Genomic DNA, 144,179 nt, shown 5'->3' on the forward strand with positions numbered 1-144,179 from the left:
TTAAGCATAAGACCACACTCACAAACACATGTATAGGCATGTGCATACTGTCACATACAGAGTACCTCTCAGCCTTTGGGTCATAGCTCTGGTCATTCAGGTCGTCCCTGAAGGGTACGTCTTCATCACTGCTTAACCCCTCCTCTCCTCCACTGTAAAAGATCAGCCGTGTACTTCAATTTTACATGTCATGTGCAAGCAACCATGTCTGTCCCATTTTACCCACATTGGGGTACCCTTCTCAGGTAACCCTAAGAACCCTAAGAATCATGGACAAACTAATCCAAAGCATGCTGTTTATGTACTGATACATAACAAAATGTTTGTATCCTTGGATAAGACAAACAAACAAAAAACTATTTTTTATTAAACTACCAAATGTTATTAACATTTCTCATATCCAAGTAGGAAACAATTTAATCAGATGGATGAGGCTTGTATCTCTGGTTTCTCGCTAAGGAGATGGACACATACCTCTGAGACTGAGGGTGGTAGTTCTGGTCTTGTGAGTCAGCTCGGAATGGTGGTTCCTCTTCCTCCTCAGGGAGATGTGCTTTCTCAGAACAGTCCTCATCCTCCTTCTTTTCCCTGCACACATCAGTGAAGACAGTCACCAGGGTAAAAACATGGCCGCTGGTTCTGCTTCAAGTTCAAGGCTTACCAACTCCATGTTATTTGTTTGTATGTGTGTGTGTAAAGCAACTCACTTGCCCACTGCTTTCCTCCCAGCTGTCTTATCTGTCACAACTAAACAAAAAAGGACAAAAAATCATTAGTATTAATATAATGACAAAACCTTTTTCGACCAGAATCATGGATACTGACATAACCTGAACCTAAATGCACTTTTTATCTTAACGTACCACAGAATGTGTCAGCGTCTGGCTCACTTTTACAGACCACCCTGGGTGACCCACCAGCCTGCCGAGTGGAGGGGGTCTTTGATCGGCCCTGAGCCTGGCTTCGTCTAGAGCGAGGGGCTGGAAAGAGGCAGGAATCAGAATAGAGGTGATGAAAATGTCCAGAATTCCACATAGAGATGTTTTATGTTCATGATGGAAGTAACAGAAAATACACTTACCTCGTGTAACTGTGGAATCCCTTTTACTTTCTTCACTATAATATAAATGAAAGGCAGAAAGAGGGGTGAGGAGGGGGGGGGGGGGGGGGGGGGGGGGCGGCTATGTGATTAGTTGATTAGGTTTGCCATAGAAGTGTTGTTGGCATATATAATCGATGAACTTTACAAACAAGACACTTGAAGGAAACTCACAAGGCCAACTGTTCATACCAATGGCTAAGATTAAATGGGTGATTTGATGTTATACCCTGTCAGTAGGCTATATGTAAGTCTACTTGGTACGTTAACCATGACTTTTGTCTTGCACCTGTACCCAACCTGGGACAGATGTTCACACCTTCTCATAAAATTGCTGAAGTTCGTACCCCTCCCATCTTAAAGGAGGTGTGCAATGAGGTATCAACAGACCTTACTCATCGAAGAGGTGGACCATACATATTTATCAGTAGAGGTCAAGTAGACTGTACTACTGAAACGAGCAGCATTATCTAGCAATCCACGACCACCAGCTGTTTAGCTACTTTGTAAGAATTTCGTGAGACACATTCAAACTAACGGGTTTTGAAAACAGCTCAAACCACAACACTTACTTTGCATCTCCTCTGACTATATAGCACTAATAGTATTTCAAAGTATCGTTACCCTGTAGCCGGCCTGGAATAATCCCCAGTCTCACTGCCCACCTCTGTGGTGCTAGCAGCTGCAGTGTTTCTTCGCCGCCGAGGATTTGCAGGTTTTCTCCGTCGGTTAGAATCGGGATCACGGCCAGGCTCCTCCGTATCCTCGCTGGCCTCGTTAAGCCTCCAAGCCGGCACTGCTCGGGTTGATCGGTCACGTAAAACCCGACCAGACGCGGGGGTGCTCGATGCAGCGCCGTTCCTATTTGGCGAGTTGGAAACCTCGGTCTTAAGGCGATATGCTCCGCGTCCTCTTAATGCTCTCCGCGGGCTGGACACGGCACCCTGGGACGGGGATGTTTGCGCGGCCTCCTCCTTAGCTATTGCTAGCTGCCTCTCCTCTTTGTTACCGACTGTTTCAGACATTTGCGGTTCCATAACCGCGGATATATTATAATGTATCCTACCTTTAGTCCCGAAGAGTTAATTATAATTTCTTGGTTTGAGAAGGCAGAAAGGTTGAGTGTAAAATAAGGTAACAGTTTGATTATTAAAGGCCCTAATCCGACTGGCAAACATGTTTCACTGAGGGCTTCAGTCTCTGCTGAAAATCAGATGCATATATTTATTTAACATTTGCTCAAAACTTATTTAATATCTATGATAACTATGCAAAATTCATTTTTAAAGAACCCGACACTATTTTTATGTTCTTAAAGCTATAGCAAACCACACTATTTGCACGCCTCTATACCGTCGTCTTCCAGTGCGCTTTGTCGCGTCTCCTTTAAGCAAAAATAAAGCAAGGGTGACCTCATGAGCAACACCCATGCAGCACCAACAGGGGTGAACAAATGTACGCTATACAAGATCCGTGTAGTGTCATCGACTTCCAACAGCCTATCCGAATTACACGCAGTCAGTTTTGCGGCGCAGGATGTAGCCTACCGATTAAAACTTGATGTTCGTGTTTTATCATGGTCCCTACGATGTAGCCCTATGTGTTCCACGAATTCACTGTAGATTCATTGAAATGTAGGCTAGTTTTTTGTTATTATCATATAAATTATATCAGATGTATTGACAAAGCAATGCAACAGGCAACATACTTATGCACGTTAATTAGTTTAAAATGAATAGTCTAGGCCTGCTCCAGACATAATGAAGATTGGCTGCCGCCATTCTTCGTCAAACGTCTTGTTAATTTCTGTTTGGCAAATTTTAAAATATATGGTTAGGCCTACATAACATAAATACTAGTAGGCAATAGCTCATAATGGTGGTTATGGTAATTTGGTTTGTATAAAAATTACTGGTCTGTGCATTGTTCCCTAGAGAAGAGTAGTGCAGCCTCCTTCATGCTTAACTGTACGAAAAACTGTCGTACCATAGGTGACCACAACGGGGCATTGCTGTCTTACAGTTTCTCTCAACATTTATGTCCGTTGAGATGTTTTAAAAACAATTAAACCATGCAGAATAAATTCTACTAAAATGAAAGACATTATATGAGTAAGAATACATTGTTAGCAGTCATTCTTTCAGTGGACTATTCAGTGTCACACGGTGTGTCTTCTCCAACAGTAGGCTATAATGGAAAAAGTGCTACATGAAGTTGAAGTGCTACATGTATCCACTGGCTAGGATTTTTTTGTTTTTTTATGAGGTCCCTCTTCCTATGTTTTTCACTGAAAAAATGTGTCGACTAAATATTGGATACACCCAGATAAGCTTTGGAGACTAAATATTGGATACTCCCAATATTAGCCTATGTAAACCACAATCACAAAAGCACATCTGTGGTTCCTGTTATTGTAAGTATAGGGCACCAAGTGTATAAGACCTTTTTCGTAGACAGGATGCTTCCTGTACTACGAAAAGCATTAATTCATTATGAAACCATAATGCATTTTGTCGATGAAAAACACAAAGACGTTAGCGTCCACATACTGTAAGTTGGAGAAAGCTCGTCCTTCTGTGCACAGAAAACAAACCTGATTATTCACGTTGTGCACTAAATTGACCATTGAGCTTTTCATTTTGTGGACTTAAGGCTGAATGCACTTCTCACTTTGTGGACAAAATAAACTGATTTTGTAGACAAAAGTAATTCGGTCCACCTAGCCTAATAGTTGACATACCTTTGTGCAGGGACAGACATTTTGGGGAGCAGGTGCTCAAACTAAAAAACAGCACCCCAGCTATATATGAAAACATATATCGTTCTACCTAGGCCTATGAGCTATAGCTCAACGCACTTTTACTAAGAACCCATAGCCTTTTGATAGTGTGAAGGTGTGGATCATACTGAACATGTCCTTGATATGTCACCGCATTGATGTCAACATTGCTACAGCTCTATCAGTTCACAAGAAAGGGTTGACAGATAGGCCAACGTTTCTAAGACTAATAACCATGTCATTCATATTTACTTGTTATACGGTTATATGTGGCTTGACAAAATAACAAGCAGAGTTCACTTGTTTTCCTTGACAAGTCTATTTTTCGCCAGTCTAGCTTGTTTGTTATCTTCGGTTGCTGCTGTGCTGTGTGACAAAGGACGCAGGGGTTTGTGCGGTCTCGTTGAATTAGAACCCAGACAGATGTCAGGCGTAGTTACAGCACGCATTTATGGGGCGCCGTTTGTAAAATGTTGCACGTTCGAAAATCCTGCTCAGTTTTGCTACATTTAGCATTATCATATGGAAAAAAAGCACGACAATATTCGAATGTCACTTTTTCAAGCATTTAGAGAGAAATTCATGTAAATTCATGCGATAACTTTTCCAAGGATATTTTTTGGCAGTAACACAAAGTTGTTAAATAATATAAATATTTCATCTAAATGTTAATGTTAAATGTAAATGTTAAATATAAATGTTAAATGTAAATGTAAATGTTAAATATAAACGTAAATGTTCGATGTTATATATAAATGTTAAATATAAGTGTTAAATGTAAATGTTAAATGTAAATACAAATATCAAATGCTAAATGTAAATGTAAATGTTAAATGTAAATGTTCAGTCTACATGTCAGACTTGACGACAGAACATTAGAATTTTTACGGTAATTCATAGCTTTCAGTAACACTACCAGGGATACCTTGCGGGCAAAATGTGTCGACCAACAGTGGACATCGTCGAGCAGTGCAACCTACTCAATTACGATCGCCATCAAACACAGATCATACCACAATAGCCAGACAGAGATATCTAGAAAAAAATTACATTTTGGGAACCTGTGATCCCTTTACTGCACCCGCTGATATTTGTATTTCTGTAACGTCGTAGAAGTCCCTGCCTGAGCTCCAGTTTGGAGATATTTACATATATCTAATAGAAAATCCGTCCCCCTACACACCTCAAAAACTGAAAGCCTACCAAAAGCACAGATAGTAATTTAATTTTCAGAAGGGGATGGGTTAATAACGATGTCGTCTGGAAGGTGAAAACTAATAAACATTTTCATTATCAGAGCAAAGATGATTGCCATTTAATAGCTAGCTACCAGCTAGCGAGCTACATGCTGTTAGCTAGCAACCTTTAGCCTACCCAACACTGTTCTTTATCATTTTACACAATTTCCTGGTTAACACAAGTACAACCACCTGGTCTGGCGAATGACTGTCGGTAGGAAAACTGTATGATCAGGGAAAGTGTATTAAAACCGGATGTCGTCACTTTAAGCCGGTCTCTGGTTGGATAAAGCTTTTCAGCAGAAATGGACAAGGACCTTTGATTTATTCTGTAGGAACCATGCCGATGCCTGACTTTTAATATTGTGTGACGTTGTTGAAGTTCAAGTTCAACATTAATAGCGATTGAATTACCCTTGTGTCGTGTAATCGCTAGCGGTAAATAAACGTTAATAACTTGAATGACTGATTAAGGATATATGTTACACATCACAAACACATGTAATCGATGGGTTTTGGGGGAAATGAGGTAATTGGTTAGCTTAAATTGCAGTATCTTAGGCGAGCTAATTGACCTGGCTAGCTATAGCGGAATTAACAGTGCTAGCTTTGTGTTTGGTCATATAGCTTCGTAAAAGTTCGGTTAACAAGTCACTTGTGTGTTTAGTTGTATGACTTCGTAAAAGTCCGGTTAACAAGTCAATTGAGCATTAAGCCACCTGACTATAATGGGTCTATTCATATTAGCATGCTAACGTTAGACTTATTAGCAGCGAGGCTAGCTAGCTACTATGTGTTCCAATGGATTGTTGGTCTAAGCGTTAGCTTCAGTTAAGACCTACGTGTACCACATGAACAACTAAACGAGTCAATGTAGACATATACAAAGTTGTGTAGATAGCTTTATTCACATAAGCCGTATAACTTCACAAAAATAATAATAATTTAAAGAAAACCGATCGTTTGCATGCCAGGCGATCAACACAACTTCTCAACTAAAAAGTAAAGGTCCTTGTCCATTTCTGCTGAAAAGCTTTATCCAACCAGAGACCGGCTTAAAGTGACGACATCCGGTTTTAATACACTTTCCCTGATCATACAGTTTTCCTACCGACAATGACAACTGAAATTATCTTCTACTGGCATTGTAGTATTTTCTACTGGCATTGTAGTATTACCAGTTGGATGACAAAATACAGTAGCCTAGCCTAGTTGCTTAGGTACTTGTCGCAATCTCAGAGCAGAAACCGGGTAATCCAATTTTAATCGTGTTGATGCTTTGTTTCTTGACTTTATTTCTTGATCTATTCCCGTTTTAGGTAGTTATTCTGATGAATGAGGCGACCAAAACAGGGTTAATGCTTTTATTGCAAGCTCCAAAAAGAAGGCTAGTTTACTGCCCGCCTGAGAAAAGTTGACCCAGAAGACGTCTACAATCAGCTGGAAACAGCCGGGCCGATTTGAACAGCCAACCGAGCAACAACTGTCTGGCATTTTACTACCTATGTCAGACAATTTTAAAGCGGATATATTAAATAATCTTGAATGAAAGATGGTCAGTTCCAGTATAAATTCCAGTGGTAGACAGCTGTGGAGTGTATTTTCTTGCCCGCAAGCTGGTAATTCTGACGTGACGTGAAAACTATGAAAGCCAATTACCGTAAATATTGTAAGGTTCAGTCTTCAAATCTGACATGTAGACTGAACATTTAACATTTACATTTAACATTTACATTTACATTTAACATTTACATTTAGCATTTACATTTAACATTTACATTTAACATTTATATATAACATTGAACATTTACGTTTATATTTAACATTTACATTTAGATTTAACATTTACATTTATATTTAACATTTACATTTAGATGAAACATTTATATTATTCAACAACTTTGTGTTACTGCCAAAAAATATCCTTGGAAAAGTTATCGCATGAAGTTACATGAATTTCTCTCTAAATGCTTGAAAAAGTGACATTCGAATATTGTCGTGCTTTTTGTTCCATATGAAAATGCTAAATGTAGCAAAACTGAGCAGGATTTTCGAACGTGCAACATTTTACAAACGGCGCCCCATACGCATTTAAGTGAAATCTGATGCCATAGTCGTTCAAAAACTAACATGTATAATTTTAAATAGAAAAAAAATCCTTGCAAAAAGGCACTCTTCAAGACAGAAACCAAAAGGACAGGCACTTGACCTGGGAATGCTGGATGACATTTGAATGAACACGAAGCGAGATTCATTCATGCTTAACTACACGAAAAACTGTTGTACCATAGGTGACCATAACAGGACATTTCAGTTGTCTCAATTCAACTAAAACGAAAGAAAATAGCAAAAGGATCAAGACATTATAAGAGTATGAATACAGGTGGTGGCAAAGGGATTTCACTTTTTGAGGTGAATTAGCTTAATTTTGGTCAATTAGCTTAATCTGAAGTACATTTATTCTGAGAAAAAGGCCCCTCATCAAGAAATAATTATTTTTAACAAAATCCCGTGTGCCACAATGATTGGCACTCCGATGTAACTGAACCATTTTTCCATTTATATTTTACTTTTGAAGTTGATCAAGTAAATTGCATTGAGTGTTTAGGAACTTTCAAGCAGTAATCCATGACTTTCTGTTTCATTGGGAGAGAAATATGAGGTGAGGCAGAGAGCCCAAATTCCCTTCTTCAACATGGGAAAGATAAGAGAACACACAAATCAAATAAGGGAAAAGTGTTTACTTCAAAAGTCAGCGAACGGCTCTACTCACCTGAAAATGGCCATATATACCATTAGAAAAAGGTCAAATCAACTGGAACTGATATAAACTTGATTGGAAGAGGACCCAAGTGTTTTTTGTCCCCATGAGGAGGATGGTAAGAGAGGCAAAAAAAAAAAAACATGAATTACTGTTGATGAGTTACAGAAGAAAGCAGCATCTTGAGGTTGCCAAGTATTCAAAATTACTATCTGATGCCACCTCCATAACAACAGATTATTTGGACAGGATAAAAAACCTTTCCTGTCATGCAACCACAAACGTAAGCGCCTGGAGTTTAGTAAAAGCTACTGGGACTTTAACTGGAACCGTGTTGGTCAGATGAAATGAAAATTGAGCTCAAGGCGGGTGTGAGGTAAAAAGAAGGATGACTATACTGAAAAGAACCTAATGCCCACTGATAAGTATGGGGAGGGTGATGATGTGGGGCTGTTTTTCTTCCAAAGTCCCTGGGAACCTCGTTAGGGTACGTGGCATCATGGACAACATACCATGATAACAAGAACATTTTAAATACAAATTTGTCTGCCTCTATAAGAAAGCAAGACTGGGTCGTCATTGAGTCTTCCAGCAGGACAATTATTCAAAACATATTTTCCAGATCAACACAAAATGGTTTACTGAACACAAAATCAAATCTCCAAACCTAAACCCTATAGAAAACCTGTGGGCTGAGCTGAAGAGGAGAGTGCACAAGAGAGGACATGGGACCTTGGACAATCTGGAGAGATTCTATAAAGAGGAATGGTGTCAAATTCCCTGCTGTGTATTCTCTAACATTATAAGATCTTATAGGAAAAGGCTCAGTGCTGTTGTATTGGCAAAGGAAAGGTGTACAAATTATTAAATGCAGAGGTGCCAATATTTGTGGCACATGTGGTTTTGTTAAAAATAATTATTTCTTGATGAGGTATTTTTTTTCTCAGAATCTTTTCCTAATTATTACAGTGTGAGATTAAGCTAATTCATCCACCATTTTTGAGAAACAATTTGTATTTCAAAACATACATTGTTATGGTAGGTCTACAAACATGCTCATGTGTGACAAATTAAACCCACATGTATCACCTTTAAGATATCTATATTGAACCGTGTGAGTTGAAAAAGCATCTATGTGATTCTGTTAACAGTAATAGCAATAACAATAAGAGGAGAAACACCCCAGGGAGGAACCATGTACTTTAGTACACAATGTCTGTGGGAAGAACAGAGGTCAAAAGGTGTTTCTGACAGGTGTCTGACACAACATGAAAACAGCTATATCCATGTTCCATCACCAGTGTAACACAAATACCTGAACTCTCAACTTAACCCATAGGCTACTACATTTTCATATACATGTTTCCATTTAGGAGTAATTCTTCAATGACACCTCGATGAAACAACAAAGTGCCAGTCTAATCTGATTTTTGAAAAACAGAATTTAAATTCTAGTGATCTGGATTTGTGAGTTCTGAGTTTGTAGCACTGTCTGGATATTTCACTTTCCATTTATTCAAAATAATTTTTGAAAGCACCTCTGCCAGAAATGATGTATTTCAGAAGCTAAAGGTTTCAGTTAAGTTAAGTTAAGTGATACGAGTCTGCTTTAATCTTCCCCATATAAAGAAGAGCATGTAACTGCTAACTTTGCGTATATGGTTACTAAATGAATGCACAGCTACTTCTAAATTAGCATTCCATATCTTTTTTTTTTTTATCTTTGCCATACACCATTGCTTGTTGGGCCTACCCTAACAAGAAGACTTGTACCATAGACTATTTCTGGTTGGGCTTACCCTAACACAGTGGTTCCAAAAATAAAGGAAAAGGGCCTACTATGCAATTGTGTTATCAATGGTAGACCAAGCTCCAATCTCCCTTGTACGTCGCTTTGGATAAAAGCGTCTGCTAAATGACTAAATGTAATGAAATGTAAAATTGTCAAATTTATTGAAATTTTAAATGTTGTTTTAGGTAGATTTTTTTGTGGATCAGCTGTCTTTTTCGGCACTGGTACTGAATCGCCAACCTTTGTATTTCGTGTCACAAATGTATCCATAACGTCATTATAAGCCTATTGATTGCCCACTACACTTTCATGATCCGGGAAAGTTTTTTTAAATTGTCCCGCTGCAATTAATACGCCGACGTCAATCAAACTTTTCGTACTATGGTTCCAGGTCACATTTTCATCCCGGTCCCCCGTCTAATGTTAATACAGTTTTGTAGCTATAATGGTGCGGCTCCTATAATGTATAATGTATAATGGAGCAACACGTATAATGGAGCAACACGACTACAAGAGCGAGAGAGAGAGAACGGTGATGCACACGGATAGATCAAATGTAGCGACCGGAGCAAAGTTATGTAGCCTAGCTGAAACGTTGAACTCTGTGCAACCAGTGTGGAGAATAAATCCTCGGGCCGAATCAAGTTGCCATTCATTTTCTCATCAACCGCAGACCGAAGGGAAAGGGAGATAACCCCGGATTTTAGAATATAGAACACTTCGGCCCTGGAGCAGTAAAAAATCTCCACTGTAATCTTCGACTACGACTAGCAGGACATGTTAACAACAGGCTAATTAATACAATACAATACTTAATAGGCTAATTAATACAAATCTTTGTTTGAGTGTGGTTGTTTAGTACGATGGGGGTGTATGATCGTTATTGTCTTTAAAGGAAGGCATTGCAACGGGAAAATATCCCGTTTATCACGTCCATTCGTGCGCCCCACACTTTGAGAAATGCTGCCCTAACAAGAAGACTTGTGCCATAGACTATTGCTTGTGCCATAATCTAGCCTCCTGCTTGGCCTCTTGGCATCTTAATTTCAGGTGAGGCTGGACAAACGACAAAGTAATTAATATGTTAGTGCGTGGTCAAACAGAATAGGTCATTCTGCCAGTGGTTGGTCAAACAGCAACCACTGGATCATGTGGATCAGTAGCCTCTACTTATACATGGGACCAACTGGCAGGGTTCCACTGAGCTTCTTGACGTGAACACAAAAGAGACCTCTGTTGTGTACCAGAGCTCTTGTAACAATGACTAAACAGGCAATTGTAGACAAGCCTTTTTGTCTTATGCAAACACTACAGGAGAGTCACATACTAAGTTATGAGATAATGAGTGCACAGTGTATCTCGATAAAAGACCGATTTAGTTTGAAGCACTTCTGAATCACTCCTGAAATAGGTGCCTGTAGTTTCACTGTGATAAGACTTCCAGTTCTTCTACAAGAAGTGTTCTATTGTTTTGAAGAATGTGACCTTTCAATGGTTGCTCCACACCTAAAGAACAAGTGACACACGTAAAGCGTACGGCTATTGTACCAAACTCATCTGATCACACTTTGTCTTCTACAAGCTGCATGGTTCAGGAGGGTGGTGCCTGATAAGGGGTTGGTGCAGGTTTTCAAGAATGCAGTGAATTACAAAAATTGCCCCCTAGCACACTCAAAAAACAGGATGTTGAACTCGGTAGTTTCCCAGTAGGCCTCCAAGGCAAGGTGGGTATATGACGTTGGTTCCTCATTCTTCTAGGGTGTTGGTACACTGAAGTAGTTAGTGACAGCTGTCAAATGGACACTTTGTTTATGATTGCTTGAAGTGAAAATTGGGTATTGAAGAAAAAACAGTAAATGCATTTACCTAACCATTATGTGCTTTAAATGTGACTTTCTGAGTGCTGATACTTTCATTTGAACATTTTTAGGTCAAAGTGCAGAACCAGCTTGAGAATTCATATGTCAACCTTCATATAACAAAAAGAACCACACAACTAAAACCACTTCATTCATTTGAAAGAAGAAGCTATGTTTATTGTCAATGACATATGCAGCCATTATGTGCAGTCTAAATAGTTCAGCTACAGTAAATAAATACTGCACAATTATCTATTATTAAATAATGTCCTTCAGAATCAGTCCATTCATATGAGGAGATGTTGTGTTCAAGGTGTGGAGATTTAAATGTATTGGTCCTTGATTATTTTATCTGAATATTGTTGATATATCTATATAGATATCGTATAGATAAATAAAACCTGGTTATTACATGTGAGTGTTTGTTACGATGTGATGTCACTACACATGAGTATGTGCTCTGACTGCCATACCAACGAGCCTGGCTCTTTGGCGTTGCGGTCAGAGTGCATGTTTGGCACCCTGTTGACCCGGAACAGCTTAAATTAAACCACAAGTTACATAATCATTAGTCAGTAACCACTGTGTTTCTTTTTGTGCTAAATTCCAGTGAAATGCCGTGGAATCAGCATGACAAACCGATCCTTCTTAAGATACCTCCATGAAGATCTGTGGTATGTACCCCTATCATGTAGGTTTTCCTGAACAAGAACGCCTCAGGTCTGCTAATGCATTTTTAACATTCTGTTGTTTCTAGCTCAGTTTCTTTAATGCAAACACTGTGAGTGACGTGAAGTGCCTGTGTTTGTTCACACTGGGTGATGATCAAGAGGACGTTTTTCTGAGATACATACAGCTGGAATAGACGCCTAAGATACATGAGTACTTACGAGGTGTGTAGTTCTTAAATAATAAGACTGTTATTACGAGTATACAAGTTATATACGGATATAACAAATTTGCTTTATCATTATTTAATTAGATTCTGCTTGCTAGGTTGAGCATTCCCAAAATGAATAGGGAAAAAAATGAAAATACAATTTAAATATACAATATTTCTGACAGTGTAGTTCACAATGCAATATCAATGAGCAGAACATGTAGGTAGCAAGACACAGGGAGTGTCAGGGTTCGGGGCTGATGTAACATGTGAGGGGCAGGGCTGACAACTCATGGATTGCTGACATTGCCCTGGGCTTCAGCACCCATCTCTAGTCATCCCTTTTCAGAATGTCTGTTCCCCCCTCCCTATACAAAACACTGATTTCCTGGAGCATTCCTACATAAAGACTAGATATATTTTGTCTGTTGTACAGCCATTGGGTTGAATTTGATTAACAGTTATTTATATTTATTTGTCAGGTGTGATTTACAAAGAGCATGGTAGTTGAGAAAGAATGAAAGAAATTCCCTTCAGTACACAAAACAGCAGATGTTGCCTCTAACGCTGTAGGGAGAAGCCTTGAGCAGCACCAAGACATACACTCCTGTCCACCACCTGTTCTCATCCATTTGTCATTGGAAAAGTGTTGCTCTGCTCAAGCATAATGATTTACTGCACAGAGCACTAAATGTCAAGAGATGTCCTTTAGAGCTGTCCATGTTCACTCCAACTGTAGCGACAAGAAATTCAGAGTTTTTTTTGTTTTGTTTGCTCTTTGTCCAACTTTTCTAAACATTAATATTTGTTTAATATCAGGAAGCTATTGAATGTCCTTTTGACAATTCTCTGTGCTGTCCTTCATAAAGAAGTGGCCAGGTCTACAAGACAGGTGGTGCATAATTCAAGCTCTGAATGCTGATGGTTATTAGACAGTTGGGACTCACTTGTGCTTTGATTGGTATAACGCAAACACAGTGTTGCATACTTAGCATACAACTCAAGTATGGAAACCACTTATCTCATTGTGTATTTGAGTTGCGATGTGGTTTGATGACCAAATACAAACTCCTCTAGTCTCCAAATAATGGTCTTCTATTTACTCCACATCAGGCTTGACCGGTTGTATTGGTTTGTATAGTCCTTATAAAAGCATATGCCTGTGTGGTAGACTTCTGTGGATTGTGTACCAGTTATGTTATATACCATTTCTCCGTTCACCGTATTATTTATTTTAAACCATAGTCTAACAGGAAGTAAAGAGACAATTGGCTATAGGCCTTGTCTGGTTATGGTGCTGTAGGCTGTGGTTTCCAATTCAACAAGGGCTGGGCTGTCCATATTGACAAATGAAGTGTTACTAAGGGACACTGCTTGTGACCAGTAGATGTTTTGATAAGATGGACACTAATTTGTACCATGTATAACGCACAGATCAAATAGGTCTAATAATTGTAGGATGATCTATATTTAGTGCCGTCAGAACAACTGAAGGGTGTGACGAGTAAAAAAAAGAAAAAAGAAACAAAAAGGAACAGCGATGGCAAAAACAAAGCTTCTGACTTGGGCATCTTCCAAATACGTCAAACCAACATTTTTCAGGACGGTATAGCCTAAAGCCTCAGCTGTTTTGTTATGTATCGTGAGGACTAGACAAAACAGCTTTCTAAATATCAAAACCCTGCGGCCAAGGTCCCATTTTGTGTACAGTCATGACGTAAGAATTGAACAGAGAGTTCATAATAGATTTTTACCAAGATGACGTGGTTTCTACTTCCATTTGCTGAGGTTTCAGCCTCAGAAAGAGGATTTCATCCTAAAATAGTTGCAGATTAGTTATTGAACAATAACATGGTTGATTTAAAAAGAAGTTAAGGCATTGAATCTAGTGATTTTATTTTATGTCTTAGCAGTACAGTACAGGATGACGTGCTGATTATAATGTTTGAGTAAATTAATGAATGTAAAGCAATTTTGCACAAGATCCTTTACACCTTTTCTAGGTTTCTGACGACTTAATGCGTTAAAGAGAAAATCAATTCAGAATCAGAATCAGAATCAGAATAGTATTTATTGCCAAGTAGGTTTACACCTACCTGGAATTTGTTCTGATGTATAGGTGCATACAGTAAACATAAAAACATACAACACAGTAAGTACTACACATAACATAAAACATAAAAACACAGTAAGTACTACACAAACACAATAAGTACTACAATACAAAAAGCAGGGCAGGAGTGCAAAAGTGGATGTGCAATGTGCAGTGTGCAATGTAGTGTGTGTTAACATAACACAGGCTTGAGGTGTGGGGGCGGGATGAGAGTCCACGTCAGGTGGCCTTGTTACTAAGGCCAACGGCAGCCAGGAAGAAGCTGGTTTTGTGGCGTGAGGTTTTGGTCCTAATGGACCGCAGCCTCCTGCCGGAGGGAAGGACCTCGAAGAGTTTGTGACCCGGGTGTGAGGGATCGGCCACAATCTTACCTGCCCGCCTCAGGGTCCTAGAGGCGAACAGGTCCTGTAGAGATGGCAGATTGCAGCCAATCACCTTCACCAATTGAATCTGTGATTGAAATCTATACTACATCATACCGCAGCATAAGTGTAATTTATTGTGACAAAACATTATCTATGTTATGGCAGATTTGAAAGGCAAGTCTGTCTATTCATCTAGCATATCTTAGATACAGCATTCAGACTTGAGAACAGTCAGGCAGCAGAAATGTTGTAATACTGGCTACCTTTCTGTAGAACTTTCATGGGTTCCATTCCTGTAGAACCGGTTTAACAGTATGTGAAACAAAAGCACTCTCATTACAATTTACCTGCACTGATTTTGTAAGGCACAGTCTGTGATTCTGGCTAAAGATTGTTGTTATTTGAACTTAATGGCCAATCAAATTGCACCCACTCAATGAAGCAACATTGATTGATGTTGACTGGAATTATTCATGGCTCTGTCTGTCTGTGAGTCATGTTTGCTTCCTCTTTACAGAGGCAGGACTGTGTACGAACATCTGAGCATTTTGAGTGCACACACAGAATGGACATCTAGAGGATCCATGAGGAGCAATTCACTGAATTGTGTGATGTATAAATGTTATAATCCAACAATGAACAATGAGGACCATTTTTTTCAGCCTACTCTTCCACAGTTTGGATGAAGGTGGTTGCCAAGTGAAAAATGTAATGTAATTTGAACAAAATGTCTTGGATGAGATTGCAAAGAAAACAAATAGTTTTTTATGATTTTGGGCTGATTCTTTTATAAAAAAAAATGTCAGCACTCCAAAAACTGGTGGCAGTGTTTCTTAGATGGAGTAAGGTGGAGATTGGCACATCACAGAAAGAGTATCATTAGGGCTGTCAATAGATTAAAAAAATGTACTAATTAATCTCACATTTTGAAATTCATTAATCTAGATTAATCGCGATTAAAAGTTTGTTTGTCTGTTTTTTTTTTTTTACTTCCAATGAAAAATATCTCAATTTCCATACATTGTCAATCAAATGAGCTGTGACACCCAGGTAATTGTCATTGCTGACTGATGTCCAGTGGTCACCAGTAAGGGTGACGGTGGCAGCTTGCTCGAGGAGCTGAATTTTTCGTGCTCTCTCGCCGTCATAAAAGGAATGTATGCGAGACACAATGGTGCCCCTCGACGGTAAATCGTAAGAGTTGTCTCCTGAATCACCTCAGTCAGCCCAACGTCCTTAACTATGTTGATGGTCCGACAGTCACAACGGCAACCCAAACTGCTAAAGCGTTGGTAACCTTTTCACGGACTGGTCTAGTTATTTTACTAGAGAAGTCGTAGAGTGTGGGTTGGCGACCATTTAACCTGGGACTGCTTTCTGTCGGGTGCTTTGCATTAAGGTGATAACTTAAAGACGAGCTGCTTCTGTGATAGCTAAATTCAATTTAACAAATGCTACATACAACTTTAGTTTTGTCGATTGTTCCGTAATTTTGCCTATTAAACAGAAACTTTCCGCCCAACAATCCCTCAGCTCTCTCCATCTTCAACTACCGCAGTGGTTCTCAAACTTTTTCTGTCATTCCCCACTATTGGTAGGCCAAGCCCCCTACTTACATTGCCCGAGGGGACACAGGTTCAAGTCTGGCCTGATGTAATTTCCCAATCCTCTCCCCACCTCTTCTCCGCATCGCTTCCTTTCATAACTTCATAACTATCCAAATAAAGGCATTAAAAAAAATAATAATAATAATAATAATTTTTAAGTTGCGATAATTGCGTTAAAATATTTTATCGCATTAATCGCGGCCGCATTAATCGCATAGATTAACGCGTTAACGCTGACAGCCCTAATTATCATACAATATTAGCTATGAAAAGAAGCTGGTCTTCAAACTGTTCTTGAAAACAGCAAGGCTGTCTCTTTATAGGATAGAGCTGGGTAGGTCATTCCACCATCACTACAAATTATGAGTGTGAGTAAAAAAGGGTAGTTGTGGGTCGCTGTCACAGACTTCAGGCGATTTAGAGATGTGAATGGACAGAGTTTATTAGAAACAGCCAGGACAGGGGGAAACAGGGGAATAACGGGGAGAACACAAAAGCAAAACTGGTAAAGAACACTCAGAAGATAAAGTCCACAAAGCTCAGAAGTTCAAATGTCCAACAAAACACAACGCTCAGGAGTTTTTTAGAACTAACGAGGGAAAAAAAGAGTAATGTGGTGGAGGGAGTGACAGGTGCTGGTAATCAGGCAATCAGGGGACTGGGAATGTGACTTACATAGGATGTAGCCAAGGCTGTGGATTAAACTCTTCCAGCCCCAAGCTGTGGGGCAGTTGGTGGTATTTTTATTAATAGAATAAAAAATCTCCACGAGTTTTTGTCCTACAAACATAAAACAAACACCCCGAGAAACCCTGAATCTTCTAATTTTCAAATATATGCAGTGTGGAACAAAGAAATAAATGAGCACTTTGTAAGGAGAATTGAGCTAAAGCCTTGCATATTTCTCTCTCTGAGTGAGGTTTCAGCTCCTACGACCCGCCCATTAGCAAATGACAACTATTCATAAGATAAGGAGATGGTAATTCAGTGATCACTATTGGGTCATTACATTTTGTCATTTAGCAGACGCTTTTAATCAAAGCGACTTACATATGTGCGACTTACAATGTATACACATTTTACATTGATGGCACACTGCACATCAGGAGCAATTAGGGGTTCAGTGCCTTGCTCAAGGACACTTCGACAGGGAATCGAACTAGCAACCTTCTGATTACTAAACGACTTCTTTACCTCCTGTACCACTGCACGCCCCATGCGGGTCATTGGTCATGATGTGTCAAGAAACCCTGTAGGGGTAGAGGGCCACAAAGACATTCCAGGGCCATTATGTAATGGCCATTGTATTTGACTGAGGTGTCCCAGGTTGCTTACACTTATCTCATCAATATGCATAGTGTCTAGGTGAAGAAAAGTGTCAGTAATTATAATTACTATAATTAGTAAAGAAACCACACACATTTTCTGAATGCTAAACTCACCTACGTATGTGGAGCAAACACCTATGTTTACAAGGTTCAGAGTAAAAAAGAAAACTTCCAAAATATTTACAATGTGTTTTTGTACAAAGTCTGAGCACCTCTAAAACTAGATTTAATTTTAGTGTCTTTAGATTTGATTTTAATAAAAAACTTTTTTTACTACATTCCTTTTACTCTCATTTTATTATTGCTGAGGTGTTCTAGAATATAATCATAAATTCCACTTTTGCCTCATAGTTTTAAGTTAGGTGAAATATACAAAAATATCAGGCATGGCAGACTACCTAACAGGGTCAAAAAAAGGCCTTGGTGTTGGTTAAGAACTAAATTGGTGTATTTGAACTGTGCTAGCATTGTTCTCTCTAAACCAATAGAAATGAAATATTTCAAAGCTAGAAGATCAGATACAACTATGCTCTTTTCTCTGAAGAAGATTTGCTTAAGTTCATAATACATCCCAGTAAGCACATGTCTCCACAGATAGCCCCCCCCTCTCCCCCTTACTTCTTTTAAACCATAGTCTGACAGGAGTATAGACAATTGGTTATAGGCCTTGTTTGTTTATGGTACTGTCGGCTGGGGTTTCCAATTGAACAAGGGCTGGGCTGTCCATATTGACAAATTAAGTGAACAAGTATTACTAAGGGACAGTGCTTGTGACCAGTAGATGTTTTGATCAGATGGACACTAATGTGGCTGCCTTATCAACTCTGAGTTAGTCTGTGCATTGTCGTATACACACATCTAGTGCAGATACTGTTGTATATTTACTGGATGACAGGTAATTTCCTGTGGACCTGCACCGTAGTCACATGGTCGTCGGTCCTGTTCAGTGAGTACAATTTCTACCATGTATGACGCACAGATCAAATAGGTCTAATAGTTGTAGGATGATCTATATTTAGTTCTGGCAGAACAACTGAAGGGTGTGACAAGTAAAAAAAAGAAAAAAGAAACAAAGAGGAACAGCGATGGCAAAAACAAAACTTCTGACATCCTCTAAATACGTCAAACCAACATTTGTCAGGGCAGTAAAGCCTAAAGGCATGTCATGACGTAAAATAGATTTTTTACCAAGATTACGTGGTTTCTACCTCCATTTGCTGAGATTTCAGCCTCAGAAAGAGGATTTTATCCTAAAATAGTTGCAGATTAGTTATTGAACAATAACATGGTTGATTTAAAAAGAAGTTAAGGCATTGAATCTAGTGATTGTATTTGATGTCTTAGCAGTACAGTACAGTATGCTGATAATAATGTTTGAGTAAATTAATGAATGTAGAGTTTTTACCCAAGATCCTTTAAACCTTTCCTAGATTTCTAGGTTTCTGATGAGTTAATACGTTAGAGAGAATTTGTTGAGAAAAATCAATTGAATTTGTAAATGAGCTAACTAGCCAGCCAAGTTGGGTGCTAGCCAAGTATCTCAAAGCCTAGGAGATAGTCCACCTGATCACTGGAGGCCTGGGGTGAACTTACCCCCCCGGGACCAACAGCGCCCCATGCGGGAATCAAACCCAGGACCTTCTTGCTGTGAGGCGGCAGTGCAAGCACTGAGCCACCGTGCCACTATCTGTAGCTGACTATATAGATCAATATCACAGTTAGGTAGCATGTTAAATTATGAAGAGAGGCCTTTTTTGCTTGCGGTCTGTGTTGCATTCTCCCATTAAGCTATCAAAGCTAATAAGCAAAGTTTCTAGAGCACAGCACTCTTTAATTAATCAGCTAGTAGACCAATGGTAGCTAACTTTGTGGGGGTGACAGTGGTACAGGAGGTAAATAAGTCGTTTAGTAAACAGAAGGTTGCTAGTTCGATTCCCTGTCGAAGCGTCCTTGAGCAAGGCACTGAACCCCTAATTGCTCCTGATGTGCCGTGTGCCATCAGTGTAAATGTAAAATGTGTATACATTGTAAGTCGCACATATGTAAGTCGCTTTGGATAAAAGCGTCTGCTAAATGACTAAATGTAAATGTAACTTGCTTGTCTGTAAAACATTGTGAGCTACCTAGCCTACTACATTAAATGAGTGTTCTGTAGCGACAGAATCACTTAGCACAAGGCACAGAAGATAAGATGAAGCCACAAAAAGGGTAAAAGAAGCAACAAAATAACTAATAAAATAAAAATGCAATACACCAAAAGAAAATGCATTATAAATATATCACCATAAAAAAATATCACCTAAACTAAAAGTGGAGTTGAAAATCAGTTCTAAACAACACGCTCTGAAAAATACTGGGTTAAATGCTGTGGTGCATGCGGTAGCATCCCAACCACGGGGCCCAGTGCCCACGGGGGGCTGGGTTCTGATTCAGACCCCTAGTCATTTCCCAACTACACTCCCAAGCTCATTTTCTGCCTCTCTTCACTGTCCTATCAAAAAAGGCAAAAAGCCCCGAAAAATATACCTCTAGAAAATGCTTTAGAAGAACAACCCAAGTTGTTGTGCAACTTGACTTAAAAGACAAGTTGAACAACAGCAGCATATAACTGAAATGTATAATGTGCTGCCAAAGGAACTATAATACAGGAGATCCCTGACAAAACACTGCAGTGAAGGGCAGAAGTAGAAGGCATCTGGCAACTGACACAGCAAAATGTCTATTTGATTAATAAGATCTAAACCAGTGTGCTGATCCATTGAAGACTGAGCCATTGTCACACAAGCTATACACTTACACCAAGCAAGACTAAAATGGAGTCATGTTAGCAGTTAAAACACTGTGTGCATGTTCAGCCCCACAGTCAATAAAAAATAAGAGAATGACATACATCAAGACATTTAGTAAAAAACATTTACAGCATCGGCGTTGCTACACAGCTAGCCATTGTAAGTCATCACAGTTATGCCGTCCACTTCTAGTAGCAAGGCAATATAATGAGTCAACTCGGCAATAAAAGTTACATTTAGTACCTTGCCATTAGAGCAAGAATTAGACATAAAACTTTTGAGACCACACCAGCCGGAGGACTTCATTCAGTCTGGAAAGGACAAAAACCCGCTCCCTCAATCTAGAGTGGTTCAAGAGAAAAGATGAAAGATCATCGTGCATCTTTTCTTTTCAAGCAATGAAAGTCACTGGTAAGTCAATTACATTATTACAAGGCGTGTTATTTTGGCTGTAGGTTAAGGCCTGGAAAGCAATGAGCTTTCGTGCTCTGAAATGTTGCAGACCACAGCGATTGTGTACTGCTTGATAACTCCTGCGCTGTTAATGTGTATATTTGTGATTTCATCGAGAAGTTGTGTTTGGTTTCATTGAGCAGGCAGGTTTGTGTGTAGATTAATTGAGAAAGCAGGTTTGTGATTCATTGAGGAAGCAGGTTTTGTACATTCAATTTCAAATAAATATCATAAAAATAAAAAATATTACAATACTCAATGTGAATGTTCTTAAAACAGGCTTAACATCTACTTTACTTCTGCATTTTCTAGATTGCCAAGATCTCTTTCAAATGCACCAGTGCTCCATCCCACCCCCAGCCCCCAGGCCACTATTGTTAGCAGAACAAGTCACTCAAGTTAAAAAAAAAACTTGTCTCCACACAAAAGCACGAGCACCTGTGATTCATGCATCACTTTGTAAAGGGACACTGCAGGTGGATTTGGCAGTCTCAGCCTTTGAATCAACACTCAGCTCTTTAATAAAACGTATCGTCTGGATAAAGTAAATTAAGTCAGGTAAGATGTCATGGAATAGCTTTATTCACACTTTCATTGTTGGGATATAAAATATTTGATTGTGCTTTGCATTTATTATAATTGCTCTTATGATCTGAATGGTGCTAAACTGATGCTGCATCTGAGGCATCATGTTCTGGGCAAAAGATGCCACGAGCTGGATGTGAGCTCATGGCATCCCACTGTTTAGTTTCACAACTTTTGAAAAAAGAGCTGACTGGCAGTGCAATAAAAAACTATTTGTAATTGATAGATTACGATATGTCATATAGAGATTTGTGCATTATGATTATTTTGTGCCTCATGCACAGAATAATCATTATTTCGCCAAATGCGACAAAGCTACATTGAGAAGGAGAATAAAGGTTGCTTTGACTGGTATGGTGGCTGGTATACCCTAGGCATTTTCTAAATCATGCATATGTTTAATATTAAGTAGACTGGTAATCCATTAACATTTAGGAAATTCTGTGTCTACACCAGGAACTCACAATTAACATCGTTTTAGCTCTGCTTTTCAGATGAGTAGAAATGGTTGGGTGGTTAAGGAATTGGCATTAGATGCTACACCTATCTGTAGTAACTAAGGTACCTAATGAACACTTCACTGAGTTCTTTTGGCACCTTACCAGGTTGGCCAGTGAAATGTGTGTTTGAAAACTTGGGGTCATAAATAAATTATTACATGTGCAGAGCAGTGACCTTCTCTGAGAGTACCTGTGGAAAAAGTGGATAATGTATGGAGGTTCATTTTTATAGATAATGATAATATTGTGTTAACACACATAATTATGGGCCCTTTCACATAGAGTAACATGGGAAAATATATGTTTTATATATGACCTCTGGGGTCTCCAGACCATAGGATTTTGTCAGTAATTGTATAGTTATAGTTTTAATTTAGTTTTAGTGAAATTGACCTACCTTCCATGTTGAAAGACATGCCCTTTTAGTATGAAATGTATCTGTAAGCTCCTTACCACAGGTTTATCATGCAAGCATTATACATGACTAGTGTGATTCCTACATGTTTTACAGACCTTTCCCATATGGGTAATGTTAATTACAACCATCAAGTTCATCATATGGTTGAATGATCGTGTTGAGTACATTAGACAAGCATCAAACCTAGGAATTCACCTGAGGCAGTCATACTGAAATGTGGTTCAGTCCAGAAGTTTCCGTCTTGAGTTGGGTTGATGAATGTCATCACACGGCAAGGGACTATACAGGAATGTGTTTTTTGTCAGGTGGCTGCAGGGTAAACTGGGTGTGTAGGAAGCAGAACATGCCATGAGAACAGGTTTCTGACTGCTGTTTTAAGGGATTTGTAGAATGTGTTCAAATGTTCTTGTCTCATGATCTAATAACCTTGGTGGATAGTTGTTGCCCCAGATCCGGTTGGTCTTTAGCTCACTGTAGGAAAGTCTAGGAGAGGGGATATTTTACTGCAATTCTCTAACTTTGGAGACATAAATCCCTATAAAAAAATATCAATATCATCATCTTCATCAGGAACATTTTATGGAATTAGATACACCTTTAACCTTAAAATCAGTGTGAAGCAAGATTTAAAGTTGTAATAGTCTGTGGTTTGAATTACAGTCTCCAGTGTAAGTATGTGGAGAGAAGAAATAGGTACGGACAGAAAACAAGCATCACCTCATTCCACCATAGAAAACTTACTATGAGAGTAAAGGGTGAAAGAAAACTTTATAAAATGAATGTTTATTATCTTTGTGAATAGGTAAAACAGCAACTAATATTATACATCAATTTGTTATTACAGAAAGTGAGTCATTCAAGTCACAGATCATATGATATAGTTTGAATATTAATGACAGCATGCAAGTCTGAGTGTTCTTCTTGAGATTGACTCTCTTGTGGAACTAGGTAACCTAAAACTACTAAGGGCTCGTCCACACGAATCCAAAGTTTCAACCAATCCGGTCTTTTTTGGAAACGGTACTTTTCTTTAAGAACGCAGCGGGGCTCAGGCTGAGGTTGCGAGGCGTGGAGCGTTCACGTGGGGCAATGACATCATCGTGTCAAAAAATGTAAGGATCCAAAAAGTTCTGGATTCGGGGACCCAACACGCCATGTTTATTGTAGGTGTTTGTTGCCTTTTTGGACTCTTTTATCATTTTTGGTGTTGGTTCCCATTATATATGCCATAGTCATACAATTGGATATATTAATTAGGAAAAATGGTATTCATGAACATTGTAGTCAACTTTATGCATTTAAATGTACCTTGACCTCTTGCACACTCATCTCTGCAGTCACTGGCAAGTCACAGTTTTTGACTGTGCTGGTTGACTTCAGTGCTTGCTGTTTGGCCTGATGCCCCTTACTGCCTATGTGCCTTGTCACATCCCGCACACCTGGATGGGCACAGGAGTTCTCTTGGCGGCAGATAGAGCAGCAGTAATATGAGCTGGTGCTTCCTACAGTAATAAATGGCCATTTAGAGGTCCATTCACTATTAAAAGAGGTCTTGTAGGTGGCTGCTCCTGGGACTTTTCTCCCTTTTGTTCTAGCCATCTCCTCCACTGTTTCTTCCACCATCTCTTCCACCGTCTCCTCCTCTTTAACCTGCACCGTCTCCTCCTCCTCTACCTGCACTGTCTCTTCCTCCTCCACCTGCACTGTCTCTTCCTCCTCCACGTGTACTGTCTCTTCCTCCTCCACCTGTACTGTCTCTTCCTCTTCCACCATCTCCTCCTCTAATGTGTTTACGACCTTCTCTGGGCCTAATCTGGCCTTTTCCTCCTCCTCTCTGAATAGAATGTTCATGCAAACACATTTACAAAAAATAATGCCCATTGAATATTAAGGGCTGCCTAATATTCGTTCGAATTATAGGCTATATATATATTTTTAATAGGCCTACTCGAATTTATTATAGCCTATTAACGAAGTTCGGAGTCAAAGCTATAGTGAAAAGGCAGGCTGTAGCCTAAAACTGTGTTGGCTACAAACACTCAATAAAAACTGATGCTAATTATCTGGGAAATATTATCCAACTGTCAAGTCAAGTTGTCATTGCTTGTGTCAAACCATTGTGAATTTGTTGTAACATTTAAACAGGAGACGACTTACTCTTTGTAGAAGACTGATGCTCGGAGCTCCTGTGGTTTCCTCAGGTGAACGAAACTTTCGGAAGATCAGTCGCGCGCAATTCCAGGATGCTTTATTTTCATTGGTTGCTGGATTTCATTTTACCAAGATACAACAGATACAAAAGATACGTTTTTTTTCTGATTGGCTATTGTGTAGCCCTTTTTTTTTTATTGGCTGATAAGTGGCACCTCACGGCAGAACTGCATGGGATTCGGGGAGACGTGCTTGATTCCTCCATGGTGAGGGCAGCGCGGCCAGGTCATGTTTGCTCGCTGCGGCACATTAAATAGCCTAGAGTTTTTTTTCAGCGTGAGAAATACGATGTGTGGCGGGAGTGCGTGACTAAAGGCCGAAATGAGTGACTGTCACGCTCAATGCGTGACACTTGAGAGCCCTGCAACTGGGGTGTGGTGTGGTGATAGTTGGAATTTTGACGAAGTGACTAGAGAGATAAAACCTTAACCTTTGGAAACACTTGGATTAAATTATTTTCATGTCTGCCTCCAGTAAATATGCAGAATTAATAAGGATGACTGGGGAGCTATAATACACAGTACTCTTCACTGTCTCAGTGAAAAAAAAGGACACTCTAAATGTAGAAATGAAGGGGAGAAATATATTTAAATTGAGTGGCAACTCATTTTATTGTTCTTTACACCGCATTTCCAGATGCACCCTAATTGTAACTGACATTTATTTCAGGGAAAAGAGGGGACAAGATGAAGGTGGTCCCTGTCCTGGTCCTCCTCTCTCTGATAGGTAAGTCAGAGAAGACCATTCAATCTCCACAGCAGTAATACGTTATTATTCAGTGACCAAATAGAAGAATCATCCAACGCAAATATTTAGTTCATACTTTTTACTACAAAGTAAACATATAGTTACAACAGAGGAGTGGGAAACCAATGTTTTTCAGTGTCTGTTTTTCACAGGAGACACTAGAGGGTGCACTTTTAACATGCATTTGCCTAATACGTTAATTTCATGGTCAACCTAATTTTCATTCATTAAAATGTTAACTCTCTATAAAAAATGTTGTATATATATATATATATATTTGATCAAATACATTGTTGTTATTATCTTTTAGGGATTTTCAAGGACGTTCAAACACAAACAACAGTAACTTCCTCAGGTGAGTGCTTTTGCTCTTTGGGGAAGACTAAGCTAAGACAAAACCCCTCATGCCTCAAACATGCAGTGATGATGATATGTGTCTGTGAATGGAACTTTAGTTGCATTTGAGTTTAAGTATGTTATGAAAGAGCATTTCCTTTTTATCTTCCTAATCCCAAATCCAATGTTGACTATCTTTCAAGCAATCATTGAAGGGTGTCAAGGACCTATTTGTGCATAGTTTTATTGTGAGGTACAGATATGTATCTTTGATATAGCAACATAAATATGTACACAAAGATGTTGAAGATGCTTCCAAGGGTAAGCATAAATAAAGAAAATAAAATTAGCTGTATATTGGACCGTGGTAGTAACTCGCAGATTATGGATATTGGGATGATGAAAAACTTCTGCAGCCTCCCTAACTGAGAAATGTCTGTTTTGTAAATATGAAAAGAATATCCCAACCGTAATACATCACTGGTCACTTTAAGGTGAGCAGACTTAGTACCGTGATGTTTTTACATACTGACTGAAATGTATCCAAAATGTTGTGGAAGAGATAGAAGGTTAATTGAGAAATACATTTTCTCATTAGCTTTTATTTAGATTAGAATTTGAGCAAATGGATCATATGCCATAGCTGGGGTATTAGTTTTGAAAGGTATACATTTTCATAAATAATTTGAGACATTTCTGAATCACCCATTTTTAATGAGGTTAAGGAGGTTTATGATTTACAAAGATTAAAAATAATAATATCAGAAACTCTTGCTGAGACATTGAGACAGTTTCTAAGAATTCTCCCATACTTGATGTTTACTCTTTTCTATTTACCCTGAGTATTTCTACACTCTCACTTAGACAACAGAAAAGAAGGGCTACAGATTTAACACAGCTCTATCATCAGTTAAAAGCTACTGGAGTTTGTAGATTTGTTCTTTTGCCTCCTGGAACAGGTAGTGAGTCCATTAACTCTTAGATGATATGATGTAGTTTGAGTATTAATGACAGCATGCAAGGCAATGTCTTCCTCTTGAGTTTGACTCTCTTGAGGGACTTGGTAACCTTACACTTAAAACACTCACCTTGAAAGAGACAAGCGTGACCTCTGGTGGCAGACTGAATAATTGCAGCCTGGCAACCTTTCACTTACAAGATTCAATGTGTGTGCTCATGAATGGGTTCAGAAGGCACACATTTAGAAAAATGTCAAAGATCGTCCTTATGTGAGGCATCAAGTGTCATATATTTGTGGCATATCAAATATACGGTCTCCCTTTATATTTAATTGGAAAGGTCTGTGACTGGGGACCTTCAAAGGGACAACATATATTGATATGATCTAAGCCCAATCTGTGATCTCTGAATAGGATGTTTGACAAATAAAAAAAAGAAAATGTATACCCCTAAAATTCTTCATGGTTTATCATTCCTGAATAGTCAATCAAACACCATTGCACATGTTTGGCAGGCTAATGCAGTGCTGCCTTTTTTCTGGTCACTACTTGAACTACGGTTTTACCATATTATCCATTACAGAATTGACAACTTTTACGTCATCAAAAATGGTCAAAACAGCAGAAGTGAATTCCACACATTTTCTAACATCAGCAGACACCTCTGCAACTGAGGCCTCTACATCTTTAGGTCCAACGCCTATCCCCACAACCGAACCTTCCCCAACATCGCCTCCAATAATGTCCTCAACACCCCAACCCACGGCATCAGTAGTTCCATCACACATGTCTACATCACAACCCAGCACCACACCAGCTCTTTTATCAACTTCACCTTCTGAGCTCAGTAGAACTCCACATTCAACACCAACCACAGCCTTAGAGCCCACAACACCAGCTCTATCATCACCAACCCCCTCAGGCTCCACCACATCCCCAGATCAACCATCATCATCCAAACCCACCACAATTACACCTCAAACATCAACCACCCTAACACCAGCTCTATCATCATCAGCCCCCTCAGGCTCCACCACATCCCCAGATCAACCATCATCATCCAAACCCACCACAATTACACCTCAAACATCAACCACCCTAACACCAGCTCTATCATCATCAGCCCCCTCAGGCTCCACCACATCCCCAGATCAACCATCATCATCCAACCCCACCACAATTACACCTCAAACATCAACCACCCTAACACCAGCTCTATCATCATCAGCCCCCTCAGGCTCCACCACATCCCCAGATCAACCATCATCATCCAACCCCACCACAATGACACCTCAAACACCAACCACCCTAACACCAGCTCTATCATCATCAGCCCCCTCAAGCTCCACCACATCCCCAGATCAACCATCATCATCCAACCCCACCACAATGACACCTCAAACACCAACCACCCTAACACCAGCTCTATCATCACCAGCCCCCTCAAGCTCCACCACATCCCCAGATCAACCATCATCATCCAACCCCACCACAATGACACCTCAAACACCAACCTCAACACTAGAATTGACTGCATTATCTTCAGCATCAACATCAATACTACAAACCACCCTAACACCAGCTATAACAGCAGCCTCTACTTTAGGCTCCACCTCAACACCAGATCAACCATCGACATCAGAACCCATCACAGCATCACCTCAAACATTCACTTCAACATCACAGTCTACGGCACAATCTTTATCCTCAGACTCAGTGACAATCACAACACAGGCTTCATCATCTGACTCTACCTTCCCTTCATCTACACCAGCAGGTCCAACTCAAACATCTGTTTCTGTATCCGCCACAACACCAGTTCCATCGACACAAGATTTAACATCAACATCAGCAAATCTAGAAACAAACGGCACAGCACTCACATCCACAAATGGTTAGTCATACCAAGTATAAAACATTTTTGCTGTTTTTCTGCTTAGTAATGGTGCCTCTGTCAACTATACATGTTGTGCATGAATGAGTAAACATACTGTAATCACATCTTGGAAATCTCAGGAGAATGTTGATATGCCAAATGTTCAGTCTTTTGCCAAATCCCTCCAAAATTGGGTGGAGTTTCAGTATGTAATTTAACAGTGTCTTCACATTTCAAATGAATCCTCCATACAAGCAAATACAATTTGTACAGTGAAGTTCTATAGAACACAAGTGGTCAGAATCAAATAATCCCATAAGTAAACTGAAATGCAGGCATTGACAACCGCTGATGTCCACTACAGTCAATTAAACTTTAAAGTCATTTGAATCTCAATTGGATGGGCAAGACATGCAGTATCTCAACGGAATTGTAGACTTTACTGTTTAGAGTGCATGATTTGAGTGTTTATTTTAATAATACATTTTTTCTGATTATTTTTTAGGAGTGTTCAAGCAATCATCAACTCAAGCTGCCACAACAATGATGGAAAATGCAACTTCAGCCCCAGCATCACAGCCCAACACAACAGCTGCAACAATGATACCAACAGCAGGTAACACAAGTCTTTTGACACCATCCAGAAGTTGAAAATGTTTAAAATCTATTTTAGAACATGGGGACTTTACAAACTCTAATAATCCCTTCAGATACTACCCCTTTACACAGAAAAGAGGATGTATGTTAATTCAATTGAAATCCACTTGAGAATACAGTCAACATGAAAGGATATTTAGGACATTCAGAATAGCGAAACATATCTTCAGTCTAATGCATTTAGTCAAAGAGAGAGTTTATTTTTCAATATATTTATTAGTGAATATTTCATATGAAAAAAACTCATGTCAGTTAAAAATCTTATTTTGGCATGCTTCATTATGCTAAAAAGTAAAATGGTTTACTTGCAAGAAGAAATGTAAATATAAGAATGTGTAGAAACCATTACAAATTATTTAGGTACGTTTTCTAATGACTTAGCCACAGATAAACTATATATTGATGTCTTTAGCCTAACTGTGTTAGATCCAGTAATATAGGCAAGGTGAACTGATCAACTCTTTCCATTGAATCTCAAAGACACGCAAAATTGAGAGTAGCAGTTTAAATTCCTCTGAATTCAGCTGGTCAGTTTGAATATTATTCCTGGTGAAAATGGGAGGAATGTAACTCATCTAGAAGTGTTGTCAGGAACATTTCTCTTTGTCATTCATCCGGTACTGATCGGTAGCACCTTCAGTTAGACCTCAGTTAGAACTGACAGGGCATTAAAGTACAGAGGATATAAGTATTTATGTAATTTGGTTCTTTATTGGAGGTGAAACCTAAGTCATACAATGCTTTATATCTATTCAAAATACTATAACCCTTTCTACACCTCTAAAGTACATTCATATTGTACTAATTCCACACATACTTGCTGGAAAATTCAGTTCAGTGTTAGATGAAAGTATTACTATCCTCGATAATGTCCTACCCTATTGCTCACAGCAAAAACCATAACTTTCTCAGCAAAAACACTAGCCACAACACCACTACCGTATTCCACCCAAGTTTACATATTAGTTTTAATTCTGTCTCCAGCCTCCACACTGGGAGTCACTCCATCTTCAGTTCCAACACCAATCCCCACAACAGAACCTTCCCCAACATCGTCTCCAATAATGTCCTCAACACCCCAACCCACGGCATCAGTAGTTCCAACACACATGTCTACATCACAACCCAGCACCACACCAGCTCTTTTATCAACTTCACCTTCTGAGCTCAGTAGAACTCCACATTCAACACCAACCACAGCCTTAGAGCCCACAACACCAGCTCTATCATCACCAGCTCTATCATCACCAGCCCCCTCAGGCTCCACCACATCCCCAGATCAACCATCATCATCCAACCCCACCACAATTACACCTCAAACATCAACCACCCTAACACCAGCTCTATCATCATCAGCCCCCTCAGGCTCCACCACATCCCCAGATCAACCATCAACATCAGAACCCATCACAGCATCACCTCAAACATTCACTTCAACATCACAGTCTACGGCACAATCTTTATCCTCAGACTCAGTGACCATCACAACACAGGCTTCATCGTCTGTCTCTACCTTCCCTTCATCTACACGAGCAGATCCAACTCAAACATCTGTTTCTATATCCGCCACAACACCAGCTCTATCATCATCAGCCCCCTCAAGCTCCACCACATCCCCAGATCAACCATCATCATCCAACCCCACCACAATGACACCTCAAACACCAACCTCAACACTAGAATTGACTGCATTATCTTCAGCATCAACATCAATACTACAAACCACCACAACACCATCTCTAACAGCAGCCTCTACTTTAGGCTCCACCACACCACCAGATCAACCATCAACATCAGAACCCATCACAGCATCACCTCAAACATTCACTTCAACATCACAGTCTACGGCACAATCTTTATCCTCAGACTCAGTGACAATCACAACACAGGCTTCATCGTCTGTCTCTACCTTCCCTTCATCTACACGAGCAGATCCAACTCAAACATCTGTTTCTATATCCGCCACAACACCAGCTCTATCATCATCAGCCCCCTCAAGCTCCACCACATCCCCAGATCAACCATCATCATCCAACCCCACCACAATGACACCTCAAACATCAACCTCAACACTAGAATTGACTGCATTATCTTCAGCCTCAACCTCAATACTACAAACCACCCTAACACCAGCTATAACAGCAGCCTCTACTTTAGGCTCCACCTCACCACCACAACCATCAACATCAGAACCCATCACAGCATCACCTCAAACATTCACTTCAACATCACAGTCTACGGCACAATCTTTATCCTCAGACTCAGTGACAATCACAACACAGGCTTCATCGTCTGTCTCTACCTTCCCTTCATCTACACCAGCAGGTCCAACTCCAACATCTGTTTCTGAATCCGCCACAACCCCAGTTCCATCTACACCAAATTTAACAGCAACATCAGCAAATCTAGAAACAAACGCCACAGCACTCACATCCACAAATGGTTAGTCATACCAAGTATAAAACATTTTTGCTGTTTTTCTGCTTAGTAATGGTGCCTCTGTCAACTATACATGTTGTGCATGAATGAGTAAACATACTGTAATCACATCTTGGAAATCTCAGGAGAATGTTGATATGCCAAATGTTCAGTCTTTTGCCAAATCCCTCCAAAATTGGGTGGAGTTTCAGTATGTAATTTAACAGTGTCTTCACATTTCAAATGAATCCTCCATACAAGCAAATACAATTTGTACAGTGAAGTTCTATAGAACACAAGTGGTCAGAATCAAATAATCCCATAAGTAAACTGAAATGCAGGCATTGACAACCGCTGATGTCCACTACAGTCAATTAAACTTTAAAGTCATTTGAATCTCAATTGGATGGGCAAGACATGCAGTATCTCAACGGAATTGTAGACTTTACTGTTTAGAGTGCATGATTTGAGTGTTTATTTTAATAATACATTTTTTCTGATTATTTTTTAGGAGTGTTCAAGCAATCATCAACTCAAGCTGCCACAACAATGATGGAAAATGCAACTTCAGCCCCAGCATCACAGCCCAACACAACAGCTGCAACAATGATACCAACAGCAGGTAACACAAGTCTTTTGACACCATCCAGAAGTTGAAAATGTTTAAAATCTATTTTAGAACATGGGGACTTTACAAACTCTAATAATCCCTTCAGATACTACCCCTTTACACAGAAAAGAGGATGTATGTTAATTCAATTGAAATCCACTTGAGAATACAGTCAACATGAAAGGATATTTAGGACATTCAGAATAGCGAAACATATCTTCAGTCTAATGCATTTAGTCAAAGAGAGAGTTTATTTTTCAATATATTTATTAGTGAATATTTCATATGAAAAAACTCATGTCAGTTAAAAATCTTATTTTGGCATGCTTCATTATGCTAAAAAGTAAAATGGTTTACTTGCAAGAAGAAATGTAAATATAAGAATGTGTAGAAACCATTACAAATTATTTAGGTACGTTTTCTAATGACTTAGCCACAGATAAACTATATATTGATGTCTTTAGCCTAACTGTGTTAGATCCAGTAATATAGGCAAGGTGAACTGATCAACTCTTTCCATTGAATCTCAAAGACACGCAAAATTGAGAGTAGCAGTTTAAATTCCTCTGAATTCAGCTGGTCAGTTTGAATATTATTCCTGGTGAAAATGGGAGGAATGTAACTCATCTAGAAGTGTTGTCAGGAACATTTCTCTTTGTCATTCATCCGGTACTGATCGGTAGCACCTTCAGTTAGACCTCAGTTAGAACTGACAGGGCATTAAAGTACAGAGGATATAAGTATTTATGTAATTTGGTTCTTTATTGGAGGTGAAACATAAGTCATACAATGCTTTATATCTATTCAAAATACTATAACCCTTTCTACACCTCTAAAGTACATTCATATTGTACTAATTCCACACATACTTGCTGGAAAATTCAGTTCAGTGTTAGATGAAAGTATTACTATCCTCGATAATGTCCTACCCTATTGCTCACAGCAAAAACCATAACTTTCTCAGCAAAAACACTAGCCACAACACCACTACCGTATTCCACCCAAATTTTCACATTAGTTTTAATTCTGTCTCCAGCCTCCACACTGGGAGTCAATCCATCTTCAGTTCCAACACCAATCCCCACAACAGAACCTTCCCCAACATCGTCTCCAATAATGTCCTCAACACCCCAACCCACGGCATCAGTAGTTCCAACACACATGTCTACATCACAACCCAGCACCACACCAGCTCTTTTATCAACTTCACCTTCTGAGCTCAGTAGAACTCCACATTCAACACCAACCACAGCCTTAGAGCCCACAACACCAGCTCTATCATCATCAGCCCCCTCAAGCTCCACCACATCCCCAGATCAACCATCATCATCCAACCCCACCACAATTACACCTCAAACATCAACCACCCTAACACCAGCTCTATCATCATCAGCCCCCTCAAGCTCCACCACATCCCCAGATCAACCATCATCATCCAACCCCACCACAATGACACCTCAAACACCAACCTCAACACTAGAATTGACTGCATTATCTTCAGCATCAACATCAATACTACAAACCACCACAACACCATCTCTAACAGCAGCCTCTACTTTAGGCTCCACCACACCACCAGATCAACCATCAACATCAGAACCCATCACAGCATCACCTCAAACATTCACTTCAACATCACAGTCTACGGCACAATCTTTATCCTCAGACTCAGTGACAATCACAACACAGGCTTCATCGTCTGTCTCTACCTTCCCTTCATCTACACCAGCAGGTCCAACTCAAACATCTGTTTCTGTATCCGCCACAACACCAGCTTTATCATCATCAGCCCCCTCAGGCTCCACCACATCCCCAGATCAACCATCATCATCCAACCCCACCACAATTACATCTCAAACACCAACCTCAACACTAGAATTGACTGCATTATCTTCAGCCTCAACCTCAATACTACAAACCACCCTAACACCAGCTTTAACAGCAGCCTCTACCTTAGGCTCCACCTCACCACCAGCACAACCATCAACATCAGAACTCATCACAGCATCACCTCAAACATTCACTTCAACATCACAGTCTACGGCACAATCTTTATCCTCAGACTCAGTGACAATCACAACACAGGCTTCATCGTCTGACTCTACCTTCCCTTCATCTACACGAGCAGATCCAACTCCAACATCTGTTTCTATATCCGCCACAACACCAGCTCTATCATCATCAGCCCCCTCAAGCTCCACCACATCCCCAGATCAACCATCATCATCCAACCCCACCACAATGACACCTCAAACATCAACCTCAACACTAGAATTGACTGCATTATCTTCAGCCTCAACATCAATACTACAAACCACCACAACACCATCTCTAACAGCAGCCTCTACTTTAGGCTCCACCACACCACCAGATCAACCATCAACATCAGAACCCATCACAGCATCACCTCAAACATTCACTTCAACATCACAGTCTACGGCACAATCTTTATCCTCAGACTCAGTGACCATCACAACACAGGCTTCATCGTCTCTCTCTACCTTCCCTTCATCTACACCAGCAGGTCCAACTCCAACATCTGTTTCTGAATCCGCCACAACCCCAGTTCCATCTACACCAAATTTAACAGCAACATCAGCAAATCTAGAAACAAACGCCACAGCACTCACATCCACAAATGGTTAGTCATACCAAGTGTGAAACATTTTTGCTGTTTTTCTGTTTAGTAATGGTGCCTCTGTCACTATACATGTTTTGCATAAATGAGTAAACATACTGTAATCACATCTGGGAAATCTCAGGAGAATGTTGATATGCCAAATGTTCAGTCTTTTGCCAAATCCCTCCAAAATTTGGTGGAGTTTCAGTCTGTAACTCAACAGTGTCTTCACATTTGAAATGAATCCTCCATACAAGCAAATACAATTTGTACAGTGAAGTTCTATAGAACACAAGTGGTCAGAATCAAATAATCCCATAAGTAAACTGAAATGCAGGCATTGACAACCGCTGATGTCCACTACAGTCAATTAAACTTTAAAGTCATTTTAATCTCAATTGGATGGGCAAGACATGCAGTATCTCAACGGAATTGTAGACTTTACTGTTTAGAGTGCATGATTTGAGTGTTTATTTTAATAATACATTTTTTCTGATTATTTTTTAGGAGTGTTCAAGCAATCATCAACTCAAGCTGCCACAACAATGATGGAAAATGCAACTTCAGCCCCAGCATCACAGCCCAACACAACAGCTGCAACAATGACACCAACAGCAGGTACCACAAGTCTTGTGACACCATCCAGAAGTTGAAAATGTTTAAAATCTATTTTAGAACATGGGGACTTTACAAACTCTAATAATCCCTTCAGATACTACCCCTTTACACAGAAAAGAGGATGTATGTTAATTCAATTGAAATCCACTTGAGAATACAGTCAACATGAAAGGATATTTAGGACATTCAGAATAGCGAAACATATCTTCAGTCTAATGCATTTTGTCAAAGAGAGAGTTTATTTTTCAATATATGTATTAGTGAATATTTCATATGAAAAAACTCATGTCAGTTAAAAATCTTATTTTGGCATGCTTCATTATGCTAAAAAGTAAAATGGTTTACTTGCAAGAAGAAATGTAAATATAAGAATGTGTAGAAATCATTACAAATTATTTAGGTACGTTTTCTAATGACTTAGCCACAGATAAAATATATATTGATGTCTTTAGCCTAACTGTGTTAGATCCAGTAATATAGGCAAGGTGAACTGATCGACTTTTCCCACTGATCTCAAAGACACGCAAATTGAGAGGGGCAGTTAAAATTCATCTGAATTCAGCTGGTCAGTTTGAATATTATTCCTGGTGAAAATGGGAGGAATGCAACACATCTAGAAGTGTTGTCAGAAACATTTCTCTTTGTCATTCATCCGGTACTGATCGGTAGCACCTTCAGTTAGAACTCAGTTAGAACTGACAGGGCATTAAAGTACAGAGGATATAAGTATTTATGTAATTTGGTTCTTTATTGGAGGTGAAACCTAAGTCATACAATGCTTTATATCTATTCAAAATACTATAACCCTTTCTACACCTCTAAAGTACATTCATATTGTACTAATTCCACACATACTTGCTGGAAAATTCAGTTCAGTGTTAGATGAAAGTATTACTATCCTCGATAATGTCCTACCCTATTGCTCACAGCAAAAACCATAACTTTCTCAGCAAAAACACTAGCCACAACACCACTACCGTATTCCACCCAAGTTTACACATTAGTTTTAATTCTGTCTCCAGCCTCCACACTGGGAGTCACTCCATCTTCAGGTCCAACACCAATCCCCACAACAGAACCTTCCCCAACATCGTCTCCAATAATGTCCTCAACACCCCAACCCACGGCATCAGTAGTTCCAACACACATGTCTACATCACAACCCAGCACCACACCAGCTCTTTTATCAACTTCACCTTCTGAGCTCAGTAGAACTCCACATTCAACACCAACCACAGCCTTAGAGCCCACAACACCAGCTCTATCATCACCAACCCCCTCAGGCTCCACCACATCCCCAGATCAACCATCATCATCCAACCCCACCACAATTACACCTCAAAAACCAACCACCCTAACACCAGCTCTATCATCACCAGCCCCCTCAGGCTCCACCACATCCCCAGATCAACCATCATCATCCAACCCCACCACAATTACACCTCAAACATCAACCACCCTAACACCAGCTCTATCATCATCAGCCCCCTCAGACTCCACCACATCCCCAGATCAACCATCATCATCCAACCCCACCACAATTACACCTCAAACACCAACCTCAACACTAGAATTGACTGCATTATCTTCAGCATCAACATCAATACTACAAACCACCACAACACCATCTCTAACAGCAGCCACTACTTTAGGCTCCACCACACCACCAGATCAACCATCAACATCAGAACCCATCACAGCATCACCTCAAACATTCACTTCAACATCACAGTCTACGGCACAATCTTTATCCTCAGACTCAGTGACAATCACAACACAGGCTTCATCGTCTGACTCTACCTTCCCTTCATCTACACGAGCAGATCCAACTCCAACATCTGTTTCTGAATCCGCCACAACCCCAGTTCCATCGACACCAAATTTAACATCAACATCAGCAAATCTAGAAACAAACGCCACAGCACTCACATCCACAAATGGTTAGTCATACCAAGTGTGAAACATTTTCGCTGATTTTCTGTTTAGTAATGGTGCCTCTGTCACTATACATATTGTGCATAAATGAGTAAACATACTGTAATCACATCTTGGAAATCTCAGGAGAATGTTGATATGCCAAATGTTCAGTCTTTTGCCAAATTCCTCCAAAATTGGGTGGAGTTTCAGTCTGTAACTCAATAGTGTCTTCACATTTCAAATGAAACCTCTTGACAAGCAAATACAATTCGTACAGCGAAGGTCTATTGAACACAAGTGGTCAGAATCAAACAGTCCCATAAGTAAACTGAAATGCAGGTATTGACAACCGCTGATGTCACACAGATGGAGCTCTGGCTTTGTAGGATGGCGGCTTCCTAAAATAACAACATTTCTGACTTTCTGTATATGTACTAACGCCTTCTTCTAACAAATGCAGCTCCCCAAACAACTACGGCTCCACAGCCTGCTCCAGTCACAGCAGCATCTATCCCCGAGCCAGAAGTCAAACTGGAATTCAAACTGGAGCAGTCGTTCACACCACAACTGCAGAACACCTCTTCACCAGCATTTCAAAGCTTGGCTGATAAAGTGTCTACAGCGGTATGATTATAACTGACTCTTTTTCCACTTTTTAAGAATTTATTTTAATGTACGTTATATCTTCTGTGAAATTAACAAAAAAACGTTGAATAAAATGTTACACTTTTTCCCAATTTCAGCTGGATAAAGTGTACACTGAAAAGTTTGGATCTAGTTTCAACCGTACAGAAATCAAAGGCTTCAGGTAGAGTGGAACACAACAATTGTGGTAGGGTACAACATCAAACACATTGGTTATTAGACTACAATTTCATTTTACTAAAATAACCCTTTCATCTTTTCAGACAAGGATCGGTCATTGTGGAATCTGTACTGATTTTCAATGATGTCAGCTCTGTTCCTGAAACTGGAAATGTGACTGACACTCTGGTACAAGCCGTTTCCTCCAACAGTTCAGACTTTGCAGATCTTGGCGTCAATCCGACCAGTATCAAAGCAGAACGTAAGGATTTCGTTTGTAGATCTTAATTCATTATTCATTTTTTTAATGTTTGTAATTCGCTCTTCTAATTGTTGTCCAATACAGTCGCTTAAATTTTAAAGTCATTTGAATTTGAATCGGATGGGCAAGACATGCAGTATATCGACGGAATTGTAGACTTTACTGTTTAGAGTGCGTTAGTTGAATGTTTATCTTAGTAATACATTTTTTTTATTATTTTCTAGGAGTGTTCAAGCAATTGCCAACTCAAGCTCCCACAACAATAATGGAAAATGCTACTTCGGCCCCAGCATCACAGCCCAACACAACAGCTGCAACAATGATACCAACAGCAGGTACCACAAGTCTTGTGACTCCATCCAGAAGTGGAAAATGTTTTAAACCTATTTTAGAACATGGGAACTTTACAAACCCTAATGTTCTCTTCAGATAATACCCATTTACACACAAAAGAGGATGTACATTATTTAAATTATATTTTTTTGACATGCTTCATTATGCTAAAAAAGTCAAATGGTTTACTTGCAAGAATAACTGTAAATATAAGAATGTATAGAAACGATTGAAAAGTATTTAGGTAGGTTTTCTAATCATTTAGCCACAGAGACACTATATATTGATCTCATTAGCCTAACTGTGAGGATCCAGTAATATAGACAAGGTGAACTGATCAACTTTTTCCATTGAATCTCAAAGACATGCAAAATTGAGAGGGGCAGTTTAAATTCATCTGAATTCAGCTGGTCAGTTTGAATATTATTCCTGGTGAAAATGGGAGGAATGTAACTCATCTAGAAGTGTTGTCAGAAACATTTCTCTTTGTCATTCATCCGGTACTGATCGGTAGCACCTTCAGTTAGACCTATTTTAGAACTGACAGGGCATTAGAATACAGAGGATTTAGGTATGTATGTAATGTGGTTCTTTATTGGAGGTAAAACCTAAGTCATACAATGCTTTATATCTATTCAAAATACAAATAACCCTTTCTACACCTCTAAAGTTCATTCATATTGTACTAATTCCACACATACTTGTTGGAAAATTCAGTTCAGTGTTGAATGAAAGTATTACTATCCTCGATAATGTCCTACCATATTACTCACAGCAGACACCATAACTTTCTCAGCAAAAACACTACCCACAACACCACTACCGTATTCCACCCAAGTTTTCACATTAGTTTTAATTCTGTCTCCAGCCTCCACACTGGGAGTCACTCCATCTTCAGTTCCAACACCAATCCCCACAACAGAACCTTCCCCAACATCGTCTCCAATAATGTCCTCAACACCCCAACCCACGGCATCAGTAGTTCCAACACACATGTCTACATCACAACCCAGCACCACACCAGCTCTTTTATCAACTTCACCTTCTGAGCTCAGTAGAACTCCACATTCAACACCAACCACAGCCTTAGAGCCCACAACACCAGCTCTATCATCACCAACCCCCTCAGACTCCACCACATCCCCAGATCAACCATCATCATCCAACCCCACCACAATTACACCTCAAACACCAACCACCCTAACACCAGCTCTATCATCACCAGCCCCCTCAAGCTCCACCACATCCCCAGATCAACCATCATCATCCAACCCCACCACAATGACACCTCAAACACCAACCTCAACACTAGAATTGACTGCATTATCTTCAGCATCAACATCAATACTACAAACCACCACAACACCATCTCTAACAGCAGCCTCTACTTTAGGCTCCACCACACCACCAGATCAACCATCAACATCAGAACCCATCACAGCATCACCTCAAACATTCACTTCAACATCACAGTCTACGGCACAATCTTTATCCTCAGACTCAGTGACCATCACAACACAGGCTTCATCGTCTGTCTCTACCTTCCCTTCATCTACACGAGCAGATCCAACTCAAACATCTGTTTCTATATCCGCCACAACACCAGCTCTATCATCATCAGCCCCCTCAAGCTCCACCACATCCCCAGATCAACCATCATCATCCAACCCCACCACAATGACACCTCAAACACCAACCTCAACACTAGAATTGACTGCATTATCTTCAGCCTCAACCTCCATACTACAAACCACCCTAACACCAGCTATAACAGCAGCCTCTACTTTAGGCTCCACCTCACCACCACAACCATCAACATCAGAACCCATCACAGCATCACCTCAAACATTCACTTCAACATCACAGTCTACGGCACAATCTTTATCCTCAGACTCAGTGACCATCACAACACAGGCTTCATCGTCTGTCTCTACCTTCCCTTCATCTACACCAGCAGGTCCAACTCAAACATCTGTTTCTGAATCCGCCACAACCCCAGTTCCATCTACACAAGATTTAACATCAACATCAGCAAATCTAGAAACAAACGCCACAGCACTCACATCCACAAATGGTTAGTCATACCGAGTGTGAAACATTTTTGCTGATTTTCTGTTTAGTAATGGTGCCTCTGTCAACTATACATGTTGTGCATGAATGAGTAAACATACTGTAATCACATCTTGGAAATCTCAGGAGAATGTTGATATGCCAAATGTTCAGTCTTTTGCCAAATTCCTCCAAAATTTGGTGGAGTTTCAGTCTGTAACTCAACAGTGTCTTCACATTTCAAATGAAACCTCCTGACAAGCAAATACAATTTGTACAGTGAAGTTCTATAGAACACAAGTGGTCAGAATCAAACAGTCCCATAAGTAAACTGAAATGCAGGTATTGACAACCGCTGATGTCCACTACAGTCAATTAAACTTTAAAGTCATTTGAATTTCAGTCAGATGGGCAAGACATGCAGTATCTCAACGGAATTGTAGACTTTACTGTTTAGAGTGCATGATTTGAGTGTTTATTTTAATAATACATTTTTTCTGATTATTTTTTAGGAGTGTTCAAGCAATCATCAACTCAAGCTGCCACAACAATGATGGAAAATGCAACTTCAGCCCCAGCATCACAGCCCAACACAACAGCTGCAACAATGACACCAACAGCAGGTACCACAAGTCTTTTGACACCATCCAGAAGTTGAAAATGTTTAAAATCTATTTTAGAACATGGGGACTTTACAAACTCTAATAATCCCTTCAGATACTACCCCTTTACACAGAAAAGAGGATGTATGTTAATTCAATTGAAATCCACTTGAGAATACAGTCAACATGAAAGGATATTTAGGACATTCAGAATAGCGAAACATATCTTCAGTCTAATGCATTTAGTCAAAGAGAGAGTTTATTTTTCAATATATTTATTAGTGAATATTTCATATGAAAAAACTCATGTCAGTTAATCTTATTTTGGCATGCTTCATTATGCTAAAAAGTCAAATGGTTTACTTGCAAGAAGAAATGTAAATATAAGAATGTGTAGAAATCATTACAAATTATTTAGGTACGTTTTCTAATGACTTAGCCACAGATAAACTATATATTGATGTCTTTAGCCTAACTGTGTTAGATCCAGTAATATAGGCAAGGTGAACTGATCAACTCTTTCCATTGAATCTCAAAGACACGCAAAATTGAGAGTAGCAGTTTAAATTCATCTGAATTCAGCTGGTCAGTTTGAATATTATTCTTGGTGAAAATGGGAGGAATGCAACACATCTAGAAGTGTTGTAAGGAACATTTCTCTTTGTCATTCATCCGGTACTGATTGGTAGCACCTTCAGTTAGACCTCAGTTAGAACTGACAGGGCATTAAAGTACAGAGGATATAAGTATTTATGTAATTTGGTTCTTTATTGGAGGTGAAACCTAAGTCATACAATGCTTTATATCTATTCAAAATACTATAACCCTTTCTACACCTCTAAAGTACATTCATATTGTACTAATTCCACACATACTTGCAGGAAAATTCAGTTCAGTGTTAGATGAGAGTATTACTATCCTCGATAATGTACTACCCTATTGCTCACAGCAGACACCATAACTTTCTCAGCAAAAACACTACCCACAAAACCACTACCGTATTCCACCCAAGTTTTCACATTAGTTTTAATTCTGTCTCCAGCCTCCACACTGGGAGTCACTCCATCTTCAGTTCCAACACCAATCCCCACAACAGAACCTTCCCCAACATCGCCTCCAATAATGTCCTCAACACCCCAACCCACGGCATCAGTAGTTCCAACACACATGTCTACATCACAACCCAGCACCACACCAGCTCTTTTATCAACTTCACCTTCTGAGCTCAGTAGAACTCCACATTCAACACCAACCACAGCCTTAGAGCCCACAACACCAGCTCTATCATCACCAACCCCCTCAGGCTCCACCACATCCCCAGATCAACCATCATCATCCAACCCCACCACAATTACACCTCAAAAACCAACCACCCTAACACCAGCTCTATCATCATCAGCCCCCTCAGGCTCCACCACATCCCCAGATCAACCATCATCATCCAACCCCACCACAATTACACCTCAAACATCAACCTCAACACTAGAATTGACTGCATTATCTTCAGCATCAACCTCAATACTACAAACCACCACAACACCATCTCTAACAGCAGCCTCTACTTTAGGCTCCACCACACCACCAGATCAACCATCAACATCAGAACCCATCACAGCATCACCTCAAACATTCACTTCAACATCACAGTCTACGGCACAATCTTTATCCTCAGACTCAGTGACCATCACAACACAGGCTTCATCGTCTGTCTCTACCTTCCCTTCATCTACACGAGCAGATCCAACTCAAACATCTGTTTCTATATCCGCCACAACACCAGCTCTATCATCATCAGCCCCCTCAAGCTCCACCACATCCCCAGATCAACCATCATCATCCAACCCCACCACAATGACACCTCAAACACCAACCTCAACACTAGAATTGACTGCATTATCTTCAGCCTCAACCTCCATACTACAAACCACCCTAACACCAGCTATAACAGCAGCCTCTACTTTAGGCTCCACCTCACCACCACAACCATCAACATCAGAACCCATCACAGCATCACCTCAAACATTCACTTCAACATCACAGTCTACGGCACAATCTTTATCCTCAGACTCAGTGACCATCACAACACAGGCTTCATCGTCTGTCTCTACCTTCCCTTCATCTACACCAGCAGGTCCAACTCAAACATCTGTTTCTGAATCCGCCACAACCCCAGTTCCATCTACACAAGATTTAACATCAACATCAGCAAATCTAGAAACAAACGCCACAGCACTCACATCCACAAATGGTTAGTCATACCGAGTGTGAAACATTTTTGCTGATTTTCTGTTTAGTAATGGTGCCTCTGTCAACTATACATGTTGTGCATGAATGAGTAAACATACTGTAATCACATCTTGGAAATCTCAGGAGAATGTTGATATGCCAAATGTTCAGTCTTTTGCCAAATTCCTCCAAAATTTGGTGGAGTTTCAGTCTGTAACTCAACAGTGTCTTCACATTTCAAATGAAACCTCCTGACAAGCAAATACAATTTGTACAGTGAAGTTCTATAGAACACAAGTGGTCAGAATCAAACAGTCCCATAAGTAAACTGAAATGCAGGTATTGACAACCGCTGATGTCCACTACAGTCAATTAAACTTTAAAGTCATTTGAATTTCAGTCAGATGGGCAAGACATGCAGTATCTCAACGGAATTGTAGACTTTACTGTTTAGAGTGCATGATTTGAGTGTTTATTTTAATAATACATTTTTTCTGATTATTTTTTAGGAGTGTTCAAGCAATCATCAACTCAAGCTGCCACAACAATGATGGAAAATGCAACTTCAGCCCCAGCATCACAGCCCAACACAACAGCTGCAACAATGACACCAACAGCAGGTACCACAAGTCTTTTGACACCATCCAGAAGTTGAAAATGTTTAAAATCTATTTTAGAACATGGGGACTTTACAAACTCTAATAATCCCTTCAGATACTACCCCTTTACACAGAAAAGAGGATGTATGTTAATTCAATTGAAATCCACTTGAGAATACAGTCAACATGAAAGGATATTTAGGACATTCAGAATAGCGAAACATATCTTCAGTCTAATGCATTTAGTCAAAGAGAGAGTTTATTTTTCAATATATTTATTAGTGAATATTTCATATGAAAAAACTCATGTCAGTTAATCTTATTTTGGCATGCTTCATTATGCTAAAAAGTCAAATGGTTTACTTGCAAGAAGAAATGTAAATATAAGAATGTGTAGAAATCATTACAAATTATTTAGGTACGTTTTCTAATGACTTAGCCACAGATAAACTATATATTGATGTCTTTAGCCTAACTGTGTTAGATCCAGTAATATAGGCAAGGTGAACTGATCAACTCTTTCCATTGAATCTCAAAGACACGCAAAATTGAGAGTAGCAGTTTAAATTCATCTGAATTCAGCTGGTCAGTTTGAATATTATTCTTGGTGAAAATGGGAGGAATGCAACACATCTAGAAGTGTTGTAAGGAACATTTCTCTTTGTCATTCATCCGGTACTGATTGGTAGCACCTTCAGTTAGACCTCAGTTAGAACTGACAGGGCATTAAAGTACAGAGGATATAAGTATTTATGTAATTTGGTTCTTTATTGGAGGTGAAACCTAAGTCATACAATGCTTTATATCTATTCAAAATACTATAACCCTTTCTACACCTCTAAAGTACATTCATATTGTACTAATTCCACACATACTTGCAGGAAAATTCAGTTCAGTGTTAGATGAGAGTATTACTATCCTCGATAATGTACTACCCTATTGCTCACAGCAGACACCATAACTTTCTCAGCAAAAACACTACCCACAAAACCACTACCGTATTCCACCCAAGTTTTCACATTAGTTTTAATTCTGTCTCCAGCCTCCACACTGGGAGTCAATCCATCTTCAGTTCCAACACCAATCCCCACAACAGAACCTTCCCCAACATCGCCTCCAATAATGTCCTCAACACCCCAACCCACGGCATCAGTAGTTCCAACACACATGTCTACATCACAACCCAGCACCACACCAGCTCTTTTATCAACTTCACCTTCTGAGCTCAGTAGAACTCCACATTCAACACCAACCACAGCCTTAGAGCCCACAACACCAGCTCTATCATCACCAACCCCCTCAGGCTCCACCACATCCCCAGATCAACCATCATCATCCAACCCCACCACAATTACACCTCAAAACCAACCACCCTAACACCAGCTCTATCATCATCAGCCCCCTCAGGCTCCACCACATCCCCAGATCAACCATCATCATCCAACCCCACCACAATTACACCTCAAACATCAACCACCCTAACACCAGCTCTATCATCATCAGCCCCCTCAAGCTCCACCACATCCCCAGATCAACCATCATCATCCAACCCCACCACAATTACACCTCAAACATCAACCACCCTAACACCAGCTCTATCATCATCAGCCCCCTCAAGCTCCACCACATCCCCAGATCAACCATCATCATCCAACCCCACCACAATTACACCTCAAACATCAACCACCCTAACACCAGCTCTATCATCATCAGCCCCCTCAAGCTCCACCACATCCCCAGATCAACCATCATCATCCAACCCCACCACAATGACACCTCAAACATCAACCTCAACACTAGAATTGACTGCATTATCTGCATTATTAGGCTCCACCTCACCACCAGCACAACCATCAACATCAGAACTCATCACAGCATCACGTCAAACATTCACTTCAACATCACAGTCTACGGCACAATCTTTATCCTCAGACTCAGTGACAATCACAACACAGGCTTCATCGTCTGACTCTACCTTCCCTTCATCTACACGAGCAGATCCAACTCCAACATCTGTTTCTGAATCCGCCACAACCCCAGTTCCATCGACACCAAATTTAACATCAACATCAGCAAATCTAGAAACAAACGCCACAGCACTCACATCCACAAATGGTTAGTCATACCAAGTGTGAAACATTTACGCTGATTTTCTGTTTAGTAATGGTGCCTCTGTCACTATACATATTGTGCATAAATGAGTAAACATACTGTAATCACATCTTGGAAATCTCAGGAGAATGTTGATATGACACTATTATCCTATTGCAGACATATAACACACAAATAAAACTAAATTGTACAAATCCCACACATAGAGGTGGGCTATTTGATAGAATCCCCCACTCCCCCAACCTCGGAGGTCAACCTACCTCCGCCCCCTCACCATCAAGCCTGCCTAGCTCACAAACTAGAATTTGGGTGTCCACTCCGCAAGGTTAATTGACTCACACTGATATCATTGACGTGAAGTGCCAATGAACGATAGTAAAAGGATCATGCAAATTGAATTTTTTTGTGCTGGCACCCTGTAACGCCCCCGACAAGATGCTGCCCTGGACAGTTGCCCCTGTTGCCAATACCTAGATCCACTAATGTAAGCTCTAAACAAACATTTTCAGTTCATTTTCAGTTAATCAGTTTTAAAGGTGCACTGTAAAAAACATTTTACCCGCAGCTCCAGAGTGGTTTGAGCAAGCTTCAGAAATGTTTATGGTTTACATTCCTGGACAATGTCTTAGTCACATTCATTTCACTGAACCATTAACTTAAAATGTCTTTTTTTCAAGCTGGCCATTGGCCGTTCATAAAAATGACACCAACGATTTTGTGTATCACCCAGACACAAATCTGAAAAAAAGTATTTTGATGTGTCAAATTGCTGATATGAGCCTATGAAACTTTAAGGCACAGCTCATGACATTTTATATATAGGAAGCATTACAACAAACACATTGGAATGTCTGAAAATGACCTTCACTAAGAAAGTTGGTTTAATTGTTATGATTATCATGACCAATACATTAACTTCACTTGAATAACGACTTTCACTCTAACTTCATCCTGTACTTCAGCTCCCAACACAACATTTGCTCCATCATCAGCCTCAACATCTGAATCTAGCTCACCTTCACAAACGTCGACTTCAGCATCAGAAAACACCACAACACCAGTTTCTATGTCAACATCCACATTAGAATCTACATCAGCAGCACCATCAAACCTAACATCAGTACTCATCACAACAACAGCTCCAATTTCAACCCCTACATCGGGTCCCAGCACCTCACATGCTCCAACATCAGAACTAACAACAACAAGTCCTCTAACATCAGTACCCACCTCTGGTGAGTCTAAGATATGTTTATCTAGCATTTAGCATCAATTAAAACAACCTCATCATCTCAGTGAATAGTCCAGCTGGCGCATGAAGAACTAAAGGTGACTGATGAGATTCTTGGAGATGTTTGAGAGCCATCATAACACAAAATCCTTTTATTTGCCCCTTATTGTAAACTGTTGTGATTAGATTAGATTAGACACAGCACATCTACACAGTTTTACAATGGATCAAATTCACAGTGCGGTGTAAATTGTTTACCCATTACATATCAATGCAGAGCAGTCACTGGACCCAGAGAGTTCCATGTAATAGATATCCATCCAATCACAGATCTACCACCATACGTAACAGTTGGTAACCAATACCAAGGATTGAAAGCCTCCTTTCTCTAAACATAAACCTGCCCAACTTATTAAAACTGAAAAAGATGACTAGTCATATCATTGCAATTTTTTTATTACTCAGCTGTCTAGGTTTTATGTTCCCTACATCATGTTTTTTTTCAACCTGACTTGGATACAAATTTAAATAATGACTCATCTATAAATACCAGCTTTGTGAAACCCACAATGCACTTTTGTTGTCGAGACAGATTCAGATCTGGATTGATTCAATTCTGTAATTTTTACACCTGTGATATGTAGGATTTTTTTCAGCTATCCTCACAACTGTGTCTGTGTCCCTGTCAGATATCTAATTTGTCATAGTGTTTGATATGCTAAATACTAAATATTTTGAGTAACACCCCGACACAATGCTGACAAAAAGTATTTTGATGTGTCAAATTGCTGATATGAGCCTATGGAACTTTAAGGCACAGCTCATGACATTTTATATATAAGAAGCATTACAAAAGCACATTGGAATGCCTGAAAATTACCTTCACTAAGAAAGTTGGTTTAATTAGTATGATTATCATGACCAATACATTAACTTCACTTTAAGAACGACTTTCACTCTAACTTCATCCTGTACTTCAGCTCCCAACACAACATTAGCTCCATCATCAGCCTCAACATCTGAATCTAGCTCACCTTCACAAACGTCGACTTCAGCATCAGAAAACACCACAACACCAGTTTTTATGTCAACATCCACATTAGAATCTACATCAGCACCACCATCAAACCTAACATCAGTACTCATCACAACCACAGCTCCGATTTCAACCCCTACATCGGGTCGCAGCACATTACACACTCTGACATCAGAACTAACAACAACAAGTCCTCTAACATCAACATCCAACACTAGTGAGTCTAAGATATATTTTCCTAGCATTTAGCATCAATAGTAACAGCCTAATCCCCTCAATAAAGAGTCCAGTAACTCACATCCACAAATGGTTAGTCATACCAAGTGTGAAACATTTTTGTTGATTTTCTGTTTAGTAATGGCGCCTCTGTCAACTATACATGTTGTGCATAAATGAGTAAACATATTGTAATCACATCTTGGAAATCTCAGGAGAATGTTGATATATCAAATGTCCAGTCTTTTGCCAAATTCTTCCTAAATTTGGTGGAGTTTCAGTTTTCGAATCAACAATGTCTTCACATTTCAAATGAAACCTCTTGACAAGCAAATACAATTCGTACAGCGAAGGTCTATTGAACACAAGTGGTCAGAATCAAACAGTCCCATAAGTAAACTGAAATGCAGGTATTGACAACAGCTGATGTCACACAGATGGAGCTCTGGCTTTGTAGGATGGCAGCTTCCTAGAATAACAAAGTTTCTGACTTTCTGTATATGTACTAACGCCTTCTTCTATCAAATGCAGCTCCCCAAACAACTGCGGCTCCACAGCCTGCTCCAGTCACAGCAGCATCTATCCCCGAGCCAGAAGTCAAACTGGAATTCAAACTGGAGCAGACGTTCACACCACAACTGCAGAACACCTCTTCAACAGCATTTAAAAGCTTGGCTACTAAACTGTCTTCAGCGGTAGGATTATAACTTTTTCCACTTTTTAAGAATGTCTGTCATTCATTCTATTATCATAATTTAAAAGATATCGGGTAATGCTTTACAATAAGGTCTGTTAAAAATAACATAGGTATAACCATGAACCATATGTGATAAAAAAAGGAAAACTTAATTATTATGAGATCTTATCTCGTTATTTGAAGATATTAAATCGTTATTTGAAGATAGCATCTCATCAAGATTTGAAGTAGTAATTTCAAGATATTCTCTCAAAATATTGAGATGTTAAATTAGGATTTCAAGATACTATGACGTTATTAGAAGGTATTATCTGATCAATTCAAGATATTCAGTACAATCAAGATAATATCTCAAAATGTTGACTTAATATCTTGTAATTTCAAGAAAATATCTGATGAGAGACAATATCTCAACTGATTTTGTTACCCTGCTTCAGCCTCACGTTGTATTTCAAGGGAAATATTGCTGATGTGCCACACACCTAGCTCAGCAAAAAATCAACAAGGGATAGTATTTCGAGGTGGTTTCTGTCTGTTATTTTGAGTAATCGTATCTGTGATATGAGTGTAAAATTGACTAAATTAATCCAGCCTCGAAAGCACCACTGCAAGTCTATGGTGAACCATCACTATCATAAACTAGGTATCCCCCTACCGACTTCACCCCCACGTCCAAACTTATGTTGGCACCACCTCAGTATTAAAAGTCACAAGCCGCAATTTGGAAATACCTTGTAAATAGTTTATTAACACCCCTTATTATAAAGCCTTGCCAGTTATTGTGTTGATCTATGTGACGCTTTTTCTAAACTAATAGAAGAAACTGCACATTTTCCCATTTCAGCTGGATAAAGTTTATTCTGTGCAGTTTGGATCCCGTTTCAATCGCACAGAAATCAAAGGCTTCAGGTAGTGGCAGTCATTTTTGTTGTTTTGTTTATAATACAATCAAGGAAATTGGCGGTTTGACTGAATCATTTTTCTGATTATAACTTTCTTTATATTTGCAGACAAGGATCGGTCATTGTGGAATCTGTACTGATTTTCAATGATGTAAACTCTGTTCCTGAAACTGAGAATGTGACTGACACTCTGGTACAAGCCGTTTCCTCCAACAGTTCAGACTTTGCAGATCTTGGCATCAATTCTACCAGTATAAAAGCTGAACGTAAGATACTCACTTGTAGTAGATTTATACTCTCTGAAATAATGCATGATAATTCTATTACTAATACTAATTGTGCAATGTAATCCTGGAGGATTACATCCACATGAAATGTAATTGGTTTGTTTATGTTTTTTGTAGGAGTATTCAGATCATTACAAACACAAGCCCCCACAACAATGATCAAAGATACAACTCCGACCCCAACATCAGACCCCAATACAACAACAGCTGCAACAAGTCTGACACCAAACAGCAGTGGTAAATATTATTAATCTTTTCGTTAACGTCATCAATTCTAATATCCACCTTTGATACTGCCTTTACACAGAATACGTTTTGTGCTACAATATTATAGTTGTTATGTTAAGGAAATATGTCTGACCACAGCAAAAATATAATCACACTGTCTCTAATATGGATATCAATATCAGCATCTATTAAAAATCAACTCTTCTTCAAATGATCCTTTGGGATATGGGCCTTTAGTGACACTTTGGTTTTGCACAAGAAAGCAACAAAATATCAATCCTACCAGGTCAACACATAGTCAAGGCCAGTTCACAATTGGGAATTTACTCTAATTGTAGGCTATAGGCTGTAGGATTTATGCTACAGTAGCAACAACATTATGGTTTAGTCATGGCAGTGAACGCTGTCGCAGTTGTGTTTGCTAAAAATGTCAGCCATGCTTGCCAATTCATTTTATTATGGTAAAACTTAATTATAATATCCCTCCGGCCTCCTGCCTACAGCAAAATCACATTCGTGGGGATATCCTTTACCAACTCCACATAACGAGTGTCATATTTATACATTAGTTCTACTACCCACTTATTGAGTTTGAAGACACCAGATTGTATTTTCGTTTGTTAATTCTTGTTTTGTCTGTTCATTCTCCACCCCAAAAACAAAAATTAGTTTGGCGTCAAAGCAAAAAATACTTTGCTGCCAAGCTGACTGAGAGAGGCTATTTGTGCACATTAATTCCCACACTCGCCTCTTCATGTTAAATGTTCATTTCTACACTCGCCTCTTCACGTTACATGTTCATTTCTACACTCGCCTATCTTCACGTTACATGTTAATTTCTACACTCCCCTACTCCGTTTGCTTCCACACTTGAAAACTATCAATTATAATATCATGAAATCGCTGCCTGCCATTCTGCTCTCTCGCTTTGAATGAATAGAATGTGCAAGTGCAAGTGCTTCAGACACAGCCACTGGCTCACTTTTGCAGCATTTAGCTACAAAGCCTCTAATACCTATCTCCACCGGTCTTGTTTGTGCATGCCAACCTCGTTCCCTCGCTTCCGCTACCAGTTCTGCATACTTAAGGCTTCCTCATTCACAAAAGGTATACACAAATAAGACTCCTAAACACCGAAAAGAAGAATAAAAGACAAATTCTAGTATATAAATACAAATAAAGCAGGGAATCAAATGATTACACTATTATCCTATTGCAAACATATAACACACAAATAAAACTAAATTGTACAAATCCCACACATAGAGGTGGGCTATTTGATAGAATCCCCCACTCCCCCAATCTCGGAGGTCAACCTACCTCCGCCCCCTCACCATCAAGCCTGCCTAGCTCACAAACTAGAATTTGGGTGTCCACTCCGCAAGGTTAATTTACTCACACTGATATCATTGACGTGAAGTGCCAATGAACGATAGTAAAAGGATCATGCAAATTAAATTTTTTTGTGCTGGCACCCTGTAACGCCCCCGACAAGATGCTGCCCTGGACAGTTGCCCCTGTTGCCAATACCTAGATCCACTAATGTAAGCTCTGAACAAACATTTTCAGTTCATTTTCAGTTAATCAGTTTTAAAGGTGCACTGTAAAAAAAACATTTTACCCGCAGCTCCAGAGTGGTTTGAGCAAGCTTCAGAAATGTTTATGGTTTACATTCCTGGACAATGTCTTAGTCACATTCATTTCACTGAACCATTAACTTAAAATGTATTTTTTTCAAGCTGGCCACTGGCCGTTCATAAAAATGACACCAACAATTTTGTGTATCACCAAGACACAATGCTGAAAAAAAGTATTTTGATGTGTCAAATTGCTGATATGACCCTATGAAACTTTAAGGCACAGCTCATGACATTTTATATATAGGAAGCATTACAACAAACACATTGGAATGTCTGAAAATGACCTTCACTAAGAAAGTTGGTTTGATTGTTATGATTATCATGACCAATACATTAACTTCACTTGAATAACGACTTTCACTCTAACTTCATCCTGTACTTCAGCTGCCAACACAACACTTGCTCCGTCATCAGCCTCAACATCTGAATCTAGCTCACCTTCACAAACGTCGACTTCAGCATCAGAAAACACCACAACACCAGTTTCTATGTCAACATCCACATTAGAATCTACATCAGCAGCACCATCAAACCTAACATCAGTACTCATCACAACAACAGCTCCAATTTCAACCCCTACATCGGGTCCCAGCACCTCACATGCTCCAACATCAGAACTAACAACAACAAGTCCTCTAACATCAGTACCCACCTCTGGTGAGTCTAAGATATGTTTATCTAGCATTTAGCATCAATTAAAACAACCTCATCATCTCAGTGAATAGTCCAGTAACAGCTGGCGCATGAAGAACTAAAGGTGACTGATGAGATTCTTGGAGATGTTTGAGAGCCATCATAACACACAATCCTTTTATTTGCCCCTTATTGTAAACTGTCGTGATTAGATTAGATTAGACACAGCACATCTACACAGTTTTACAATGGATCAAATTTACAGTGCAGTGTAAATTGTTTACCCGTTACATATCAATGCAGAGCAGTCACTGGACCCAGAGAGTTCCATGTAATAGATATCCATCCAATCAAATATCTACCACCATACGTAACAGTTGGTAGCCAATACCAAGGATTGAAAGCCTCCTTTCTCTAAACATAAACCTGCCCAACTTATTAAAACTGAAAAAGATGACTAGTCATATAATTGTAATTTTTGTATTACTCAGCTGTCTAGGTTTTATGTTCCCTACATCATGTTTTTTTCAACCTGACTTGGATACAAATTTAAATAATGACTCATCTATGAATACCAGCTTTGTGAAACCCACAATGCACTTTTGTTGTCGAGACAGATTCAGATCTGGATTAATTCAATTCTGTAATTTTTACACCTGTGATATGTAGGATTTTTTTCAGCTATCCTCACAACTGTGTCTGTGTCCCTGTCAGATATCTAATTTGTCATAGTGTTTGATATGCTAAATACTAAATATTTTGAGTAACACCCCCACACAATGCTGACAAAAAGTATTTTGATGTGTCAAATTGCTGATATGAGCCTATGGAACTTTAAGGCACAGCTCATGACATTTTATATATAGGAAGCATTACAAAAGCACATTGGAATGCCTGAAAATTACCTTCACTAAGAAAGTTGGTTTAATTAGTATGATTATCATGACCAATACATTAACTTCACTTTAAGAACGACTTTCACTCTAACTTCATCCTGTACTTCAGCTCCCAACACAACATTTGCTCCATCATCAGCCTCAACATCTGAATCTAGCTCACCTTCACAAACGTCGACTTCAGCATCAGAAAACACCACAACACCAGTTTCTATGTCAACATCCACATTAGAATCTACATCAGCACCACCATCAAACCTAACATCAGTACTCATCACAACCACAGCTCCGATTTCAACCCCTACATCGGGTCGCAGCACATTACACACTCTGACATCAGAACTAACAACAACAAGTCCTGTAACATCAACATCCAAAACTAGTGAGTCTAAGATATATTTTCCTAGCATTTAGCATCAATAGTAACAGCCTAATCCCCTCAATAAAGAGTCCAGTAACTCACATCCACAAATGGTTAGTCATACCAAGTGTGAAACATTTTTGCTGATTTTCTGTTTAGTAATGGCGCCTCTGTCAACTATACATGTTGTGCATAAATGAGTAAACATACTGTAATCACATCTTGGAAATCTCAGGAGAATGTTGATATATCAAATTTCCAGTCTTTGGCCAAATTCTTCCTAAATTTGGTGGAGTTTCAGTTTTCGAATCAACAATGTCTTCACATTTCAAATGAAACCTCTTGACAAGCAAATACAATTCGTACAGCGAAGGTCTATTGAACACAAGTGGTCAGAATCAAACAGTCCCATAAGTAAACTGAAATGCAGGTATTGACAACAGCTGATGTCACACAGATGGAGCTCTGACTTTGTAGGATGGCAGCTTCCTAGAATAACAAAGTTTCTGACTTTCTGTATATGTACTAACGCCTTCTTCTATCAAATGCAGCTCCCCAAACAACTGCGGCTCCACAGCCTGCTCCAGTCACAGCAGCATCTATCCCCGAGCCAGAAGTCAAACTGGAATTCAAACTGGAGCAGACGTTCACACCACAACTGCAGAACACCTCTTCAACAGCATTTAAAAGCTTGGCTACTAAACTGTCTTCAGCGGTAGGATTATAACTTTTTCCACTTTTTAAGAATGTCTGTCATTCATTCTATTATCATAATTTAAAAGATATCGGGTAATGCTTTACAATAAGGTCTGTTAAAAATAACATAGGTATAACCATGAACCATATGTGATAAAAAAAAAGAGGAAAACTTCATTATTATGAGATCTTATCTCGTTATTTGAAGATATTAAATCGTTATTTCAAGATAGCATCTCATTATTTCAAGATTTGAAGTAGTAATTTCAAGATATTCTCTCAAAATATTGAGATATTAAATTAGGATTTCAAGATACTATGACGTTATTAGAAGGTATTATCTGATCAATTCAAGATATTAAGTACATTCAAGATAATATCTCAAAATATTGACTTAATATCTTGTAATTTCAAGAAAATATCTGATGATAGAAAATATCTCAACTGATTTTGTTACCCTGCTTCAGCCTCACGTTGTATTTCAAGGGAAATATTGCTGATGTGCCACACACTTAGCTCAGCAAAAAATCAACAAGGGATAGTATTTCGAGGTGGTTTCTCTCTGTTATTTTGAGTAATCGTGTCTGTGATATAAGTGTAAAATTGACTAAATTAATCCAGCCTCGAAAGCACCACTGCAAGTCTATGGTGAACCATCACTATCATAAACTAGGTATCCCCCTACCACCTTCACCCCCACGTCCAAACTTATGTTGGCACCACCTCAGTATTAAAAGTCACAAGCCGCAATTTGGAAATACCTTGTAAATAGTTTATTAACACCCCTTATTATAAAGCCTTGCCAGTTATTGTGTTGATCTATGTGACGCTTTTTCTAAACTAATAGAAGAAACTGCACATTTTCCCATTTCAGCTGGATAAAGTTTATTCTGTGCAGTTTGGATCCCGTTTCAATCGCACAGAAATCAAAGGCTTCAGGTAGTGGCAGTCATTTTTTTATTTTGTTTATAATACAATCAAGGAAATTGGCAGTTTGACTGAATTCTTTTTCTGATTATAACTTTCTTTATATTTGCAGACAAGGATCGGTCATTGTGGATTCTTTACTTATTTTCAATGATGTAAACTCTGTTCCTGAAACTGAGAATGTGACTGAAATTCTGGTTCAAGCAGTTTCTACCAACAGTTCAGATTTTGCTGAACTTGGCATCAATTCTACCAGTATAAAAGCTGAACGTAAGATACTCACTTGTAGTAGATTTATACTCTGAAATAATGCATGATAATTCTATTACTAATACTAATTGTGCAATGTAATCCTGGAGGATTACATCCACATGAAATGTAATTGGTTTGTTTATGTTTTTGTAGGAGTATTCAGATCATTACAAACACAAGCCCCCACAACAATGATCAAAGATACAACTCCGACCCCAACATCAGACCCCAATACAACAACAGCTGCAACAAGTCTGACACCAAACAGCAGTGGTAAATATTATTCATCTTTTCGTTAACGTCATCAATTCTAATATCCACCTTTGATACTGCCTTTACACAGAATACGTTTTGTGCTACAATATTATAGTTGTTATGTTAAGGAAATATGTCTGACCACAGCAAAAATATAATCACACTGTCTCTAATATGGATATCAATATCAGCATCTATTAAAAATCAACCCTTATTCAAATGATCCTTTGGGATATGGGCCTGCCTAGCTCACAAACTAGAATTTGGATGTCCACTCCGCAAGGTTAATTGACTCACACTGATATCATTGACGTGAAGTGCCAATGAACGATAGTAAAAGGATCATGCAAATTGAATTTTTTTGTGCTGGCACCCTGTAACGCCCCCGACAAGATGCTGCCCTGGACAGTTGCCCCTGTTGCCAATACCTAGATCCACTAATGTAAGCTCTAAACAAACATTTTCAGTTCATTTTCAGTTAATCAGTTTTAAAGGTGCACTGTAAAAAAAACATTTTACCCGCAGCACCAGAGTGGTTTGAGCAAGCTTCAGAAATGTTTATGGTTTACATTCCCGGACAATGTCTTAGTCACATTCATTTCACTGAACCATTAACTTAAAATGTCTTTTTTTCAAGCTGGCCGCTGGCCGTTCATAAAAATGACACCAACGATTTTGTGTATCACCCAGACACAAATCTGAAAAAAAGTATTTTGATGTGTCAAATTGCTGATATGACCCTATGAAACTTTAAGGCACAGCTCATGACATTTTATATATAGGAAGCATTACAACAAACACATTGGAATGTCTGAAAATGACCTTCACTAAGAAAGTTGGTTTAATTAGTATGATTATCATGACCAATACATTAACTTCACTTTAAGAATGACTTTCACTCTAACTTCATCCTGTACTTCAGCTGCCAACACAACACTTGCTCCGTCATCAGCCTCAACATCTGAATCTAGCTCACCTTCACAAACGTCGACTTCAGCATCAGAAAACACCACAACACCAGTTTCTATGTCAACATCAACATTAGAATCTACATCAGCACCATCAAACCTAACATCAGTACTCATCACAACAACAGCTCCAATTTCAACCCCTACATCGGGTCCCAGCACCTCACATACTCCAACATCAGAACTAACAACAACAAGTCCTCTAACATCAGTACCCACCTCTGGTGAGTCTAAGATATGTTTATCTAGCATTTAGCATCAATTAAAACAACCTCATCATCTCAGTGAATAGTCCAGTAACAGCTGGCGCATGAAGAACTAAAGGTGACTGATGAGATTCTTGGAGATGTTTGAGAGCCATCATAACACACAATCCTTTTATTTGCCCCTTATTGTAAACTGTCGTGATTAGATTAGATTAGACACAGCACATCTACACAGTTTTACAATGGGTGAAATGTAAAATGCAGTGTAAATTGTTTACCCGTTACATATCAATGCAGAGCAGTCACTGGACCCAGAGAGTTCCATGTAATGGATATCCATCCAATCACAGAACTACCACCATACGTAACAGTTGGTAGCCAATACCAAGGATTGAAAGCCTCCTTTCTCTACACATAAACCCGCCCAACATATTAAAACTGAAAAAGATGACTCGTCAGACCATACCATTTTTTTATTGTCAGGTGGCTAGGTATTATGTTCCCTACATCATGTTTGTTTTTCAACCTGACTTGGATACAAATTGAAATAATGGCTCATCTATAAATACCAGCTTTGTGAAACCCACAATGCACTTTTGTTGTCGAGACAGATTCAGATCTGGATTGATTCAATTCTGTAATTTTTACACCTGTGATATGTAGGATTTTTTTCAGCTATCCTCACAACTGTGTCTGTGTCCCTGTCAGATATCTAATTTGTCATAATGTTTGATATGCTAAATACTAAATATTTTGAGTAACACCCCGACACAATGCTGACAAAAAGTATTTTGATGTGTCAAATTGCTGATATGAGCCTATGAAACTTTAAGGCACGGCTCATGACATTTTATATATAGGAAGCATTACAAAAGCACATTGGAATGCCTGAAAATTACCTTCACTAAGAAAGTTGGTTTAATTAGTATGATTATCATGACCAATACATTAACTTCACTTTAAGAACGACTTTCACTCTAACTTCATCCTGTACTTCAGCTCCCAACACAACATTTGCTCCATCATCGGCCTCAACATCTGAATCTAGCTCACCTTCACAAACGTCGACTTCAGCATCAGAAAACACCACAACACCAGTTTCTATGTCAACATCCACATTAGAATCTACATCAGCACCACCATCAAACCTAACATCAGTACTCATCACAACCACAGCTCCAATTTCAACCCCTACATCGGGTCGCAGCACATTACAAACTTTGACATCAGAACTAACAACAAGTCCTCTAACATCAACATCCAAAACTAGTGAGTCTAAGATATATTTTCCTAGCATTTAGCATCAATAGTAACAGCCTAATCCCCTCAATAAAGAGTCCAGTAACTCACATCCACAAATGGTTAGTCATACCAAGTGTGAAACATTTTTGCTGATTTTCTGTTTAGTAATGGCGCCTCTGTCAACTATACATGTTTTGCATAAATGAGTAAACATACTGTAATCACATCTTGGAAATCTCAGGAGAATGTTGATATACCAAATGTCCAGTCTTTTGCCAAATTCTTCCTAAATTTGGTGGAGTTTCAGTTTTCGAATCAACAATGTCTTCACATTTCAAATTAAACCTCTTGACAAGCAAATACAATTCCTACAGCGAAGGTCTATTGAACACAAGTGGTCAGAATCAAATAGTCCCATAAGTAAACTGAAACGCAGGTATTGACAACAGCTGATGTCACACAGATGGAGCTCTGGCTTTGTAGGATGGCATCTTCCTAGAATAACAACGTTTCTGACTTTCTGTATATGTACTAATGCCTTCTTCTAACAAATGCAGCTCCTCAAACAACTCTGGCTCCACAGCCTGCTCCAGTCACAGCAGCATCTATCCCCGAGCCAGAAGTCAAACTGGAATTCAAACTGGAGCAGACGTTCACACCACAACTTCAGAACACCTCTTCAACAGCATTTAAAAGCTTGGCTACTAAACTGTCTTCAGCGGTAGGATTATAACTTTTTCCACTTTTTAAGAATGTCTGTCATTCATTCTATTATCATAATTTAAAAGATATCGGGTAATGCTTTACAATAAGGTCTGTTAAAAATAACATAGGTATAACCATGAACCATATGTGATAAAAAAGAGGAAAACTTCATTATAAAGAGATCTTATCTCGTTATTTGAAGATATTAAATCGTTAATTGAAGATAGCATCTCATTATTTCAAGATTTGAAGTAGTAATTTCAAGATATTCTCTCAAAATATTGAGATATTAAATTAGGATTTCAAGATACTATGACGTTATTAGAAGGTATTATCTGATCAATTCAAGATATTAAGTACATTCAAGATAATATCTCAAAATATTGACTTAATATCTTGTAATTTCAAGAAAATATCTGATGATAGAAAATATCTCAACTGATTTTGTTACCCTGCTTCAGCCTCACGTTGTATTTCAAGGGAAATATTGCTGATGTGCCACACACCTAGCTCAGCAAAAAATCAACAAGGGATAGTATTTCGAGGTGGTTTCTGTCTGTTATTTTGAGTAATCGTATCTGTGATATAAGTGTAACATTGACTAAATTAATCCAGCCTCGAAAGCACCACTGCAAGTCTATGGTGAACCATCACTATCATAAACTAGGTATCCCCCTACCACCTTCACCCCCACGTCCAAACTTATGTTGGCACCACCTCAGTATTAAAAGTCACAAGCCGCAATTTGGAAATACCTTGTAAATAGTTTATTAACACCCTTATTATAAAGCCTTGCCAGTTATTGTGTTGATCTATGTGACGCTTTTTCTAAACTAATAGAAGAAACTGCACATTTTCCCATTTCAGCTGGATAAAGTTTATTCTGTGCAGTTTGGATCCCGTTTCAATCGCACAGAAATCAAAGGCTTCAGGTAGTGGCAGTCATTTTTTTATTTTGTTTATAATACAATCAAGGAAATTGGCAGTTTGACTGAATTCTTTTTCTGATTATAACTTTCTTTATATTTGCAGACAAGGATCGGTCATTGTGGATTCTTTACTTATTTTCAATGATGTAAACTCTGTTCCTGAAACTGAGAATGTGACTGAAATTCTGGTTCAAGCAGTTTCTACCAACAGTTCAGATTTTGCTGAACTTGGCATCAATTCTACCAGTATAAAAGCTGAACGTAAGATACTCACTTGTAGTAGATTTATACTCTGAAATAATGCATGATAATTCTATTACTAATACTAATTGTGCAATGTAATCCTGGAGGATTACATCCACATGAAATGTAATTGGTTTGTTTATGTTTTTGTAGGAGTATTCAGATCATTACAAACACAAGCCCCCACAACAATGATCAAAGATACAACTCCGACCCCAACATCAGACCCCAATACAACAACAGCTGCAACAAGTCTGACACCAAACAGCAGTGGTAAATATTATTCATCTTTTCGTTAACGTCATCAATTCTAATATCCACCTTTGATACTGCCTTTACACAGAATACGTTTTGTGCTACAATATTATAGTTGTTATGTTAAGGAAATATGTCTGACCACAGCAAAAATATAATCACACTGTCTCTAATATGGATATCAATATCAGCATCTATTAAAAATCAACTCTTATTCAAATGATCCTTTGGGATATGGGCCTGCCTAGCTCACAAACTAGAATTTGGGTGTCCACTCCGCAAGGTTAATTGACTCACACTGATATCATTGACGTGAAGTGCCAATGAACGATAGTAAAAGGATCATGCAAATTGAATTTTTTTGTGCTGGCACCCTGTAACACCCCCGACAAGATGCTGCCCTGGACAGTTGCCCCTGTTGCCAATACCTAGATCCACTAATGTAAGCTCTAAACAAACATTTTCAGTTCATTTTCAGTTAATCAGTTTTAAAGGTCCACTGTAAAAAAAACATTTTACCCGCAGCTCCAGAGTGGTTTGAGCAAGCTTCAGAAATGTTTATGGTTTACATTCCTGGACAATGTCTAAGTCACATTCATTTCACTGAGCCATTAACTTAAAATGTCTTTTTTTCAAGCTGGCCATTGGCCGTTCATAAAAATGACACCAACGATTTTGTGTATCACCCAGACACAAATCTGAAAAAAAGTATTTTGATGTGTCAAATTGCTGATATGACCCTATGAAACTTTAAGGCACAGCTCATGACATTTTATATATAGGAAGCATTACAACAAACACATTGGAATGTCTGAAAATGACCTTCACTAAGAAAGTTGGTTTGATTGTTATGATTATCATGACCAATACATTAACTTCACTTGAATAACGACTTTCACGCTAACTTCATCCTGTACTTCAGCTGCCAACACAACACTTGCTCCGTCATCAGCCTCAACATCTGAATCTAGCTCACCTTCACAAACATCGACTTCAACATCAGAAAACACCACAACACCAGTTTCTATGTCAACATCAACATTAGAATCTACATCAGCACCATCAAACCTAACATCAGTACTCATCACAACAACAGCTCCAATTTCAACCCCTACATCGGGTCCCAGCACCTCACATACTCCAACATCAGAACTAACAACAACAAGTCCTCTAACATCAGTACCCACCTCTGGTGAGTCTAAGATATGTTTATCTAGCATTTAGCATCAATTAAAACAACCTCATCATCTCAGTGAATAGTCCAGTAACAGCTGGCGCATGAAGAACTAAAGGTGACTGATGAGATTCTTGGAGATGTTTGAGAGCCATCATAACACACAATCCTTTTATTTGCCCCTTATTGTAAACTGTCGTGATTAGATTAGATTAGACACAGCACATCTACACAGTTTTACAATGGGTGAAATGTAAAATGCAGTGTAAATTGTTTACCCGTTACATATCAATGCAGAGCAGTCACTGGACCCAGAGAGTTCCATGTAATAGATATCCATCCAATCACAGATCTACCACCATACGTAACAGTTGGTAGCCAATACCAAGGATTGAAAGCCTCCTTTCTCTAAACATAAACCTGCCCAACTTATTAAAACTGAAAAAGATGACTAGTCATATCATTGCAATTTTTTTATTACTCAGCTGTCTAGGTTTTATGTTCCCTACATCATGTTTTTTTCAACCTGACTTGGATACAAATTTAAATAATGACTCATCTATAAATACCAGCTTTGTGAAACCCACAATGCACTTTTGTTGTCGAGACAGATTCAGATCTGGATTGATTCAATTCTGTAATTTTTACACCTGTGATATGTAGGATTTTTTTCAGCTATCCTCACAACTGTGTCTGTGTCCCTGTCAGATATCTAATTTGTCATAGTGTTTGATATGCTAAATACTAAATATTTTGAGTAACACCCCGACACAATGCTGACAAAAAGTATTTTGATGTGTCAAATTGCTGATATGAGCCTATGGAACTTTAAGGCACAGCTCATGACATTTTATATATAGGAAGCATTACAAAAGCACATTGGAATGCCTGAAAATTACCTTCACTAAGAAAGTTGGTTTAATTAGTATGATTATCATGACCAATACATTAACTTCACTTTAAGAACGACTTTCACTCTAACTTCATCCTGTACTTCAGCTCCCAACACAACATTAGCTCCATCATCAGCCTCAACATCTGAATCTAGCTCACCTTCACAAACGTCGACTTCAGCATCAGAAAACACCACAACACCAGTTTTTATGTCAACATCCACATTAGAATCTACATCAGCACCACCATCAAACCTAACATCAGTACTCATCACAACCACAGCTCCGATTTCAACCCCTACATCGGGTCGCAGCACATTACACACTCTGACATCAGAACTAACAACAACAAGTCCTCTAACATCAACATCCAACACTAGTGAGTCTAAGATATATTTTCTTAGCATTTAGCATCAATAGTAACAGCCTAATCCCCTCAATAAAGAGTCCAGTAACTCACATCCACAAATGGTTAGTCATACCAAGTGTGAAACATTTTTGTTGATTTTCTGTTTAGTAATGGCGCCTCTGTCAACTATACATGTTGTGCATAAATGAGTAAACATATTGTAATCACATCTTGGAAATCTCAGGAGAATGTTGATATATCAAATGTCCAGTCTTTTGCCAAATTCTTCCTAAATTTGGTGGAGTTTCAGTTTTCGAATCAACAATGTCTTCACATTTCAAATGAAACCTCTTGACAAGCAAATACAATTCGTACAGCGAAGGTCTATTGAACACAAGTGGTCAGAATCAAACAGTCCCATAAGTAAACTGAAATGCAGGTATTGACAACAGCTGATGTCACACAGATGGAGCTCTGGCTTTGTAGGATGGCAGCTTCCTAGAATAACAAAGTTTCTGACTTTCTGTATATGTACTAACGCCTTCTTCTAACAAATGCAGCTCCCCAAACAACTGCGGCTCCACAGCCTGCTCCAGTCACAGCAGCATCTATCCCCGAGCCAGAAGTCAAACTGGAATTCAAACTGGAGCAGACGTTCACACCACAACTGCAGAACACCTCTTCAACAGCATTTAAAAGCTTGGCTACTAAACTGTCTTCAGCGGTAGGATTATAACTTTTTCCACTTTTTAAGAATGTCTGTCATTCATTCTATTATCATAATTTAAAAGATATCGGGTAATGCTTTACAATAAGGTCTGTTAAAAATAACATAGGTATAACCATGAACCATATGTGATAAAAAAAGGAAAACTTAATTATTATGAGATCTTATCTCGTTATTTGAAGATATTAAATCGTTATTTGAAGATAGCATCTCATCAAGATTTGAAGTAGTAATTTCAAGATATTCTCTCAAAATATTGAGATGTTAAATTAGGATTTCAAGATACTATGACGTTATTAGAAGGTATTATCTGATCAATTCAAGATATTAAGTACAATCAAGATAATATCTCAAAATGTTGACTTAATATCTCGTAATTTCAAGAAAATATCTGATGAGAGACAATATCTCAACTGATTTTGTTACCCTGCTTCAGCCTCACGTTGTATTTCAAGGGAAATATTGCTGATGTGCCACACACCTAGCTCAGCAAAAAATCAACAAGGGATAGTATTTCGAGGTGGTTTCTGTCTGTTATTTTGAGTAATCGTATCTGTGATATGAGTGTAAAATTGACTAAATTAATCCAGCCTCGAAAGCACCACTGCAAGTCTATGGTGAACCATCACTATCATAAACTAGGTATCCCCCTACCGACTTCACCCCCACGTCCAAACTTATGTTGGCACCACCTCAGTATTAAAAGTCACAAGCCGCAATTTGGAAATACCTTGTAAATAGTTTATTAACACCCCTTATTATAAAGCCTTGCCAGTTATTGTGTTGATCTATGTGACGCTTTTTCTAAACTAATAGAAGAAACTGCACATTTTCCCATTTCAGCTGGATAAAGTTTATTCTGTGCAGTTTGGATCCCGTTTCAATCGCACAGAAATCAAAGGCTTCAGGTAGTGGCAGTCATTTTTGTTGTTTTGTTCATAATACAATCAAGGAAATTGGCAGTTTGACTGAATTCTTTTTCTGATTATAACTTTCTTTATATTTGCAGACAAGGATCGGTCATTGTGGATTCTTTACTTATTTTCAATGATGTAAACTCTGTTCCTGAAACTGAGAATGTGACTGAAATTCTGGTTCAAGCTGTTTCTACCAACAGTTCAGATTTTGCTGAACTTCGCATCAATTCTACCAGTATAAAAGCTGAACGTAAGATACTCACTTGTAGTAGATTTATACTCTCTGAAATAATGCATGATAATTCTATTACTAATACTAATTGTGCAATGTAATCCTGGAAGATTGCATCCACATGAAATGTAATTGGTTTGTTTATGTTTTTGTAGGAGTATTCAGATCATTACAAACACAAGCCCCCACAACAATGATCAAAGATACAACTCCGACCCCAACATCAGACCCCAATACAACAACAGCTGCAACAAGTCTGACACCAAACAGCAGTGGTAAATATTATTAATCTTTTCGTTAACGTCATCAATTCTAATATTCACCTTTGATACTGCCTTTACACAGAATAAGTTTTGTGCTACAATATTATAGTTGTTATGTTAAGGAAATTTGTCTGACCACAGCAAAAATATAATCACACTGTCTCTAATATGGATATCAACATCACCATCTACTAAAAATCAACTCTTATTTAAATGATACTTTGGGATATGGGCCTTTAGTGACACTTTGGTTTTGCACAAGAAAGCAACAACATATCAATCCTACCAGGTCAACACATAGTCAAGGCCAGTTAACGATTGACCATTCGCGAAACTCCTCTCTAGAACGGCCCTCGTCCAATCCTACCTTAGTAACCGCTACTAAGAGAAGAGGCTTTGACAAACTTTGAGGTCTGAGCAGCATGGTGAAACGGTGTGCCTACGGGACATGTAGATCTGACACAAGGTACCCTGGGATTAGAGGGAGGCGTAGTTTTTTCCCCGCATTTTTAAAAGCCAAAAACACAGGAGGAAAGGTGCCGGCTGTGGATTAAACAGTGTGGGAGACCCCACTCCGAACTCAATATATCGAAGATCAACAAACACACATATGTCTACTCCAACGTAAATTAAGCTGCTTGCAGCTAGCTAGCATAGCGAACTAACAAGCTATCTAGTTGAGAGAACTTCAACTAACCTCAACAATCAACATAAATTGGTTGATTTAGCTACAAAGCCTCTAATACTTATCTCCACTGGTCTTGTGTGTGCTTGCCAACTTCGTTCCCTCGCTTCTGCTACCAGTTCTGCATACTTAGATTTCCTCAATCGCAAAAGGTATACAAAAATAAGACTCCTAAATACCGAAAATAAGTATAAAGACAAATTCTAGTAAATAAATACAAATAAAGAAGGAAATCAAATTATTACACTAGCATTGCTACTTAATAACACACAAATTAAACTAAATTGCACAAATCCCACACATCCCATCCCTACATCGGGCTTCCAGGGGGGAGACCTGAGGTCAAGCTACCTCCGCCCCCTCACCATCAAGCCTGCCTAGCTCACAAACTAGAATTTGGGTGCCCACTCCGCAAGGTTAATTGACTCACACTGATATCATTGATGTGACGTGCAAATGAAGAATAGTAAAATGATCATGCAAATTCAATTTTTTTGTGCTGGCACCCTGTACTGCCCCCTACCAGATGCTACCCTGGACAATTGCCCCTGTTGCCAATACCTAGATCCACTAATATAGGCTCTATACAAACATTTTAATCAGCCTAAAAGATGCACTGTAACAAACATTTTTACATGCAACTGGTTTGGGCAAGTTACAGAAATGTTTATGCTTTACATTCCTGGACAATGTCTTCGTCACATTCATTTCTTTAAGAACGACTTTCACTCTAACTTCATTCTGTACTTCAGCTCCCAACACAACACTTGCTCCATCATCAGCCTCAACATCTGAATCTAGCTCACCTTCACAAGCACAGACATCAACACCTACACCCTCACCAACATCAAATTTAACATCAACTCTAACTTCAACCCCTACATCGGGTCCCAGCACCTCACATATTCCAACATCAGAACTAACAACAACAAGTCCTCTAACATCAGTACCCACCTCTGGTGAGTCTAAGATATGTTTATCTAGCATTTAGCATCAATAAAAACAGCCTCATCATCTCAGTGAATAGTCCAGTAACAGCTGGCGCATGAAGAACTAAAGGTGACTGATGAGATTCTTGGAGATGTTTGAGAGCCATCATAACACACAATCCTTTTATTTGCCCCTTATTGTAAACTGTTGAGATTAATGATAAAATTAGATTACATTAGATTAGATTAGACACAGCACATCTACACAGTTTTACCATGGGTGAAATTTACAGTGCAGTCTGAATTGTTTACCCATTACATATCAATGCAGAGCAGTCACTGGACCCAGAGAGTTCCATGTAATAGATATCCATCCAATCACAGAACTACCACCATACATAACAGTTGGTAACCAATACCAAGGATTGAAAGCCTCCTTTCTCTACACATAAACCTGCCCAACTTATTAAAATTGAAAAAGATGACTAGTCATATCATTGCAATTTTTTTATTACTCAGCTCTCTAGGTTTTATGTTCCCTACATCATGTTTTTTTTTTTCAACCTGACTTGGATACAAATTTAAATAATGGCTCATCTATAAATACCAGCTTTGTGAAACCCACAATGCACTTTTGTTGTCGAGACAGATTCAGATCTGGATTGATTCAATTATGTAATTTGTACACCTGTGATATGAAGTTTATTTTTTCAGCTATCCTCACAACTGTCTTTCTGTCCCTGTCAGAGATCTCTTCTGTCATAATGTTTGATATGCTAAATACTAAATATTTTGAGTAACATCCAGACACAATGCTGACAAAAAAGTATTTTGATGTGTCAAATTGCTGATATGAGCCTATGAAACTTTAAGGCACAGCTCCTGACCTTTTATATTTAGGAAGCATTACAAAAGCACATTGAAATGTCTGAAAATGACCTTCACTAAGAAAGTTGGTTTAATTAGTATGATTATCATGACCAATACATTAACTTCACTTTAAGAACGACTTTCACTCTAACTTCATCCTGTACTTCAGCTCCCAACACAACATTTGCTCCATCATCGGCCTCAACATCTGAATCTAGCTCACCTTCACAAACGTCGACTTCAGCATCAGAAAACACCACAACACCAGTTTCTATGTCAACATCCACATTAGAATCTACATCAGCATCACCATCAAACCTAACATCAGTACTCATCACAACAACAGCTCCAATTTCAACCCCTACATCGGGTCCCAGCACATTACAAACTTTGACATCAGAACTAACAACAAGTCCTCTAACATCATCATCCAACACTAGTGAGTCTAAGATATATTTTCCTAGCATTTAGCATCAATAGTAACAACCTAATCCCCTCAATAAAGAGTCCAGTAACAGCTGACACATGAAGAGCTGAAGGTGACTGACAAGAAGGTCTACATATAGATTCTTGGACATCCTTGAGAGCTATCATTATAATCAATATATGTATTGTGTGCTGTGATTACATTACTTAGATTAATAGAAAAAGTTGTCTGTCAGAATTAATGTTTTTCTCTCTCTGTGTCTATGCTCTATTCCACAAACCAGAACCAACATCAACACAGCCTTCTCCAGTCACAGCAGCACCTGTGCCTGATCAACAGATTAAATTGGAATTCAGGCTCCAACAGACCTTCACACCAAACCTGGCGAACCCCGCCTCGACAGAATTTAAGAGCTTAGCTACAAAAGTTTCAACCGTGGTATGAATATGAAGCTTTTTGTTCCTAACTTTATAGCAAGTCTACGTTGAATGAGCCTTTATTTTCCGACACAAAGTCCTTCAGTGATTATGAACATAAACGTCAACGTTATAATTATAAGCATTTTTAACAAGAGTAAGATAATTGACTCTAAAAGGCATTTATTTGTGATTTCAGTTGGACAGAATCTACTCTGATAAGTTTGGCTCCCGATTCGTACGCACACAAATCAATGGCTTCAGGTTAGTAGATGGCCGTTATATTTAGGGGCACTAAATGTTCTACATCAGTAACTGCTCATCTTTCATCTATTCCTTCTTCCTTTTCCTCCTTTTTAAAATACTTAGACAAGGATCAGTTGTTGTCGATTCTGTCCTGATATTCAATGACACAAACAATGTTCCGGACACTGCAAACGTGACCTCCACGCTGGAAGAAGCCATTGCTACCAACGGTTCAGATGTTGCTGGACTTGCCATCAATGGCAGCAGTATAGTTGCTGAACGTAAGCATTTTGTTTTAAAATATTGTCTGGAACATCAAAATGATACAGAATAGAGTTCTAGCCACTCAGTTCTTTTCTAAATCTGCAGTTTACCTGTAAAGAATCAACTCTATATGGTTTATTAATTCATATGTACCATATGTAGAATATATATATCTCTTTTCAAACCCACAACCTATCAATTAATCCATTAATTTGAATTCACATATTACCTCACCGTCAAATAACACTTGATTTACTTTTGTTGATCATTTGCAGGTGTTGTGTCTGTAACCACACAGTCACCAGCATCCCCAGCTCAGACCTCCATGGCATCAACGCTGACAGTGACAGGTAAGTGTTATGAAGCCATTCATTAGTTGGATTCTGTCTTTCACTGACAACTCAAGTGCAGCTTAGTATCCCCACAGCACATCTACACAGTTTTACAATGGGTGAAATTTACAGTGCAGTGTAAATTGTTTAACTATTACATATCAATGCAGAGCAATCTTTTTTATTGCTCAGGTGTCTAGGTTTTATGTTCACTACATCATGTTTTTTTCCCCTTCAGCCTTGGATACAAATTTAAATAATGGCTCATCCATAAATACCAGCTTTGTGAAACCCACAATGCACTTTTGTTGTCGAGACAGATTCAGATCTGGATTGATTCAATTATGTAATTTGTACACCTGTGATATGGAGTTTATTTTTTCAGCTATCCTCACAACTGTCTTTCTGTCCCTGTCAGAGATCTCTTCTGTCATAATGTTTGATATGCTAAATACTAAAAATTTTGAGTAAGACCCAGACACAATGCTGACAAAAAAATATTTTGATGTGTCAAATTGCTGATATGAGCCTATGAAACTTTAAGGCACAGCTCCTGACATGTTATATTTAGGAAGCATTACAAAAGCACATTGGAATGTCTGAAAATGACCTTCACTAAGAAAGTTGGTTTAATTAGTATGATTATCATGACCAATACATTAAATTCACTTTAAGAACGAATTTCACTCTAACTTCATCCTGTACTTCAGCTCCCAACACAACATTTGCTCCATCATCGGCCTCAACATCTGAATCTAGCTCACCTTCACAAACGTCGACTTCAGCATCAGAAAACACCACAACACCAGTTTCTATGTCAACATCAACATTAGAATCTACATCAGCAGCACCATCAAACCTAACATCAGTACTCATCACAACAACAGCTCCAATTTCAACCCCTACTTCGGGTCCCAGCACATTACAAACTTTGACATCAGAACTAACAACAAGTCCTCTAACATCATCATCCAACACTAGTGAGTCTAAGATATATTTTCCTAGCATTTAGCATCAATAGTAACAACCTAATCCCCTCAATAAAGAGTCCAGTAACAGCTGACACATGAAGAGCTGAAGGTGACTGACAAGAAGGTCTACATATAGATTCTTGGACATCCTTGAGAGCTATCATTATAATCAATATATGTATTGTGTGCTGTGATTACATTACTTAGATTAATAGAAAAAGTTGTCTGTCAGAATTAATGTTTTTCTCTCTCTGTGTCTATGCTCTATTCCACAAACCAGAACCAACATCAACACAGCCTTCTCCAGTCACAGCAGCACCTGTGCCTGATCAACAGATTAAATTGGAATTCAGGCTCCAACAGACCTTCACACCAAACCTGGCGAACCCCGCCTCGACAGAATTTAAGAGCTTAGCTACAAAAGTTTCAACAGTGGTATGAATATGAAGCTTTTTGTTCCTAACTTTATAGCAAGTCTACGTTGAATGAGCCTTTATTTTCCGACACGATGTCCTTCAGCGATTATGAACATGAACGTCAACGTTATAATTATAAGCATTTTTAACAAGAGTAAGATAATTGACTCTAAAAGGCATTTATTTCTGATTTCAGTTGAACAGAATCTACTCTGATAAGTTTGGCCCCCGATTCGTACGCACACAAATCAATGGCTTCAGGTTAGTAGATGGCCGTTATATTTAGGGGCACTAAATGTTCTACATCAGTAACTGCTCATCTTTCATCTATTCCTTCTTCCTTTTCCTCCTTTTTAAAATACTTAGACAAGGATCAGTTGTTGTGGATTCTGTCCTGATATTCAATGACACAAACAATGTTCCGGACACTGCAAACGTGACCTCCACGCTGGAAGAAGCAATTGCTACCAACAGTTCAGATGTTGCTGAACTTGCCATCAATGGCAGCAGTATAGTTGCTGAACGTAAGCATTTTGTTTTAAAATAATGTCTAGAACATCAAATTGATACAGAATAGAGTTCTAGCCACTCATTTCTATTTTACATCTGCAGTTTACCTGTAAAGAATCAAATCTATATGGTTTATTCATTTATATGTACCATATGTAGAATTTATATATATCTTTTCAAACCCACAACCTATCAATTAATCCATTAATTTGAATTCACATATTACCTCACCGTAAAATAACACTTGATTTACTTTTGTTGATCATTTGCAGGTGTGGTGTCTGTAACCACACAGTCACCAGCATCCCCAGCTCAGACCTCCATGGCATCAACGCTGACAGTGACAGGTAAGTGTTATGAAGCCATTCATTAGTTGGATTCTGTCTTTCACTGACAACTCAAGTGCAGCCTAGTATCCCCACAGCACATCTACACAGTTTTACAATGGATCAAATTTACAGTGCGGTGGAAATTGTTTAACCATTACATATCAATGCAGAGCAATCTTTTTCATTGCTCAGGTGACTAGGTTTTATGTTCACTACATCATGTTTTTTTCCCCTTCAGCCTTGTATACAAATTAAAATAATGGCTCATCCATAAATACCAGCTGTGTATAACCCACAATGCACTTTTGTTGTCGAGACAGATTCAGATCTGGATTGATTCAATTCTGTCATTTTTACACCTGTGATATGAAGTTTATTTTTTCAGCTATCCTCACAACTGTCTTTCTGTCCCTGTCAGAGATCTCTTCTGTCATAATGTTTGATATGCTAAATACTAAATATTTTGAGTAACATCCAGACACAATGCTGACAAAAAAGTATTTTGATGTGTCAAATTGCTGATATGAGCCTATGAAACTTTAAGGCACAGCTCCTGACCTTTTATATTTAGGAAGCATTACAAAAGCGCATTGGAATGTCTGAAAATGACCTTCACTAAGAAAGTTGGTTTAATTAGTATGATTATCATGACCAATACATTAAATTCACTTTAAGAACGAATTTCACTCTAACTTCATCCTGTACTTCAGCTCCCAACACAACATTTGCTCCATCATCGGCCTCAACATCTGAATCTAGCTCACCTTCACAAACGTCGACTTCAGCATCAGAAAACACCACAACACCAGTTTCTATGTCAACATCAACATTAGAATCTACATCAGCAGCACCATCAAACCTAACATCAGTACTCATCACAACCACAGCTCCAATTTCAACCCCTACATCGGGTCCCAGCACATTACAAACTTTGACATCAGAACTAACAACAAGTCCTCTAACATCATCATCCAACACTAGTGAGTCTAAGATATATTTTCCTAGCATTTAGCATCAATAGTAACAACCTAATCCCTCAATAAAGAGTCCAGTAACAGCTGACACATGAAGAGCTGAAGGTGACTGACAAGAAGGTCTACATATAGATTCTTGGACATCCTTGAGAGCTATCATTATAATCAATATATGTATTGTGTGCTGTGATTACATTACTTAGATTAATAGAAAAAGTTGTCTGTCAGAATTAATGTTTTTCTCTCTCTGTGTCTATGCTCTATTCCACAAACCAGAACCAACATCAACACAGCCTTCTCCAGTCACAGCAGCACCTGTGCCTGATCAACAGATTAAATTGGAATTCAGGCTCCAACAGACCTTCACACCAAACCTGGCGAACCCCGCCTCGACAGAATTTAAGAGCTTAGCTACAAAAGTTTCAAAAGTGGTATGAATATGAAGCTTTTTGTTCCTAACTTTATAGCAAGTCTACGTTGAATGAGCCTTTATTTTCCGACACGAAGTCCTTCAGTGATTATGAACATAAACGTCAACGTTATAATTATAAGCATTTTTAACAAGAGTAAGATAATTGACTCTAAAAGGCATTTATTTGTGATTTCAGTTGGACAGAATCTACTCTGATAAGTTTGGCTCCCGATTCGTACGCACACAAATCAATGGCTTCAGGTTAGTAGATGGCCGTTATATTTAGGGGCACTAAATGTTCTACATCAGTAACTGCTCATCTTTCATCTATTCCTTCTTCCTTTTCCTCCTTTTTAAAATACTTAGACAAGGATCAGTTGTTGTCGATTCTGTCCTGATATTCAATGACACAAACAATGTTCCGGACACTGCAAACGTGACCTCCACGCTGGAAGAAGCCATTGCTACCAACGGTTCAGATGTTGCTGGACTTGCCATCAATGGCAGCAGTATAGTTGCTGAACGTAAGCATTTTGTTTTAAAATATTGTCTGGAACATCAAAATGATACAGAATAGAGTTCTAGCCACTCAGTTCTTTTCTAAATCTGCAGTTTACCTGTAAAGAATCAACTCTATATGGTTTATTAATTCATATGTACCATATGTAGAATATATATATCTCTTTTCAAACCCACAACCTATCAATTAATCCATTAATTTGAATTCACATATTACCTCACCGTCAAATAACACTTGATTTACTTTTGTTGATCATTTGCAGGTGTTGTGTCTGTAACCACACAGTCACCAGCATCCCCAGCTCAGACCTCCATGGCATCAACGCTGACAGTGACAGGTAAGTGTTATGAAGCCATTCATTAGTTGGATTCTGTCTTTCACTGACAACTCAAGTGCAGCTTAGTATCCCCACAGCACATCTACACAGTTTTACAATGGGTGAAATTTACAGTGCAGTGTAAATTGTTTAACTATTACATATCAATGCAGAGCAATCTTTTTTATTGCTCAGGTGTCTAGGTTTTATGTTCACTACATCATGTTTTTTTCCCCTTCAGCCTTGGATACAAATTTAAATAATGGCTCATCCATAAATACCAGCTTTGTGAAACCCACAATGCACTTTTGTTGTCGAGACAGATTCAGATCTGGATTGATTCAATTATGTAATTTGTACACCTGTGATATGGAGTTTATTTTTTCAGCTATCCTCACAACTGTCTTTCTGTCCCTGTCAGAGATCTCTTCTGTCATAATGTTTGATATGCTAAATACTAAAAATTTTGAGTAAGACCCAGACACAATGCTGACAAAAAAGTATTTTGATGTGTCAAATTGCTGATATGAGCCTATGAAACTTTAAGGCACAGCTCCTGACCTTTTATATTTAGGAAGCATTACAAAAGCACATTGGAATGTCTGAAAATGACCTTCACTAAGAAAGTTGGTTTAATTAGTATGATTATCATGACCAATACATTAAATTCACTTTAAGAACGAATTTCACTCTAACTTCATCCTGTACTTCAGCTCCCAACACAACATTTGCTCCATCATCGGCCTCAACATCTGAATCTAGCTCACCTTCACAAACGTCGACTTCAGCATCAGAAAACACCACAACACCAGTTTCTATGTCAACATCAACATTAGAATCTACATCAGCAGCACCATCAAACCTAACATCAGTACTCATCACAACCACAGCTCCAATTTCAACCCCTACATCGGGTCCCAGCACATTACAAACTTTGACATCAGAACTAACAACAAGTCCTCTAACATCATCATCCAACACTAGTGAGTCTAAGATATATTTTCCTAGCATTTAGCATCAATAGTAACAACCTAATCCCCTCAATAAAGAGTCCAGTAACAGCTGACACATGAAGAGCTGAAGGTGACTGACAAGAAGGTCTACATATAGATTCTTGGACATCCTTGAGAGCTATCATTATAATCAATATATGTATTGTGTGCTGTGATTACATTACTTAGATTAATAGAAAAAGTTGTCTGTCAGAATTAATGTTTTTCTCTCTCTGTGTCTATGCTCTATTCCACAAACCAGAACCAACATCAACACAGCCTTCTCCAGTCACAGCAGCACCTGTGCCTGATCAACAGATTAAATTGGAATTCAGGCTCCAACAGACCTTCACACCAAACCTGGCGAACCCCGCCTCGACAGAATTTAAGAGCTTAGCTACAAAAGTTTCAACAGTGGTATGAATATGAAGCTTTTTGTTCCTAACTTTATAGCAAGTCTACGTTGAATGAGCCTTTATTTTCCGACACGATGTCCTTCAGCGATTATGAACATGAACGTCAACGTTATAATTATAAGCATTTTTAACAAGAGTAAGATAATTGACTCTAAAAGGCATTTATTTCTGATTTCAGTTGAACAGAATCTACTCTGATAAGTTTGGCCCCCGATTCGTACGCACACAAATCAATGGCTTCAGGTTAGTAGATGGCCGTTATATTTAGGGGCACTAAATGTTCTACATCAGTAACTGCTTATGTTTCATCTTTTCCTTCTTCCTTTTCCTCCTTTTTAAAATACTTAGACAAGGATCAGTTGTTGTGGATTCTGTCCTGATATTCAATGACACAAACAATGTTCCGGACACTGCAAACGTGACCTCCACGCTGGAAGAAGCCATTGCTACCAACAGTTCAGATGTTGCTGAACTTGCCATCAATGGCAGCAGTATAGTTGCTGAACGTAAGCATTTTGTTTTAAAATAATGTCTAGAACATCAAATTGATACAGAATAGAGTTCTAGCCACTCATTTCTATTTCTAAATCTGCAGTTTACCTGTAAAGAATCAACTCTATATGGTTTATTAATTCATATGTACCATATGTAGAATATATATATCTCTTTTCAAACCCACAACCTATCAATTAATCCATTAATTTGAATTCACATATTACCTCACCGTCAAATAACACTTGATTTACTTTTGTTGATCATTTGCAGGTGTTGTGTCTGTAACCACACAGTCACCAGCATCCCCAGCTCAGACCTCCATGGCATCAACGCTGACAGTGACAGGTAAGTGTTATGAAGCCATTCATTAGTTGGATTCTGTCTTTCACTGACAACTCAAGTGCAGCTTAGTATCCCCACAGCACATCTACACAGTTTTTACAATGGGTGAAATTTACAGTGCAGTGTAAATTGTTTAACTATTACATATCAATGCAGAGCAATCTTTTTTATTGCTCAGGTGTCTAGGTTTTATGTTCACTACATCATGTTTTTTTCCCCTTCAGCCTTGGATACAAATTTAAATAATGGCTCATCCATAAATACCAGCTTTGTGAAACCCACAATGCACTTTTGTTGTCGAGACAGATTCAGATCTGGATTGATTCAATTATGTAATTTGTACACCTGTGATATGGAGTTTATTTTTTCAGCTATCCTCACAACTGTCTTTCTGTCCCTGTCAGAGATCTCTTCTGTCATAATGTTTGATATGCTAAATACTAAAAATTTTGAGTAAGACCCAGACACAATGCTGACAAAAAAGTATTTTGATGTGTCAAATTGCTGATATGAGCCTATGAAACTTTAAGGCACAGCTCCTGACATGTTATATTTAGGAAGCATTACAAAAGCACATTGGAATGTCTGAAAATGACCTTCACTAAGAAAGTTGGTTTAATTAGTATGATTATCATGACCAATACATTAAATTCACTTTAAGAACGACTTTCACTCTAACTTCATCCTGTACTTCAGCTCCCAACACAACATTTGCTCCATCATCGGCCTCAACATCTGAATCTAGCTCACCTTCACAAACGTCGACTTCAGCATCAGAAAACACCACAACACCAGTTTCTATGTCAACATCAACATTAGAATCTACATCAGCAGCACCATCAAACCTAACATCAGTACTCATCACAACCACAGCTCCAATTTCAACCCCTACATCGGGTCCCAGCACATTACAAACTTTGACATCAGAACTAACAACAAGTCCTCTAACATCATCATCCAACACTAGTGAGTCTAAGATATATTTTCCTAGCATTTAGCATCAATAGTAACAACCTAATCCCCTCAATAAAGAGTCCAGTAACAGCTGACACATGAAGAGCTGAAGGTGACTGACAAGAAGGTCTACATATAGATTCTTGGACATCCTTGAGAGCTATCATTATAATCAATATATGTATTGTGTGCTGTGATTACATTACTTAGATTAATAGAAAAAGTTGTCTGTCAGAATTAATGTTTTTCTCTCTCTGTGTCTATGCTCTATTCCACAAACCAGAACCAACATCAACACAGCCTTCTCCAGTCACAGCAGCACCTGTGCCTGATCAACAGATTAAATTGGAATTCAGGCTCCAACAGACCTTCACACCAAACCTGGCGAACCCCGCCTCGACAGAATTTAAGAGCTTAGCTACAAAAGTTTCAAAAGTGGTATGAATATGAAGCTTTTTGTTCCTAACTTTATAGCAAGTCTACGTTGAATGAGCCTTTATTTTCCGACACGATGTCCTTCAGTGATTATGAACATGAACGTCAACGTTATAATTATAAGCATTTTTAACAAGAGTAAGATAATTGACTCTAAAAGGCATTTATTTCTGATTTCAGTTGAACAGAATCTACTCTGATAAGTTTGGCCCCCGATTCGTACGCACACAAATCAATGGCTTCAGGTTAGTAGATGGCCGTTATATTTAGGGGCACTAAATGTTCTACATCAGTAACTGCTTATGTTTCATCTTTTTCTTCTTCCTTTTCCTCCTTTTTAAAATACTTAGACAAGGATCAGTTGTTGTGGATTCTGTCCTGATATTCAATGACACAAACAATGTTCCGGACACTGCAAACGTGACCTCCACGCTGGAAGAAGCAATTGCTACCAACAGTTCAGATGTTGCTGAACTTGCCATCAATGGCAGCAGTATAGTTGCTGAACGTAAGCATTTTGTTTTAAAATAATGTCTAGAACATCAAATTGATACAGAATAGAGTTCTAGCCACTCATTTCTATTTTACATCTGCAGTTTACCTGTAAAGAATCAAATCTATATGGTTTATTCATTTATATGTACCATATGTAGAATTTATATATATCTTTTCAAACCCACAACCTATCAATTAATCCATTAATTTGAATTCACATATTACCTCACTGTAAAATAGCACTTGATTTACTATTTATTGATCATTTGCAGGTGTGGTGTCTTTAACCACACAGTCACCAGCATCCCCAGCTCAGACCTCCATGGCATCAACGCTGACAGTGACAGGTAAGTGTTATGAAGCCATTCAGTAGTTGGATTCTGTCTTTCACTGACAACTCAAGTGCAGCTTAGTATCCCCACAGCACATCTACACAGTTTTACAATGGATCAAATTTACAGTGCGGTGTAAATTGTTTACCTATTACATATCAATGCAGAGCAGTCACTGAGAGAGCGAGTTCCATGTATTGGATATCCATCCAATCAAAGATCTACCACCATATGTAACAGTTGGTTGCCAATATAGTAGATTAAAAGCCTCCCTTCTCTACATATAAACCTGCCTGACGTATTCAAACTGAAAAAGATGACTAGTTTTTATTGCTCAAGTGTCTAGGTTTTATGTTCCCTACATCATATTTTTTTTCCCATTAGACTTAGATACAATTTTAAAATAATGGCCCATCTATAAATACTAGCTTTGTGAAACCCACAATGTACTTTTGTTGTCAAGACAGGTTCAGATCTGGATTGATTCAATTCTGTCATTTTTACACCTGTGATATGTAGTTTATTTTTTCAGCCATCCTCACAACTGTGTGTCTTTCCCTGTCAGAGATCTCTTTTGTCATAATGTTTGATATGCTAAATACTAAATATTTTCATATTCATAACACCCAGACACAATACTGACAAAAATAAGTTTGATGTGTCAAATTGCTGATATGAGCCTATGAAACTTTAAGGCACAGCTCATGACATTTTATATATAGGAAGCATTACAAAAGCACATTGGAATGTCTGAAAATGACCTTCACTAAGAAAGTTGGTTTAATTAGTATGATTATCATGACCAATACATTAACTTCACTTTAAGAACGACTTTCACTCTAACTTCATCCTGTACTTCAGCTCCCAACACAACATTTGCTCCATCATCGGCCTCAACATCTGAATCTAGCTCACCTTCACAAACGTCGACTTCAGCATCAGAAAACACCACAACACCAGTTTCTATGTCAACATCAACATTAGAATCTACATCAGCAGCACCATCAAACCTAACATCAGTACTCATCACAACAACAGCTCCAATTTCAACCCCTACATCGGGTCCCAGCACATTACAAACTTTGACATCAGAACTAACAACAAGTCCTCTAACATCAACATCCACCACTAGTGAGTCTAAGATATATTTTCCTAGCATTTAGCATCAATAGTAACAACCTAATCCCCTCAATAAAGAGTCCAGTAACAGCTGACACATGAAGAGCTGAAGGTGACTGACAAGAAGGTCTACATATAGATTCTTGGACATCCTTGAGAGCTATCATCATAATCAATGTATATATTGTGTAACTGTGATTAGATTATCTAGATATTACCTCAACGTAAAATAGCACTTGATTTACTATTTATTGATCATTTGCAGGTGCGGTGTCTGTAACCACACAGTCACCAGCATCCCCAGCTCAGACCTCCATGGCATCAACGCTGACAGTGACAGGTAAGTGTTATGAAGCCATTCAGTAGTTGGATTCTGTCTTTCACTGACAACTCAAGTGCAGCCTAGTATCCCCACAGCACATCTACACAGTTTTACAATGGGTGAAATTTACAGTGCGGTGGAAATTGTTTACCCATTAAATATCAATGCAGACCAGTCACGGGACCCAGAGAGTTCCATATAATGGCTACTCATTCAATCACATAACTGCCACAATACTTAGCACTTGTTAGCCGATCCACAGTAGATCCATACATACACAACAGGTGTACCTCAGTTCTGAAAGACATCTTGCCTAGGTTAAATACATTTACAATTTGCAGTGCACCAATAAATATTCACTTACCATGCAAGTAACTTCAACTGCATTCATTTTACTGATAAAAACACAAATGTCTTCACCAAACAACTTGTTAGATTCGAATAGCTTCTTCCTAACTGTTTGTTTAGAGATATTACAGCATTGGCTGAGGAGGTTTTTCTTGTGAAGAGAAAGTACCCCCACTTTACCCTCCACCACATGAATATCTGCTTCTCCTGCATCAACACAACCCAGAAGCATTCTATCAATTTCGATCCCAGTTCCACTGTTCCTATGTTTTCTAGTCATCTTCCTCAACTTAGCAACCACCAAAACATCAGCTTTAACATTAACCTCAACCTCAGTAGAATACAGTAAACAATGACCAACCTCTGCTCTTGTCATCAAAACCACAAAACTAGCTGTAGCCTCATCCGGTACCTTAGGTCCCACCACAACAGACACGTCAACATCAAAACTGACCACACCATAACACACATCCAGCGTTCCATTAGAACATATCACATCAGCTATTATATCATCCTTGAACTCAGGTCCCACTTTAACACCAGCTGCAATATCAACTTTAATTTGGGAACACACCGCAGCACCAGCTGTGGCTTCATCTTCTGTTTTAGGTGCCACCACACAGGCACTCACACAACAGAACTCCCCACAACACTACACACCACACTAGCTTAAGAATCCGCATGCAACATCCTTATCCCTACCATCACCAACCTCAGCCTTAACATCAGAACTCACAACAATATCAGCCTCAACCTTTAAATTCTTCCTCAGGTCCAATCTCAACACCAGCTCCAATGTCCGCTTCAGAGTTCACCACAGCAATTACTCTAACGTCATCCTCTGTCTTAGGTCTCACCACAATAACCACTCTAACATCACCACAATAACCGCTCAAACACCAGCCTTAACATCTGAATAGACTTTTACATCTGAATCTGAACAGACCTCACCATATCAACCTTAGTTTAAGAGCCCGCCATAAAAACAACTGAAATGCCAACATCACAACCTACCATCCAAATTTCAACATCAACTGCGACATTAGAACATATGGCAATATCAACTCCCATGCCAGAATCTACAGATTGAGCTCTACCTCAGGCTTTATCACAATGTCAGTGTCAAATTAGATAAAAAAATTCACCACCACAACCAGTGAAATGCCTACATTAACTCTAGTATCTACCCCGCTATTTCCAATATCACAGTCAACATCAGATCACTGCATAATTTTCAGAATCCCCCACAGCACCTGCTCTGACATCAACATTAGGAACTTCCACACCATCTCCACAATCAGCCTTAACATCACAGTCTACTGCAACACAAGGGGCCGGTGTATTGCAACTCCAGTGTTTTAAAACTGCAATTGGTGTGATTACTCCTCAGTCGTGAGCACGATTGTGATTCATTACCACGTATGGATCTGACAGTGCAGATGGACATGGAACTGGGTCAGATTTACAATGCTGTATAAATTATTGAAATATCTCAAATCTTCTTTCACCCAAACTAGCTACTTCAACAATGGCTACTATGGCTGCTGCCTCCACTACTGCCCAGACAGCTGCCTCCACTACTGCCCCGACAGCTGCCCCTACAGCTTCTGCTACAACAGCTCTTGCCACAACAGCATTAAATACTGATGAAGCAAGTGGAGATGAGGGCAGCATCACTCTGTCTTTTAGTCTTCAGCGAACATTCAGTTCCGATCTTCTCGATACAACTTCATCTGCATTCACAGCACTGGAATCAGAAGTGCTGTCTGACGTAAGCCCTCCGTCTGTTATAATTGTCAAGATTGTGATTTTAATTTTCGAAAATATATATATAGTATACCCTACATTAATGCTTTCATTAATATCTCAATATATCCTTTTTGTAAATACAGTTGAATACAGTTTATAAAGCAGCATTTCCAAGCAGCTTCAGTCGCTCCAGGATCACAGGCTTCTCGTGAGTATCATTACACTGTGAAGATAAGTTGGGTTCTGCATTCATGAGCAAAGTCCAGTGTAGTATGTGTTGTCAATTATTCTGTCTGTGTTTTCAGGAGTGGGTCAGTTGTTGTTGGTTCACAGCTTGTGTTTACAAGCACAAGTTCAGTTCCACAAACCAGCAACGTTGAATCTGCTTTGAGAAACTCATCTACCCTGATCATAGTGTCGAGTACCATCAGTGCAAGTAAGTTTTGTCACGTTATCAAAACTAGAAGTTTAACTAAATTATATTTTGTTTCTATATGCATTATTCTATCACTGTTGTTTGGTTTACTTGAAATATTTCAACACCTCTTTTCACCCAAACTAGCTGCTTCTACAACGGCTACTACGGCTGCTGCATCAACTCCGATGACTACAACATCAATATCAACATCAACATTAGAATCTACATCAGCAGCTCAGACCTCTCTGGCATCAACGCTGACAGTGACAGGTAAGTGTTATGAAGCCATTCATTAGTTGGTTACTGTCTTTCACTGACAACTCAAGTGCAGCCTAGTATCCCCACAGCACATCTACACAGTTTTACAATGGATCAAATTTACAGTGCAGTGTAAACTGTTTACCCGTTACATATAAATGCAGAGCAGTCACAGGACCCAGAGAGTTCCATGTAATGGATATCCATCCAATCACAGAACTACCACCATACGTAACAGTTGGTAGCCAATACCAAGGATTGAAAGCCTCCTTTCTCTACACATAAACCCGCCCAACTTATTAAAACTGAAAAAGATGACTAGTGATATCATTGCAATTTTTTTATTGCTCAGCTGTCTAGGTTTTATGTTCCCTACATCATGTTTTTTTCCCGACCTGACTTGGATACAAATTGAAATAATGGCTCATCTATAAATACCAGCTTTGTGAAACCCACAATGCACTTTTGTTGTCGAGAGATTCAGATCTGGATTGATTCAATTCTGTCATTTTTACACCTGTGATATGTAGGATTTGTTTCAGCTATCCTCACAACCATCTGTCTGTCCCTGTCAGAGATCTCTTTTGTCATAATGTTTGATATGCTAAATACTAAATATTTTGGGTAATACCTAGATACAATACTGACAAAAAGTATTTTGATGTGTCAAATTGCTGATATGACCCAATGAAACTTTAAGGCACAGCTCCTGACATTTTATATTTAGGAAGCATTACAACAACACATTGGAATGTCTGAAAATTACTTTCACTAAGAAAGTTTGTTTGATTAGTAAGATTATCATGACCAATACATTAACTTCACTTTAAGAACGACTTTCACTCTAACTTCATCCTGTACTTCAGCTCCCAACACAACATTTGCTCCATCATCAGCCTCAACATCTGAATCTAGCTCACTTTCACAAACGTCGACTTCAGCATCAGAAAACACCACAACACCAGTTTCTATGTCAACATCAACATTAGAATCTACATCAGCAGCAACATCAAACCTAACATCAGTACTCATCACAACAGTTCCAATTTCAACCCCTACATCGGGTCTCAGCACATTAAACACTCTGACATCAGAACTAACAACAAGTCCTCTAACATCATCATCAACCACTAGTGAGTCTAAGATATATTTTATAGTAAAAACCTACTCCGCTCAATAACAGCTGACACATGAAGAGCGGAAGGTGAAATGTTTGGATATCCTTGAGAGCTATCATCATAATCAATGTATATATTGTGTAACTGTGATTAGATTACATAGATATTACCTTAACGTAAAATAGCACTTGATTTACTATTTATTGATCAACTTTTGTTGTCGAGACAGATTCAGATCTGGATTGATTCAATTCTGTCATTTTTACACCTGTGATATGGAGTTTATTTTTTCAGCTATCCTCACAACTGTCTTTCTGTCCCTGTCAGAGATCTCTTTTGTCATAATGTTTGATATGCTAAATACTAAATATTTTGAGTAACATCCAGACACAATGCTGACAAAAAAGTATTTTGATGTGTCAAATTGCTGATATGACCCTATGAAACTTTAAGGCACAGCTCAAAACATTTTATATTTAGGAAGCATTACAACAACACATTGGAATGTTTGAAAATTCCCTTCACTAAGAAAGTTGGTTTAATTAGTATGATTATCATGACCAATACATTAACTTCACTTTAAGAACAACTTTCACTCTAACTTCATCCTGTACTTCAGCTCCCAACACAACATTTGCTCCATCATCAGCCTCAACATCTGAATCTAGCTCACTTTCACAAACGTCGACTTCAGCATCAGAAAACACCACAACACCAGTTTCTATGTCAACATCAACATTAGAATCTACATCAGCAGCAACATCAAACCTAACATCAGTACTCATCACAACAGTTCCAATTTCAACCCCTACATCGGGTCTCAGCACATTAAACACTCTGACATCAGAACTAACAACAAGTCCTCTAACATCATCATCAACCACTAGTGAGTCTAAGATATATTTTCCTAGCATTTAGCATCAATAGTTAACAACCTAATCCCCTCAATAAAGAGTCAAGTAACAGCTGACACATGAAGAGCTGAAGGTCACTGACAAGAAGTTCTTTATAGATATTCTTGGATTTCCGTGAGAGCTATCATTATAATCAATATATGTATTGTGTGCTGTGATTAGATTACTTAGATTAATAGAAAAAGTTGTCTCTGTCAGAATTAATGTGTTTCTCTCTCTGTGTCTATGCTCTATTCCACAAACCAGAACCAACATCAACACAGCCTTCTCCAGTCACAGCAGCACCTGTGCCTGATCAACAGATTAAATTGGAATTCAGGCTCCAACAGACCTTCACACCAAACCTGACGAACCCCGCCTCGACAGAATTTAAGAGCTTAGCTACAAAAGTTTCAACCGTGGTATGAATATGAAGCTTTTTGTTCCTAACTTTATAGCAAGTCTACGTTGAATGAGCCTTTATTTTCCGACACGAAGTCCTTCAGTGATTATGAACATAAACGTCAACGTTATAAGTATAAGCATTTTTAACAAGAGTAAGATAATTGACTCTAAAAGGCATTTATTTCTGATTTCAGTTGAACAGAATCTACTCTGATAAGTTTGGCTCCCGATTCGTACGCACACAAATCAATGGCTTCAGGTTAGTAGATGGCCGTTATATTTAGGGGCACTAAATGTTCTACATCAGTAACTGCTCATCTTTCATCTTTTCCATCTTCCTTTTCCTCCTTTTTAAAATACTTAGACGAGGATCAGTTGTTGTGGATTCTGTCCTGATATTCAATGACACAAACAATGTTCCGGACACTGCAAACGTGACCTCCACGCTGGAAGAAGCAATTGCTACCAACAGTTCAGATGTTGCTGAACTTGCCATCAATGGCAGCAGTATAGTTGCTGAACGTAAGCATTTTGTTTTAAAATAATGTCTAGAACATCAAATTGATACAGAATAGAGTTCTAGCCACTCATTTCTTTTTTACATCTGCAGTTTACCTGTAAAGAATCAAATCTATATGGTTTATTCATTTATATGTACCATATGTAGAATTTATATATATCTTTTCAAACCCACAACCTATCAATTAATCCATTAATTTGAATTCACATATTACCTCACCGTAAAATAACACTTGATTTACTTTTGTTGATCATTTGCAGGTGTGGTGTCTGTAACCACACAGTCACCAGCATCCCCAGCTCAGACCTCCATGGCATCAACGCTGACAGTGACAGGTAAGTGTTATGAAGCCATTCATTAGTTGGATTCTGTCTTTCACTGACAACTCAAGTGCAGCTTAGTATCCCCACAGCATATCTACACAGTTTTACAATGGATCAAATTTACAGTGCAGTGTAAATTGTTTAACCATTACATATCAATGCAGAGCAATCTTTTTTATTGCTCAGGTGTCTAGGTTTTATGTTCACTACATCATGTTTTTTTCCCCTTCAGCCTTGTATACAAATTAAAATAATGGCTCATCCATAAATACCAGCTTAGTTTGTCCACAATACACTTTCATTGTCGAGACAGGTTCAGATCTAGATTGATTCAATTCTGTAATTTTTACACCTGTGTGATAGTTTATTTTTTCAGCTATCCTCACAACTGTCTGTCTGTCCCTGTCAGATATCTCTTTTGTCATAATGTTTGATATGCTAAAAACTAAAAATTTTGAGTAAGACCCAGACACAATGCTGACAAAAAAGTATTTTGATGTGTCAAATTGCTGATATGAGCCTATGAAACTTTAAGGCACAGCTCCTGACATTTTATATTTAGGAAGCATTACAAAAGCACATTGGAATGTCTGAAAATGACCTTCACTAAGAAAGTTGGTTTAATTAGTATGATTATCATGACCAATACATTAAATTCACTTTAAGAACGAATTTCACTCTAACTTCATCCTGTACTTCAGCTCCCAACACAACATTTGCTCCATCATCGGCCTCAACATCTGAATCTAGCTCACCTTCACAAACGTCGACTTCAGCATCAGAAAACACCACAACACCAGTTTCTATGTCAACATCAACATTAGAATCTACATCAGCAGCACCATCAAACCTAACATCAGTACTCATCACAACAACAGCTCCAATTTCAACCCCTACTTCGGGTCCCAGCACATTACAAACTTTGACATCAGAACTAACAACAAGTCCTCTAACATCATCATCCAACACTAGTGAGTCTAAGATATATTTTCCTAGCATTTAGCATCAATAGTAACAACCTAATCCCCTCAATAAAGAGTCCAGTAACAGCTGACACATGAAGAGCTGAAGGTGACTGACAAGAAGGTCTATATAGAGATTCTTGGACATCCTTGAGAGCTATCATTATAATCAATATATGTATTGTGTAACTGTGATTAGATTATCTAGATATTACCTCAACGTAAAATAGCACTTGATTTACTATTTATTGATCATTTGCAGGTGCGGTGTCTGTAACCACACAATCATCAGCAACCCCAACTCAGACATCCATGGCATCAACGTTGACAGTGACAGGTAAGTGTTATGAAGCCATTCATTAGTTGGATTCTGTCTTTCACTGACAACTCAAGTGCAGCTTAGTATCCCCACAGCACATCTACACAGTTTTACAATGGGTGAAATGTACAGTGCGGTGGAAATTGTTTACCCATTAAATATCAATGCAGACCAGTCACGGGACCCAGAGAGTTCCATATAATGGCTACTCATTCAATCACATAACTGCCACAATACTTAGCACCGATCCACAGTAGATCCATACATACACAACAGGTGTACCTCATTTCTGAAAGACATCTTGCCTAGGTTAAATACATTTACAATTTGCAGTGCACCAATAAATATTCACTTACCATGCAAGTAACTTCAACTGCATTAATTTTACTGATAAAAACACAAATGTCTTCACCAAACAACTTGATAGATTCGAATAGCTTCTTCCTAACTGTTTGTTTAGAGATATTACAGCATTGGCTGAGGAGGTTTTTCTTGTGAAGAGAAAGTACCCCCACTTTACCCTCCACCACATGAATATCTGCTTCTCCTGCATCAACACAACCCAGAAGCATTCTATCAATTTCGATCCAAGTTCCACTGTTATGTTCTCTAGTCATCTTCCCAGGGCTCTCAAGTTTTGAAGACAGGCAAGAGTGACATATCCCCCCCCTCCCGGCCGCGCCCCCATTCCGCCCGCCCCTCCCCTGCCGTATGCCCACAGACCAGCCCTGCCCCCCCTCCCCCCATATTATTATTAGTGTTTTGTTGTTGTTAATAATTGATCAGACTTGCAGAAAAGATTTGACACATGGCACTGACAATTCAACCAATTACTAAGTATTTATTCAATTTGGGAGAGAGAGAGAGAATTATGACTTGTGTTGTTTATTGTAGGTGTTGGTTGCCTTTTAGGACTCTTATCATTTAATGGTGTTGGTTCCCATTATATATGCCATAGTCATATAATTGGATGTATTAATTAGGAAACATGGTATTCATGAACATTATAGTCAACCTTATGCATTTAAATGTACCTTGACCTCTTGCACACTCATCTCTGCAGTCACTGGCAAGTAAAAGTTTTTGACTGCGCTGGTTGACTTCAGTGCCTGCTGTTTGGCCTGATTACTGCCTATGTGCCTTGTCAAATCCCGCACACCTGGATGGGCACAGGAGTTCTCTTGGCGGCAGATAGAGCACCAGTAATATGAGCTGGTGCTTCCTACAGTAATAAATGGCCATTTAGAGATCCATTCACTATTAAAAGAGGTCTTGTAGGTGGCTGCTCCTGGGACTATTCTCCCCTTTGTTCTAGCCATCTCCTCCACTGTTTCTTCCACCATCTCTTCCACTGTCTCCTCCTCTTCCACCTGCACCGTCTCCTCCTCCTCCTCCACCTGTACTGTCTCTTCCTCCTCCACCTGTACTGTCTCTTCCTCTTCCACCTGTACTGTCTCTTCTTCTTCCACCTGTACTGTCTCTTCCTCTTCCACCATCTCCTCCTCTAATGTGTTTACGTTCTCTGGGCCTAATCTGGCCTTTTTAGGGGGCTTTCCTCTTTGGGGCGAAGGACAGGATGCTTATTTGTTTTTTTACCTGACATCTTTGAAAGACAGATGCAATGATTAATGCATCCATGGCCAGGATATTTATAACATGCTAGTATGCCTAATGAGCTCGCGATTCACAACTTCACGTGAAGAAGCCTCGGAATCTGAATAGAATGTTCAAGCAAACACATTTACAAAAAATAATGCCCTATAACATAATTGAATATTAAGGGCTGCCTAATATTCGTTCGAATTATAGGCTATATATATTTTTAATAGGCCTACTCGAATTTCTTATAGCCTATTAACGAAGTTCGGAGTCAAAGCTATAGTGAAAAGGCAAACTGTGTTGGCTACAAACACTCATTAAAAACTGATGCTAATTATCTGGGAAATATTCTCTAACTGCAATCAAGTTGTCATTGCTTGTGTCAAACCATTGTGAATTTGTTGTAACATTAAAACAGGAGACGACTTGCTCTTTGTAGAAGACTGATGCTCAGAGCTCCAGTGGTTTCCTCAGGTTAACGAAACTTTCGGAAGATTAGTCGCGCGCAATTCCAGGATGCTTTATTTTCATTGGTTGCTGGATTAAATCTTACCCAGATACAACAGATACAAAAGACACTTTTTTTTTCTGATTGGCTATTTTTTTAATTTTTTTATTGGCTGATAAGTGGCACCTCACGGCAGAACCCCAGGGGATTCGGGGAGACGTGCTTGATTCCTCCATGGTGAGGGCAGCGCGGCCAGGTCATGTTTGCGCGCTGTGGCACATTAAATAGCCTAGAGTTTTTTTTCAGCGTGAGAAATACGATGTGTGGCGGGAGTGCGTGATTAAAGACCGAAATGAGTGACTGTCACGCCCAATGCGTGACACTTGAGAGCCCTGTCTTCCTCAACTTAGCAACCACCAAAACATCAGCTTTAACATTAACCTCAACCTCAGTAGAATACAGTAAACAATGACCAACCTCTGCTCTTGTCATCAAAACCACAAAACTAGCTGTAGCCTCATCCGGTACCTTAGGTCCCACCACAACAGACACGTCAACATCAAAACTGACCACACCATAACACACATCCAGCGCAACATTAGAACATATCACATCAGCTATTATATCATCCTTGAACTCAGGTCCCACTTCAACACCAGCTGCAATATCAACTTTAATTTGGGAACACACCGCAGCACCAGCTGTGGCTTCATCTTCTGTTTTAGGTGCCACCACACAGGCACTCACACAACAGAACTCCCCACAACACTACACACCACACTAGCTTAAGAATCTGCATGCAACATCCTTATCCCTACCATCACCAACCTCAGCCTTAACATCAGAACTCACAACAATATCAGCCTCAACTTTTAAATTCTTCCTCAGGTCCAATCTCAACACCAGCTCCAATGTCCGCTTCAGAGTTCACCACAGCAATTACTCTAACGTCATCCTCTGTCTTAGGTCTCACCACAACAACCACTCTAACATCACCACAATACCCACTCAAACACCAGCCTTAACATCTGAATAGACTTTTACATCTGAATCTGAACAGACCTCACCATATCAACCTTAGTTTAAGAGCCCGCCATAAAAACAACTGAAATGCCAACATCACAACCTACCATCCAAATTTCAACATCAACTGCAACATTAGAACATATGGCAATATCAACTCCCATGCCAGAATCTACAGATTGAGCTCTACCTCAGGCTTTATCACAATGTCAGTGTCAAATTAGATAAAAAAATTCACCACCACAACCAGTGAAATGCCTACATTAACTCTAGTATCTACCCCGCTATTTCCAATATCACAGTCAACATCAGATCACTGCATAATTTTCAGAATCCCCCACAGCACCTGCTCTGACATCAACATTAGGAACTTCCACACCATCTCCACAATCAGCCTTAACATCACAGTCTACTGCAACACAAGGGGCCGGTGTATTGCCACTCCAGTGTTTTAAAACTGCAATTGGTGTGATTACTCCTCAGTCGTGAGCACGATTGTGATTCATTACCACGTATGGATCTGACAGTGCAGATGGACATGGAACTGGGTCAGATTTACAATGCTGTATAAATTATTGAAATATCTCAAATCTTCTTTCACCCAAACTAGCTACTTCAACAATGGCTACTATGGCTGCTGCCTCCACTACTGCCCAGACAGCTGCCTCCACTACTGCCCCGACAGCTGCCCCTACAGCTTCTGCTACAACAGCTCTTGCAACAACAGCATTAAATACTGATGAAGCAAGTGGAGATGAGGGCAGCATCACTCTGTCTTTTAGTCTTAATCGAACATTCAGTTCCGATCTTCTCGATACAACTTCAACTGCATTCACAGCACTGGAATCAGAAGTGCTGTCTGACGTAAGCTCTCTGTCTGTTATAATTGTCAAGATTGTGATTTGAATTTTTGAAAATATATATATACCCCACATTGAAGCTTTCATTAATATCTCAATATATCCTTTTTGTAAATACAGTTGAATACAGTTTATAAAGCAGCATTTCCAAGCAGCTTCAGTCGCTCCAGGATCACAGGCTTCTCGTGAGTATCATTACACTGTGAAGATAAGTTGGGTTCTGCATTCATGAGCAAAGTCCAGTGTAGTATGTGTTGTCAATTATTCTGTCTGTGTTTTCAGGAGTGGGTCAGTTGTTGTTGGTTCACAGCTTGTGTTTACAAGCACAAGTTCAGTTCCACAAACCAGCAACGTTGAATCTGCTTTGAGAAACTCATCTACCCTGATCATAGTGTCGAGTACCATCAGTGCAAGTAAGTTTTGTCACGTTATCAAAACTAGAAGTTTAACTAAATTATATTTTGTTTCTATATGCATTATTCTATCACTGTTGTTTGGTTTACTTGAAATATTTCAACACCTCTTTTCACCCAAACTAGCTGCTTCTACAACGGCTACTACGGCTGCTGCATCAACTCCGATGACTACAACATCAATATCAACATCAACATTAGAATCTACATCAGCAGCTCAGACCTCTCTGGCATCAACGCTGACAGTGACAGGTAAGTGTTATGAAGCCATTCATTAGTTGGTTACTGTCTTTCACTGACAACTCAAGTGCAGCCTAGTATCCCCACAGCACATCTACACAGTTTTACAATGGATCAAATTTACAGTGCAGTGTAAACTGTTTACCCGTTACATATAAATGCAGAGCAGTCACAGGACCCAGAGAGTTCCATGTAATGGATATCCATCCAATCACAGAACTACCACCATACGTAACAGTTGGTAGCCAATACCAAGGATTGAAAGCCTCCTTTCTCTACACATAAACCCGCCCAACTTATTAAAACTGAAAAAGATGACTAGTGATATCATTGCAATTTTTTTATTGCTCAGCTGTCTAGGTTTTATGTTCCCTACATCATGTTTTTTTCCCGACCTGACTTGGATACAAATTGAAATAATGGCTCATCTATAAATACCAGCTTTGTGAAACCCACAATGCACTTTTGTTGTCGAGAGATTCAGATCTGGATTGATTCAATTCTGTCATTTTTACACCTGTGATATGTAGGATTTGTTTCAGCTATCCTCACAACCATCTGTCTGTCCCTGTCAGAGATCTCTTTTGTCATAATGTTTGATATGCTAAATACTAAATATTTTGGGTAATACCTAGATACAATACTGACAAAAAGTATTTTGATGTGTCAAATTGCTGATATGACCCAATGAAACTTTAAGGCACAGCTCCTGACATTTTATATTTAGGAAGCATTACAACAACACATTGGAATGTCTGAAAATTACTTTCACTAAGAAAGTTTGTTTGATTAGTAAGATTATCATGACCAATACATTAACTTCACTTTAAGAACGACTTTCACTCTAACTTCATCCTGTACTTCAGCTCCCAACACAACATTTGCTCCATCATCAGCCTCAACATCTGAATCTAGCTCACTTTCACAAACGTCGACTTCAGCATCAGAAAACACCACAACACCAGTTTCTATGTCAACATCAACATTAGAATCTACATCAGCAGCAACATCAAACCTAACATCAGTACTCATCACAACAGTTCCAATTTCAACCCCTACATCGGGTCTCAGCACATTAAACACTCTGACATCAGAACTAACAACAAGTCCTCTAACATCATCATCCAACACTAGTGAGTCTAAGATATATTTTCCTATTATTAGCATCAATAGTAAAAACCTACTCCGCTCAATAACAGCTGACACATGAAGAGCGGAAGGTGAAATGTTTGGATATCCTTGAGAGCTATCATCATAATCAATATACATATTGTGTAACTGTGATTAGATTACATAGATATTACCTTAACGTAAAATAGCACTTGATTTACTATTTATTGATCAACTTTTGTTGTCGAGACAGATTCAGATCTGGATTGATTCAATTCTGTCATTTTTACACCTGTGATATGGAGTTTATTTTTTCAGCTATCCTCACAACTGTCTTTCTGTCCCTGTCAGAGATCTCTTTTGTCATAATGTTTGATATGCTAAATACTAAATATTTTGAGTAACATCCAGACACAATGCTGACAAAAAAGTATTTTGATGTTTCAAATTGCTGATATGACCCTATGAAACTTTAAGGCACAGCTCAAAACATTTTATATTTAGGAAGCATTACAACAACACATTGGAATGTTTGAAAATTCCCTTCACTAAGAAAGTTGGTTTAATTAGTATGATTATCATGACCAATACATTAACTTCACTTTAAGAACAACTTTCACTCTAACTTCATCCTGTACTTCAGCTGCCAACACAACATTTGCTCCATCATCGGCCTCAACATCTGAATCTAGCTCACCTTCACAAACGTCGACTTCAGCATCAGAAAACACCACAACACCAGTTTCTATGTCAACATCAACATTAGAATCTACATCATCAGCAACATCAAACCTAACATCAGTACTCATCACAACAGTTCCAATTTCAACCCCTACATCGGGTCCGAGCACATTAAACACTCTGACATCAGAACTAACAACAAGTCCTGTAACATCAACATCCAACACTAGTGAGTCTAAGATATATTTTCCTATTATTAGCATCAATAGTAAAAACCTACTCCGCTCAATAACAGCTGACACATGAAGAGCGGAAGGTGAAATGTTTGGATATCCTTGAGAGCTATCATCATAATCAATATATGTATTGTGTGCTGTGATTAGATTACATAGATATTACCTTAACGTAAAATAGCACTTGATTTACTATTTATTGATCATTTGCAGGTGTGGTGTCTGTAACCACACAGTCATCAGCATCCCCAGCTCAGACCTCCATGGCATCAACGTTGACAGTGACAGGTAAGTGTTATGAAGCCATTCAGTAGTTGGATTCTGTCTTTCACTGACAACTCAAGTGCAGCCTAGTATCCCCACAGCACATCTACACAGTTTTACAATGGGTGAAATTTACAGTGCGGTGTAAATTGTTTACCCATTAAATATCAATGCAGACCAGTCACTGGACCCAGAGAGTTCCATGTAATGGCTACTCATCCAATCACATAACTGCCACAATACTTAACAGTTGTTCGCCAATCTACAGGAGATCCACCCATAAACAACAGGTGTAACTAATTTCTGAAAGAGTAGTGTAGTGTACCAAAAAAGATTCACTTACCATGCAAGTAACTTCAACTGCATTCATTTTACTTATAAAAACACAAATGTCTTCGCCAAACAACTTGTTAGATTCGAATAGCTTCTTCCTAACTGTTAGTTTAGAGATATTACAGCATTGGCTGAGGAGGTTTTTCTTGTGAAGAGAAAGTACCCCCACTTTACCCTCCACCACATGAATATCTGCTTCTCCTGCATCAACACAACCCAGAAGCATTCTATCAATTTCGATCTCAATTCCACTGTTCCTATGTTTTCTAGTCATCTTCCTCAACTTAGCAACCACCAAAACATCAGCTTTAACATTAACCTCAACCTCAGTAGAATACAGTAAACAATGACCAACCTCTGCTCTTGTCATCAAAACCACAAAACTAGCTGTAGCCTCATCCGGTACCTTAGGTCCCACCACAACAGACACGTCAACATCAAAACTGACCACACCATAACACACATCCAGCGCAACATTAGAACATATCACATCAGCTATTATATCATCCTTGAACTCAGGTCCCACTTCAACACCAGCTGCAATATCAACTTTAATTTGGGAACACACCGCAGCACCAGCTGTGACTTCATCTTCTGTTTTAGGTGCCACCACACAGGCACTCACACAACAGAACTCCCCACAACACTACACACCACACTAGCTTAAGAATCTGCATGCAACATCCTTATCCCTACCATCACCAACCTCAGCCTTAACAATCAGAACTCACAACAATATCAGCCTCAACCTTTAAATTCTTCCTCAGGTCCAATCTCAACACCAGCTCCAATGTCCGCTTCAGAGTTCACCACAGCAATTACTCTAACGTCATCCTCTGTCTTAGGTCTCACCACAATAACCACTCTAAAATCACCACAATACCCACTCAAACACCAGCCTTAACATCTGAATAGACTTTTACATCTGAATCTGAACAGACCTCACCATATCAACCTTAGTTTAAGAGCCCGCCATAAAAACAACTGAAATGCCAACATCACAACCTACCATCCAAATTTCAACATCAACTGCAACATTAGAACATATGGCAATATCAACTCCCATGCCAGAATCTACAGATTGAGCTCTACCTCAGGCTTTATCACAATGTCAGTGTCAAATTAGATAAAAAAATTCACCACCACAACCAGTGAAATGCCTACATTAACTCTAGTATCTACCCCGCTATTTCCAATATCACAGTCAACATCAGATCACTGCATAATTTTCAGAATCCCCCACAGCACCTGCTCTGACATCAACATTAGGAACTTCCACACCATCTCCACAATCAGCCTTAACATCACAGTCTACTGCAACACAAGGGGCCGGTGTATTGCCACTCCAGTGTTTTAAAACTGCAATTGGTGTGATTACTCCTCAGTCGTGAGCACGATTGTGATTCATTACCACGTATGGATCTGACAGTGCAGATGGACATGGAACTGGGTCAGATTTACAATGCTGTATAAATTATTGAAATATCTCAAATCTTCTTTCACCCAAACTAGCTACTTCAACAATGGCTACTATGGCTGCTGCCTCCACTACTGCCCAGACAGCTGCCTCCACTACTGCCCCGACAGCTGCCCCTACAGCTTCTGCTACAACAGCTCTTGCAACAACAGCATTAAATACTGATGAAGCAAGTGGAGATGAGGGCAGCATCACTCTGTCTTTTAGTCTTAATCGAACATTCAGTTCCGATCTTCTCGATACAACTTCAACTGCATTCACAGCACTGGAATCAGAAGTGCTGTCTGACGTAAGCTCTCTGTCTGTTATAATTGTCAAGATTGTGATTTGAATTTTTGAAAATATATATATACCCCACATTGAAGCTTTCATTAATATCTCAATATATCCTTTTTGTAAATACAGTTGAATACAGTTTATAAAGCAGCATTTCCAAGCAGCTTCAGTCGCTCCAGGATCACAGGCTTCTCGTGAGTATCATTACACTGTGAAGATAAGTTGGGTTCTGCATTCATGAGCAAAGTCCAGTGTAGTATGTGTTGTCAATTATTCTGTCTGTGTTTTCAGGAGTGGGTCAGTTGTTGTTGGTTCACAGCTTGTGTTTACAAGCACAAGTTCAGTTCCACAAACCAGCAACGTTGAATCTGCTTTGAGAAACTCATCTACCCTGATCATAGTGTCGAGTACCATCAGTGCAAGTAAGTTTTGTCACGTTATCAAAACTAGAAGTTTAACTAAATTATATTTTGTTTCTATATGCATTATTCTATCACTGTTGTTTGGTTTACTTGAAATATTTCAACACCTCTTTTCACCCAAACTAGCTGCTTCTACAACGGCTACTACGGCTGCTGCATCAACTCCGATGACTACAACATCAATATCAACATCAACATTAGAATCTACATCAGCAGCTCAGACCTCTCTGGCATCAACGCTGACAGTGACAGGTAAGTGTTATGAAGCCATTCATTAGTTGGTTACTGTCTTTCACTGACAACTCAAGTGCAGCCTAGTATCCCCACAGCACATCTACACAGTTTTACAATGGATCAAATTTACAGTGCAGTGTAAACTGTTTACCCGTTACATATAAATGCAGAGCAGTCACAGGACCCAGAGAGTTCCATGTAATGGATATCCATCCAATCACAGAACTACCACCATACGTAACAGTTGGTAGCCAATACCAAGGATTGAAAGCCTCCTTTCTCTACACATAAACCCGCCCAACTTATTAAAACTGAAAAAGATGACTAGTGATATCATTGCAATTTTTTTATTGCTCAGCTGTCTAGGTTTTATGTTCCCTACATCATGTTTTTTTTTCCGACCTGACTTGGATACAAATTGAAATAATGGCTCATCTATAAATACCAGCTTTGTGAAACCCACAATGCACTTTTGTTGTCGAGAGATTCAGATCTGGATTGATTCAATTCTGTCATTTTTACACCTGTGATATGTAGGATTTGTTTCAGCTATCCTCACAACCATCTGTCTGTCCCTGTCAGAGATCTCTTTTGTCATAATGTTTGATATGCTAAATACTAAATATTTTGGGTAATACCTAGATACAATACTGACAAAAAGTATTTTGATGTGTCAAATTGCTGATATGACCCTATGAAACTTTAAGGCACAGCTCAAAACATTTTATATTTAGGAAGCATTACAACAACACATTGGAATGTTTGAAAATTCCCTTCACTAAGAAAGTTGGTTTAATTAGTATGATTATCATGACCAATACATTAACTTCACTTTAAGAACAACTTTCACTCTAACTTCATCCTGTACTTCAGCTCCCAACACAACATTTGCTCCATCATCGGCCTCAACATCTGAACCTAGCTCACCTTCACAAACGTCGACTTCAGCATCAGAAAACACCACAACACCAGTTTCTATGTCAACATCAACATTAGAATCTACATCAGCAGAAACATCAAACCTAACATCAGTACTCATCACAACAGTTCCAATTTCAACTCCTACATCGGGTCTCAGCACATTAAACACTCTGACATCAGAACTAACAACAAGTCCTCTAACATCATCATCAACCACTAGTGAGTCTAAGATATATTTTATAGTAAAAACCTACTCCGCTCAATAACAGCTGACACATGAAGAGCGGAAGGTGAAATGTTTGGATATCCTTGAGAGCTATCATCATAATCAATATATATATTGTGTAACTGTGATTAGATTACATAGATATTACCTTAACGTAAAATAGCACTTGATTTACTATTTATTGATCAACTTTTGTTGTCGAGACAGATTCAGATCTGGATTGATTCAATTCTGTCATTTTTACACCTGTGATATGGAGTTTATTTTTTCAGCTATCCTCACAACTGTCTTTCTGTCCCTGTCAGAGATCTCTTTTGTCATAATGTTTGATATGCTAAATACTAAATATTTTGAGTAACATCCAGACACAATGCTGACAAAAAAGTATTTTGATGTGTCAAATTGCTGATATAACCCTATGAAACTTTAAGGCACAGCTCGAAACATTTTATATTTAGGAAGCATTACAACAACACATTGGAATGTTTGAAAATTCCCTTCACTAAGAAAGTTGGTTTAATTAGTATGATTATCATGACCAATACATTAACTTCACTTTAAGAACGACTTTCACTCTAACTTCATCCTGTACTTCAGCTCCCAACACAACATTTGCTCCATCATCGGCCTCAACATCTGAACCTAGCTCACCTTCACAAACGTCGACTTCAGCATCAGAAAACACCACAACACCAGTTTCTATGTCAACATCAACATTAGAATCTACATCAGCAGCAACATCAAACCTAACATCAGTACTCATCACAACAGTTCCAATTTCAACCCCTACATCGGGTCTCAGCACATTAAACACTCTGACATCAGAACTAACAACAAGTCCTGTAACATCAACATCCAACACTAGTGAGTCTAAGATATATTTTCCTAGTATTAGCATCAATAGTAAAAACCTACTCCGCTCAATAACAGCTGACACATGAAGAGCGGAAGGTGAAATGTTTGGATATCCTTGAGAGCTATCATCATAATCAATGTATATATTGTGTGCTGTGATTAGATTATCTAGATATTACCTCAACGTAAAATAGCACTTGATTTACTATTTATTGATCATTTGTAGGTGCGGTGTCTGTAACCACACAGTCACCAGCATCCCCAGCTCAGACCTCCATGGCATCAACGCTGACAGTGACAGGTAAGTGTTATGAAGCCATTCATTAGTTGGATTCTGTCTTTCACTGACAACTCAAGTGCAGCCTAGTATCCCCACAGCACATCTACACAGTTTTACAATGGGTGAAATTTACAGTGCAGTGGAAATTGTTTACCCATTAAATATCAATGCAGACCAGTCACGGGACCCAGAGAGTTCCATATAATGGCTACTCATTCAATCACATAACTGCCACAATACTTAGCACTTGTTAGCCGATCCACAGTAGATCCATACATACACAACAGGTGTACCTCATTTCTGAAAGACATCTTGCCTAGGTTAAATACATTTACAATTTGCAGTGCACCAATAAATATTCACTTACCATGCAAGTAACTTCAACTGCATTCATTTTACTGATAAAAACACAAATGTCTTCGCCAAACAACTTGTTAGATTCAAAAAGCTTCTTCCTAACTGTTAGTTTGGAGATATTACAGCATTGGCTGAGGAGGTTTTGCTTGTGAAGAGAAAGTACCCCCACTTTACCCTCCACCACATGAATATCTGCTTCTCCTGCATCAACACAACCCAGAAGCATTCTATCAATTTCGATCCCAGTTCCACTGTTCCTATGTTTTCTAGTCATCTTCCTCAACCTAGCAACCACACACCATCAGCTTTAACATTAACCTCAACCTCAGTAAAATACGGTAAACAATCACCAACCTCTGCTCTTGTCACCAAAACCACAAAACTAGCTGTAGCCTCATCCGGTACCTTATGTCCCACCACAACAGACACTCTAACATCAAAACTGACCACACCATCTCACACATCCAGCGCAACATTAGCACATATCACATTAGCTATTATATCATCCTTGAACTCAGGTCCCACTTTAACACCAGCTGCAATATCAACTTTAATTTGGGAACACACCGCAGCACCAGATGTGACTTCGTCTTCTGTTTTAGGTGCCACCACAACAGGCACTCACACAACTGAACTCAGCACTACACACCACACTAGCTTCAGAATCTACATCAACATAATGTTCTACTCCATCACTCCTCCTCTTCAGGGCCCGCTCCAATAGCCAATTCAACAACAGAACTCACCACAACACAACACATAATACTAGCTTCAGAACCTACCTTCAACATTAGTATCCACACCATCACCAACCTCAGCCTTAACATCAGAACCCTTATTTCTAAGGTCCAACATCAACACCAGCTGACACCATTAAAACAACTGAAATGCCAACATCACAACCTACCATCCAAATTTCAACATCAACTGCAACATTGAAACATATGGCAATATCAACTCCCATGCCAGAATCTACACATTGAGCTCTACCTCAGGCTTTACCACAACACCAGTGTCACATTAGATTTCAAAATTCACCACCACACCCAGTGAAATGCCTACATTATCTCTAACATCTATGCTATTTCGACTATATTTCCAATATCAGGTCAACATCAGATCACACCACAATTTTCCCCTAAAGTCCCCCACAGCACCTGCTCTGACATCAACATTAGGAACTTCCACACCATCTCCACAATCAGCCTTAACAGCACAGTCTACTGCAACACAAGGGGCCGGTGTATTGCCACTCCAGTGTTTTAAAACTGCGATTGGTGTGATTACACCTCACTTGTGAGCACGATTGTGATTCATTACCACGTATGGATCTGACAGTGCAGATGGACATAGAACTTGTGGAATTTACAATGCTGTATAAATTATTGAAATATCTCAAATCTTCTTTCACCCAAACTAGCTGCTTCTACAATAGCTACTACGGCTGCTGCTTCCACAGGTGCCCCAACAGCTGCTGCCTCCACTGATGCCCCAACAGCTGCTGCCTCCACTGGTGCCCCAACAGCTGCCCCTACAGCAGCTCCCACAGCAGCTCCTACAGTTGCCCCAACAGTTGCCCCTACAGTTGCCCCAACAGCAGCTCCCACAGCTGCCCCAACAGCTGCCCCAACAGCAGCTCCCACAGTTGCCCCTACAGTTGCCCCCACAGCAGCTCCCACAGTTGCCCCAACAGCTGCCCCCACAGCTGCCCCAACAGCTGCCCCAACAGCTGCCCCCACAGCTGCCCCAACAGCTGCCCCTACAGCAGCTCCCACAGCAGCTCCTACAGTTGCCCCAACAGTTGCCCCTACAGTTGCCCCAACAGCAGCTCCCACAGCAGCTCCCACAGTTGCCCCCACAGTTGCCCCAACAGTTGCCCCTACAGTTGCCCCAACAGCAGCTCCCACAGCAGCTCCTACAGCAGCTCCCACAGCAGCTCCCACAGTTGCCCCCAACAGTTGCCCCAACAGTTGCCCCAACAGTTGCCCCTACAGCTGCCCCGACAGCTGCCCCTACAGCTGCTGCAACAGCTGCTGCAACAACAGCATTAAATACTGATGAAGCAAGTGGAGATGAGGGCAGCATCACTCTGTCTTTTAGTCTTAATCGAACATTCAGTTCCGATCTTCTCAATACAACTTCAACTGCATTCACAGCACTGGAATCAGAAGTGCTGTCTGACGTAAGCTCTCTGTCTGTTATAATTGTCAAGATTGTGATTTGAATTTTTGAAAATATATATATACCCCACATTGAAGCTTTCATTAATATCTCAATATATCCTTTTTGTAAATACAGTTGAATACAGTTTATAAAGCAGCATTTCCAAGCAGCTTCAGTCGCTCCAGGATCACAGGCTTCTCGTGAGTATCATTACACTGTGAAGATAAGTTGGGTTCTGCATTCATGAGCAAAGTCCAGTGTAGTATGTGTTGTCAATTATTCTGTCTGTGTTTTCAGGAGTGGGTCAGTTGTTGTTGGCTCACAGCTTGTGTTTACAAGCACAAGTTCAGTTCCACAAACCAGCACCGTTGAATCTGCTTTCAGTGCCTCAACTAAACTGAACATAGTGTCGGGTACCATCAGTGCAAGTAAGTTTTGTCACGTTAACTAAATAATGTTTTGTTTCTATATGCATTATTCTATCACTGTTGTTTGGTTTACTTGAAATATTTCAACACCTCTTTTCACCTAAACTAGCTGCTTCTACAACGGCTACTACGGCTGCTGCATCAACTATTACGACAACTACAACAACTACAACAACTACCACAACTACGACAGCCACAACTACGACAGCCGCACAGACAACGTCATCTGGCTCTCCTCCACAAGCCAGAATGGTGTCAGCTCTCACTCTGGCTCTCACCATGTTGCTCCTTTCTCTGCAAAGTCTGACCCTCTCATAAAAGCTTGTGGCATCTAATTCAGTACACAGCTACATATGTGGATATGACCTGTATTATGTTAAGGCATGAGGTTAGACAAATGAAAAACCTGGACTAGAAAGCTGTACAGTTAGCTACACTACAAAGACAACTGTTCTTAAACAGTGTATGATAGTCAGGCAAAATCCTTGCCGTTTTATTATGTTTGGTATCCTCTTTTGATATGATACGATGATATATTTATGGTGACTTTTATGTAATAAAATATGTGCTATATAATATATGCTATTGTACTGTAAAGCAATATTATGCAACAATTGAACTGAAACTTTCAGTTATGATTAACTCATGTATTCTCTCTGTGACATATAGATATTGTAATCTTTGCGTATCATTAATAATCAGAAAATATAAAGCTCTTTGCAACTGTTTCATTCATTGTGTATTACCTGATCATTTAACTTAATACATTTCCATAATGAGTAGCTTACTTATTTTAAAAGGAAGTAATAGGCTATGGGATAACTAGGTAGGCGTCCCAGGTGCATAGGATAATACAGTCTGCTCTCTAGATGCATGTGTACATATGTATGCAAAAAATGTGTACATGCAAAAAAACTGGTACCACCCAAGGTGGCAAATTCTAGTTTGGTATTTTGAAAAGTCTATATCTCTACAAGACATTTAAACATGCTGACCCTTCCCAAGTGGTAGCTAAGTCACAGTTATCAATCTTCAATGACACCAAAGTTGATCCAAATAATGGAAAAATCTTGTCATTTTATTTGAACAGATCATGTCATAGAAAGAAATGAAGAATTCTACCTCATTCATTCAGTTATTTAATACGTATCCATTGATCATCGTCATCATAATCATCACAAACATCATATTAAACTGTCATACTAATAGTCTCGAGTATTCATTCAATCAAAAGGAAAGGGGAAACAACAAGTGGCACACAGCATACACGGGGTAAATGTACACAGCATACATGTGGTAAATAATAATAATAGTAATAAAACTTTATTTATATAGCACCTTTCATGCAAAAGAATGCAGCTCAAAGTCCTTTACAGCAAATACATAATATGCACAAAGAAATTACATGCACATAAAAATAGACATCAAAGAAACATAACTCAGATATAGTGCAAAAAAATAAAATAATAATTATAATTTAAATTATAAAATTGAATACATAAAATGCATAGCATAAGATAGAAAAGAAAACTGCAGAGATATATTTAATCTAACCCCTTAATATCACAAGTAGAGATTTCAATTAAATTAAAAGTATCTATATTATATATATATATATATATATAGTGCGAAGTTGAGCTAGTTAAAGGCTAATGTGAAGAGGTACGTTTTTAGTTTTCTAGTCAATTCTAAAAGTTACTGGAAGCCAGTGCAGAGCAGCTAAAACTGGACTAATGTGCTCTCTCCTCTTGGTTCTGGTTAATAGCCGAGCTGCAGAGTTTTGAATGAGCTGAAGTCTCTCAGTTGTTTTTTTTTGGAGGCCAGTAAGGATTGCATTACAATAATCAAGACGGCTTGAAATAAAGGCATGAATCATAATATACATAATACATACAATAACATCAGAGATTGTTAAAATCAGAATTGATTCATTGCACATTTGATCATCCCAAATATATGAAACCTGTTTAAATGAAACAGAATGAGTTGGAGTGGACACTGCTCGTTTGACATCGTTTAATGAGTACTAATGCAAAATTCATCTGCATCATACATGAAAGTGTCAGATAATGAGGGCCAGAGCACCAGAGGAAGATTTTTTTTTACAGTAAATACAGTTGAATACAGTTTATAAAGCAGCATTTCCAAGCAGCTTCAACACTCCAGGATCAAAAGCTTCTTGTGAGTATGATTACACTGTGAAGATAAGTTGGGTTCTGAATTCATGAGAAGAGTGTAGTATGTGTTGTCAATTTTTCTGTCTGTGTTTTCAGGAGTGGGTCAGTTGTTGTTGGTTCACAGCTTGTGTTTACAAGCACAAGTTCAGTTCCACAAACCAGCAAAGTTGAATCTGCTTTGAGTACCTCATCTACCCTGAACATAGTGTCGGGCACCATCAGTGCAAGTTAGTTTTGTAGAAGTTTAACTAAATTATGTTTTGTTTCTATATGCATTATTCTATCACTGTTATTTGGTTTACTTGAAAAATGTCTTATATTTCTTATATTCTTATACAGATAGACCCTAATGTTCTATAAGTGAGTTCCTATGTACTCCTCGGACCAAGACCATTAAGATGATATGAAACACTAATGTGCTGGCATCTTTTATTTACCAAATACATGTCACCCTTAAAGTGTGGATTAGATGTGACCCCTTGAGATGAGGAGATAGGAAGAAGGGAGGGGGCACAAGAGAGTGAGGGGAAAAAGAGGAGACAAATGGCAAACCTAGTTATTGAAGGATCTGAAAACAGTCGTTAATCTCTTCAGGCAAACATCAGGAGACAGAGGTTCTCCTCTAAATATGATTTTTTTTTTTTTTATTCCAGTTCGATTACCAGGCATGCTAAAAGATTATAGAGACATAATCTGCATCATTAAAACTGTTGTCTTGAAAACTATGTAAATGGTGGCAATTACTTATAATGCAAGTAAAAGCTAGAACAGAGTATGGGGGTTGAATAAATGCATGACATTGTGGTGGGCGTGGGTGGGTATAGGCCTGGGGTTTCTGCAAGTAGATCAGGTGGAGAGACTACAGCAGCATCCCACAGTGGAGACAGTCTAGACTAGGAGGAGAAGAAAGAGATAAAGTGAATGGCTAGAGCTTGCCTGCCTAATATGCACTTGGATATGGTGATGAGGAACAATGTTTTCGAAGCCATCGGTATTTGCGAGCAAAGGTCTCGCTATAAGAGAGAGAAAATTTGGTTAGTAAACATCAATTTGATAAACAGATAAAGAGATAAATTGAGTGTAAACAATTGAGAGCAGGTAATATGGCCACTATATCAGTATCAATGCCTTAGCATAATATGATACAGAAGGAGAGGTAGAGGCTGCCTGGCATATTTTGTTTATGTTTAGTTTTGATGAGTTATGTTTAGTTAAGGTTGGTTGACATGGTGCATGTGTTACATGGTACATTCAGCTGGCACATTCAGCTAGTATGATCCAAACATTGATTTAAATTGAGCTTTAAATGTTTGTTAAGGCGTTTGATACACTGCTATACTGTGTGTGAGCTTTAAATGTTTGATTCAGATTTTTTGCTAACATATCAACATATTGACACGAGAATGGACGCCACAGAAATGTAGAAATTGACATTCTGTTAGTGGTGATAATATTTCTTTATCTTATTACATTGGGGGTAAAATCACATATTGTTGGCTTTACGAGAAATGGGTAAAATGTCTTAAAATGGTATTAATGTGCCTTAGATATTTAATTCATTCAGGCCAATATCCATGCTTTCTGATAAAGTCATCAGTTATCTAGTGATTCTGCCTTAATCCATGATCTGAAGGATTCGCATTGTTTGAGTCTGGATATTAGTTCAGGGGAAATCGCGGGTTTCTCTCTCTGTCTTTTGGTGATTGTCGAGTAAACACGATTCTGTTTGATGAAGAAAACTCTGAATGACTTTGTGGTTATTTCTCACTAGTTCAGAGGTACAACACATGCACATTTTTAGTTTTTCAAAGATAGCAAGGGAGGCAGGATACAGCAACAGTGCACAACTGGCTGGCAACGGCCGCAACACAGTGCATGCAGAAAGATTATTCTTTCAATAAAGAGGGGGGCTCTATAGCAGAAAGCTCTGCCTCCTATTCTTGGAATTACAGTGAGACCTGCACTCTGGGAATGAAGGGGTCTTGGAGGGCAGCTGTAGGGAACAACTAATTCCTTAAGATGATTTGGAGATAAGCCGTTTAGGGCTTTGTATGTTAGAAGGAGTACTTTGAAATCAATTCTACTTTTGACAGGTACACCGTTTGTATGTGGTTAAGTATGTGCAATGGTTCTATTGGGACAGCAGAGGCTAGTATAGGGTAGTAGTGCTGCCTCCTAATGTTAATTTTGGATTGTCATCAATCTGCCTTGGCTAGGGAATGAGACTAGCACCCTCCTGGGAGGGGTGAAAGCCATCTCTCTACAGGAGCCCATGGTGACATGGGTACAACTCCTGTGGTTTATAAATATGCTATGCTGATAAATAAATGTGACTTGACTTGACTAGTGTCCATTTGTGTCTTAACAAGGCATCTTTCCCATTACCAGCCCTTATTCAACAAACCAGTAGTCTGACAATTCTGCATATAAACATATATGGCAGAAATGGCTGTGGATAGATTATGATTATTATAGATTCTGGACATGCAATAATGAAGAAAGCTTTTATTTCATAAATATGCATGATAAAAATAATTCAAGCTGCAGATACAACAGATATATTGCAAAGAACATCTGTGCACCTGCCATTTTAATAATACAACACATTTTGATCTTGATTGGGCCCAAAGCACCTTAACATAATACATTTTGGATTACAAACAAAACATTCTTTTCAAATATCTTTACGAAAATCACATACAGATATTTTAGGGAGGGGGATATATTTTGATTAGGGGCACAATGTGAATAATATTCAGTGATTCTTCAGGTGACAGCAACACCCTCATTAGCCACGAAATTGCTTTTATTCAAAGTCTTTTTAAAAAAGTATTTGAAGTGTCGATGAAAAGGTTAACATAATATAGTGATTCACCAACCAACAAACCAGCTGGTAATTTAAACAAAAACATTTAAATAAAAGAATATTAAGAGTGATTGGATAATAAAGCACTTGTAGTATTTGATAAGTTGTGCTCTCTCTCTCTTTACACTGGGAAGAGCATTTTACCACACAGCAATGTTAAGAGAAGAGCATTGTACCGCACAGAGAGAACAATACAGCAGCTATTCCGAGACTTCTGAACACAGGAGCCATAGATGTAGTTGTAGCTGTAGTAGTTGTGGTTGTAGTTATTGGAGTTGTAGTTGTGGTTGTGTTTACTGTTTAAAATGGGTGGAAATGCATAAAACATTACATCACAGTGGACATCACAGGGTGAAAGTTCACAGTCTGGGGACTACTTTTTGAAAAGCAGGACTACAAGCATGTCAAAAACAATCACTAAGGTGATGTTTAACAGATTGCTGCTTTTTTTTGGTAAGTTCTTCTCCTAAGTTTAGCATTTCCTTAATTTTAGTGTAACAGGGTTAAAAATACATATGTTTATTGTCATAAGATATTTATTTTGCTACCTGTTGTGTGTTTTATTGTTTCTATTGCTGCTGTTGATATGTTTCGCTTAATGTATGGAACTGCAAATACCACACTGCTTATTAATCTTTTCTGTGCTAGTCTGGCGAGTAACCAGTTATGTCAGTAAGTGCTGATTGGTGGAGGATCTAATTAATGCTGATTGGGTGAGAACGGGAGAGAGAAGAAAGCGTCTGTAATCCTGAGAGAAAAAACCCCAGGTATGACGTGGAGGACAAGGAAGGCAACACGGTTTTTTCCATAGGACTTTGCGTTCGTTGTGTGGACTATTGGGCTTGTTGGCAAAACAATCCCTGACGGGACACTGACGATAACCAGAGAGAATCCATACTGACCGGAGAATCACATACTGGTCGGCGAATTATTGGGCTTGTTGGCAAAACAATCCCTGACGGGACACTGACGATAACCAGAGAGAATCCATACTGACCGGGAGAAATCACATACTGGTCGGCGAATATTCATCCACCCCAAGGTAGAGTGACGTCTTTTCTTTTTGCTGCTGACTATAGTGAAGCGGCCAGTAAGTTTTCGGCCACAAACGCACGCTAGCGACGACCCAGGCCTGCTACGTTTGGGGGTTAGGAGAGTGTTTACCCTGCTACGGTAACGTTGGGGACATTGGGTGTGTTTTGGGGTAGCTTTAACATTGTAGCTAGCTAACAGGTAAGCTAACCGCCTACCAGGTTAGTTTGTAGCTTTGTTGGAGTGGGTATATGTTTTGTTTATCAACGTGTATATTAATTTTGGAAAGCGACCTTTTGTCGGCAACTATGAGTTTATGAATCAGTTTTCTAAATGTTTGTTTGTATTATATATGATATTTGATAATAATAATAATAATAATAATAATTCGCTAGATAAAGCCATTGTGTTGGGTTTTATTTATATTCACAAGGGAACAGGGACCCATAATATTAACTAGATATATATGAACTTTAAGCTATTCTCCCTTAGCTAATCACTTAGAGTAGCGAAGGGAGCGCTACATAAATGGAGGCTCCAGTGAGAACTTATTTTGGGTTTCTAGTAGTTTTTTTTCCCCTCTAATTTTTTGTGAAATAAATGAGTAAAATGACTGACCGGGCCAAGTTAAGGATAGAACTGAAGGGATGGTGCCGTGGCATGGGCATTAGTGAAGCACAGGCTTTACTTGTGGTAGTTCCTGAAGGCATTGAGACTGAGAAGATAGAAGAAACTTTGGAGTCAGTTAAATGCTTGGGACGGGTGCGTGTCAGAGGGAGAACATTCAATGCTGAACTTAAAAGCTTGATTGTATTATGTGAATGCAAAGAGCCTATACCTCAAGAACGTGTTCCCACAGAGGTGATCCCTAGTGATGAGACTGAGCCATGGCCAATCATACTGAGTGAGCCCTGCTTTGCTTGAGGAAGCACCACCTCCACTGTCAGACTTAAAGGGCAAATTAGAACATTTGCTTGAAGCTGAAGGCAAGACTGTAGAAGACTTGCCGTCTTTGTTTTCTCTTGCAAGTCCTGCTTCAGGCTCAACCGAGTCTGTCTTGAGAGCAGTTGGAGAGTTGTTTGAGAAGGCCAGAAAGCCCTCAGGGGAGGGTGGTAGCTATAGGCGTCTTCGTCTCTTTTCTGGCCTACTGCCCACACCAGCTGGTGAAGAATCATTTGAGCAATGGAAGGATCAAGCCCACCTCATGATTGAGGAGTCTGACTGTTCCCGTAAAGAAAAACGAAAACGACTCATGGAGAGCCTTAAAGGGCCAGCCCTTGAAATAGTTAAAAGCAGCGCGAGTACAAATGTAGATGTCACTCCTGAACAGTGTCTAGAGTCTCTTGAGGATGCCTTTGGGTCAGCTGAATCAGGTGATGATTTGTACTTTGCGTTTTAGATTAATGAAGCAGCGAGAAGGTGAGAAGTTGTCAGAGTTCCTGAGGCGTCTTGAGCATTCTTTGCTGAAAGTAGTTGAGAGAGATGGGCTGCCTAACGCTTGTGTTGACAAAGCACGAGTGGAACAGCTTATTAAGGGGAGCAGTATCTTCTGACATAATGCTAGTGAATCTCAGAGTAAGAGAAAGGAAAAGCAACCCGCCAACCTTTCTGCAGCTCCTGAAGAAATACGCGTGGAGGAGGAATATGAAGCTTCAAGAGCAAAACTAGTGTCGTCTGTAAACTGGGTGCAAGCACAGTCGGGCATGGATTGGAAGTTGTCTGAAATGCAGAGCTTGAAGTCAGAGATGAAAGAATTGAAATCCCTAGTAGCAGCGGTGGCAGTGAAGCCCCTCCCATTTGGACAAGAGAGTGCAAAAGTATCAGTGGCCTCTGCCATGGCAACAGGAGTCCCAACGGGAAGCGGAAGTCACAGCTCTAAAGAAACAGGTCCAGCGACTGCAGCAGCAGTTAGATAACAAAATTACTGAACAAGAGCCATCAGTTTCAGTTTCTGCTGTAGAACCTAGGCGAACAGATAACCCTCCAGAAGGTCTCCAGTGGAAGAGCAGTTTTGTTATAGATGCGGAGAGGATGGACACTTTGCAGCGAAATGCCCAAACTCTGCAAATCAGGGTAAAGTTATTAGGAAGTTAATTCAGCGCCTGAGAATTGCCAGAGACAATCAAGCAGATAAAAGCTCAAGAGTGAATTGTGAGGTCAAAAAAGAGTGCTGTGACCACCCTGAAGGCTTCACACATTCCCGATGGTTTAGTTGGTCCACCTAGTATTGTACCCTTGAGGTGAATGGTAACTCATGCAAAGCATTACTAGACAGTGGCTCCCAAGTCACTAATCATCTTTGAATGCTGGTACCAGCAACATCTGTCGGATGTTCCTATTTTCCCAGTTTCAGGATTGAATTTATGGGGCTTAAGTGACTCCAAGTCTAGTTATCCCATATCGGGGTTATGTGGTAGTAGATGTGGAGTACCCAGCCGAACTTGTTGGTTCTTGCAAGACTGTTTCTGTTCTTGCTCTCATCTGCCCAACTCCTCACACCTCTGACCAAATTCTATTCATAATTGGAACAAACGCCAACCATGTTAAACGATTGGTGGCAGCAGTGTAGAGAGGATGGAGTGGATGTCACGCAAACCTTTGGTCAAAGTGCTTTTGTAAGCCAGAAGCCGTTTTCATCCACCAGCTGTCAGCTCAGTGTACAAACTGAGGATGAAGTTGGTTGTGTGAAATGGCAGGGCCCTGGCTCTTTGATGCTGGCTCCTGGTCAGGAAGCAGATGTAGCTTGTGAAGTGGAATTAAAGTCCAAAGTGGATGGAGAAATACTTATGGTTGATGCATCTACTGTTGCTCCACTTCCAGCCGGGGTCCTGCTTAAGCCGATGGTGGTGCCAGGCCGGGCATTATACACCCACAGCTGCCGGGTCCTGGTGAAGAACGAATCCTTAAGAGAAACAGCCATACCAGTGGGTACTGTAGTGGGTAACCTACATCTCATAGATTCGGTAACTACTATCTCCTCTGAGATGCCTGCTACTTCAGATGTATTCGATGCTGGTTTGATTAGCTTTGGAGACTCGCCAGTCACTGAGGAATGGAAAGAACGATTGCGAGCAAAGCTGTCACAAAGATCCCATGTTTTTTCCCTTCATGACTGGGATGTTGGCTTAGCCAAAGGAGTTGAGCATCGAATCAGGCTGATGGATGCCGGCCATTTCGTCAGCGGTCGCGACGTCTCACACCTGCTGACATAGAGGATGTAAGAAAACACTTGCAGGACTTGCTTCAAGCAGGCATAATCAAGGAATCCCGCAGTCCTTATGCCTCACCAATAGTTATAGTAAGAAAGAAGAATGGTGCGGTAAGGATGTGCATAGACTACCGCCTACTTAATAGTAGGACTGTTCCAGATCAATATACAACTCCATGTATTGATGAGGTGTTGAATGTATTGTCTGGGAGTAAGTGGTTCTCGGTCCTTGACCTTCGGAGCGGCTATTACCAGATAGCCATGAATAAGGAAGACCAAGAAAAGACAGCCTTTATATGCCCCTTAGGTTTCTTTGAATTTGAGAGGATGCCGCAAGGGATTACTGGGGCCCCAGCGACCTTTCAAAGACTGATGGAGAAAGCTGTGGGGGATATGAATCTGCTCCAGGTGATTGTGTACCTGGATGACCTGATTGTGTTTGGCAGGTCGCTTGAAGAGCATGAGGAGAGATTGTTGAAGGTGTTAGATAGGCTAGGAGAAGTGGGGTTAAAGCTGTCCCCTGACAAGTGCCAGATTTGTTTGCAGGAGGTTAAATATCTAGGGCACATTGTTTCAGTGGAAGGGGTGTCGCCGGACCCTTCAAAGATTGAGGCTGTTACACATTGGCCCAAGCCTACAAACTTAAAAACCTTACAGTCTTTCCTGGGCTTCTGCGGTTACTACCGTAGGTTTATTGCCAAATATGCAGCTATTGTCAGACCTTTGACTGAAATCACCAAAGGTTATGGTCCAAGACAGAAAAGCATAAAACCTGCCCCCGATTCAAATAAAACTTATATGAAGGAGTCTGAACCGTTTGGTTCACGATGGGACCAAGAGTGTGATGAAGCGTTTCATCAAATCATTCATTGTTTGACACATGCGCCAGTATTGGCTTTTGCGGACCCCCAAAAACCGTACATCTTGCATGTGGACGCCAGCCTTAAGGGGTTGGGTGCAGTTCTTTATCAGGAGTATCCTGAGGGCCTTAAACCAGTGGCCTTTGCCAGCCGAAAGCTCAAGCCATCCGAAAGGAACTATCATATCCATCAGTTGGAGTTCCTTTCTTTGAAGTGGGCTGTGGTGGATAAACTGCATGATTATTTGTATGGAGCTAGGTTTACCGTCCGTACAGATAACAATCCGCTCACTTATGTTCTTACAACAGCTAAGCTGAATGCTGTTGGACACAGGTGGTTGGCTGCACTGTCCACTTATGAGTTCGACCTCCAGTACCGTCCAGGCCGTCAGAACACAGATGCAGACTTGTTATCAAGGAACATGTTTGATGAGGAAAAGCTTGATGAATGGGTGACCATACCCGAAGATTGTATTAAGTCCATCTGCCACTGTGTTGGTGTACAGCTGAGTGGTCATGTCAGATATGTTGATCAGTTGGGTGCCGCTCCAGGCTGTGTGCCAGATATCTACAGTTTTCCAACACAGTTGAGGGCGACCTCTTTAGACCAGGTGTCCAGGCAAGAGCTGAAGGAAGCTCAAGAACAGGATGACTTGATAGGACCCACAATACAGGCCGTTAAGAGTGGGAAATGGTTTGGGAGTACAGAGCCCAGTCAGGGCCTGACCTGTATGAAGAGAGAACTAGGGAAATTGACCATGAAGGATGGACTACTGTGTCGTCTGGCCAAAAGGGCTGATGAGGACACAGACATTATACCAGGGGGAGGGTGTAACAGGGTTAAAAATACATATGTTTATTGTCATAAGATATTTATTTTGCTACCTGTTGTGTGTTTTATTGTTTCTATTGCTGCTGTTGATATGTTTCGCTTAATGTATGGAACTGCAAATACCACACTGCTTATTAATCTTTTCTGTGCTAGTCTGGCGAGTAACCAGTTATGTCAGTAAGTGCTGATTGGTGGAGGATCTAATTAATGCTGATTGGGTGAGAACGGGAGAGAGAAGAAAGCGTCTGTAATCCTGAGAGAAAAAACCCCAGGTATGACGTGGAGGACAAGGAAGGCAACACGGTTTTTTCCATAGGACTTTGCGTTCGTTGTGTGGACTATTGGGCTTGTTGGCAAAACAATCCCTGACGGGACACTGACGATAACCAGAGAGAATCCATACTGACCGGAGAAATCACATACTGGTCGGCGAATTATTGGGCTTGTTGGCAAAACAATCCCTGACGGGACACTGACGATAACCAGAGAGAATCCATACTGACCGGAGAAATCACATACTGGTCGGCGAATATTCATCCACCCCAAGGTAGAGTGACGTCTTTTCTTTTTGCTGCTGACTATAGTGAAGCGGCCAGTAAGTTTTCGGCCACAACGCACGCTAGCGACGACCCAGGCCTGCTACGTTTGGGGGTTAGGAGAGTGTTTACCTGCTACGGTAACGTTGGGGACATTGGGTGTGTTTTGGGGTAGCTTTAACATTGTAGCTAGCTAACAGGTAAGCTAACCGCCTACCAGGTTAGTTGTAGCTTTGTTGGAGTGGGTATATGTTTTGTTTATCAACGTGTATATTAATTTTGAAAGCGACCTTTTGTCGGCAACTATGAGTTTATGAATCAGTTTTCTAAATGTTTGTTTGTATTATATATGATATTTGATAATAATAATAATAATAATAATAATTCGCTAGATAAAGCCATTGTGTTGGGTTTTATTTATATTCACAAGGGAACAGGGACCCATAATATTAACTAGATATATATGAACTTTAAGCTATTCTCCCTTAGCTAATCACTTAGAGTAGCGAAGGGAGCGCTACATTAGCCAAAGACTTTCATCCTCCTTTGAGTTTGACCTTCAGGATGCATTTGAGTCAATTTAGCCATTTCAGATCCCATTACAGCTGAAATTGTTCCCATCCATGTTTAATATACACTAGGGCTGCAACAAATGACTATTTTGATAGTTGATTATTCTGTCAATTATTTTTTCCGTTTAATTGATTGATAAAATGATTTACAATCTAAATATTTCAAGATGCATGCTCCATTCAATCAAGTTATGTTATAAACAAATCATAAAACATTATATCCAGTGCATAAATACATGAATCAATGCATTTATTAAAAGGAATTTAAAACATTGTTTCCAAACAGCTCTGTTTAGTTTAGTGCAACATTCAGTGGACTTCTCAGTATCACATTCACATCACTTCACTTGTGAGCATGCGAAGGTCCAGAGCTGTGGGCTCATGGATGTGCACACAACCACACTGCTGCAGAAAATATTCCAAAACACTGGTGACACTTCGATGTTAAGCATAGGGTGTACAAAAAAACTGCTGCCCAACCAAATTTCATGTACTTCCGCTAAGTTGTTTTCAAGTGAGGAATAGCATAATCGTGGTTTCTTTATTACAAGATTTACATTCAGTGTCTGAGACGAATGTCGTTTGTGCCTGCTTTCCTAATTATCCAAATAATGCACATAGCATTGCTGGAGACATAGCATAATCAGAAGAGTAAGCAACTTCCTTGATTTTGTTTCCAGTTTATATGAACCAAGATGTAAAGGTTTAGGCTAATTACACCAACATAGTGAATTAATGTCAAACAAGCTGTTGATATGGATGCTAAAGTTAAATCTCAACATTTCAGTGGAAATCCATTTTTCAGAATGTCATGCAAGCAGACTCAGCTGATTGCGTTTCTAATCTTACTTAATTTAGTTTTTAACTAAAGTTAACTAAGTATCCTTCACATCCTTTTCACATATCTGTATAGCAGCGTGCCCATGCTGGTCAATGCTGCATCATTGCAATGCAGCAGACAACCCTCTTAGCAAAGGCCAGGATTTGGTGAAATGCTCTTAGATTTATGTTGTTGATCATGCTGATGTTATCCGCGCAAAGTGATTTAGGCTTCTCTAGCCTATACCTAGAAAGGACCTTTATTTCTATGTCTAATGAGCTACTTAATGCATACAATGTGCTAAATGATGTAATCAGCTATTAAATTAGTTGCCGACCATTAGTCGGCATCGATTAGTTGTTGCAGCCCTAATGTGCACTTCACCATAGTTGTCCCCAGAATGATATGTTGGGATATGCCTGGCTTCACTGGACTACAGTATTTCAGGTAAGTTTTTCTGAAAAGTCTCTGAAAGGTGAAAAATCAGTAAATCATGTGGCTTTGTGTATATACTAACCTGGTGTTACCCCAATTGAGTTGACCTGAATGGGAATAGATATCTGGCCATTGTTCACCGCATTCCTAAGAGTGTTTGCCACAGCGGTTGCTTCAGGTACATCTGTGCCAGAGCTGTTGAACTGAACTTGACCACTTGTCACAATGGAACCGTTTCTGTAAAAAGATGAGGTGGGAGTTTATTGAAACATTTGTAGAAGAGTGTTACCTAGCAAGTTTACAAATGTTACCTAAATAGCTGGTTGCCAGACCTCTGTGAAAATGACCAGGCTAAGCTCATGGTCAAAAACTAGCAAGCCAATATCATTGCCAGCATAGCCAAACAGTTATTATATTGATTAGCTAGCTAAAGTAGATATTTGGTGATATGAGACATAAAAAGTTCTCACATATTTTCCTGCTTGCCCCAGCCAAACTACATCATACAAGTACAGGTGAATGAGGTGCTCAGCCTGAACCCCAGATGGGGCAATCTTCTACTATGTGACTGAGCCTCATAAAAATGTATTCATACAACTGGTATTTTAAGGTAAAATCATTACACACTGTTTCTTTAACCACTTACGTGAACCCAGTCACCACCAGCTGAATAAAGCTTGTCAATGAATCATACACTGGTTCAATCTGTCAAGAAAAAAACATGACATTCCTTTACTGGGAACTTTGCTGGGTCAGTACAGCAGTGGCTTTTAAACAAATAGTGTAATTGAAAACCCAGTTAAATAGATGTCACCTGATTCCTTGTTGTTTGCACACGTTCATTGAAAGCTGAAGAGCTGGAGTTAGAAAGATCAGCAATGAAGGATTCACTTGAGGAGAAGACCAGGTCAAAAGCAGTCAGGGAATCAGCGGAAACCGTGACAATGGGTGCAGCTGTTGACAAAAAATAAAAATAATTTCAAAGATGATGTGACAGAGCTATAGTATACAGTATGGAGCTAAAACAAAATGCCATTGAGAAAAACGAGCAGCTTCAAAAAGTCCAAGAGATGTTGTTATTTAATTTAATTATATACTTTATTCTGATCATTGACAATGTTTTGTTCATGTCAGTTTTTTCCCAATGACACTGCTTTCCATTTCCATTTGACATTATGGGGAGGGGCAGTAATAACTACTTACTAACCGAGAGTGAGGTCATGCCGGGAAATATCAGACTGAGGCTTTAACGAATCGACCGAGCGATAGCGAGGTGGATACGCTAAAGCCGAAGTTTGATATTTCCCGGCATGACCGAACGGTCGAGGTTAGTAAGTTGTTTATTATATGCCATTGTTCGCTCCTTTCATTTTGTAAATTAAAAGAAATTGTAATTGTTAATAGAAAACATGTCGTTTTGTTCAGCTCTCAAGTCTTCTCACGACACAATGTGTTTCAGGTGTTGCGTAGCAACCAATTACTTGCTAACTTCAAGTTACAATGATCATAGAAAACGGACAACATGGCTCAGCTGAAATGGCTTTAATTTACAGTAAAGTAACAACACAAGTGATTCAAATTATAGTTTCTAGTCTTCATCATCACTTTCAATAACAAATTTTCGCTGCTTCTGAATTTCCTCATGGCTGTTGATGTCTATCAATATTGCTCATTTTGAAGATGTCGTCAGAGGGCAATACGGATCCATATCAGACCGGCGAGGAGGGCAATACGCGGCTGGCATGATGACTCATTAGCCAATCAGAACGCTCGTACTGTCTTTGCCATATAATAATAACTACTTACTAACCGAGAGTGAGGTCATGCCGGGAAATATCAAACTGAGGCTATAACGTATCGACCGAGCGATAGCGCGGTTGATACGCCAAAGCCGAAGTTTGATATTTCCCGGCATGACCGAACAGTCGAGGTTAGTAAGTTGTTCATTATATGGCATTTTTCGCTCCTTTCATTTTGTAAATGAAAAGAAATGGTCATTGTAAATAGAAAACATGTTGTTTTGTTCAGCTCTCAACTCTTCTCACGACACCATGTGTTACAGGTGTTGCCTAGCAACCAATTACTTGCTAACTTCAAGTTACAATGATCAATAGAAAACGGACAACACGGCTCAGCTAAAATGGCTTTAATATAAAGTTACAACACAAGTGATTAAAAATATAGTTTCTTGTCTTCCTCATCACTTTCAATAACAAATCTTCGTTTCTTATGAATTTCCTAAAGGATATTAATGTTTTCATTTTCGTCTGGATAGTAAAACTCAGACTGAACGCTTTCGCTCATTTTGAAAATGTCGTCAGAGGGCAATACGGATCCGTATTGACCGGTGAGGAGGGCAATACGTGGCTGGCATGACTACTCATTAGCCAATCAGAACGCTGGTACTGTCGTTGCCATGTAATAAACGTTCTTATTATATGGCAACCGACGCTATCGCTCGGTCTCAGTTTGATATTTCCCGGCATGACCTCACTCTCGGTTAGTAAGTAGTTATTATTGCGTTGGCCATATTGATGACTCGACTGCTGGCATCAGGTAGCACCTATTGATACTGACAGTTGCAATGGTGCCCAGATCAATATAAATAGATTTATGAACAACCATTTACATTCTTAGATATAACCCATATAAAAGTCACTACTAAGACATTTCACCAGCTTTGATTGGCAGAAAGGTTACCTGATTTCGTTTCTCACTTTTTTAAGTCTTACACTAAAAATGTTATACCAAAGGCCCTGATTAGACGTATCAGTATGCTGTTAACTTTACACACCACTGAACAGTTTGTATTCTGGGTATACACTCCAATCAGCCTCATTCCAACAAACACAATTAATTTGATCTATTTCGCCTTATTTGTCTTTTGTACTTTTATAGTCTAACTATTTAGGAGTAGCCTAAGATAACATGACTATGATATCATTTGTTATTATAGATTATCAGCAGCGGTAAAAAACTGCAGGCTGCACAAACAGTGACTCATAAACACCAACAGCCATATTGCTTTTTGTAAGCTCCCCAAATATATAAGTCAGAATGGCTCACAAGAAGTCCTTATAGGCCAACAAAAGTAATAAATAAGGTGGAGGCAAAAAACTGTACAGAAATTGGAGTGCTGTTTCCTCTGCCAGGTTTTTTGAGTGTTAGAAACCCAGACCTGATGTGAAAACACCAGTCTGTTGGCTTCTTTTATTGGTCAAAGGGACCACACCTTTTTTTCCTGAATCAACAACTCTGTTGACTTGATTACTTGTGTTTGTCCTTTCAACTAACTGAACTTTCCTGTTTCAGTGGACTGTGTCTCTTTAAGATGCTAGCCAAATTGTGCCCTGATTGTGTGAATGCACATTTGACAGTTTCCTCATTAAGGACAAGCAGTTAGAAAAAAATACAGCCAGCTTGTCCACCTAACTGTGGTTTCAACCTGGCGTGGCATACCTGACGTTGTGGTTGTGGTTGTGGTTGTGGTTGCGGTTGTGTCTATGACGGCAGTGGTATTTGGAGCAAGGGTCTCGGTTGATGCTGTTGCTACAGTCATGTTTGATGATGGTGCTACAGTCATGTTTGATGATGGAGCTGCAGTCATGTTTGATGGTGCTGCAGTCATGGATGATGATGGGGCTGCAGTCATGTTTGATGATGGTGCTGCAGTCATGTTTGATGATGGTGCTGCAGTCATGGATGATGATGGGGCTGCAGTCATGTTTGATGATGGTGCAGTCATGTTTGATGGTGCTGCAGTCATGTTTGATGATGTTGTTGTTACATTTCCTGGGCAATAAAAAAGTTAAATATTCTGCACATGAAATGGCAAATACATATTCTATCATACACAAAGCAATTATCTATCCAACGAAAAACTGAGATTCAACTGTAAGCAGACTATGGATCTCATTCACAAACAATGCAGATGCACAAATCTGTAGACCATCCTATACTGGACCATTGTCACAGGTTGATCAACAAGTAAGTACTTAAATTGTTCTTGCAGGCAGGAAACTAGTTTGTTTGAAACTAGCTGTGTTCTAAAATGTTGAGAAACGTTAACGCACCAGTTACACTTATTAGAACAACCATGAGTCAATTTCTGAAGTTAAGGATTGCAACATCTCTGATATATAATAATCATCACATCACTTTGTATTTCATATTACATTTATGTACCCTTCGTATTGTGGAGTTGACATAGACCAATTTTACTGGAGGTTTGCTGCATGTGCCCTTAAAGCAGAGTGTGTTCTTAAGGATGACCTCTTATGACCTCAGCAAAAAATGTAAGTTCAAACCTTTCACACTCATTTATCCTTAAAGATGCAGACATAAAAAAAAACACAAAAAACGGGGCTATTTCAATAAAATACTTTTTTGTGCACATATACGTGAATGAGACCCATTATCAGTGGATTTTACAATGTTGTCTGGTGTAGAAACTGATCTGAATTTACGGTATCTAAACTACTATTGATGAGAATATTCAGCATCCCTGCAGTCACTTAATGTCATATGTTAACGTCCATCACTGTAAACATATTTCGCTATGTTCACCCAAAATACATTACGTAAATTCAGTACCTGCTGTTGTCTGTCCATGTACTTGGGGTATGGTTGCTGGATGCAGGGAAAACACATTTAGCATTTTTGTAATTATTTAAGATTCTTATTTTTACTAATCACTTGTTAATGTAGCGAACGGGTTCAGACATGAACCATGAACCATCAGACATGAACTGTTTTAATCCTGTTGAATTTAAATGCATATTGCCATGCTACACAATACCTAGCACATACGTGAATTCATGTATTTATTCTCACTGCAATATGCGTAGCTGCTTATTTATGTATGTATGTATGTATGTCTTACCCAGCAGAAAAGAAGCAAAAAATGTCAAAATCCTGTAATCCATTTTCTTTTAGATAAACCTGTTATCTAGAATAAGAAATACATTAAATTTGAAATTCCAAATCTTGAAAGCCAATATGTGATTCATTGAAGATTTTATCCCAAGAACAAAATAGTACATCTATTGTTTTAAAAATAAATAATAATTCCAGAAAGAATGATTGATAACCACTGTAGACTTTTTCATATTGATTGTTTGATTGATTGTTTGCTACATACCTGTAATCGGAACGCAGAGAGGAAAGAGCAGGTAAGGCAGGATGCAAGAGGCAAGGTGCAACTGATGTTCCAGTTGTTCTGTGTCCTTAGTTATAACCTTTAGGGACAAGGGCTGATCATGACTAAAAGGAAATCGTATAAATGAACAGAAGTTTAACAGGTTGTGCAGCATGCCTGATGTAATGATTGCGGTTTCTTGAGCATTAGATAGTTTCCTCTGCCAAAAACCAAACCCAGACCTGATGTGAAAACACCAGTCTGTTGGTTTCTTTTATTTGTCAAAGGCTGTAAAGTTGATTACTTGTGTTTGTCCTTTCAACTAACTGAACTTGCCTGTTTCAGTGGACTGTGTCTATTTAAGATGCTAGCCAAATTGTGCCCTGATTGTGTGAATGCACATTTGACAGTTTCCTCAGCAGTTGAAACTGGCGTAAATTTGGTTTCAACTACATTAGCAAATCATAGGCTACGCATACACCAGCACAGGACATGAAGTTGAAGTGTTTAAACTTAAAATAACCCATACGTTTAAATGTTCAAAACAGAGAGCTTATGATGCACTGTTATACAATAACAGACAGTAATCCCTCAGCTGGACAGTGCTGCTCAGTTTCAGCCAATGGAATAAGAGTATTAGAGTAGCTTCATTCCGGGATGGTGGAAAAGAGGTGAGGCAAGAAACAGCATACAGAAACCAGGTAAATAACAGGTCTCTTAGATCATTTCAGTGAAGAGGTATTTCCTCGAGCTTAAGCTGCACTACTGTATACAAATTAAAAGACACCCATAAAGACTTTATTGTGTTCTCAGTCATTTGTCATCGGTTTGCAGTTTCGTACCACCCCACCCCAATGACATCAGCCAAGCCTACCTGTTTTTGACATGTCAACAGTGCCACAGTGGAAAGAAAGAATTTTTTTTCCTCCAAAATGCAGGGTTCTCACAGAGCAGATATAGTGTGGGTCACACAGGTCAGATGAAACAATGGAGATTGACAACAGTGTCTGGTTGTGAGCAAAAACCAATGGACTTATAAAGTAAAATATCTTAGTATCAACAGATTGTCAAAGCAATGGTAGTATTGAGTTATTTGTCACTCGGTTTCTACAGTGTTGTTTGTGTGATGTGTGATCAGAGAATTTCTGTTCAAAAAGACATTAGCCTGGCTACAAAAACAATGACCAATGAATGTCAAATTTGTCTCACCATGTAACCATGGAAAACCACAATCCAGGGGGAAAGGTAACGCAGGAGAAAAATGCATTGGAAGTTCATCTTTGTGCTTAGCTCCCTTGTGAAAGGGATCAAGGCTCTCAAATGATGAGGCCCAGAACATGCAGAAGTAAAATCTGTTTCAAACTCTTTGGCATTTCATAGGAAAAGCAAAAGGGAAGAAACAGTGGAAAAGGCTATCTGTGTTTCAGTTGCTTTATGTAACAAATCTCATGTTCATGTTCCTGCACAGAGCTCAAAGTCCCTACCAGAAAGCGGAATCCTCAATTTACCTCAGTTCTCACCATTGAAACCAGCAGTATCACTGTTCTTTATCTCTGTCTTCCATATCGACTTGGAGAAAAAGCATTTTCTTACCATGTGTTTCTATCTGAAAAACATTAAAACTTCATAGTGTTGGTACACCTGGAATTCGTTCATTGAGTGGTTTTGATTAGGAACTTACGTGTGGTTCAACTCGGAACCTATGTAAACAGACTTTTCCCCAGGGGCTGGTAACTAATAATACTAACTAATAACTGGGCATTTACAACTACCCTAGCATACTCACTACCTGGCCAAGAAAAAAAACTGTGTTACTGTTACCATTGTACATGCATTGATTTGTTTTGTTCACTAAACATGACTTGGAATATATATTCAGGGTTATTTAGTAGTTGGCTTAGCCACGCCATACAAGGGTTAATGTAAGTTATGGTTACCAGAGACATAGGGTCTTGCATGCATTACTAACCATTTTCCTATTTCAATTTGGCATCGTAATCACAGATTACACATACATTGGCCTTAACATAGCCACACACACCTCAACTTTGCGCTTCTCATAGGCTTGTTCTTTGTTCATCTCACACACAGAACTACGGTGACCGAACAAAAGAACACACACAAACACACACATTCTTTTTGGCGTGCACCCAACAGCGCACACTCAAGCACACAAGCTTGCGCCCACAGACACACACTCCCTCCCTTTCACACACACCCCTTTAGTTCATTAGTTAGATTACATGTTGTGTGTTTTATTTCTGATAATTTTGTGAAAAAATGCGTTGATTGTATGCGCTTGTCTATTTAATGTTGCATAAGAATGAATGCTGCCAACCTCTTCTATTCAGAACTCCTTAATTATTAATCAGAGTTCTAAATTGATAGTTTAAATATTTTATGAGATATATTATATTGATTCATGACACTGATTTGTGACTGATCTTTATTTTGACCACTATGGTAGACACCACACTTTGTGTGGTGGCCCAATGTGTTCAACTTAAATGATCTGCTGTTGTGTTGAATGGTTAATGCCTATCCAAGCAGGTGAGATCACCTACATATTATTGGTGCTGTTGTGAGGATAGTACCAACATTATCTTGGTGACCCTCGTGAGGAGAGTATTGCTATTTATTCACAATTGCACCCACATTTATTCAGCGCCAGGTACCTATTATTCTGGTGCCAGAATGTGTATGAACCCTATTTGTAACAGAGTTGTGTAAGAGGCATTTTTTCCATTCCATGAAGAACTCCTTAACCACTTAAAACTTCAGTTGGAGTTTAATTGGATTCCGGCCGTCACCACAGAGAGCCCTGGGCTAATGCCGTCTACACGTCTTCATCAGTGTCGTTATGCTGGACCGGTTTTATCTGGTAGAGTAATTTGCTACTGTTGCTGCGACTTTCCAGGTCTGGAACTGAGGTATCAAACGTGTTGCATTGTCAGGCTATATTCTAAGCTGTAATGATAGCTCTACACCCTGGCGTTACATCTCCTTGCCAAACGGGAGTCTACCTGGTAAATTGCATTGTCATTCTGAATACAGTAAAACTATGATTATTTCTGAGAAAGGGTGTTACATGAACTTGAGATCCTGCCCTTTAAAAGTATGAAGTAGGGACAGGCATTTCAAATAAAAATACTACACCTACAAACTTCTCCCTGCAAACACACACACAAACACAAACACAAACACAAACACACACACCGCATTCCAACTCACAATGAAACCCATTTATTGAGTGTTTATAGAGTGTTGTGCGGGTATGAACACTAAAAATATTAAAATCGAATCGTTAATTGATCCCCTGCTGACCTAGTACCATGAATGATCTCTTCTGACATGCTGGCAGTGGGAATCGCAACCATTGAACTAACGTGTTCGAGAAGGGCGAGGGGGAGGGGGACTTCTCCCCCCTCAATTACTAACATTACATTGACATCAGAGTAAGCCCTTGTTCCATTCGTGTCCCATTACTTCTTTCACGATTATTTAATGTCTATTTGAAGTAATTTAATAGTCATTGGTAAAAACCCTCTGGGGTGCCAGTGCAGCTTCATATTAACATGAGTTCATATTCACTTCATATTACAGAGAGTTTATATTACACACACTAGAAACTCTGAACTGTTAAGATGGTTCCCTAAGCTAGAGATGGCTACAATAGTTCATAGCCAGGTGAACGGGCATGAGACCTCGCACACCTCTCACGAAGGTTGGCGCTCCATAGCATCCCATTAAGAACAGACTGGTGGGAGTATACGACTCCCGTTACTTTATTGTTATGGAAGACTGAATGTGACTGAGTGGGAATGAAAATGTGTTATCAATCTGATGTTGTTTTTAACTGATACATTAATGGGATTCATACGTGAGAGAGGGAAAGAGAGAAAGAGAGAAAGAAAGACTCACACTATACCTAGCTTTACTGTCCGCACGTTATTAACTACTAGGTGAAACATTTTTTCAGAATGAATGTATAACCGCAGTTATTAGTTGGGAAATTACAGTAAATACAGTACAGTAAGCAAATAATTTTTGTGCTTAATTTTGTGAAGATTTGAAAAGGTTTTTGGCTGCTGAAAACTTCATAAGGTTGTTTTATTTAATCCAATATGGTGGCTACATACATTTGGCCGACATGATAGGAGGTCCCAAGGACGGCACATCACAACCTAAGGCCTTGTTCAGACTGCCAGCCCAACTTTGTGGCATATCCAGATTATGTCCCGATTGATTTTTTAAAAGTCTGGACAGCAAAAAAACATGTGAAATGCGATTTTTGTAAATCAGACACAAACCACATTTGGAGACGTCCAGTCCAGTTCAAGTCACTACATAGACTGATGTTATGGGTGTCCAGGATGTTCAAGATGAGTCATGGAAATTTGCATGGACTACATGGACTTGAAATCCTATCAGTATATTAGTATGTATTGTGGTGCTGCAATGCCTTATATTAAAAGCAGCAGTAGGGAGTAAGCAGCCACTCAGCAAACTATGGGGAGTAGTTGATTCAATCCAACATTAGGTCTGGAGCAGCTCTTCCTCAATCCATGTCCATTTAGACCATAAGCACACCACCCGCCACCACCCGCCCCTGACCTACTGGTTGATGAGTAGGGTTGGGTGGCGGGAGTGTCTGCTCATCAACTTGGGCACCCCTCTGATGAAGCCTCCTCCAACCTTGGCCTCTGCCATTTTAGGACAAACACGGCAGAGAAACACATCTGGCAGAAAGCACAGAGGGATTTTATACCTTCCTTAAGTAATGTTTGTAATCAGCATGAAATGAAATCTAATAAAAGCACCCTATTCATACATAGGTGAGCTAGGGGAATAGCAGGGGTTCAATCAGTGCCCATACCTACAACATTATTTCGATGGGTGGTAGGACACACCATAACAAAATGTTTCTGTGTTAACCGAACAACTTATTTTTATATTTTTCATTAGAAGGAACAAATCAAGTTTACAAAGTTTATAACAACATTATAACATATTTCCCAGACTATTAACCACACCGTAAATAAACCGCTTTACAAACCTGTGTATTGACTGCACCCATGTATGAAATTATTCAAAGAAGTTATTCAAAGTTACGTCATGCCATGTAGTTGTTGTGCGAGCGCTACCAGCCATTTAAAGTAGGGATGGGCATTTCAAGGAAAAAACAACACCTACACCCTCTCGCTGCACAAGCACAAGCACGCACGCACGCACACACGCACACATGCACGCACGCATGCACGCACGCATGCACGCACGCACGCACACACGCACGCATTATTTAATGTCTATGTGTAGTCATTTTACATCACCAAAAGAGGTTGTGATGTGATTGGTAGAAACTGCCAGTGCAGCTTCATATTAACATGAGTTCATATTCACTTCATATTACAGAGAGTTTATATTACACACGCTAGAAACTCTGAACTGTTAAGATGGTTCCCTAAGCTAGAGATGGCTAGAATAGTTCATAGCCAGGTGAACGGGCATGAGACCTCGCACACCTCTCACGGAGGTTGGCGCTCCATAGCATCCCATAAAAAACAGACTGGTGGGAGTATACGACTCCCGTTACTTTATTGTTATGGAAGACTGAATGTGACTGAGTGGGAATGAAAATGTGTTATCTATCTGATGTTGTTTTTAACTGATACATTAATGGGATTCATACGTGCGAGAGGGAAAGAGAGAAAGAAAGACTGATTCACACTATACCTAGCTTTACTGTCCGCACGTTATTAACTACTAGGTGAAACATTTTTTCAAAATGAATGTATAACCGCAGTTATTAGTTGGGAAATTACAGTAAATACAGTACAGTAAGCAAATCATTTTGCAAATCATTCCCCATGTGTTCAACTTAAATGATCTTGTGTGGTTACCTACACATTACATATTATGTATTATGTTGTGAGGATAGTACCAACATTATCTTGGTCACCCTCGTGAGGAGAGTATTGCTATTTATGCACAATTAGACCAACATTTATTTGGCACCCGCTCACAAGGTAAGGTAGCTACATTATTCTGGTGCCTGTGAGGCTGACACCCATTGTATTTACATTAGTCACTGCATAGACTAATGTTATGGATGAGTCATGGACATTTGCTGACCAGAATGTGTATGAACTCTATTTATAACCGAGTTGTGCAAGAGTCATTTATTCCATTCCATGGAGAACTCCTTAACCACTTAAGAATTCAGTTTGAGTTCAATTGGATTCAGGCTGTCACCACAGAGAGCCCTGGGCTCTCATAAGGTTCTCTTTGAATCCAATATGGTGGCTACATACATTTAGCCGACATGATAGGAGATCCCAAGGACGGCACATAACAACAGACTGCCAGCCCAAATTTGTGGCATATCCAGATTATGTCCCGATTGATTGTTGAAAGTCTGGACAGCAAAAAAAAATCAGATTTTTGTAAATCAGACACAAACAACCTTTGAAGTATGAATGCTCTGGCTGCTGAAATCAGATTTCAAAGTGTCTTTTGCAACCTGACAGAACGACGGCGTCAAACGTTCTTATTCAAAATGGGGTCCAAAATAAATGGACCAGGTTTGGTTTTTACGCTGTGACTGGGCAAACCAAAAATCCATACAGATACCTTTGTGAGGCTTGGTCTGAAGATCATCTGTGCCAATTTTGGGGAAAATTTGTCATTTTTCTCACAATGGCGGAAATTGTCATTTTACTGTTGGACTGAGCTTGATGTTAGGAATCCAACAGTACCTCATTTTTGTCACCTGGCCAAAGCAACCAGTTTAGTAAAGGAATGCAGTATGACAGTAACACACACACACAACCGGTCTTTAATCTTTTATCCTTTTACAAATACCTTGACCAACCCAGTCCAGTTCCTATGCCAACTTAGTTTGTCTTAATGCGTCACCGAAAAAGCCACATTTGTGCAGTAGTTGTTTGGCCGGCCTTTGTCTCATCATGCCCTTGGAACATGAAACAGCATGTCTACAGTGTGATATCCCAACTGTGGCATGCCTGTCACGTAGACATGCACTCGTGAGGAGTGTGTAAGACTTTGGGTGTGTAAGACTAACTGAATACCCCTCCCTTTCCAAGCATGTAGGATAACCTACAGTGGCGGTCAATTGGCATAAAAATAGTCTCATGGTTTGTCCATTCTGGGCTACATGGTAGAAAACATCGCGGTGCAACATCGCAGACTCCGAGGAAGAGGATCCCTCCTTCCTGAGTGGTGTCCCCTTCAATTAATCATTGTAAACCTAACCATGTCATTTAAAATAATATAATAATAATGGTAATATAATATAATAATAGCACTTTTAAAAATTAAAAATGCAAAACAATGTGTTTTTAAGTTTCGAAAGATTTCATCCCTCCTCTGCCTCAGTGTTTTTGGTCCACTGCCCGCTCTCCCAGGTCCCACCCCCACAAACCTTAGCCTGATATGAGTGTCTCTGGCTCAGTGGTGGCTGACCTCCAGTACTTTGTTACTTTGCAAATATTCACTTAAACAGCGTTACCTTGCGGGTGAATCGCGCAAGGTAAGGTGTCAACGCGACCTCCATATTGAACGTGGCAGCCACGTCTCCATGAACTGTAAGTCTATGGAGGCAGGAGGTCTATCACAATTACAATCAGTTTAATTAAGTTTAATATTAATTATTTCAGTTGCAACATATTTGTTGGCACAAGTGTCCATAAGTTGTTTTGAGAAACTTTACAATAAAAAATATATTTTTAAAGAATATTTTGGTTGCTTTTTGGTTTGGTTTCTGCTGCTTTTTGAACTGTACTTATATTGTACAGCTCCTGAAGACTATGACTGTAGTAATGACTATAATGTATTTAAAACATTTGAACATGCTAACCCTAAAGTTATTTACCAATCAATTACCTAGTAGATAACAGTAAAAGGTCCTCTATGCATTTTTTGTGTCCCCCTCAGGAATAGCTCTTGAAAAACATTTATATTTATTGTCAGTCCCCCCTCCCCCCCCAACAGTGAAAGACAAACGTGTTTAGTACTTACAGGATCAAACACAATTCACAAATCAATTTACAACCTTGTCAGCCATTTGCTTAGTTAGTTATCAGTATCAGTAAAACACAATAGCCTATGCCTAGATACTGACCTTTGTTCAATCAGGGCAAAAATAATGACATGGCATTTTCAGCAGTACCCCTTTTGTATTGTATCTGATAGCATTATCTGTTGAACAGCAACAGTTGTTCCTACTAAACACCCAGGCTATTCACTATAGGTCTACGTATTTCTGCGCTCTGGATCAGAAACCTTGCAAAAATGTGAGAATAGCTCACATTAGCAACATTGCTAAACTAGGGCTAATTACATAATTTCTGATTCATCTAAATTCATCGCATATTAATTCACCATGAGAAGAATTTTAAAAAGGCAGGGTTTCCATCCACGTGAATTGACAAAATTCAATTAACTTTATTTTAACTACTTTACAATGTTGCTTCTCCACTATCAAATGCAATGGGATGATGGGGTGAATACAGCTTGTTCTTCTAACATGGTTATCCAAATTTCCAGAGTTTTTTGCGCAAGTGTTTCTAAAGTTCTGGAATTCTCCATCTCAAACTAAAAACGAGGTGATGTATACAATCAATTCTAAGATGAGGCGGTAGAGCTAACATCAACTTCCAATTCAGCCCAAAACATTGATAGAAGCTTCACGTCCAAAGCACGCAATGGGAGAAATATGAACAATTACCGCAACGTAGACTGGCCACTGTTTTTCTAGAGGTTTCAATTGAAATACATCATATACGACTGCCGATGTCGACGTCGCCTACTGTGACATATGGGGGTCAAGGGGCATTGTGGAGAGTGTTTAATATGCGTTAATGGTTTTTCTGTAATAAATTCATTGAAATAAATACCTTATTTTGACAAACCTATGCTAAACATATTCCCAGGCAAGTCTGTTGGCTTTAAACTAGTCAGCCTGGTTATTGTACCAAAAATCCTTGCTACTGCTTTCACAAGAAATAATAGGAGAAACGAAAAGGTCCTCCTAAAGGTTTGCTGATCCTGTCCATACTAGAGACCACTAGATGGCTCTGCAGTCTTAAGTTATTTTTCAAGTACAATTGATGTTGCAGTGGTGTTGGTTGTTAGTATAATATTATATTCATTTCTGATTATGATTTATCAGACTGATTCCTGTAACTCATAAGATCAGTAAAATGACCTTATGTGAATGATTACTGCTATCCTGCCATAAAGCACACCACTCATGCCTATTAGTAATCAAGGCTGTGTGTAGTTGGAGTACAAATGATGTTGACAAATTTCTAACAAGAGAAAGTAAAAGTGAAAGTTAGTCTTCTCACGTTGGATTGCACAGTTAAACACGTTTTACCCTCATGCATTATAAGATACATATATACACATATATCATATTCCATGATGATGATACCATACCATGATGTCATTGGTGCAGTAGACCAATGAGGAAATGATTGATGTAATATCCATTGCCAGTGCTTACAGGCAGGGTGGTACGGCCAGGGAAATGAGGGGCAAAGACAAAAAAAGGGGAAAAGAACACTCAACAGATACTATTAACTGACTTTTTTCACAACAAAATGCACTTTTAACATCAGTCTTCATCATCTTCTAACATGCCATAAGAGTTTCTTGATTCAGTGGAAAGTTGTAAGCAAAAAAAAACGTACCTACCTTAGATTGACCTACATGAAGGACGTTTTTGTTTTGCTTTGCAAATGATACAACTGAACATTTATTCTCTTCAGACGGTGTAACTTGCATCAACGTGTAAGCATGGACGTTTACATTTAAATATCATGATGTAAGTGATTTATTTATTTAAGCCACGGAAAACACATTGAGGAATAAGACCCTCATTTACAATGGTGCCGAGGGTAGTGCTGCACTTATGTACCAAATTCAATGTTACACAGATTGGCATATATCCACAGTGGATGTCGTGGTTGTTTTATTTTTTTTTATTTCATTATAGGTACACCAAGGAAATCACCTAAACTAACAACAGAAACCACCTATCCTGTCATGGGTCAAACAGCATTGTGTTTTGGCAGTGTTCCTGGTTATGGTCTGATTTACGGGAAATGTCCCGTAGCAATAGTCACGTGGGGCAGAGAGGGCCAAACACAGATAGGCACAAACAAACTGCTAAATGCTGTCTGTGTGTGGTTTGAGGATGGAAGCAGAAACTATGTTGCAGATACTGATACACTGTCATTTAGAATGGCCTTCAGCTGACAAAATAGAATGATTATCTTTATCACGTTTTTGTTTTGCTTTGCAAACGATACAACTGAACATTTATTATTTTCAGAAGGTGTAACTTGCATGGACGTGTAAGTGTTGACGTTTACATTTAAATATCATGATGTAAGTGCTGCACTTATGTGCCAAATTCAATGTTAAACAGATTCGTCCACAGTGGATGTCGTGGTTGTTTTATTTTTTTACTTTCATTATAGGTACACCAAGGAAATCACCTAAACTAACAACAGAAGCCACCTATCCTGTCATGGGTTCAACAGCATTGTGTTTTGGCAGTGTTCATGGTTAATGTCACGTAGCAATAGTCACGTGGGGCAGAGAGGGCCAAACACAAACAGGCACACACAAACTGCTAAATGCTGTCTGTGTGTGGTTTGAGGAGGCAAGCAGAAGCTATGTTACAGATACTGATACACTGTCATTTAGAATGGCCTTCAGCTCAGCCGGTTACAGTTCAGATGGACTGAAATATGTAGTGGTGTATTCATGTGAAGATGCAGTAATATTTTGAAAGAGGAAAATGCTGGTGTTGCTCATTTGGATTTCATAAGCTTTCCATAACTACAGTCCATTGTCTACAGTCCAAATGCATTCTAGAGCCTTGCTTGAGGAAAAGTAGACTCTGCCCATGTATAAAAGATGTTGTCTTCCACCACAACTTGTACCCTGTTTACGCATCGGTTTAAGCTTCAATATCACATTCCTGCCCCCATCACTTGCCACTTTTTAAAATTGTCTGAAGCAAAGAGGGAAAGGTGATGATGGTGAAGTAGACATGTTTTTATCATAGCAATTGGGTTACCCTTTCAAATTTAGATTCATCTTAACTAGCAAGACCAAAAAAGAAACCATTAAAGACTGCAACTAGTAGAAGAACCCATGTTTATTGTTCAGTCTGAAGATTGGAAAACACCTAGATCTTTGTTGCCATGTAATCTCACTGTTCTTCCTGGTTCTCACAGCACATTAGTACTGCCTGCGTTACCACACAATACTTTTGCATTCCCCACATGTGCTTTGGCAATACTGTTTCTTACGGTCATGTCAATAAAGCAAGGCAATTTGAACGTAATTTAACGGAGAGAGGAACCTTCACTTGTTAGACTTGGCCGTGAGTTCACCGTAGGCTAATTATTAGTGTAAGGGCTATCTATCTTGGGTTACTATATCACGTCAGTAAACGTTTTAGTGGCATGAACCTAATGCAATATAGTGTCTGTAGATGCACAATGATTTACCTTTTCGTATGGAATTTTCAAGACGGCTCGTTTTTTTGTTCGTTTTTTAACCGGAGCTTTTCATCTTGAGGCGTGCGTCTTCCAACTTTTGTGTAGCCTGCTGTGCAGCGATTGATTATTTATCCCTTCTGTGGACACTGTACATCAAGTTCCACTCTGTTACACAGTCTGTTGTTTTGCTATAAACCCCTTCTAATTTGGGGCGAAGATATTCTGGACTATAGGTCCGCGTGATTGGACCTAACGACGCCACTGGTTTAGGTATTTAGCAGACGTTTTTGTTCAAAGCGACTAATAAAAAAATGTGAAACAATTACATGCTTCTAAAGTATCAATTTAGATTACACATTTACATTTAAATCGAGCAATGACTTAAAATAACAACAACAATTCCAAATATCAAAACTCTTATTACATGTATAAAGTATGCTTCAAACAAAATCACTAATTAGACAGATTTGTATTTTTATTAACATTTGGAATGAAAAACAATTTCTGTTATCAAGAATAGTAACAATGTGTGTAAAATGTTGATATTTCTTATATATTTTATACAATTAAAACAGCAAAAAATTGACCCCAAAGAACACCTATGCGTACAGCATGTATACAGGACATTGAAAACATATCAAGTTAATTTTGTGTTTGTCCCCATTAAATCAGGAAAAGTCATTAAATATAAAGCAAAACAATTTATGTCAATCATTTATTCAAATTTACCCCAAAGATATTAGGAGGATAAAGATGGTTGGCTTCAACCGCCAGTACATAGCTGGTAGGTCTGAAAGGTAGCTTCTGACTTTACACCCAGTTCTCCCAGACTTTGGTGATCTTGGACAGGCTTCCCATTAAGGATGAGGTTGAGTTTGCCACACATCTCGGGATGCAACTTGATGTATTCTTCCTTCAGTTTGGCTATGGTGTCTCCGCTGCTTAGTGTGAGGACAACCTTTTTGCCGATGGAGCCATTGATGACGGACAGTTGGATGGGACCTTCTATAGGTGACTCTTTCACGACCCCCAGGGTGACGTGGGTGCTCTTCTCCAGCCCAGGATGATACGGAACATCGACAGGCAGAGGGTTTCCTCTGGTCAGGCCCTTTGGGGTAGGCTAATGTACAGAAGATGATGGAGAGATGGTTATTATAGACACAAGAAAGAAAATGAGTGGTACAACAGACTACAAAGCCATTAAACCACTGCCTCTGAGCCTCTGTTCATGTAAAAAAAAAAAAAACACTCCATTAATAACAGTTGAGTATTCAGTAATATAGAAAAAAAGAAAAACAAAATCTTACCGCAGGAATCCGAATGCAACTCTTAGTAGCCATGCTGGAGTGGTAATGTTGTCTTCTGCAGTGAGATGGACAATTTATAGACCAAATACAGACACCCCGCCCCCCGGAAAGTCCCTGAATTTCCCCGAATTGTATTGATGGCTCAACCCATTTTCTCTTTCGATTTTGTGACATGTAAAGAGTCAGCCCATCAGTTCATCAACTACTGTCAAGAATTAAATAGCCTACATTTATTTCAACCTATGCATGCATGCTCTTACCTATTCACAGAAACCTAACTTTTGACCAGGGGTGCCCAAACTTTTGCATGCCACTGAATAATTCATTCTGAACTCAGAGGTGTAGTTGAGTGCACAACAGAAAGCGAAAGCTCTGCTCTTTACCGACACCCCAGTCCCCTGGTATTGCTGGAATTATTACCGTAGGTAAAACAAAGTTCTCGCCCGTGTGTCTCCATTACACCAGCAATAATTTAAGATTTTCCAGAATCATGATGTCACTATTTCATCCTAACTCCATATACAGAATAAATAACTCCGGTCAAAGCACTCCAAACCATTATGCTCAGCACAATCTGCTAACACTCCTGGAGTGTTTTGACCGGAGGTATTTATTCTATATATGGAGTTAGGATGAAATGGTGACATCATGATTCTGGAAAATCTTGTAAATGATTGCTGAGTGTAGTCGGCGTGTTAACAGATTGTGCTGAGCATAATGGGTTTGACTGGAGTTATCGATTATCCCCATAGGATGGACATGGGCACTCTGTTAATCTGATCAACAGTGAGATAAAGAATACGGGGAGTTTTGGTTGAAGTTTTGACAAGGCTCTCCTAGGTAACCAATACAAGTATTTACTATTATTAGTTATTTATTACTTTATCATTAGTATTATATTTCACAGATGCCTTCTTCCCTCAAGTGCTCACTGAACATGTGAAAAAGCCTGACTATTTTATATTACTGGTTAACAGACTGTGCTGTGCATAATGGTTTCAAAAATCATAAAAACAATGGATTCATTTATGCGGTCCTGTGCCGGGGTTTTCATATCATTTGGAAAAAAGGAACATAAAGGCCAGTTTCCTGTTTAATAGACAAATTCAGATCAACCAGAGTTATACATCAAAATAGGCTCTCTCTACCTCCAGTTACAAGCAGTGGTCAGAACTCCATTTTGAGTCAATGAGGGACATACGGAACACTTCCCCATTTCCCATTTTATAAAGCCTGACATACAAAAAAGGGTTTGAACTGCCCCTATATCTCAATGACATACTCAGTGCCAACATGATGACAACTGCAGGAACAATAGGTAAACTGATGTTTTACAGAGTATGCAGTGTTCCCACTGAGCTTTCAGTCACACACTGCACTACATGACGCTAACTGGGCATCATATCCTCTTAGTCCCCCTTCTGTGTCTTCCCAGCCAGCTTGCCGTTACTGGGCTTTGACTTCTGTAACATGGGTAAAGTGTCCCGCTTCTCAATCTTCCTCAGCTGCTTTTTCTTCATCCTCTTAATCTTTGATGTGTTGCGGATCTGCAAAATATCAAGAGTAAGCAATTAGTAGTGAATATAACAGTGGTCATGATTTGAACATGTCATAGTCAAAGTTCATGCTGACCAGCCAGCCTCTGGATTTAAACACAACATTAAAATGTATTTAAAGTTACAAAAGGATGCTGGTTACTTTTGGATAAACCAGAAAGCAACATTTTGTGGCTGATTTGGGACATGTGGGTTACAGATGCAGGGAGAGTAATTAGGTGTTCTCGTTCAGTTGCCTGGTCCTCAAACCCAAAAAGAATAAAGTCATTAGAATTAACACATCACACATTGACTGGACAGACTCTATTCTGCAACAGTTGTGATGGTAGACTGTGGAATCCTGTACTCTGTCATACCTGCTAGTGCTGGTCCTGCAAAGGAAACATTTTCAATCCTCTATGCCAGGGGTCTCAAACTCCCGGCCTGCGGGCCAGATATGGGCCTTAATTGATATAAAGTTTTATTATACGGCTCCTCAGAATGTTGAAAAAAGTTCCATTGATTTTGATGGGCCACCCCAATGTTTACCGCTGCCATTGGCAACGGGTATTGTGCTTCTAATTCACATCTTTCATTCCGCAAGTAGTCCCGTAATTTAACGTAACGGAAACTTAATCGAAGTCAGCAAGTAATGGGTTGCTACACAACACCTAAACTTTAAAGTTCTATTTGCGTGAACTATTGTTTCTTAGCGGAAGTCACAAAATGGCAACAAAATCATTAAAAAGAGGTCTTTTGGAGGAATGTCTTCTATCGTTTTGACATGTAACCGAATAATAAGTAGACTATTAATTGTATCGCTATAGATGGAAAGATGCTGTATTTCGACAGACAAATGAAATTATACACTTGAAATATATTTATTATAAATACATTTTATAAAATAAAAATAAATCAGATTTTTGCTTTGTTTTGTTTGCAGCCTTGTTAACAACTATACAAAAGTGGTGCAGTACAGCATTTGCTTTGAAATGTGTATGTATGAAGGAAAAATATAGATTGTAGTTGCCGATGAAGACATTATCCCACTATTACTGCTGTATATGTAAGTCATGGGCTATCACAGTGACCCCAAAATGCAACTATAACAAACACCTTTATCCAAAAAGCATTTTGCATTGCCCAGGAATTGAACGCGGGTCAGCTACTTGCTATTCAACAACACTAACCACTGATCACACATGGTAAATTTGCCACACTCAAAAGTGGTATCTACAGGCCCCCTACTGACCAGACTGGATGCTCATCGGCCCACAGGTCATTTGAGTTTGAGACCATGCCATGCAGAAGTCCTGTGATTGGTCCATTTTGTGCTCTCTATGAAAACAAACCTCCCTAGAGTTTGCTTACAAGAGTAATGACCATTTTATCCATATACCACTGGGGCAAACTAACACAAATGTGTTTAACTGTCCTTTTTTATGGCATTGACACAAGTTCTGTTTTGTTAGCCTGGCTCCACCCGCCTATTACTCCTAGCTCAGTTTTTACTGGAACTACAAGTGAAAATGTGTCTGGTTATACCAGGCGACTTAGCCTCTCCCATAGAATAGCAATCCCCGGGCATTATAGTAACATTATGCAACAATTTAACCTTTAAAAAAAAAAAAAACAGCTTCAAAATCATTTTGGCGGTACACTGACTTGTAATACGGAGCATGGCATCTAAGCCGGCGGTTCTCAAAGTGGGGGTCGCGAAATGTTTTCGGGGGGTCGTTAAAAATGTTCGGGGGCGAGATGATTTTAAATAGGTTTGGCAGTTTAGTGCCATCTAGTGGCCATTTTAGAATAATTATCTTTTTGCCGCTACAGCTTTTTGCCGCTACAGCTGGCTTCGTTTATTGTTTATTGTTTCCACGGTAACAGGAGCCGTCTCCGAAATAATTCACTTTTCCGTTGATTCTTCTAACAACAATATCAACATCAACAATTGTATTGTTTCGGTCTGTATAAAGATACCACTCTATTTGTCCGAAACATTATCTATCCTCTTACCTAATTCCTCAGAACGCATTGTCTGTAAGTATAAGACGTAAATAAGATGTAATTACTTTCAGTAGGCTACATTATAATTTGTAAGATAGATTTTAGTAATTTGTGTAATTTCTCTGATTATCTGTACATCACTCATCCTGCTGCCATGAAATGTGCTAGCATAAGCTACTTCAATGAAACGACACTGAAGACCTCAAGAGACTTTATTCTACTTTTATTCTAGACTATTATCTAATCGGATTGTAATGCGATAACGTAATTATAAAAACATTTTTTTTATTACTTTCAGTTTTACTCGGTTTCATCAATAAACCTGGAGCCTTAAAATGGACAGGTGGCTGCTAAAAACATCAGAGAAAAGCTCGGCAGAGCAATCCACCAGTGCCTCTGAACCATCCCGTGCCTCTTTTCCGCGATCTTCAGATGGCACAGGCATGCATGATGCAGGTCACGGGGAGAAAAAAAAAGCATCGCAAATATCTAAAGGAATTCATTCAATACGGATTCACGTGCCATGTTAAGAATCAGGTTGAGCATCCACAATGTGTGCTTTGTGGCGACGTTCTGGCACACGAAAGTTTAAAACCTGTTAAAATGAAAAGACATTTAGAAACTCGACACCCAGATCATGCCCAGAAACCCATTCAGTTCTTTCAAAGAAAAGAAACGGCACTGCTTAGGCAAAAGTCTGTAATAAATGGGCAAGCAACTGTGCCCACAAAAGCCCTCGCTGCATCCTATGAGGTGGCCCACCTAGTAGCAAAATCTCTGAAGGCACACACAATTGCGGAGAGTCTACTCCTCCCTGCAGCAATTGCAATGGCGAGTGCAATGCACGGCGAAAAAATTGTGAATGCCCCTCTCCAATGACACCATGTCCAGGCGCATTTACGACATCGCCCAGGATATGAAATGTCAACTGCTTGAGCGAGTAAAAAACAGCAGATTTTCGTTGCAGCTGGACGAGTCCACAGACATGGTTGGTGTCGCACACCTGATGGTGTGTATTCGTTACAGTCACGAGGGAAAACGCCACGAGGATATGCTGTTCTGTGCTGCACTAGAAGGACGCTGTACTGGTGGTGACATTTTCAATTGTTTAAAAAGTTGGATAGAGGACGCAGGGTTGTGTTGGGAAAAATGCATAAGCATATGCACTGATGGAGCCGGAGCTATGATGGGGGAAAATAAAGGACTCAAAGCTCAAAGGTTCTCAGTGTTGCACCACACATCAGGTTTACCCACTGCCTTATCCACAGGGAGGCCCTGGCAGCAAAAACACTGGAACCAGAGCTGGAGGATGTTCTCCAAACAACAGTGAAAATAGTCAATCACATCAAGTCACGCCCCCTAAACACGAGACTCTTCGCCATTCTATGCCAAGAGATGGGAGCCACTCATGAATCACTTCTGTTCCATTCAGAGGTTAGGTGGCTTTCGAGAGGAAAGGTGCTTACACGTCTATTCGAGCTGAGAGATGAGGTGCGCACCTTTCTCTCCAACACACACTCCACTTTTGCGCAACATCTTGCAGACACAACATGGATCGCATGTCTTGCATACCTGTCGGGTATATTTGATAAATTAAACTCACTAAATATATCACTGCAAGGCCCCAACAGTAACATCTTGTCCCTGTCAGACAAAATCAATGCTTTCGTGAAAAAGCTGGAGCGTTGGGCAGCCCGTATCGCAAGTGGGGATTTCGAAATGTTCTCAGACCTTCATGACTTTTTGGAAGAGAATGCCATTAATGTCAGTTCACTTAAATCATCAATAATTAGTCACCTCCACCAGCTCCTCCAAAGATTCCACCAATACTTTCCCTCCGAGAATTTTGAAAAATACGACTGGATACGTCAGCCAATCAGCAGGTGCGCTTCAAGCGAAGTAGCCTCTGAGCTCGAAGATGCGTTGCTTGAGCTCTCCAGTGATCGGACGATGCAGATGTCGTTTGCATCCAAGACACTGGATGAATTCTGGCTTTCAGTTGCGCAGGAGTACCCCGCATTGTCTGCGGCCGCTATGGACATTCTTACACCCTTTGGGTCCACATATCTGTGCGAAAAGACATTCTCGTCCCTAGCGTACTTGAAAAACAAGTACAGATGTCGGCTGAGCAGCGTGGAGGAAAATCTCTGTATCGCCGTGTGCAACATCAGCCCAAGACTGAACTTGCTGTGTTCGAAAAAGCAGGCCCACCCTTCACATTAATGTACAAAAAATACAAACGACAAGCCATAAATAATCTCAATCGATTTAGATCTGATGCATGTTCTTGGCTTGAATTATTATAATTTTTTTTTTTAGGAGGTTTGCCGTTCATGCGTCTTGTTCAGGCCTACATTTATGGCAGTATTGTGTTGGACTGTATTTAAATATTAAAGCAGCAATATGTATATTGTTGCTATTTTTATGTTCCAGCCCCTCTACTTTTAGACTACTTACTACCACTTCAAATGGGAATTTTCAGGTAGCCAAAGTTTGTATGATGGGTTAATTTATTGCAAATTTTGTCAAAATGTCTCGTCAATGGTGCCGAATGCTGCCACAAGCCTGGAGAATACTACCTTATGAAAGGATTTCAATATTTAGGGCAAGTAATCAACATTTTGAGCTCAATCCTCCCAATGTGACCTTTAGAAATACCTCTGGGCTCTGCCTCTGAAGGTCTGCTCAAACACTTCTTCAAATAATCACTATTATCCAACCATGCCACAATTGAACGCAACCTTGAATAATTGTTTGCATGCCCACACGGTCCTTACCACTTGCACTATCTCCGATTTCCTCTCATTTTCAGCCCTTCTTTTCAGGGTCTCCTCTCTCCTTTTCCTCTTGTCCTGCACATGATAAACAACAGAGAAATCAATATTAACATACAAGGGTGGCCATGGCCAAGGAAACCCATCTAAGTAGTCCTGACAAAGAGAACATTTGAAATACCCACCTGTTTCTCTTTAGCGCTCCCTTCTCTCAGCTGCAGGTGATATTTCTTCACAAGGTCCTTCTCTCTCCTGGCCTCCATCTTTTTCTCCCAGGATGTGCATAGCGGCTTGTCCCTTAACAGGGCTGAAAATCTTGTAAATAAATGGAAACAGACCAAACATTTTAAGGGTCACACTAAAAGTAGTTTCTCCTCAAACCTTTTTTCAGTCATCTATATTTAAATCCCAAGGCTGCCTCTTAACTAGGCAATCTATAAAATAAAACACTCACATTTTGTAAAGTGCTGTGTACTGATGTACAATGCACTTCTTTTTGTAATGTACGTAATGTACAACATGCACTTATAAGTGTAGCCAGCATTATTTATTGCATACATATACCCTGGAACCGAGCAAAACCAACCTAAGGAAAACGTCACTCTGCTTTTTATCAAAATACTGGCAAGTGGCGACAATAAACACAAGATGTCGCTGTTTAACCAAATATATATGGCTGAACATTTCTGATAGCCTGCACCTACCCTACTGCTTCAATGAGGCCTTGTGAGAAACCGAATAGCTCGTGACGTTTAAGTAGTATTAATGATCTTACCTTTGCTTGTTACGGTCTTTCCAGACACGACCTGATTTGGGTTTTCCCAACGGTATAATCGGCGCGTGTTTCACACTGGATTCTGAATGTGTCCTCTTCTTGGATTTCTCGTTTGTACGAGTCCATATGTCTAAGGTTACATTTAAGTTGGCACGGTTTTCGTTCTCATTGCTCTTATCTGACCTCATACCTACGGAATTGTCAGGACTGATCTTGTCCATCGGTACATCTGTAGACAATGCAGCTTCTGAAATTATGAATTCTTTGGTGAAACCCAATGCCACTTGTTCAGTGGCCTCCACTTCGGGTGTGTTTATGATCGGAATTGACTTCGATTCTCCAGGTTCAACACAACTTTTTGTAACAACAGCTTGACATTCAGCTGTTTCTTCTGTTTCTGAAGTGACGGGTACCTCTTGAATTACCGATTTTCTTGTTCGGCGCACAGGAGGTTTCGTGGTCACTTCAGAGTCGAGAAGAGCAGATGGGGTCCGTACTCGACGACCACTACGTGTCCGCGTTACAACTGGAGGCAACTCGAGACTCGCCGCTTCGTCGGATACTAGTTTGTCATTTGAATTCATCTCATCTTGCACGTTTGTGGCCGACATCTTGTACCATTGAGTTATTAACTACAATTTGGATATATTCTCTTCAGCATTTGCCTATGTAGACTACAAAAAAAATAAACTTTCACCAGTCAAATTCCATGCGTCCATGCATCACTTGTCACACGTGTTTATTGAACAGTAAAATGATGGCTAGGGACAAGAGTTGTCGACTGGTGATAAAGTGCTGGTTTATTCTAGAGTGCCACCTAGTGTTCTCCGTATGCCACTACCAATACATCTTCAGTCACATGCAGTCACATGCAGTCACATGACACATTTCACTTCCGCACCGCCTTAAGTAAATAGCCTACTTTGCCTTCACATATACTCACACACCATCAGTGCATGCTATCATCAACCTGTTGAACATGGTATTTGAAAGGAGTGCTGCTTTGCTGTTTTGCATTGTTGCTGTTTTTCAAATAACAGTAAGTGTTTACATTTTTTAAAAATAGCCTATGCCAACTTTGTACATTTGGTGTCAATTTTGAGCAGGAGCGTGAACATCCATCCGCTCAATGTTATTTAAAATGTGCAACGTTAAGTGTTCTCTATGCTGTGTTAGGTGCAGTCAGTGCTCGACAGTGACAATAGTACCATTAGCCTAACGTTACTTTTCCTCTTATTTGCTTCGTGTGATTGTGAAGTTTGCTTTGCAACCTAACTTATAACTAGCTAACAACCTAACTAACTACCCTAACAACCTAACTAACTACTTGATTTTCACTCAAGAAATGAAAGAATTCGAGAAGTGAAAAAGAAGTCGATCAGTGAAGAAAGGAAGGTGGAAATTACTTACTTTTTCAGATTATTAGGGTTACTCTTGGCAAAATTACGTATTCTAATGAAAACAATGCAGGACTAGGAAACTAAGGTGTTGTCTTATAATGTACCAAATGATATGATAGAAAATCAAGCAATCACGTTGATGTCACATGGAATTTCATGAAATGAATCACTGGTATATACCCTTGTATTTTTCTCACTGTAGCATTTCTTTGTGGGTCGTCTCATCCAAAGTGTTGTTACAGAAGATGGTAGGCTATCCAATTTACCGTTACATGTTAAGTGACGTTCTGCTTAATTTCTCTCCAGGTAGCCTCACCTCCCACTTTCAACATTGACTACAAACATGACTGCTTCCGTAAGGATGGGGAGGTTTTCCGCTACATATCTGGAAGCATCCATTACAACCGGATTCCCAGAGTTTACTGGAAAGACAGGCTACTCAAGATGTACATGGCAGGACTGAATGCCATCCAAACGTTAGTATCACCTGTCTTCTGAGAAGCAGAGTCCTGCACCCACTGTACACCACAAGGCATCATTGGATGGCTGATCTTTGGAAAGCACCCCCCCCCCCCCCCCCCCCCCACACACACACACACACACACACACACACACACACACACACACACACACAGTGGCTGATCCTGTTCTTTCAGGGCTAACAGTATTGTATTTGACATTATTTCCAGTATCACACTGCTTAATTTGCAAAAATCTAGAAAACATTGATGATCCACAGTCTGCTCAGTAATACTGCATCACACTGATGAAACACAGACACAGTAAACACTATATCTCGTACAAACAAGGCTTACTCTTTTGGCGGTCCTCAGGTATATACCGTGGAACTTTCACGAGCTGGATCCTGGGCACTATGATTTCAGTGGAGACCGTGATGTCACACACTTCCTTCAGCTGGCCCAGGATCTTGGGCTTCTAGTCATCCTCCGACCTGGTCCCTATATCTGTGGCGAGTGGGACATGGTAAGGGAAGGACTGAAATTTAGCTTGAGAATTCTATGCTTGAGAGGTCTATGCTAGCTCTCAAAATGCACTATGCCACTATCTGGCAGCTAGGCATCATTAGGTACACTATGCAATATTTTAGCGTTGTAAAGAAAATTACAAACTATTTTTAGTACTGTCTTGAGATTTAAAAAAAAAAAAAATGTCTCCCCTCTCCCTAATAGGGTGGTCTTCCAGCTTGGTTACTTAAAAACAAGGACGTTGTCCTGCGTTCTTCAGATCCAGGTGAGTGGCTGTGTCACTACCTCCAGCTCGCCTATAGGCAGTCTTCCCCACCAGGATTAACCCACGTTTAACCCCATGTGTTGTGATAGACTACATTGCTGCTGTTGACAAGTGGATGGGAAAACTGCTTCCATTGATTAAGCCCTTCCTTTATCAAAATGGTGGGCCAGTCATAACTGTTCAAGTGAGTCATCTTAAATTACTTTTGTGCAATCCCTAGCCTTTGCTCTGCAATTCTATTGTTTATCCATAATAAGTTGATCAATAAGTTGCTTTGCGCCTAAAATAAAAAAGTAACATCTCTTGATGTTTCTCATGTGTGCCCATGTGTCTGTCTCTGTCATTGTCCTCCTTTTCTCTGTTCTTCCACTCTCAGGTTGAGAATGAGTATGGGAGCTATTTTGCCTGTGACTACAATTACCTCCGTCACCTCACCTCACTGTTCCGTTCCCACCTGGGGAATGAGGTGGTGCTCTTCACCACTGATGGGGCAGGTGTGTCCTACCTGAAGTGTGGCTCTCTGCAGGGACTCTACGCAACTGTTGATTTTGGGCCAGGTGAG

General features: G+C 39.3%; 6 protein-coding genes and 1 long non-coding RNA gene across 7 annotated transcripts in view; 5 read left to right on the forward strand and 2 right to left on the reverse strand.

Annotated features, from left to right (window-relative positions):
* Positions 1-2,542, reverse strand: part of zfp91 (ZFP91 zinc finger protein, atypical E3 ubiquitin ligase) — a 6,826-nt gene extending 4,284 nt beyond the window's left edge. The window contains exons 1-6 of the mRNA XM_012818909.3: positions 1,724-2,542; positions 1,082-1,116; positions 864-980; positions 708-747; positions 475-588; positions 66-152 (exon numbers count right to left, since the gene is read on the reverse strand). Of these exons, the coding sequence (XP_012674363.2) occupies positions 66-152; positions 475-588; positions 708-747; positions 864-980; positions 1,082-1,116; positions 1,724-2,136 (806 nt within the window). The 5' untranslated portion in view covers positions 2,137-2,542. The remainder of the gene's footprint in view (positions 1-65; positions 153-474; positions 589-707; positions 748-863; positions 981-1,081; positions 1,117-1,723) is intronic.
* Positions 2,543-25,332: 22,790 nt separating this feature from the next.
* On the forward strand, positions 25,333-76,378 carry LOC116218324 (mucin-5B). The gene is made up of 43 exons (XM_042702980.1): positions 25,333-25,503; positions 25,835-25,879; positions 28,597-28,713; positions 29,201-29,311; positions 32,282-32,392; positions 35,508-35,618; positions 37,996-38,159; positions 38,279-38,343; positions 38,444-38,601; positions 38,826-38,936; positions 41,496-41,606; positions 49,537-49,700; positions 50,547-50,611; positions 50,713-50,870; positions 51,009-51,128; positions 55,201-55,364; positions 56,220-56,284; positions 56,385-56,542; positions 56,678-56,797; positions 59,753-59,916; positions 60,768-60,832; positions 60,933-61,090; positions 61,226-61,345; positions 64,304-64,467; positions 65,314-65,378; positions 65,480-65,637; positions 65,775-65,894; positions 69,077-69,231; positions 69,409-69,473; positions 69,579-69,736; positions 69,995-70,069; positions 71,303-71,457; positions 71,635-71,699; positions 71,805-71,962; positions 72,221-72,295; positions 73,528-73,682; positions 73,860-73,924; positions 74,030-74,187; positions 74,446-74,520; positions 75,754-75,908; positions 76,086-76,150; positions 76,256-76,336; positions 76,369-76,378. Exons 1-43 carry the CDS (start codon positions 25,464-25,466, stop codon positions 76,376-76,378), a joined length of 4,842 nt encoding a protein of 1,613 aa, XP_042558914.1. The 5' UTR covers positions 25,333-25,463.
* Positions 76,379-76,380: 2 nt separating this feature from the next.
* LOC122128627 lies at positions 76,381-78,162 on the forward strand. Its single transcript, XR_006151512.1, has 3 exons — positions 76,381-76,413; positions 76,673-76,747; positions 77,982-78,162. It is a non-coding gene; the product is annotated as an uncharacterized LOC122128627 (long non-coding RNA).
* Positions 78,163-78,950: 788 nt separating this feature from the next.
* Positions 78,951-92,567, forward strand: LOC116218343 (putative GPI-anchored protein pfl2). Its single transcript, XM_031559453.2, has 14 exons — positions 78,951-78,975; positions 80,345-80,419; positions 82,267-82,520; positions 82,642-82,706; positions 82,804-82,934; positions 83,061-83,186; positions 85,453-85,607; positions 85,785-85,849; positions 85,955-86,112; positions 86,371-86,445; positions 91,395-91,648; positions 91,765-91,829; positions 91,927-92,057; positions 92,184-92,567. Exons 1-14 carry the CDS (start codon positions 78,951-78,953, stop codon positions 92,333-92,335), a joined length of 1,731 nt encoding a protein of 576 aa, XP_031415313.2. The 3' UTR covers positions 92,336-92,567.
* A 2,477-nt stretch (positions 92,568-95,044) lies between these two features.
* On the forward strand, positions 95,045-99,973 carry LOC116218345 (putative GPI-anchored protein pfl2). The gene is made up of 5 exons (XM_031559455.1): positions 95,045-96,684; positions 96,801-96,865; positions 96,963-97,093; positions 97,220-97,345; positions 99,556-99,973. Exons 1-5 carry the CDS (start codon positions 96,442-96,444, stop codon positions 99,654-99,656), a joined length of 666 nt encoding a protein of 221 aa, XP_031415315.1. The 5' UTR covers positions 95,045-96,441; the 3' UTR covers positions 99,657-99,973.
* Positions 99,974-134,955: 34,982 nt separating this feature from the next.
* Positions 134,956-141,720, reverse strand: ccdc86 (coiled-coil domain containing 86). The gene is made up of 4 exons (XM_031559869.2): positions 140,967-141,720; positions 140,377-140,506; positions 140,195-140,269; positions 134,956-135,422 (listed from the first exon to the last, which is right to left on the reverse strand). The coding sequence occupies exons 1-4, from the start codon at positions 141,575-141,577 to the stop codon at positions 135,285-135,287; spliced, it is 954 nt and encodes a 317-aa protein (XP_031415729.1). The 5' UTR covers positions 141,578-141,720; the 3' UTR covers positions 134,956-135,284.
* Positions 141,721-141,866: 146 nt separating this feature from the next.
* Positions 141,867-144,179, forward strand: part of glb1 (galactosidase, beta 1) — a 6,623-nt gene continuing 4,310 nt past the window's right edge. The window contains exons 1-6 of the mRNA XM_012829715.3: positions 141,867-142,005; positions 142,673-142,842; positions 143,200-143,350; positions 143,557-143,617; positions 143,707-143,801; positions 143,994-144,174. Coding sequence (XP_012685169.2) covers positions 141,946-142,005; positions 142,673-142,842; positions 143,200-143,350; positions 143,557-143,617; positions 143,707-143,801; positions 143,994-144,174 — 718 coding nt within the window. The 5' untranslated portion in view covers positions 141,867-141,945. The remainder of the gene's footprint in view (positions 142,006-142,672; positions 142,843-143,199; positions 143,351-143,556; positions 143,618-143,706; positions 143,802-143,993; positions 144,175-144,179) is intronic.

Source organism: Clupea harengus, chromosome 22 (assembly GCF_900700415.2).
Source record: "Clupea harengus chromosome 22, Ch_v2.0.2, whole genome shotgun sequence".
Taxonomy (NCBI): Eukaryota; Metazoa; Chordata; class Actinopteri; order Clupeiformes; family Clupeidae; genus Clupea; species Clupea harengus.

What these genes read in the sequence shown, in the direction of transcription:
- LOC116218324 (XM_042702980.1), top strand. Translation starts at nt 25,464, where the DNA reads ATGAAGGTGGTCCCTGTCCTGGTCCTCCTCTCTCTGATAG. An exon ending in TACCAGTATAAAAGCTGAAC is followed by an intron (nt 56,543 to 56,677) that starts GTAAGATACTCA and finishes ATGTTTTTGTAG; the next exon opens with GAGTATTCAGATCATTACAA. An exon ending in CTACAAAAGTTTCAAAAGTG is followed by an intron (nt 73,683 to 73,859) that starts GTATGAATATGA and finishes TTGTGATTTCAG; the next exon opens with TTGGACAGAATCTACTCTGA.
- LOC116218343 (XM_031559453.2), top strand. Translation starts at nt 78,951, where the DNA reads ATGGCATCAACGCTGACAGTGACAG. An exon ending in TCCAGGATCACAGGCTTCTC is followed by an intron (nt 82,707 to 82,803) that starts GTGAGTATCATT and finishes CTGTGTTTTCAG; the next exon opens with GAGTGGGTCAGTTGTTGTTG. An exon ending in ACACAAATCAATGGCTTCAG is followed by an intron (nt 85,850 to 85,954) that starts GTTAGTAGATGG and finishes TAAAATACTTAG; the next exon opens with ACGAGGATCAGTTGTTGTGG.
- LOC116218345 (XM_031559455.1), top strand. Translation starts at nt 96,442, where the DNA reads ATGGCTACTATGGCTGCTGCCTCCACTACTGCCCAGACAGCTGCCTCC. An exon ending in AATCAGAAGTGCTGTCTGAC is followed by an intron (nt 96,685 to 96,800) that starts GTAAGCTCTCTG and finishes TTGTAAATACAG; the next exon opens with TTGAATACAGTTTATAAAGC. An exon ending in GTCGAGTACCATCAGTGCAA is followed by an intron (nt 97,094 to 97,219) that starts GTAAGTTTTGTC and finishes CACCCAAACTAG; the next exon opens with CTGCTTCTACAACGGCTACT.
- ccdc86 (XM_031559869.2), bottom strand. Translation starts at nt 141,577, where the DNA reads ATGTCGGCCACAAACGTGCAAGATGAGATGAATTCAAATGACAAACTA. An exon ending in AAAGACCGTAACAAGCAAAG is followed by an intron (nt 140,507 to 140,966) that starts GTAAGATCATTA and finishes TTTATTTACAAG; the next exon opens with ATTTTCAGCCCTGTTAAGGG. An exon ending in GGAGCGCTAAAGAGAAACAG is followed by an intron (nt 140,270 to 140,376) that starts GTGGGTATTTCA and finishes TATCATGTGCAG; the next exon opens with GACAAGAGGAAAAGGAGAGA.